The sequence below is a fragment of the Medicago truncatula genome, chromosome 1, assembly GCF_003473485.1.
Source record: "Medicago truncatula cultivar Jemalong A17 chromosome 1, MtrunA17r5.0-ANR, whole genome shotgun sequence".
Classification (NCBI taxonomy): domain Eukaryota; kingdom Viridiplantae; phylum Streptophyta; class Magnoliopsida; order Fabales; family Fabaceae; genus Medicago; species Medicago truncatula.
Window position 1 is genome coordinate 29,531,415 of NC_053042.1, and position 144,179 is coordinate 29,675,593.

At 32.9% G+C, this 144,179-nt stretch overlaps 11 protein-coding genes, 1 long non-coding RNA gene and 1 pseudogene across 16 annotated transcripts; 7 read left to right on the forward strand and 6 right to left on the reverse strand.

Annotated features, from left to right (window-relative positions):
- Positions 1-3,076: 3,076 nt before the first annotated feature.
- Positions 3,077-4,126, reverse strand: LOC112419688 (probable CCR4-associated factor 1 homolog 11). Its single transcript, XM_024777595.2, has one exon. The coding sequence runs from the start codon at positions 4,062-4,064 to the stop codon at positions 3,198-3,200; it is 867 nt and encodes a 288-aa protein (XP_024633363.1). The 5' UTR covers positions 4,065-4,126; the 3' UTR covers positions 3,077-3,197.
- A 10,357-nt stretch (positions 4,127-14,483) lies between these two features.
- Positions 14,484-17,381, reverse strand: LOC25483759 (ubiquitin-conjugating enzyme E2 variant 1C). Of its 2 annotated transcripts, none has more exons than XM_013612465.2 (4): positions 17,182-17,381; positions 15,935-16,074; positions 15,176-15,301; positions 14,484-14,978 (listed from the first exon to the last, which is right to left on the reverse strand). In XM_013612465.2, exons 1-4 carry the CDS (start codon positions 17,213-17,215, stop codon positions 14,838-14,840), a joined length of 441 nt encoding a protein of 146 aa, XP_013467919.1. In that variant the 5' UTR covers positions 17,216-17,381; the 3' UTR covers positions 14,484-14,837. The 2 variants fall into 2 exon arrangements, with proteins under 2 accessions (XP_013467919.1, XP_013467917.1); XM_013612463.3 differs by having other exon boundaries at positions 15,170-15,301; positions 17,182-17,355.
- Positions 17,382-19,521: 2,140 nt separating this feature from the next.
- On the forward strand, positions 19,522-24,842 carry LOC25483760 (serine/arginine-rich splicing factor 4). Its single transcript, XM_013612466.3, has 3 exons — positions 19,522-19,767; positions 20,248-22,289; positions 24,343-24,842. Exon 2 carries the CDS (start codon positions 20,248-20,250, stop codon positions 22,243-22,245), a length of 1,998 nt encoding a protein of 665 aa, XP_013467920.1. The 5' UTR covers positions 19,522-19,767; the 3' UTR covers positions 22,246-22,289; positions 24,343-24,842.
- A 3,692-nt stretch (positions 24,843-28,534) lies between these two features.
- LOC25483761 (protein GL2-INTERACTING REPRESSOR 1) lies at positions 28,535-30,341 on the reverse strand. Its single transcript, XM_024773841.2, has 2 exons — positions 29,881-30,341; positions 28,535-29,514 (listed from the first exon to the last, which is right to left on the reverse strand). Exon 2 carries the CDS (start codon positions 29,474-29,476, stop codon positions 29,132-29,134), a length of 345 nt encoding a protein of 114 aa, XP_024629609.1. The 5' UTR covers positions 29,477-29,514; positions 29,881-30,341; the 3' UTR covers positions 28,535-29,131.
- A 17,965-nt stretch (positions 30,342-48,306) lies between these two features.
- LOC112422187 (uncharacterized) lies at positions 48,307-51,514 on the forward strand. 4 transcript variants are annotated; one of them, XM_039827216.1, is made up of 11 exons: positions 48,307-48,391; positions 48,548-48,597; positions 49,052-49,348; positions 49,445-49,558; positions 49,828-49,986; positions 50,076-50,252; positions 50,342-50,566; positions 50,662-50,796; positions 50,887-50,997; positions 51,095-51,215; positions 51,299-51,514. In XM_039827216.1, exons 3-10 carry the CDS (start codon positions 49,063-49,065, stop codon positions 51,211-51,213), a joined length of 1,326 nt encoding a protein of 441 aa, XP_039683150.1. In that variant the 5' UTR covers positions 48,307-48,391; positions 48,548-48,597; positions 49,052-49,062; the 3' UTR covers positions 51,214-51,215; positions 51,299-51,514. The 4 variants fall into 4 exon arrangements, with proteins under 4 accessions (XP_039683150.1, XP_024640804.2, XP_039683153.1 ...); XM_039827219.1 differs by having other exon boundaries at positions 48,325-48,391; positions 48,548-48,650; positions 50,079-50,252; XM_039827212.1 differs by having other exon boundaries at positions 48,326-48,391; positions 48,548-48,650.
- A 4,779-nt stretch (positions 51,515-56,293) lies between these two features.
- Positions 56,294-57,487, reverse strand: LOC25483763 (F-box protein CPR1). The gene is made up of 2 exons (XM_013612469.1): positions 57,102-57,487; positions 56,294-57,017 (listed from the first exon to the last, which is right to left on the reverse strand). Exons 1-2 carry the CDS (start codon positions 57,485-57,487, stop codon positions 56,294-56,296), a joined length of 1,110 nt encoding a protein of 369 aa, XP_013467923.1.
- Positions 57,488-63,486: 5,999 nt separating this feature from the next.
- LOC25483765 (auxin response factor 17) lies at positions 63,487-65,531 on the forward strand. The gene is made up of 2 exons (XM_013612471.1): positions 63,487-64,437; positions 65,103-65,531. Exons 1-2 carry the CDS (start codon positions 63,487-63,489, stop codon positions 65,529-65,531), a joined length of 1,380 nt encoding a protein of 459 aa, XP_013467925.1.
- Positions 65,532-74,600: 9,069 nt separating this feature from the next.
- On the reverse strand, positions 74,601-80,168 carry LOC25483766 (GPI mannosyltransferase 1-like; annotated as a pseudogene).
- A 4,031-nt stretch (positions 80,169-84,199) lies between these two features.
- LOC25483767 (40S ribosomal protein S17) lies at positions 84,200-84,921 on the reverse strand. The gene has a single exon (XM_013612473.3). It carries the CDS (start codon positions 84,822-84,824, stop codon positions 84,390-84,392), a length of 435 nt encoding a protein of 144 aa, XP_013467927.1. The 5' UTR covers positions 84,825-84,921; the 3' UTR covers positions 84,200-84,389.
- Positions 84,922-85,882: 961 nt separating this feature from the next.
- LOC25483768 (uncharacterized) lies at positions 85,883-87,013 on the forward strand. Its single transcript, XM_013612475.3, has 2 exons — positions 85,883-86,166; positions 86,679-87,013. Exon 1 carries the CDS (start codon positions 85,886-85,888, stop codon positions 86,153-86,155), a length of 270 nt encoding a protein of 89 aa, XP_013467929.2. The 5' UTR covers positions 85,883-85,885; the 3' UTR covers positions 86,156-86,166; positions 86,679-87,013.
- A 24,413-nt stretch (positions 87,014-111,426) lies between these two features.
- On the forward strand, positions 111,427-114,011 carry LOC112418593 (protein FAR1-RELATED SEQUENCE 5-like). Its single transcript, XM_039830740.1, has 3 exons — positions 111,427-111,741; positions 112,417-113,855; positions 114,002-114,011. Exons 1-3 carry the CDS (start codon positions 111,703-111,705, stop codon positions 114,009-114,011), a joined length of 1,488 nt encoding a protein of 495 aa, XP_039686674.1. The 5' UTR covers positions 111,427-111,702.
- A 12-nt stretch (positions 114,012-114,023) lies between these two features.
- Positions 114,024-114,852, forward strand: LOC120576215 (uncharacterized). The gene is made up of 2 exons (XR_005642292.1): positions 114,024-114,569; positions 114,673-114,852. It is a non-coding gene; the product is annotated as an uncharacterized lncRNA (long non-coding RNA).
- Positions 114,853-136,237: 21,385 nt separating this feature from the next.
- On the forward strand, positions 136,238-138,705 carry LOC25483770 (B3 domain-containing protein At5g06250). The gene is made up of 2 exons (XM_024778350.2): positions 136,238-137,124; positions 138,289-138,705. Exons 1-2 carry the CDS (start codon positions 136,395-136,397, stop codon positions 138,549-138,551), a joined length of 993 nt encoding a protein of 330 aa, XP_024634118.1. The 5' UTR covers positions 136,238-136,394; the 3' UTR covers positions 138,552-138,705.
- Positions 138,706-144,179: the final 5,474 nt, after the last annotated feature.

The window sequence follows — 144,179 nt, forward strand, 5'->3', positions numbered from 1 at the left end:
ACCATAAGGACAAAATGTTTTTTAAAATTTTCTCTTTAATTGTTATTTATATATTAAGAAAAGTTCAGTCAAAAGATATATATACTCCCTCTATTATAAGCAAAAAATAACTTTTTAGATTCATTGAATAAATGATGTATGTGATATATACTATAGGCCAAATACATCAGTTATTTAATGAGCCTAAAAAGTTGTTTTTTGCTTATAACAGGAGTATATAATATTAATTAAGAATAAATTTATTATTATACAATTCAGTTAAAATATTATTACACTTTGAAAGGGCAGTCCGGTGCACTAATGCTCCCGCATACGCAGGGTTCGGGAAGGGGTCTCACAGCCCTACCGTGTTTCTACACAAGAGGTTGTTTCCAGGACTTAAACACGTGGCCTTTTAGTCACGTGACAACAACTTTACCATTGCGCCAAGGCTCCTCCTTAAAATATTATTACACTTTGATATATTTTTTCAAACTACACAATTTGAATCACAATCCACTCCTTTACTAGTCAACGTTTGCCTAAACTTCATCTCTCTCTTTCGCAAGGCTATAACATTGATAGCTACAAAACAGAAAAACTTTCATAGATCTTGTCCTACTGTTGTGTAAGCTTCTCACATGTCAGTTATTTTGTTAATTAATTCAGGCTTTGCATGCTAGTCTCCATCTATCTATAACCAAAAGTACATAACCAGAAATTCTTTAGCTCACTTCTCATTTATTCAATTCTATAAAGGTTGAACAACCTACTTGATTATGGACAGAGAAAAAAATTGAAAAAATAAATCAAAACAGACAGGTGAAAGTAAAAATGGTCCAACAGCGATATAAGATAACTAAATGTTGCAATTGGACTTACCATATATGCTCTACACAACCAAATGCAGTCTTCGTAGCCCCACGATGAAGTCATCCCAAAGCTTAGAAACATGTTGCAATTGAATGGAGCTACTACCATGCTACTTTCTTCCATTATTATGGTTTTGTATCCCAAAAACTAGAAGTCATCCAAGATACATGTTGCAATTGAATGACATAATCCATGGATCAAATCAATGGAGTTTGATAAACTGTAGAAATAAATTTATGAATCAATGGTCATGCATTGGATACACGACACGACAGTTTTTGGGTAAATATCACACCATGTGCAGAAAAAGCAAATGTTTTTGTCTACTGTTGTTAATTGAAGGTTACCGGGTTGACTATACTTTCCGATATGCCTGCCTTTCTAAGTATGCTTACATTTTAATATACTAATTGGTAATCTTCAATAAAGCTGGCTTAGAATATTAAAAAGAACATAATCTACATGAGAATTTCTTCATATATCTACAAAAAACGAAACTAAAGGCTTCAAAGTAAAAAAATTATCCTTCCGTGTATGCATATATCTTTTAGCAAGAAGAGCAATTGAAAGTCAATTATAAAACAAAAACATGAGCCACAATAAACTGCTGATCGTGTAAGGGAAAAAATAACAACTTATTAGTTTATAAGAATAAATAACAACTTGTAAACCTTTCATCTGAGGTAGCAGCATAACACACTTGTCTTCCTCTCTCCAGTCAATACAAGTTTCCCACTTCAAAAGAAAAAAAAATTCATCTTCCTTTCCATTCTTCTTGTTTACTGATTATGCTTCCTTCTTTCATTTGCCGCTATCATCCATGCTGCTTGAGTTTGATAATTTGATCACTCGCTCCTTTTGTATCCCGTCTACATCTATTTGGAACGATCTTATGCTTGTGTACGTACACAGTATACTCATGCAGTCAGTTTCGAGCAATGAAAAATGTATTATGCTCTGCCGTTGTCTTTCATCTTCATTTGTTACAAAGAATGTTTCCCTGAGTTCGTTGGTATGTTCGCTTCAATGTTTTCAGCTTCTGTTGTCCTTGCTGAATAGATGAGACTCTTTTGAATCATAAAAAATTATGCTTTGTCAATTTGTTGAGTTTTGTCATGGCTGAGTTTTGTTCACACCGGCATGCTCTATCCATTTGTTTCCTTCACTCTTCAACCACTAAAACAAGGTTTGCCGAGTTTGCAGAGTTCTTAAACAACAAATTGGTACTTCATCGTAATTTTCAAACTTACCGTGAATTCGTAAACACTAGGATTTCATCAACAACCTGAATTTGACTACATAGAGACATTCTCACATGTAGTAAGCCTGTAATTATCCGGACAGTTCTGACCGTAGCACTGATCAGAACTTCAGAAGTTATAGTAAAATCGAAAACCATTCCCAAACTGAGCTGCAAAAATAACACTTTCCAGAATACTATACTCTAACTTGATAGATCGACAAAACATAGATAGTTCATTCCTCATTCTACATTAGGGCATTACATTAAATAGCATACAATTTCTAATACTATCACTCATTATTCCACACAATGTTTTGATAAATATCATACCATAACATACAACTTCATTACGAATTTATCAAAGATGCGAATCTTTTATGCCATCCTATATCTTCCATTCAAGCAAATGATTAACTACTAATTGCACGGGATCAAAATTCATTTCCTTAAAAAGGATGAAATCTGTCTCCTCCATGAAAATTATATTTTGTAAACAGATACAGAACAATGTGTTTACTATTTAGCACCGAAATCCAAAACTTTCTAATTGATTACAAGCAGAAAGGCATCAAGAACTTATCATTGATCATGGCATGAGCATTTAAAGCAAACCCAAGATCATTCCAATTCATTGTCATATTCTAACTATTTTATAAACAGATACGCAACAATGTATTTACTATTTAGCATCCGAATCCAAAACTCTATAATTGAATTCAAACAAAATGGGCACCAAGAACTAACAATTGATCAGCAATCACTACTCACATGAGCCCTAAAACCAAAATCTAAACCATTCCCAATTCATTACCATATTCTAACTAGTAGCGATACATTCACTACTCATCCTACATAAGTGCATAACATACAATAGTTTTAAAAGCTCAATTGCTAGCATTTTGATCATCTTATGCAAAATTCAAAAACATTAATACAAAATATTCGCACAGGAGATTGATAAGTTGCAAAGACACATAAATATTATTCACATTATAGGTGAAAATCCATCCGATTTCATTAATAATAACCACAAATGTATATAATTTTCACTTTTATGTCAGGAAATAAACATAAGAACAATCTACAACAACAAACATATTCATTAAACCACATTTTCTAATCCATACAACACACCAGCAAACTTCATCAATCGATCAACATCATTCCCAAAGTGAACTTCCTTAATCTTCCTAAAAGCATGAAGAGTCAGCAAACTATCAGACCCCGCCTGATGACTCTTCCCAGCAACACGATCCACATTCAGCGTCTTCCCAACTCTATCCAAACCACCATACAACCCTTCACAAAACTTCACCAAATGCTTCACATCATAAACACTCTCCCCAAAGAAAACCCTAACCAGCACCAGAAACTCAGCAAGCTCATCAGGCAAAGCTCTCTGCGTCAACGCCTTCACCAAATATCCGAAATCATATCCGCTATGAAATGTCACCCAGCTAACCTCCTCATTACACACAAGTCCAGAACTCATCATCAACTCAGCAAACTTCATTGACTCAACCCCAAATTCCTTATTCTTCTCAAAATCAATCCCCTGACTCTTCAGCAATTCAATTGACTCATGCGCGTGAATATCACGCACAACATCAAAATCACTGAAATTAAATTCCCAAATTAGAAACTCCTCTGAATTTCCATTTTCCAATTTGGGCAGGTTACCTTTGGCATCGGATAAAGTGAGACCAACTTGTATGAGATTAAGACCGTCGACATTCGCCTTGAGGACGGAGTAATGAGTGGCAGGTGTCCTGTGGTAAGATGTTAAGTCGGTGATGCCGTCAGGGCGGACGACAACGCCGGGAAATTCGGTGTCCATTGAGATGATCGGATGTGAATCAACGAAAGAGCGGATGAGTTTGAACTCTGATTCGAGATTGAATGACCACACCGGTCGGATTGAGATTGATGGAGCGTAGGGTTTTGCGATGAACATGCTTTGTGTGAACATTCTTGTGAAACTGTAAGAAAAATGAAAATTCAACTGTAAGATTTAGATATAGAGAGGTTTACATTTTATAAACTATTTAGTCAAAAAATTAAAATGGTGTGTATTTAATTTATGTACATTTTTTTACATATGTCGATATTTGAAGAGATATTTTAGCGACTAAGATATAAAGTGGCACTTTGATATGATATGATATGATTTGATTTTACATGTGTAAAAGTAAAAAAGTTGTAATTAGTAATTATTTCATAAAAAAAATATATTCTAATTTTTATAAAGAAAACTAATAATTCTTTTATTAATAGAAAAAATAATTAATAATATTAATTGGCAATTTGACTGATATAATGAAAAGATAAAGGTGTGAATAAAGCATTTCATTTTTTTTTAAGGAATAAAGCATTTGATATATCCCTTAAAAAAAGCATATGATATATATGAATTAACAACCCTTCAAAAAGAAAATATGAATTAACAACTTACTCAATAATATAGTCAAAATTCTCCCCTTGAAAAAAAAAATTCGAGTCAAAATTATAAATAACTTAACTTTTTGGCAGGGAAAAAAAACAACTTACTCTGTATGATATTATACTAAATAAAAAAACATAAAAAAGAAGATAGGCATGAACAAAATTTAGATATATTTTATTAGTTTCTTTTTGTATGATTCTTAATATAACTACTCATGATTTTCTCAAATACATAATTTTTTCAGAGTTTGTTATAATCATAAAAAATGTATTTACAATGAAAAATCATACGAAAATAATTAAGGGAAAAAAAATAAAGGTGTGAAAAAATAGTGATGAATAAAGCATGGTATCATTGTATAAATGTTTAATTCATAAAAATAAACAATTCATATTATATCCTTATGATCTATTTAGGGGTTCTTCGAAACCAAACTAATTCAATAGAAAAACCGCAAACCGAACCAATTTAAACTGAAATCGCAAAAAATCAACTGAACCAATCCAGATCGAAACCGAAACTGCAAAAAACTGCATTTGGTTCGGATATATTCGGATCATTTTTTTACTCAACCGTATGGTTTGGTTCGGTTTGTGGTTTTGATTTTACCAACCAAACCAAATCAAACCGCAATATAAGAAAAACAATAATTAAATATATATCATTTATACCAATACTCGTATAGAAACTCAATGGGAATTTGAATAAAATGACATATTTTATCTTTTGTTAAGTTTCTTCTTTGCTTTTTATTTCAAAAATGTATTTATCTACTACTTGAACTCTTAGCGAATGATAAAAAAAATTGTCTTTTGTATTTCTTACAAAGTTGGATTACTTTTTGTCCACGTTTTAATTTGGTCTACGAAGTTGAGAACATTGTTGGATGAAATTTAAAATATTACTGAAAATATGTTGTGTTTTAGGTTTTAAATTTGATTTTAATGTTGAAAAAAAAAATATTGTCTATAAAAAACCGCACCAACCGATCCAATTCAAACCGCATTGGTTTTGTTTGGTTTGGTTCGGATTTATTTTAAAAGTCAACCGAACCCCAAACCGCATACTTTTTTATCTTACGGTTCGAATGACTTTTAACCTCAAAATCGAACCAAAACGCACCGCGAACACCCCTAAATCCATTATCTGTTAGCATTGTAAAAAATATAAAAACAAAAGTGTTTATTATTTGAACAACGATATTTAGACATAAAAAGTTGATAGTGTACACTATATAAAAATACATTAAATTCAATTAATGATTTAACTGTAAAGGAGAGAAGAAAATAATAAAACCAAAAATCAATATTGTGTAATATAAGGTGTATGATGTCAATTTTATATGTCAACATAACATTTTTGTTACTTTTTTTATTGGAAAAATTAAAGAGGTACTATTACAATGGGGCAGTAATCCTCTAAACTTATGATTTCACTTCATAGATTAAAGTCAGTAATATAAATTCTTATAGATAAACTAATAATTCACATAAAAAATAAAAACAAAAATTGACTGTACTCTCTATCCCCTAGAAGAATTAAACGTGTCTTTGCACAAGACCGGTCAAAATTGACTATATAAAAACAAAAATTGATTGTAATTGTTGAAGCACAAGACGTGCTATAACAATCACGGAAAGATTAAAATTCTGTCAAAATTATAACAAAGTCAATTGATACCCATAATTTTTATTTTTTTTTGAAGGAAATCGATGCTCATATATAAAAGCGGGCTCGACCACCAATTATGCGGGCTCGAATGATGAAGTTATGGTTCTACAGTACTCCCTCTATTTCAAAATGAATGTCGTTTAGAGTTTTTACACATATATTAAGAAATACATTAATTAAAAGAAAGAGAGATGTTATTTTACCAAATTATCATAATCAACTATTAGTTTGTTTTTCATTAAAGAAAAAATAATATTTTGGAAGTAGTGTATATAGTATTAATTGAAAGGTATAATTGAAAAGAAAAAATTATTATTGCATTGGAAACTGAAAAGTAATATTTATTTTGAAACAATTTTTAGCCAAAACGACACTCATTTAAGAACGGAAGGAGTACCTTTTTAAAAGACTAGTTTTTTTCTTGAGTTGTCAACACTTGAACGAGACTATGAATCAATGAGTATAAGGCTTTGTTTGCGAGTTTGTAGCGAAAGGGAATGAAAGGCTTTGGGGGAGAGAAATATAGAGGAAAATTGAGAAATCTTTCACATTTTTTGAAAGAGTATTTTTTTAGCGAGTGATAAGTTAATGCTTATGATTAATATATTTTTAATTTTAAGAATAATATAATAACATATATTAAATTTGAAGAATTCATATAAACTCTCCCAAACCCCCAAAACCCTCCTCCAATATAATTTTTTAGTTCCCCAAATGACGATGGTTTTATATTTTGAAGAAAATAAGCCCCTCCTTCCAATGTCCTCTATTTCTTCCACTTACTCCTTCCTTTTTTTTCCAAGTCTTTTCTTCCATTCCCTTCGGAACTCGCAAACAAAGCCTAAAAGCATCAAAGGAAGACAAATAGTTGACCTTATGTACACATAGTTGACCTTAAGGAGAATCATGTGCAACAGTACGCGAGCTCAATGTGTATCCAAGGTGGCTGTGTTTCTCCATTGGATAGAGTTTTGGTGAACATTTCGAGGAACTCATATCTTTAATGATGTATTAGGCTTAGTACATATGGTGCTAGTAGTGGTGTTTTAAGAGAGGATTGTGGAGGTCTCCTTAGAAAGAAGCAAGGACATACCAAGCTTCATGCAACCACCACCGTGACAAAGGCGTCTCCGACGGGTACATCTCTTTTTGTTGATGCGCGTCCCATATCACAACGCGCAAAAGATCAATATAGCAAAACTTAAACAATAAAACCAATGACGAATAGATTAAAAAGGTTTGATTGTAGTTAATTGAAAAACTGACGAAAGACGTCTATGCAAAAATCATCGCATACCAAAGAATAAGAAGTGCGGAAGATAGGTACAAACCATAGATATGAAATGTGTAGGACAGTCAGAGAGAACAACTGTGGTGGCCGCGCCAACAATAACATGCCTGAATGGGTTTAAATCAAACTATGACACACAATTGGTTTTAACAGTGGTGTCTCGTGAGGGTTGATTACACAACCATCATATGATCTACATCGAATCAGAGAGGTTTAGATTAAGGGTAGAGGAAGGTGATGGCCGGTGGCTACATTTTTGTTTACAGAAAGAATAAAATAACATTAAATTTATAAAAACAAGTAGGATAAAACATATCTTACTAAAAATGTATTAAAATATACAATACATTTCTCTATTATATTTTTATTCAAAAAAAAATTGTCTATCATATTCAAACATAAACAATTGCATATCAGATTTACAATTGTAAGAAAAGTATCCTAACTCATGTTTGTATTAATATTCATACCAACTAAAATAAAACAACAAACAAGTAATTTAAATAATTAACTAATTGTCGATATAGAGTGGTGATCCAACGAAACATTACGCAGCAACAAAGAATGTTAGATAGAATAATATAGTGACACGTGTGTGCTCATAGGTGACTGCGAGAATAAGAATGAGATTTGGGAGAGGATGAGAAAATTGAAAAGAGAGATACTTCATATAGAAAGAAGGCAGGGGGAGAAAATTGCAAATGATAGAAGGAGAAAATTGTCTGAGGTACTTTATATAAGCAATTTTTGAAGGATTTTGTTTTGACTAAATTTTGTTTCAAATGAATGTAACGTCGAAATTTGAATTTCAAATTCCCGCTCAAAGTATATCATTAAATGCATTAGTGTAGCTTTAAGTTTTATAGAAAAATATATTAAAAAAAATTAGTTTAATAGAAAATTATATAAAGTGTCATGCTAAATTAATCAATAAATACATAAGATAAAAAGATAATATTTAAAACTTTTAAATTTAAGAATACACAATTTTCAAGATTTTATTTTTACTTTTGATATTTTATTTTGTACTCTAAGGCCCCTAAGGTATTCGGATTTTAAAATCAAAAATGATTTTTCACTAATTCGGATTTTATAATCCGAAATATGCTTATGTATAATCATCAATCAGAATCTCTGCCATTTCAGCAGTTTTGAATTTTGCTTTTAAAAAGAACCAAAAAACAAAGTAAAAAATGATAAAAACCTGTCAAATAAAATCATAAAAATACCACCAAAAAATTCTAAAAATCAAATAAAACTAATGCAAATTAAAAAAATAAAATGAAAAATAGGTCTAAACGGTGGAATTTTGAATTTTTCCTGATTTTCTTGGGAAGTTTCGGAGCAATCCGATCAAGTAGCTCGAATATCGGATTTTTGACTAATAACAACTAACAATGACCTAAAACAAAAGGATGAGGGTTATGAAGCTTAATATTGTCCTTAAAATGACTATCCATATTACAAACATGTTCAACTGATAAAGTTCATATTATATAATCCGAACTGTTTTTCCCTTGAAAAAGAATATTTAGAGGGCTTTCAGATTATAATCTGAAAAATCAAGTAGCGCACCCTATTTTTTGAGTTTTTCGGATTATAAAATCTGAATTGGTGGAAAACTCTTTTTTTTACCCTATAACAAAGGAAAAACTCAGTTCGGATTCTAAAATCCGAAAATCATAGAGGCATTTTTGGAAAATTCACGGGGAGCATAAGAATGACATAGGGTGGAAAAAGTAATAGTCAATTGAATTTTGGAGTGTCGTCAGGGTCAAGGCCCATCAAGTCTCAAACAAGTACTTACAAGCATATAATATTAGCCCAACAAATTAATAGCTTTTAAAAGGATTTAGTATTAGTGAGAGAAACTCCATTCTCTCTTTTTTAAGTTTTGTTCTCTTTCTTTCACTCATTGAAGATGGTGGTTTTAGGTCTTTTTATTATCAAATTTTTTCTTTTTTTCATGATTTCGTCTTCCAAGTGTAACGTTGTGTTGTTCGTTGTCTTGCACGACGTTGTTTGATTTTACATCCTGTGGCGGAATTCGTTTGGTTCTTATTAAAAGATCAACTTTAGTCCATCACTTCTTCAAAAAAAAAACTTCAGTCAATCACAGATTCAATCAATGATTTGGGCGTCAACATTGCAGATCTGGAAGCATGATTATTCTGGTGATTTATATTTTATTATATTGTTTGTAGATATTTTGTTGTTGTATGTTATTAACTTGGGTCCTATGAGTTTGTTCGCGGATTTACTCTTTATATTTTTAACAATGTTGATCATGTCATTGTATCAGATGTATTATATCAATTTTAATGAATAAATAAAATAAAAAAAGGATTAAGTATCGTCCTTAGAAAATAAAAGGATTTAAAACCATAGTTATACTATTTGGAAAAACAAAATCATGATTATAAGTTTGAGTTTCACTACTCCCCTGAAAAAAAAAAACTAATTTGATTTTCGCTACTATGTTTTTTTAGGAGGATGGAAGAAAGGAGATCCCGCTGCTACGTTTTTGGGAAGAAAAATAAAATCAAGGTTAGTATTCTGTATTTTTCAATAATTTATTTATTTTTTGAATTTTTTTTTTTTTGGTAGTGGTTGAATAAATATTTTAATATTATTTAAAGCTTTCCCAAAAAAAAATAATGTTTATTAAAATATACATAATAGTCAAGTTAAATAATTTTTTTTCCTTTTTTTTTTGTAAATTTTTCTTTCTTTCTTTTTTCCTCAAAATATTTTTGGCACCTTGCATGCGTTTTATACTTTGGAACTTTAGAATTTATTTATTCTTTAAAACATATATACCCCACACCCTGAAAGAAAAACTTTAAAAATTGAGAAAAGGTTCCTTAAAATTATAAAGTAGAACTCTTAACAATGAGTTGACACCTCTTACAATAATACTATCATATTAATTTGCTCTTTTTTAAAACGAAAAATGTTGGTACTATTTATTTTTTATGTCGGAGGTGGAGGTCAATCCCTTGAGCTCCTTTTTTTTTCTTCAAGTCCTTGAGAGTGCCTTTCATATTAATTTACTTAATATTGATTATAAATATTTTCAATTAAAGAAATTAATAAAAGCAAATAAATTTTTTATAAATTAATTAAATGAATCGTTGAAAATAAAAGTGTGTTGACTTAATTAATTGTGTTGACTTATTAATTTATATTAATTAAAAAAGTACAATGAATTTGTACAATGAATTTGATTAATTGTAATTTGTAATTTTTTTGATTAATTGAATTAATTAAAAAAGTACAATGAATTTGATTAATTGACTTGTAATTTGTTTTGATTAGTTGCCTTTCATATAATTGTACTTTTTTAATATATATTATTCAAAAAAAATTACAATTCAATTAATCAAATTCATCATATATGAAAATTAATATATAACTTAAATTGCTTCAATTTAATTTAAATTGCTTTGCTTTATTTTTCTCTTCTCTGTGAACTCTCATGTGACCACTCAAGGCATTAACCCTTCAAAAAGTTAGGTTACAAAACTTATATGCATGAATTTGCCTATGATCCATAGAGAAAAAGCAAAATGTGTGTTTGGGGTCTAAGTGAATAAACTTGATTTTTTTTCACCTAAGAACTGTAACTTGATATCTCACTAGGCACAAACATACAAAATTTATAGAATTTTGAATTCATAAAGTAATTGAAATTATTAAATTAATTGCTATGAAACATATTATATTTAATTTTTTTGTTGAAAATAACATATTATATTTAATGAATATTATTATTTTTGTTATAATTTGTTTTGAATATTTTTTATATTTGATTAATTGAAAATATATAAAATAATTCTTAAATTTCATTAATTATTTGTTTGACTCAAAATAATTAATTTCAAATGGTTTATTTGTTCAATAAAATTTTTTTGGCTCATTTTTATCTTTCCAATTAAAAAATTATAATCAATATTAATTAAATTAGTCTTGAAATATTAGCAGAAAAATATTTATATTTAAAATATTGAATAGATTATATTTAAATTAAATTAAAATATTTAATTAAAACTTAGTAAAGAAAGTCAACATGTTCCTTTGACACATTTTTTTATTTGTACTATATCAATTTTAATTTCAATTGTTTATTTTAATTTTATAATACCTATTTTTATTCAAAAAGAAGTGTTTTAAAAAATATTGACTAAAATTTATTGTTAATTTTTTTATTCATTAAATTATGGCTCCTAGTAGTCAAAGGTATTATAAAAATAGGTACTATAAAAATATTGACTAAAACAATTCTTTTTGAATAAAAATAGGTATTTTAAAATTAAATAAACAATTGAAATTAAAATTGATATGATACAAATAAAAAAAATGTCGTCAAAGGAACATGTTGACTTTCTTTACTAAGTTTTAATTAAATATTTTAATTTAATTTAAATATAATCTATTCAATATTTTAAATATAAATACTTTCCTGCTAATTTATATTAATAAGTTATAATTAATCATTTTATCTAAAAAAAATTAATTTCAAAAATAATTTAATTTATAAATTAAATTGAAACATATTTTTAGCATTTAATATTTCAAGACTAATTTAGTTAATATTGATTATAATTTTTTAATTGGAAAGAAAAAAATGAGCCAATCAATTTTTTATTAAATAAATAAACCATTTGAAATTTGGTATTATGAGTCAAGCAAATAATTAATGAAATTTAAGAATTATATTATATATTTTCAATTTATCAAATATAGAAAATATTAAAAATAAATTATAACACAAATAATAATATTCATTGAATATAACCTAAAAAAAATTCATTGAATATAATAGGTATTATAGAAATTAATTTAATAATTTCTATTACTTTATGAATTCAAAATCCTATAAATTCTGTTTGTTTGTGCCTAGTGAGTTATCAAATTACAGTTCTTAGGGAAAAAATCAAGTTTTTTCACCCCAAACACACACATTTTGCTTTTTCTCCATGGATCATAGGGAAATGCATGCTTGTAAGTTTTGCAACCTAAGTTTTTCAAGAGTGAATGCCTTGAATGGTCACATGAGAGTCCACAGGGAAGAGAAAAATAAGGCCATGAAAGAAATGATCACTACTCTCAACCAACATGAGGTGAAGAACCAAAAAGTCACCAATCCAAGTCCAAGTCCAAGTCAAGGAGGAGAAGAAATTGATTTGGAATTAAGACTTGGTCCAACCAATGCTACTCCTAGCACTAAGTTGAACCTAGACCTCAAGTTATGATTTTATTTTGTTTTTGTTGAAATGGTCTCAAGTTTTAAATTTTGGATGTTTTTACTGTTTTTTTAATTATGTCTTCAGTTGGATAATATGTGTGTCGTATTTTGAAGAAATAAATTTTGAGTATTTTGTTTCTCAAAAAAAAAATGTTTGTTACTCTTCTAACCTTTTTGTTGAAACCCACTATTTTCTCTTAATGTAATTCAAATTTTCTGCGTTAGGGATTCAATTGATACATTAATGGGTGAATGAGTGGTATCATGGCCTGCCTGAAGTGAATCTAAATCATCTCATGAGTGTCGATCTCAACTCATCTAAAATACGTATGTTCCATCTTTTACCGACACATCTTGGGTTTCGTATATCTATTAGAAACAATTTTTTTTTTTTAAGAAGGTAAATTAACACACCAAAATTAATGTCGATTAGATATGACTTTTATGATAGTAGCATCGTTTTTAAATTTGAAGCATCAATTGGTTTCTAAAGGGTTGTGTAGTTAAGAAGATGGTTATTATTAGAGCCCTTAAAGAGAAAACTACGGATTTAAAAGAGATAAATAAGCCTCTTTAAATTGTTTGAATAATTAAAGAGATTAATATTTATGAGCCAGACCACCAGAGGGGAGAATTAAACAAAGCTTTTATTTGAATGTTTTTGACAATTTATGTGAAGCAGTGTAATAAATTTGCACATCATCAATTCAGAAGAGACTGATGTGAGATGGATTATAACATTTATATTTCCTTTTTACCCTTGTTCTTTTGTTTAACCCTCGTTCACAAGAAAATGAATCATGATAATTGATTGAAATATAAGTAAAATCTAACGAAGAATTTTTACGTCCAAAAATCGAACTTGATTTTTTTTAAATAATTCGCTTTGTGTGTATCTCTTAATCAATTGAGTTCAATCACTTATTTTTCTTACCCTTGTTTAAATTGCATAAATATAATATAATATATTGAAATGGTTAGCTTCGATTCATTTATTCTAACTTGTTAAATGCCTTAGTTTTTTGCCTAACTCATTTTAATTAAGCGTTTTGACCTTCGTGTATGTGCCGGAATGTGTATAATATAAACACGATTTAGGTCTTTTTAACAATTAAGCGTTTTAACCTACGGTATGTGCCCAAAGGTGTATAAACAAGATTTAGGTCTTTTTAACTCTTGTTTTCAAACTAATACTCAATTAACTTTACAAGATTCAGTTGTCTAACAAATGAACATATTCTCTTCAAGTTTTATCATAGTTTGTGATATAGTACCATCTTTACTTTCAATATATTCTCATTTTGCTGTTCCAGAAAGAAAAAAACCCTACAATTCTACAGACATTTGTGCTATTGCACTACAGAAATCTTGATATGAAAAGAACATAAATAAAAGATTCAGATAATTCTAATCAATCAAGTAATGAAATACTTCAAATGCATGGTCAAGGACTACGGTCAATCTCCGCGAGGAGTTCTCTAATAGCAATCACAGTCATGGGATTTTGCCATAATGGCAATCTCACTGGGGAAAATCATCTTACATTCTGATAACAATCCCTGCAGTCAAGCAAATCAGCACTATTTCCACATGTTCATATTCAACAAATCAGTCACAACCATCCAATCTTTACCAACGAATATGACCACCCTTTAAATCACTTAAAGCTGTTGGTGTAGGGAATCCGAATTCGCAATAAACACGCCCCAAAACCAATTGTGCAAACATAAAGGCGAACATAAAAATTGATACTTCCAATTTTCCATTTAGCTCCAGCATACTTACAAGCAGAAGAAAGTAAAGCAAAAGGAAGCAATACTAAAATTGAAAATAGCATTGTATGTAATCTGAAGGAAAAATACTACTTAAAAGAGTTGTTTTCAATATTTGACACACATAAATTCATCAAACAGCATCCCTTCAGCACAGTTGACAAAGTAAGACAACAAAACAACTCTGAAGCCATAGAGATGGAAATAGGAGCATTCCCCAACATGTTCTTGAATTCAGAAGGATCCACAAAGCATTACACATTATATATTGCATACTGCAAATGCAATATGATCCAACAACTATACGATCTTGGATGCTAAAAGTAAGTTCCTTCTGGAGGCTGGACAAGCTTCCGGTTATGAGGGGCTGCCATTTCTTTCTTCAGCTGGGTCAGTATATCCTCCATGCTGTACTCTCTTTGCCAATTTGCAAGAAGCCCAAATTTCTTTGGTTCAACCTGTTTCATATAAATCTTGATTACATCTCTGATAACAATGGATTCAAGTTATTACCAAAAAGCAAAGAGATTGTGTTAGCAAGGTTTGCAACTTCATATAGGCATCAGCAGCGTGAACAGATTCTTTTTTTTGGATAACTGAACAGAAAAAATATTTAGAAGATGATATGAAAGCATGTGGAAATTGTAACTGATACCACGCCAGTTTCATGGTTAACACAAGTCATATTGATTCGTGAATGAAACCGAACACTTGGGGGCTTTTCTGGGTAATCTTTGTCACAAAACAGCTTCAGTTGATAAATTCGGCCTTCATGTACAGTCTGAAAGTAAAGATAACAGAAAACATGATTATATGACCTGAAAATGACCTGTTAAGTACCCACAAAATGAAAGTAGATACAATAGAAAGAAAAATAAATACTGTCCAAACTTTCAGATTTCAAGATACACCAATAATTCATACAACACATTTCTTTACTGTGCTGCATTAATGAAGCAATGAAAAGACCCGCCAGAACATAGGAAGGGCATATGTATTGTATATTAAAAAAACCCAATAAGTAGGACGTGATATATTACAGAATTGTAATCAAACTTTCAATTATGATATTATGCTCGCTGCAGTTGTAGAATGATTATGCATGTTCATGTCAAATACAGAGAAGTATACGCTCACAAGCAACTAAACACACTTCGAATAATTAGGAAACATGTTGTAAACACTTCGCATAAACTACAATTTTCAAGGAAACATGTTGTAACATATGCTCTGTTGCTTCTAGCTGGAAGTAAGAACTTGAATATCCAACTTCAGACATAGACTGGTTCTAACTTCTAACAAATTAGGCAAATTGATGCGTTTGAATTTACTTATTCAAAGTTCAAACACAATAAAAATCTGATATTACACGCATCTAAAAACGGATGTAGAGAAGTTACAGAGAAATACTTACATTATGGGGGCCAATGATGGTGCCAGTCCAAGAGCGCATGTAAATGTCATCACCATCATCCATTCCATAGCTTACTGTGCCATCACCAATACCCTTTTCTCCTCTTTCAAGCTCCTCCAGCAATCTGAAGTTCCTTGGAACTGCATTCAAGCACACACACTTAAACTTTGAAACAAACTAAATATAACAATCTTTATCTTTAATTAGCACAAAATCATATACTACAAATTTAAGCAGGGGAGTGGTAACTAGGCATTGTACATGCATGTCAGTAATGACAACAGAAGTATAATCGTTTCTCCATATTTTAACCACACCCAATTCGAAATCCTAAAACTCAAGGGCCGGAACAAAGTGCACTCGTACTTCAATAAGTTCTTCAAACGTTTAAAAATCCTTATTCAAGTATGACAAAGACATCATAATTAACTCGTACAACAGTTAGAACCTTTTACATTTACAGGACAACAAGAATGAACTTTTCAAATTTGTATTGCCTCAAGATAAACACATGATATATATACAAAATGTTAGCTGGAAACAAGAACACCCAGAATTGTAATTCAATTACAGAAAACTTGCACACACAAAGGTATCAAGATCAATCCCACCATTTTCTTTTTAAAGTATCATTTTAATGCCTAAACACGCTTTTCTTCAAATTAATGATCCGTCCAAGTGTCTGAATCTTACACCGACACAAGCAGTAACATTCATTCACTTCTATTTCTTTAAATTGTATCTATGTCATAGTGTCAGAGTCTAGTCTAGTGTATTTGCTTCATAGCATAAACTTCATACAGAAACATCAAAATCACATCAACAAGAAACTACTAAAAACACAAAAACAGAAATGAAATTTAACACAATTCACAAGCACATAAAAATCCACCAAAACGAAAGAAAAATGATCGAACATTTCAATTAAAGTAATTATGATAAAAAATCAAAATTCAAGACAATTATCACAGTAATCTCGTCAACCGAGCAAAATTCACAGCTCGAATTTTCAATCACCGATCCAAAATTCCATCGTTAAAAAACAAAACTAGCAAAAACCCCCCAAAATTAACAACAATTACATAAATTAAAAAACAAAACTACATCGATTATTTTAGGTCAACGGAAAGAATCGCATACGAAAATCAACAGAGCAAGAAAAGAAGATTGAAACAAAAAAAGTAAAAAGCATAATTGAGCAAGAAAGAAAACGATGAAAACGGCGATGAGTTAGATTGGTAACTAACCGACGACACTGGATCCGGCTGAGCCAAGCGTCATGGATGATTTTTGTTGAAGTGAGTGTTGTGGATCTGATCGGAGAATCTGTGACAGAGAAAAAAGAAGAACGCGAATTGTGGAGAATAAACAAAGAAAGGATTGAAATAGAAAAAGAAAATGGAGTGCTGATCGGGTTAAGATTTTCTTGAAATTTGGAATGGTCCCTTGTACTTTTCTTTCTGGACTTATTGGCCCATTTTGTTTTAGGCCCACTATTTTCGAAAAATTTACATTCTTACCCCAACATCATGAGGTCACATGTGCACATTGTTACGAGAGTACCGCTCTTCTTTCATCTATTTTTCTCACTCCCGTCAAAATAATTGAGCGTGAGTTAACTTACGTAGATGTATTTGCAGCGTGAGTTAACTCACGCATATGTGTGATGATATGAAAAACACTTCATTTTCTTTTATGGATCGGGTATTATATTTACAGATTTGTAGAGATTAATCGCTTGAGTTAGCTAAAACTCGAATGAATGATAAAATTCTACCTAGATATTTAACATTGATGCTTACTCAGGGCTGAATTTGAATCAAGAACCTCTGATTAAATTGGAAGATATATTTTACCGTTTCATTCAGGTGCTTTTGGGTGAAACGCTTTTCGTTTGGTGTTGTTTGAAAGTACATTTTTACATGATTATATCACCATTCAAAAAAATTATTTTTAAGACATGAAACATATTTTAAAGAGTTAACGTTTATACATCGTCAACGTCAAGTTATTTTGCACATGCATTAGATTATGTGTTGTCACGTTAATTAATATATTTGAACATATATTATTGAATATATGTATAAGATAAATTTACAAAAACAAACAACATAAGATTGAAAATATGTGGAAATCACTTATTTAAATAAAAAAGAAAGAAAGACAATTAGGAGGAGTGATTTTGGATCAAAATAAACCCAAAATCATCCCTCTTCAAAGAAAAGTGATGATGACTAAAGTTTGAGAAGGAGAAGAAGACAAAATCTGCTCAATGCGACGAAAGTACAAAATCTATACTTCCAATAAATGAAAAAGAAATTCAAGTATATATGTACTAAGCACTAACAACATATGTGTTAAATAAGCTTTTGACCCCTTTAAACATATCATATTTCGAAGTTTGTCCTTTTAAATATTTTTCTTCAAGCAACCATCTTCTGAATGTTTTAAGTTGTCATTTTTTGTCCGCCCATTTGTTAGTCAATTCATGCATATCTTTTAAAAATCTCTATAAATATTTACAATAATGGTTAGTAGATTGTAGATCTATCTTATAAAATTTTAGATTTTTTAACAAGAAATGAATTGAGTATAATTTTTAAAAAAAATCATATTTAATTCATATGTTGTTAAAAAAAAAACTAAACTTTTGTGGAAAATATTTTTATAATGTTTCGAAACATGTCTGCAAAAACTCATTAAAAAATGTGAAAGTTACACGTAAGTTGACTTAAAAATAAGAGCGAAAATTACTGATAGTATTTTTTTTAAAGAAGCATTGTTTAAAGAATTTTGTTAGAAGGATTAACAACAAAATATTGTATATATGTGTGAAACAAAATAAATAAAAGCAACACCTGCAAAGCCACAACCCACCCAAAATTCAGCTCAAAGAGACGATGAACAAAGCCTACTTCAACATAAATCTAACATATAAAGATTGGGACAAACCCTGAGACCCCACTTAAAGGCATTCAAGGAAGGCCTCGACACAACATGACTATTGTCTCCAACAGAGAATATGTTCCACTACCCACTAATAATGGAAACAATGGGAATTAGGGTGCCTCCCGAAAAAACAGTACCACGAGGGAAGCTTCATTTTGTCAACCAATTACTCCTCGTGTAAAGCATTATTGGAAAAACACAAGATCATTACGGGTTGTTCAAATGGACACAACAATATGTTAGATTAACAAAAGACCACATCTAATCTTACCACCTCAACTAGGACCGAAAATACCTAAAAAAAGATACATCAAATCTCTATACAACACCAACTCCTAACCTAGCCAACAAATAATCGTATACCAAACCAGACACCACATAAATAACATAAAGATGATCAACATACTCTATCGACATTCCACAAAAGGCACAAAATGATAATGATGGATTAGAAATAACCTACCATTTTAACAAATTAGCTCTAGTCAAACAATTATTGAAGGTGTAGTTTTAAAAATGTCGCAACTTTTAAGATGCAGTTATTTTTATCGGTTAAACAAATCTAAATTTTCTATTAAAAATAAACGCAAAACCAATCCTCAAGACCAAGTAAACGAAACGCTGACTGTCCAAAAAAATAAAAAATAAAGGAAAAAACGAAACGCCGCAGTGTACTTCACCTCCAAGCTACAAAAGCAACACTCCTTCTCACATTCCATTACTTCACCAACAATGCCTCTTCATTCCTTCTCACATTCCCATTCACATTTTGACGATTCTACCCTCACCCGTTCAGCTTAACCGATTCGACTCGTCTTAACTTGGAAGCGTGATCGAGTATCAGTTCATAGGACCAAACGCACACACTCTTACTCTTTTTGAAGGTTCGTTTCATCACTCTTTTTGCTACACTTTCGCTCTGTTGTTGAATGTTAATCACCGCATTCAACTAAACATGTTCGATATTTTCATGCCTTGTTTTTAGGGTTTATCTTTTCTTACTATTTTTATTCATGCATTTTAACCTGTTCGATCAAAATTACTCTTCCATTTTTTGTCATTATGAAATAAAACGAAAATATGTTATTAAGTTCGTCTATGCATACATTTTTATATTTTACATGAAATTACTTTCATGTTTGTGGTAGTACTAACACCTCTGATCAAAGACGTGTCTGAGTCTGACATTGACATGACACCGATACATACATGTGATTACGTTCAAATAATTTATTTATTTTTTTAAATTATTATTCATGTCGATTTGTGAGCTGTGTCTGTGTTGGTGCTTCATAATTTACTTGCTTGGAATGGAATTCAATATTTTTTTTCTTACTATTAAATGTGTTTGTTTATTATTGTAGATGTCGTTGTATTTCGGTAAACTATCGGAACGTGTTTGTAGAGATGAACTTGAGCGAGTTTTTGGTAGATTTGGGCGTTGTAATGTTCAGGTGAAAAAAGAAGGTTATGGTTTTGTGGTGTTTGATTTCCGTTTGGATGCGGAGAAAGCTTTGAGGGAATTGAAAGGTACAAAGATATGTGGGGAACTGTTGACTTTGATGTGGTCCAAACAACAACCGGAGTCACATTTTGCAAAATTTGATAGGGGTGGTGAAAGAAAAGGAAATACCTATGAGTTGCAAGGTAAGAGGATTTTTGACAAATTGGGCGAAAGAGAAAGGAAAGAAGGTTTTGATGGATGGGAGAAATGGAATCACAATACAGATATTGTTGAAAGGGGCGAGTCTGTTGAAGAGGGGGAGTATCGTCGAGATGGTTTTAAGTATTGCGATGGAGAAGAAAAAAATCGTCGAAGAGACTTTCCAGATGAAGGTGGCCATGTTGTTCCTAACCAGGGTCGCATTGGTAGAGGGGCCGAGCCAACTCATGGCAAGGCAACTGACTGCGGGAATGGGAATACTTTGGAATTTGATCGCTACAGACCTTCCTGTGGCTATGACAGAAAGGATGACAAAGAAGATTACTCTAGTGGTTCTCTTTTAGCTAATTCCCAGGAGAATGTGGGCAGAGCACAGATTGGTGAGGAAACCTTGAACCGCCCAAACAGTTCAAAATTAAAGCATACTGGTTATAGACGTGGAGAAGCAGGTCATAAGATGCAAAATTGTAGGAAAGAACACTCGTTGCGGAGAAAATATAACAGATTGGATGATGAGCATGCTGATAAAATAGACAAAAAGCGCAGAGTTGAAGATGACATTGAGTCTGGATGGGGTTCTTGGGTGATTCCGCAGTCAAATGGAGATGCTTTATTGATGAGCCACCAAAGAGATAAGTGGAGGGTGTCTGGTTCACGGAGTGATTGTGCACCATTGAGAAATGAATCATCCCCGGTAGCAAAGGACACTGAGGAGTATGAAGGAAAAAAGCAAAGCAGAAATGAAACAGAATCACCTAAAAGATCCAGGGAGAAGAAGATATCAAGGCGATCAGTCTCATCCTCTTTGCTATCAGATTACTCTGCATTTCGCTCACTTACACATTCTCAATCATCCAAATCACTGCCTAGGTCTACTAAATATTCTAGATCAAGATCAGTGTCTTCTAGAGCACATTCTTCATCTTCAAAGTCAGTGTCTTCCTCAAAATCTCAGAATTGTAGAGGCAAAAAGTTACATTCGATGAGGTCGAGCTCCCCTACATCTTTGTCTGTATCACTCAATCAGTCTTTACTGTCTTCTCCAAATAAAATCCAGCTTAATTCAAAAAGCTCATCCACTAATGGCGCTGCGCTTAAGCCAGTGGATCATTTGGTTGCTCGGGGACAAGGGATTGGCAGTACAATGGAATTGGAGAATTTACAATCCAAGGACTCAGATATTGCTGTAAATGGACAAGCTGTAGTGTCCACTACAGCGGTGGATGCCACGCTAAAGGACCAACACGTGCAGGAGGACAATAATGAGAATTTAACCAAACCAGTTATTGCAGAGAAATTGTCTCCCAGAAGGGTAAAATGGGAAGTGGGCTTTCAGCATCCTAGAACACTGATGGCGGATGATATTCCAACTGAAGTTCAGAAGCCAACTCTGGAAACTCATATTACTCCCCGTTCTGGCTGTTCAACCATCATATCTACAGAGGAAATGTGCATGGTTCTGAATAAAAGTGGCCTTGAACTTCCGGAAGGACATGAAATAAAATTAACAACAGATGACTTCTTCGGTGCTGCTCGGTTGTGGCCTTGGTATATTATTTATTACCGTAGGTTGAAGAAGGGCCCAATTTCAATTGAGAACTATGCCAGGCGGGTTGCTCAGAATCAGGAATTTGGCATTGTTGATAAGTACATAAGAAGTAGCAGTGGATGGGGAGAATTCAGTCCCGAGAACTCTTGATAGCTGACACTGACACATGATGCCCTGTGGGTAGATTTTCCCAGGTAACAAATCATACTTTAAATCATCAAATTGCTTTGCTGACTTCTAGTATTTACTTAGTTAATGTTTGTAACAAATGGTAGTATGCTAAATGTTTGAATGATGGTTCCGCTTTGGGAAGGACATGATATCTACTCTATGTTTATCATCATCTGTTTTTTTTTTTTCTGTGCTTGCGTAAGGCATAAGTTCATCTAGACTCACTTCAAGTATTTAAAAAACTAATCTATTACAATTTCTTGATCCACTTCACAATTTCTATGTTTTTATCTGAAATGGTTATAACTTATATTGCTTCTATTCGTTTGAGTAATGATAGCCAAGGAATTTGTGGTAAGAAATTTGATTATGCAAGTTTAAGTAGTTAACAAGGAATGACTTATTGGTTAAATAATTTATGGGTGCAAGAAATTTTACAACCATAACTGATACAATGCAACTAGTTGAATGATATGCCTCTTCTGAGGGAAGAGCTAGGTAATTGGAGGGAATGTGGTTGGGGAACTTACGGTGGCCGACATGGTGATTATTATTGTTGTTTTATGGGGCACGATTCACCTCAATCAAATAAACTGGATTTATCTATTTACACATCTGAGTACATGGTTCTGATTGTCATGTGCAATTGATGTGGTATATGGGGTGCCTAAGTCTCAAATCGAGTAGTATGTGATGCTCAGTGGAGTGTGGAATGGTTCCTCTCCCTTGACAGCTACTCCTGCTGTTTCTTTTTAGATGTCGTTTTAGAACTTTTTAAACATTTCAAGACACTTTTGATAAAATTATTAATCTTATAGTTTTACTATTTTTGATAAAATTATTAATCTTTTCTCTATGATACCCTTGATAATTTATTATGTCATTTCATCTTTTTCTTTCTCTACAATAAATAACTAAGGGTTTTGTTGATAAAACAATCATTAGTTTTACATTGAACTTTGAAAATGACTAGTAAATAGGAGGAAAACTCTTCTGAAAATGCAACCAATAAAAAGGAATGGAGGGAGTAGCTTTTAAGGGAGGGTTCCCCAGTACTTGGATACTTATTTGTCACGAGTCTCATCCATTGCAACCACTTTCCACAACCCCAGACCTCTCATAATTCTCTAATCCGCCATCTTCTCCATAAACAAATTGCATGCTTATAGAAAAAGGAACAGAGGGTGAATTTTGTTTTTTATCTTGTTAAGAATACGCTAACCAAATGTAACTTTGTTAAGATTTGTTATTCAATTCACAGTATGAAATTAAGATTTGATCATGGATAGTGGTCATATACGCAGCATCTGTAGGTGTTATACTAACCTGTCAAAAACAAACGGGACAATAATTATTTTGGTGCGCTCTTTATGTTCAAATGTAGTTTTTGTGATTATTTTTTCCGCTTTTGTTATCTCAACCATTTGATTAATCCAACAATTAGAATTTGTGCCGTAAAGATTGTCAGAGAGTAGTTGGACTATTGAAAAATTTGATTTTAACAAATACTTAGAAAAAGGGCCAAGTGATAAATCTTCAACTTCTCGAGTTAAAACAGATCCCTTGGCCGAACATTGTTAGACTTCTTGTTTTTTTTTTTTGGTAAGGATTTCCCAAGAATTTGATTGCTTTCTTTTGCGAGTAGATAGATCACTGAGGTTTCATAAGTCATTGTCCAAGTGAATACTCTGAACATATGATAGGTATTTCCTATTTGGAGCAAATTATGATTTCTTATATTCAGGGGAGCATGTATTCACGAGGCTTCAGATTTTATGTAGTCTGTATTATTCTAAAAAAATGAAATCCTTTTCCATTAGAGTCAGATCAATGTCTAAGACATGACATCTTATCGACTACCTGATGATTTTGTGTTGTAATCTAAGCATTTAATTGATAAGCCTTTGTATGCAATCTTAACATCCTTAGAAATCAGACCCAACTTGTTTCATCCTTAATAAATATGCTGTGACATGTAATCTGATCAATGAAATGATTCCTTGTTTGTACTTTTACAAATTATGGACATGACTTTATTAGTGTCAAGGGACATTTAGTGAGCTTTTATGTTTGCAGGTTGGGCGTGTCATGGAGAGAAAGAGGTGTGCTCATCATCCAAATTTAATCACTTGTCTGGTATACTATCACTATAGCTGTTTTCTTTCTTTTATGAGGAGGGTGGGTTTTGGATTAAATATTAGTAGCAAATCTAAGTAGTAAGTATAAATCTCATGTCTATGGGCATCCCCTTGAAAAGTAGGGATCAGAATGGAGGATATTTCCTTAATGGTTAACTTGTTATTTTGATTAACATGATATATTACAGAAGATGGAAAACACATTGGTATGGGTAATGCAATGGCGAAAATGTGTTTGACTAATGTTATCAAAAAGTATTTGTTTGCCAAATGACTTATAAACACTAAAATGAGTTAAACCAGATGTATAATGAAACGTATAATATACTATAGTACTTCTCCGGTGGGATTTGAACTATGTCACTTGATGTTACAAAGTCAAACTGCTTAACACCTCTTGGACTACTATAGTACTCCTATGGCATCTACAACATGTATGCAAAATAACAAACTTAGCTCTAAAGTCAGAAGATTTTTGTTTTCACGAAGTGTTTTTTTTTTTTTTTTTTTTTTTAAATTTGAGTTTAGGGATATAATATTAACAATTATTAATAATAAGAACAAAAAATTAAGTAGATAGACACTAATGCTTATATGAAAATAGATTGATAGACAATGTTTGCCAAAATAAATAAATATGTATAGATAGATTTTTTGTTTGAAATATGCATGGATAGAATGATGAGGATCGTCTCAGTTGCTAGGTACATTACATTATATATGCAGGGGTTATGATTCGAACCCTAGACATCTCATTGATTAAAAAACAAGAAGTAAAGATGAATATTACACCAACTGATATCATGAATTACCATTATCATGTGTATCACCCTGCAATTCTAGGACTTTACTCGCATTGATGGCTGGTTTAATGCATTGATGTTCCTTTTTTCGACCCTGTGTTTTGGTATAGTAGTTTTGAAAAGGAAGGTAGGGAAGGGTTATGATTTTATGATGCCGACTTCATTTTGTTTGGTATCATGATCATATCAAGGAAATGAGACGGGTGGATTAGTTTTCTGCGGTGCTCATTAAAAATTTGTATTATTTTAATTTCCTCTCACTTAAGGAAAAGTGAGGCGGAAAATAAATTTTTGTAGTATTGTATTATTTGTTTAATTTTTTAATAATTTATTTGTTTTATTCTATTTATTCCTAGTATAGAAGTTTTATTTGTATAGTTTGTTTTTTAAATGATGATAGAAGCTCGGTATTTAAGTTGATTATATAAGCTATCTTGAGGATTTTAACAAAATATAAAGAAAATAGAATATGAATTTGCAAATACCCTCCAGCTTTACTTTTTAATTGTTGCATTTTCAGAATTTTTTTACTTTTATTTACTTATCATTTTCAAAGATCAATGTAATATTTATTATTGTTTTGCTAATTTTACTCTTAATTATATAGAGGACAAATAAATAGTTATATCAAAAGTAATAAAGTTTACTGATTGTATTGATGTGTTTAAAAAACCTTAAAACGATAGTTAAAAAGAAATGAAGATATTACTTGATAACCATCAAAATTATAGTAGGCAACGGTAGATAGCTCTAGCTCGATTGGTGAGTTAAGGGATAACCCTCAACACTAACGTAGATAGTTTGGTAATTTGGTTAGCAAGTTAAGAGAAATCAAAGTAGTATTAACTATGAAGTCTATGGTTTAAATCCTGAAAACTAACATGACTAAACAACATTTACATTAAAAAATAGGGTTTTGCTAACAAGTGTACTTGTTAAAGATTCAAAAAATGGAAATAATTGATAATTAGTATGTAGAAAAATCTACTTTTTGATGTTTTAATATGTTGAATATAATGTCCGTGAGCTTAACTCAGTTGGTAGAGATATTGCATATTATATGCCGGAGTCAGGGTTCGAACCCTGGACACTTCACTTCTCCACAATTAAATTGTGTGAGTTCTAACCAGTAGATTATTTAACAAAAAAAAAAATTGTTGAATACAGAAATCTTAAAGATAAAATATCCATTTTAAACTTCTTATCTAAAAAATATATCTTTTAGGCTTATCTTTTGTTACATATTTTTTTAGTCTTTAGCTAAATAAACCCCTTCTAGTATTTTTAGTCTATGTTCAGTTAGTTTATGCCCAAAAGTGAATGAGGAAGGCCCTTTCTTCTCTTAATTCCTTTTCATTTCCCTTATGAAATCGACCTAAATTGTATGTAATTTCAGTTGAGCCATTGGACCCTCCTCTTGATGACCTACCCCATTACTTCACTTCTCTTAGCTGTGATCCAATGTCAATTTGCACATCATTTATTGATGTTAGTCACAAAATGATTACTTGAGTTGATGATACACAAAACCAAATTGAAACAGATTAATGGAAGGAAAATAAAAATGGATGTAGGCTTGTAGACATGTGTGGACAGTGAATTTTTACTTTTGAGTGGTTAAAATCTAAAGAAAAAAAATGATGATGATCATAGCAAAGTAAGGTTGAGAAAATAGATGGAAAAAAAGGGTTGGCATTTATCATAGGGAACAAAATATCTCCTTCATTATTCTCAACTGTCTCAATTACTCTTGCATTTATGTGATTTAAATGGTCTTAATAGAGTCGCCTTTTTTTTCAATGCTTGGAACTACCCAACCGACCCTCTACCATCCTTCAATTCACCTAATTGATTATCCCTGTCTTTCAATTTAATCCTTCAATGACATTTTCTATACTATACTTCGTACAGCACAGCACATATTATGACTTTCATGCCTTTCCTCTCATTATACTTGTGTATCATGATTGTAACTTATAACAGCTTGGTCTTCAAACTGTGTCTTTGTGTTTTCAGTTATCCTTATAGGCAAGGGGAAAGCAATAGTAGGATAACTCAAAACTGATGTATTTGGTCTATATTATAGATAAGATACAATAGTAAATAATTTTCAATTAAATTTTACCATGTAAAAATTTGTGGATATGTTTTGAGAACTAACTTCATCTTTTTAACGTGATTTAATTGAATGTATGCGTACAAAAAATTGACGTAGTTAGTGCATAACAATTAATCTAAAAGATATGAAGGTGATCCTACTATGGTGATTTTTTTTCACACTGCCCATCATTGTCATTGCTGGACTTTAAGATCTTACTAAATGTGATTGAGATTTATATCCAAATCACTGTTGATAGGTTATGCATAGGAGTGATAGGATGTACTCCTCCATTTTTTTTTTAAATTCGATATCCGATTCAAAAACCAACTACTTCTTTAATCTAAATTAGTAAGATAAAATATTTAAAATACATATGTTTACACTTAAATTGTTAGCAGGCATACTACAATACTAAAAATTCATCTGAGTATTCTCCTGCCATTTGTTGTCAACCATCATATATCCTTAGGACTTCAACATATTTTCATATTTGGGTCCCATCCAAGCTTAGGATTTCACCACTTAGACACTTTTATATTATTAGTTAATCTTGCAGAAAAGTTACGTGTCAAAGTTGTTGACGTTCACTTGAGTCACACTATTTAGCTTCTCAGGTGGTCAATTTTGTAGTGGACCTAGCTGTATACATCGGTTAGATTGGTTTACCAGCCATCATGCTTCATGAGATTTTACAACAACCAAAAAGTGGGCCATACAATCTATTTTAACTGGTTACAAAGTACATTAGATCTACATGTCTGTCACTCAATATAAACTTTTGTTGCAGCTGCTAATTTTATCTGTCTACTTCTTAACCTATGATGCATCATGGACACCTCTCTAAAGTGTTGTGCCAATGTATTTGACATGTTTCAGACACTAATACATCGCAGACACGTATTCCACATCTCTTAACGGTGTTCAATTAAGGAGTGATAAAGAAAGATTGGTGACTAGGATGTGAGAGTTAAAGAGTGAAGTCATTCGAAAGTCAAAGATTCAATAACTAACAATTACGTTTTTTGATTTAGACACCTTTAGAGACGTCTTAGACACGTAACAAGTAAGTGTAACTGAGCTGACACCTCTTTTGACCAGACTACTTTTTAATACTCATAATCTCAAATTAGATCTTTTACTTTTTGAGGCAAATAACAACAGGCTTTCTTGGTTGGTTGGAAGAAACAGTAAAATATCATTGAGAAAAAGATATAGTAAAAAAATAATGATACAAAGGTTGAATTTTCATCTAAAATTTCAATAAACATACTAAGATGGCACCTGAAGAGGTTAAGTCCTATTACATCTTTGCTGCTAAAAAGCAGAAAAGTTGAACCCAATCCCAATAGAGCTACATAGACTTCCCTACCATTCCCAAATTTCTGACTACCTTCCCTTCTAGATTCTATATATGATGACTTGAATAGTGCTATTTACTCTCCACTCTTATATCTATCTGATTTTCTTGCTATAACAAGATTTTGTGATTATTTTCCCCTCACTAGTAGATGTAGGAAAGGCAAAAAGTGGAGTGCAAGTAGCACTATTCATAGAATAAGACACATAAACAAGGATTAAAACTAATAATAGAAATGAAACATATTGAAATGGAGATTCCTAGGTTAAAAGCTAACATGTCCTACTAGGCTACTACCAACATAGAATGCAGAACTGGCAACAGGGTAACCTACACTTAATGCATGTTTGGATTGACTGTGAGTTTTTTATTACCGTAATTTTGGCAAAAACTACATTTTGAAGCTTCAACCAAACGACGGCGCTACTGTGATTTCGTTAAACTCACTGTAATTCCAAACATGCAGTTAATTCCTCCTTTTGGAGTTGTTGTTTTCATGATGGAAATCAAGTAAAACAGTGCTTTTACATTTAGGGCACTTTGGATCATCTTCAGAAAGCATGACATACATAAGACAACGAGGACAACCAACCAAAACCATGGAAGTGGCTTCTGGGCTGTTAGAGTATCTCTGTTGGTTGTTTCCATCTTCTTGGTTTAGCTCAGTGGACACACATGAACTTGGTGGGGATGTAGGTGACACTGTTGCTGATCTTGTTGGTGATGACTCAACTCTTCTGTGGTCAACCCTTGGTGGTGATAGGTTAAGTTTCAAGTCAAGTTTTGGACCACTTCCATTTCTTCGACTCATTGTTTTTGCCCCTTTTTCTTTCTGCAAAAGTATGTTACCTGTTTTGACACAAACCAATAAGCACAACATAAAAGGAACACAAAAAGAATCCTAACAAAAAAAATACAAAAAAAGAAAAAAATAATCACTGACACTAATTTTGTCATGATCATGTAGTTCGGTTGGTGAGCTGTAAAAAAAGTTTTGAGTAAGAGGTTTAGAGGTCAAACTTTGAAAACTAACGTAATTACCAGTCTGTTAACATTTGATCTATAAAAAAAAAAAATAGTATTTTTCATAATCATGCAGTTCGGTTGGTGAGGTAAGAGACATTGAAGAAGTTTTTAAAAAGATTACGAGTTCAAACTCTGAAAACTAACATAATAATTTGATATATAGAAAAAATATAATAATTTGTTATGTACCTTAAAAGAAGGTTGAAGGAGGAAAGTGTTGCTAAAGGTGATTAGAAAAAGCTCCGGCAGCAGCAAGAAAGTGAACTGTGTGAAGTGGTTGGAACATGTAGGCCATTTTATATAAGAAAAATTGAAGGGGGTGAATTAAAGCTTAATTAAATTGAGGGAGAGAGGTGGAGGGTATAGGGAGAGAGAGGAGAGAGAGAGAGAGAAAGTGATAGAGCTGAATTGAATTGAATTGAATTGTTGGGTAGAAGAAGAGTGTAAATTGTGGCCAGGAAATGTATTAATTGTTTGGAAAAATCCCAAGAAGTATGCAGAATGAGGAAATTTGGAGTAAATATTGCAATTACAAATTGCAGTGTGAGGGCCTTTCTTTTCATTCATTGCTTTATACAAGAGTGAGTGAGTCGGTGTTTAAGACTCTTTCAGAGCAATTGTAATAGCAATACAGCATAGTAGCATGGGAGAACACACTATTGCTTTTAAAGCTAATTAATCCTCTATTTCAAATCACCCACCTACAATATTTAAAGAAGCAATGCAAATATTCATGTCTATTTATTAATAATACTAGAATCTCATATTTAAATATTCAAACACCATCTCAATAACATTTGGATGAGATGGTTCGAATCTCTTACAGTTTAATCAGAGTTCTGAACTCAAATTCAACTATAAAAATGCCAATAGTTATAATCCTACACAATTTAATGGATTAGTCTCTATGTTTAACCAGAAATCATGAATTCCAACCCTGCTATGAAAATGCCATCTATTGTAATCCTATACGGTTCGAAGGATTCGTCTCTCCAGTTGCACACAAAATATATCTTGTCCACGCCAACAAAACATCATCTCCAAGAAAAGTATAACAGTCTGGTGAGTGAATTATGACAGTATTAATTTGATTAGAAGTTTTAGATAGAATTATTTTTATATTTTTTTTGTTTGTTGTCTAGTGGTTAGAGAAATTCACCTGTAAGATAAATAAGTAGGGTATCTGAGATTTGAACTCTAGCCCCTGCACATATTGTGCATCATCCTTTACCAAATGAACTAAGCTCATGGGGATAATGTTTGGTTTCTTTTAACAATCTAGATTTAACTAAACAACTATTTTAGTTAATGGAATTGTTATGGTTCTGAGTCTCTGGTGTTCTTTTGAGGAATATATAGTTTTGATTTGGTTTGTGAAGTACAAAACATGTGTTGAATTGTTCATCGTCCGACAGACATTACAAGATCTCCTTCACGGGCACTGAATGGACCATTTGTTGTTTTGAAAAACACTGTCCCAATAACCAAACACTGAATTTTTATTTTCTTGTCTTTTTTTTTTTTTGTAAATTTTATCCATGAAATTGTTTATGTAGCAAGAAACCAAATATAAGGTGCACAATGAAATAATGCTACATTGGTACTCAAATGATTGATCATTGTCACCGCCACTATTGTTATTAGGATGTTCTTGTGTCATTTTCACAATATAACATTTTACCAGCATTCTCTCTTATTTTCACCATAATCCTTGGGCCAGCAGATGCCCTAATTGAACCCACATCAAATACCTTCCAGAGGTTGACCGGTTGAGGTGCTTTTCCCATTAGTTTTCTTGGTACCCATCCCTTGAACTAAGGACCTCAAAATATTAAGCTGTAAATCATAAACGTCACCTTTTATCAGGAATGGGGTTAGACTTTTGATATTGGTGTGGCTAAAATATCAAAGAAAATATATTACTAACAAAGCGAATTAATTACACATGAAGTGCAATAGCAAAAATGGTTTGGATGTGTCCTTTTTACCAATGTGTCACAGGTTCGATAGTAAAAACACTTTCTACCACTAGGCCAAGTAAGAATATATGAAACAAAATACGACATATATATAATGCAGTATTTAAGTCTAGTATAGGAAGAAAAAAATTGGGTAATAATTTGGTGTGGCTACAACCACACTATGCCTTATGGTGGGTTTGCCCCTACCTCTAGCAAGAGCAGTTTTTTTTTTTTTAAAGGTAAACCAACCTATTAAAATTGATATCAAGATGATCGAATCTAAAACCTTAAAAAGAACACACTTCAAAGTTATAAGCCAACATTAACATGCCAACCTTAATGGGTTCGACAAGAGCATGATAATAAGGTGACAAATCACTTCAATCATGTCCTCATTGACTTCCTTTGAGTTTTAGTCCGGTTTTGTTTTGTCATAATAGAGTAATGATATTTGTACAATCATTTGATGATAATTTTTTTGACAACCGTTTTTTCCTCTCTTCTTATTGGTCAAAATCGATATAAAAAGAGTAAGAACATAATGTGAGTATGAGATATAGTTGTCCACAAGTTGCAACAGAGTGATTGTACAATTATCATTGCTCGTGATAATATAGTGTAGTAAGTAGTAACTAGTGTTGGATGAAATATATATGACTTTGAATTTCACCTGGGTGTCATTGGTCATTGTTGTCCTTGTAACCATCGCTCAACCAATCATTATTTTTTTTGACAAGTTTCAACCAATTGATATCTCTTATTTGAATAATTTATTTTAAATATTCATTGATCATTTTCTCTCACCTTTTTCTGATCAAGCCAAAATGGAATTAATAAGAAACCATAATCTATCCAGCACAAGGTGTGCTCAAAAATCAAAACTGATAATCAAAATCAAAAGTAGCATGTTTTGATTTCAACCACCAATATATTTGAAGGTAAATTCTCTCAAGTGAATTGACTCCACCTTTTTCTGGGAAATTCGACTATTAAGTTCTTTCCAAATAGTCCAAATTGTAAAAGTCCAAAAAATAGACGTCATAAGAAGATCCCTTTTAGAGAAACCGCCTAAAGCACAAAATTGATCCCTTTGGCTTTGTTCATGAAAAAAAAAGCCATGTCCCACAAAATCGTATCCCAACCATGCGGCCACCAAATTCCATAATCTACTGAAAACATCACATTAGACAAATAAATGATTTCTATCCGCAACCACTCCAAAACCTCCTATACAATAACATTCATCAAGAGGTACAACAGTTCTCCGCAATAGATTATCCTTAGTATGAATGCGATTCAAAAGCCATTGTTATTGACTCGCCTATCCATGTACCGTCCACAATCTTTGTAACATATGTATTTCACAAACTACTAAATTCTCTATCAAATTCAAGTGAGTCTGTTGACGGTTAAATATCATGTCAAAATCATTTTAAAATCGAATAAAGATAATAAAAATATAAACTACGGTCAAGATCCTTGGAAATTAATTAATTAATATACATTGTTGTAAAATAATATATTTAGTAAAGTTAGGTGAGAGTCGTCCGTTGACATAATCACTTGATACACTGGAGTTCAAATTCAAACTTTAAATTTCTCTATTTATTTATCTTAAGAGTGATTTTTTAATCAATAGGATATTTGACAAAAAAAGAGAGAGTTTCTGGTACAAAAATATTATACAAAAACAACGTATGATTAATACATGTATTTCTAGAATACCTTTAAAAAAAATTATTTCTAGAATAACAAGGTTCGACCCTGTCTCATAATATTGGAGATAATCTATGGAAGATAAAATATTGTTCATTTATTTAATGTTAATATCCGGTGTCGGTATTTGTATCCATACTTCTTAGCGGTTCTCTATTTTTATGGCCTCTCGGACGATGGTTTAAATGTAATCAAAAATAAAAGATGGTGGTTTGAAGCTTTCTAGTGTTTCTAATTATTGGTAACATGAGTGTGATTATCATTTAACAATTTTGAATTGTTTAAATGATTTTAACACTTTGATTTCACTATATTTTGTTGGATATTGGATGGGGGCCATGAGAACAGTTTATCAATTATATACATGCAGTGCAGGACGTTTGGAATCACAAAGAAAAAAACGATGTTTTTATTCCTTTAAACGGCAGTGGAAAGAGTTTAACCGCAGGGGATGTTATTGCTTATTTTCTCTTTATGTAATAATTAAAAAGAAATCACTGTTATCTTTATATTTAAAAAAAGACATGCTATCATAGTTTATATTTATTAATTATTATATCAATTGTTTTTTCCCATGACTTAGTCATTATAGGCACGTTTTTTCTACTCCCATTTTAACGGTTACAAGCATGACTAAATAGCATTTACTCTTGCTTATTCTATTGTTTTCGGTTTCTATTTTCCACTTTAATAGGAACTTCTTTTTTACATGTATATAGAGTTTTATACGTGGGTTGGTGAGGGAGAATAGTATGGAAAAGATTACACAGATTTAGAAAAGCTTCTTCCTTCTCTTATTTCACAATCATCTCTGATAACAAATATAATGAAATTAACTTTCCTTTTGGCACCCAAAAAATTGTTCATGAGACCTTGCTAATTCACGTGCGGTGCTAGCAAGAAGTGACCGTGTATTCTGGAGAGTACTAGCTATGAGATCTACCGTATCGAATAATCTATTCGTGGTGGCGAAATACTCTTAAGCAAAGTACTATGTGCACACCTTAGTCAATAATCGATAAGTTTTCTATTCTCTATTTAATTTGATGAAGAATCATATTTATTTGTGCTAATATTTTTCTTTAATTTTATACTTTATAATAATTCTATGTCTAATTTTTCCTACATTCACATATGCATTTACATATTTCACCAACAAAATTATCACTATAACAAAATTCAATCGTACATATAAAATATATAAGTTGATTCCTTACCAACCGGATCTACATTCATGATCCAATACCAAAGTAAAATGTATTTAAACAAAAGTACTCTTCTTTAATTATATTCATTGCCTTCATGTTAGGCCAAATGTGACAGGAGAGGAAGGATTTTCGATACATAAATATAAAGGGTCTTTTCATTGTCAAAGCATAAATGAGGGAGAAAAAGAATGTGAGAGTGATTAAGATATTTCAATGGTAGTTGTTCTGCAATATAAATAATTTACATTGGTTGTTCCATATCAGGATGAGGCTAGTTACATAATGCCAGGTATATAGTTTCTGTTACCAAGGAAGGGAAAAATTACAAAGAAGAAAATCATTTGTTCAGACATATAACTGAAATAAAATATTTAATATGTCAAAAAATGAAACATTTAAAAAAAATTTACTTAATAAATTTTTGGCTTAAAAAATATTGAAAATGTGATATTTAATGTGCCTGTGTGCAAGAGGAATGGAGCACGTGCGAGGAAGACGACATTATGTGTGAGGCGGTTTAATAACGACCAGTTTTGTTTGAAGCACATATGTGGAGGATTTGAGATGCAGATGCTCGTGAGTGAACTTTTAGAAAACTTAGAGACTAATGGTTAAATGTCTTTGAGTGAGATTTTTAGGTCGAGAAACATATTTCAAACACATTGGTAGTGAAATTTCAGTAGAGGAATGATCAAAGCTTTCTACTAGGAGAGTCTTTAAAAGAATAAATATTTATGTGAGTGTGCCCAAACTTTTTGCATTTGAGTTTGTCCCCAAGCAAGACTTTATCCTATGTGGATTTTAAATGACTTGAAAAATGAGTAGAAATTAAGAATTGTACTTTTTGTCCCCAAGCAACACATTGTAGTTTCCCTCTTTCTTGGTTGTTTGAGCTTGAGGAGTTTGTTGTACTAATCTTTCTGAACCTCTATCAATCACCAGTAATTCATGTGCTTCCAAGGAACTTTGCAATTCTTCAATCTTCATAGTTTTAACATCCTTTGCTTCCTAGATTGCTACTACTATGAAATCAAACTTTGGACTTAAGGATCTCAAGACTTTATCAACTACCATATGATCTAAGATGTTTTCACCACAATTTTTCATTAAAGTCACAATCTAAATCATCTCGGAGAAGCAATCACTTACTTTATGATCTTCCTCCATTTGCATAATCTCATACTTTCTTCTATATGGCTGCAACTTGACTTGATTCACTTTTTCTCCCACGTTATGATAATTCTCTAGCATATCCCAAGTTTCTTTGGATCTTGTTGCTTGTGAAATCTTCTTAAAATGTTGATTATTAACATTTTGTTGAATGTAAAACAGTGCCTTACAATCTTTCTTCTTTGCTTCTTTGAAGGTCAATCTTTGTGCTTCAATTGGATTTACCCCCAAATTTTCATAGCCATTCTGCACTTGATCACTCACATCTTGTTCTCCAAATAGAGATCTCATCAAGGCACTCCATCGTTCCCAGTTCTTGTCATCAAGAACCAGAATGTTTGATCCAAAACCATTGCTATTCATCTTGCTTTTTCAAGAAATCAATGCTCACACCTGACTCAATGTTTCCCAAGAATGATTCCCCTCACACTTCACTCGTATTTCCCTTTGATTTAACCCAAATTCTCTATACCAATTGTTAGAGCAGAAACTGTGTTCTATTGCGCATAATAGAGAGATTATGCTTGCAATGTGAATCTCATTAAGAAGTGAATGTACACGTTACAAAGCCTTTATATAAGCAAAACTAACACTTGCTTGTAACATAACCTATCTCACTAACTAACTAGTTTTTTTAACAAATTCTTAACTAACTAGGTTAAGGTGGCAGTTATGAATTATTTCTAATTTCATCACATATGGATATAGGTATGACTAGATTGTATGACATAATCCGGAAGAGTCGCAATACAACTTCGAGTCAAAGAAAGAATATTCACTTTCTATCCCAAAGAAGTGTGTATTACTAACATCATTCTTCTTATATTAATCATTTATAGGCATGTGCGGGTAATTGATTCAACTTGTAAATGTATGGAGTATTAAATAACTAGTGCTTAGGTCATCTATAAGTAGCTATTGCTAAGGCTGGGGACTGCTTCGTATATTTAGTTACTTAAATGAAGCACAACATTTTAGCCAAGACTTAGTTTTTTAAGCAACCAAATATTTTTAAACATACATTTTTTCATATTCTATATTAAATCCTTGAATATATTTTTTAGAGCTCTAGTTATTTAATTATTAACTTCTTCAACATATACATATATATATATATATATTTTTTTTTCCATTTTTTTTTTTATTTTTTTGATAGGCTCAAAAGGTTTTTTTTGTTTTTTTGAAAGGATAGGCTCAAAAGGTTGTTTGGTGATTCTCTGAATTTTCAAACCTTTAATATAATTTTCACCAAATAGAACCGTTTCTTCATTCACCAAATTCAATCCTATATTCGAGTAGTAACATTGAATTAGTTATCTGTCACACATTTATGCGCATACAGTCCGTGCATGTTTAAATACCAATACTCATCAATTTGTACCAACAAAAATCGTGAAATGAATAATACCACCATGTACTTTCTTCTTCCAATAATAAAAAGGATATTAAAGGATATTAAAAAGGCAACAAATTATTGAATAAAATTATAGATTCATCAAATTATTTTTATCAATTATTGGGTATTATATATTTTACATTTTTTTATGTCAATATGATATTCTTTACGTGTAATTACAAAATCTAATCTATCGAACGAAAAGCGACTAGAGATTTTCTTCAGCTTATTTGGCTCGTATGCGTTTGAGTTTTATGGAACGAACGTAATAACAGGGTTTTCAATAATGTTGTAACTTCTATTCTCAGGTTGCTAGATAAAGTTAAATATATATCTTTAGCCTGGTTGAAAGCCAAAAAGGTGGTCTTTAGGTTTGGTTCAGATAGGTGGTGTTCAAGTCCCTTACAATGTTTGGGCATCGCGTGATAGTTTGTTTTGGTTGGTTGTATAACTCTGTATTTGTAAAGTAGTTCTTGTGGCACACCTTGTGCTAGAAGAGTTGCTTTTGGTGGTTAATATAATTCCATTTTTGTTTGTTAAAAAAAAAAATCTCCCTTAAATTCTTTAATGTTACTGCATTTTCATGGTTGGAATATTATTCTTCATCATAAATAAATTGTAAAATATAATGAGTTGGGAGAGACACTATGTTAATTTTGGGATAACATTATAAGAAAATAACGACACTTAATTTGAGATATTTTGTTATTTCAAACTACAATTATTTTGGGATAGTGAGAGTATTTTTAATGTACAACGTGATAGGTGTAATGAAATGAATAGATATTAAACCAACTTTTGTGGCAATTTGAAGTATCACTTAGTTGCAACAGTACGAAAACTGAATGTTTCTTATCAGTTATCAATCACACATTTTTTCTTAGTATGTTATTATTATTTTCAATAAGTTGGTATACTTAATTGAATGTAGAATGTTGTTGGGGATGAGCCCAATGCTTATTGCTTAATAAGGTGCTATATTTAGGAAGGAGAAAATTGCTTTTCTGACTTCAATAACTTCCTAAAAACACATGAAAATGTCTCAAATGCTTCCACCGTTGAGCAACCGACAACAGTTAACTACCGTTGAGTATAAAGGTAGTTAACTCACTTCGTGATTTCCCCCCAAAACTAGTACAACTCTATCTCCCTATTCACTCATCACCTTACATCATCATCACTTTACCTAAAAAAAAATTCTTTAATTTTTTTTTCCTTCAAATTTTGGTTCCAAATCGTTGTAGATGGATTGTTAGAAGGTTTCTACACACATTTGACGTCAAAAAACATGTATTGCATCGTTAAACTCATTTCCGTTTGAGCCATTTTCCTGCAATTTTTTCTTCTTCTGACATGCAGCCCAACGGTAGTTAACTACCGCTGGGGATGAAGAACCAGCTGCAGTTAACTACTGTTGGGGACTTTGAAAAATTTCAAAAAAATTTCAATGGAGTGCTATTGCCTAAATTTTGTTTTTTTTTGTTTTTTGTTTTTTATAAATATTTATTTATTTATTTATGTTCTACTTTATATTAGATACATGTTAATTGATTAGTTTTGCAATTATATGTTGTTTATTTATAGCCTTGATTGAGAATGCGGGTGATGATCTGGTTGATCGAAAACCTAGTGTTGTCAATTCTTTCGTCGAGATCAAACTGCCGAAGGTTGAAGCTTCAGTGAAAGTTGAAGCTCCCATTAAGGTTGAAACTTCAGTGAAAGTTGAAGCTCCCATTAAAGTTGAGGCTTTTAGCGTCCATTCTAGTGTGTCCAAACTTCGTGACAACAAAGTGGACACATCTCATTTCTTTTCGAGCTGAGAGACATGGAAAGATAAAGACGAATTGCTTGGTTGGGTACGTTGACAAGCAAATAGGGCTGAATTTATGGTTATCATAAAAAGATCTTGTGCAATAAGAAATCCAGTGTTGGAATTGGTTTGTGAAAGGATTGGCGAGCACAAAATACCGAAGAAAAAAATTGAAGCATGAAGCAACAGGATCAAGAAAATGTGGGTATTTGTTCAAGTTGCATGGATATGTCGTTAAGGAAGAAAATGCTTGGAAGTTGGCTATTCTTAATGGTGTTCACAACCATAAGATGTTGCCATATTTAGCAGGGCACCTTCTTGCGGGAATATTAATGGAGGACGACAAGGCGATTGTATGTGACTTGACCAATAGTTCGGTAAAACCAAAAAATATTTTGACAAATTTGAAGAAGAAAAGACAAGAGTCCATGACAAATATCAAACAAGTCTACAATGAACGTCATAAATTCAAAAAGGAAAAAATGGGTGACTTGACGAAGATGCAGTTTCTACTCAAGAGTTATATGCAAGTAATGTAATTGAATTCCAAGATGCTTGTAAGAATTTATGTAATGTTGAATTTCAAACATTACATAAATTCAAACATTGTTGAATTTCAAACATTTGTGTAACATTATAGTATTGTCGTATTTGTGTAATTTTAATGAATCATTGATAAATTATGTAATGTTGTTGTTTATGATTGCTGGATGTTAGTTGTATTGGTTTGATTTCATCTGAAATTGCCGTTTAAAATTACAGGTAAAAGCAAACCGAAAATGGCTGAAAAAAGGAATACAGACTGCACTGTCCGTATCTACTAGTGTGAACGTTAGTTAACTACCGTTGAGGACATTTTGGATATTTCCGTGTGTTTAAGGAAGAAACTCAAGTCAGAAAAGCAATTTTCTAGGAAGGATAACCACTCATACTACATAGAGTGTATAAGGGACAGGTCCGGTCGCTCTGATCCAACATATCCAATTGTATAAGTGGGTTAGATCGGATCAATTCCCTTAGTATTGAACTATAAATTATGTGCGTAGATGAGTCACCCAACCCATTTTTTCCTTTATTGTATTCTGATTTATTTGTCGTTTCACTTTGTTTTTTAGTTTTAAGCCTTTATACTATTAAAATCTTTTGTCTTCCGTTAACTTAACTCAGTTGGTAGAGATATCACATAATATATACAAGGTCGATATTCAAATCTCAAATAGTTCATTATTCATCTTAAAAAAATGAATTTCTACCCACGAGACTAATTGACAAGAAAAATATTAAAAGTTTTTTTTTTTTGTTTTTTTTTTTGAGAAAAAGTAAATTATATCATTTCATTAAATATCAAATCAGAAATACATGCAGGAATATCATCAAAGGTCTGGAAGCTAGTACTAGATGTGGCTGCCCTAGTTAGAGTATGTGCAACCTCATTCGCCTGCCTCCTAATAAACTCGACATGAGAGTTTGTTAAATAGGTCTTGGTAAAGTAAATACTGCTGTCCATTATAGAACCAAATTCGGTGATATCACCACGACCATTGTTGAAATAATCAGCTGCTCTTTTAGAGTCAACTTCAAAATCAACATTTGTAAGTTGAAGTTCATATATCCACCGAATCGCGTGATGTAGACCCAGGGCCTCCCCTACATCAATGGAACAGGCTGGAGAGAAAATCATGGTTTTAGACCGGACATGATTCCCATCGGAATCACGAATGCACATTCCAAAACCTACTTGGTTGGAGTTGTTTGGGAAGGATGCATCAACATTACATTTATACCTGCCAACACTCGGTTTCCTCCAACGAACATGCCTGTCTTGAATATGCTGTGAATTATTCAACGTGGAAGCTGAGTTACCGTGCCTCAAAGGATGTTTATTATGATTAGCACTACGCCAGCCTTCCAAAAGATGTTTTGCTCTTTCCAGAATGGTGAAATTCGAGTCTGACACCTGTTGCCAAAGCTTCATGTTCCTGGCTTTCCATAAACTCCATATTATAGTAACAATGCTCTCATTTTGCTCGGCAGATAAGCTTTGTAATAAGTGGAAAATAATATCAGGAGCATTATCAGATTGGTGAACAGCTGGCGCAATCAAGTGCCAAAGGTTTGCGGACTGCCATATATTAACTGCGATTGGGCAATGAAACAACAAATGATAACTATCTTCGTGGGGATCCTCACACATAACACATTCTAAGGGACAGTTAACACCTCTGCTTCTTAATTTCACACGAGTTGGAAAACAGTCTCTGCAAATCCTCCAAACTAAGTTCTTGACTTTCGGGGGAACTTTTAATCTCCAGATACCACTCCAGTACCCCGGTTTGCGCAGATGATCATTGTTGATTACTTCTTCTATGCAGATGCGATAGGCGCTTCTCACAGAATAATGGCCATTCTTTTCTGCCTTCCAAATCATTTTATCCCTCTCGACTTGATGATGCAAAGGAGTGTTTAAGATGGTTTGGACCGTTTCAACTGCAAAGAGTTGACGGATCAAAGATTCATTCCAAACTTTGCGCTCTTGGTCGATTAGATTACCAACTGAATAAGGTTGAAGGGCCACCATATCATCACCGACGGGTGGAATGCTGGACCCTGAGCCAATCCATGGCTCGTTAATGATGGGAATGTCGAAACTCGAACCTATTTTCCAACGAGCTCCTTGTCTAACCACCACTTTGGCGCTGAGAATGCTTCGCCAAACAAAACTAGGGTTATGACCCAACTTAGCATTTAGATAATTGCTATTTGGGTAATATCTAGCTTTGAAAATTTTTGAGACAAGACTATCCGGATTAGTTTGTAGTTGCCAACCTTGTTTACCAAGCATCGCCACATTAAATGCTGCCAAATCCTTGAAATCCATTCCTCCATCCTTTTTGTGAACCGAAAGTTTCTCCCAAGAAAGCCAATTCAAACCTCTATTACTTGAGCCACCATGACCCCACCAAAAAGAGTTCATCATCTTCTCAATTTCATCCAGGAGAGTATTGGGTAGTCTGAATATGCTCATTATATAGGAAGGTATGGCCTGAAGCACAGATTTGATCATAACCTCACGCCCTGCTTTTGACAGACATTTGCTACTCCAACTACTAATTTTCTCCCAAACTCTATCCTTGATGAAACTGAAGGTTGCTTTTTTACTACGGCCGATCATGGAAGGTAAACCAAGGTATTTACCAGTCCCTAAAACCGCTCTAACCCCCAGAATATTAGTAATGGAGTGTTTTATTAGGTCATCCACATTCCTACTATAAAAAATTTCGGACTTGGGGAGACTGATAGCTTGACCTGATGCTTCTTCATACTTGTTCAAAATCTCTTTCATTATATTCGCTTGATGCACATCTGCTTGGAAAAACAAGAAACAGTCATCAGCGAACAATAAATGAGAAACTCTCAGGGCACTTCGACAAACACGAACGCCTTGAAGATCCCCTCTGTTTTCAACATTTCTGATTAGTGCCGAAAGACCTTCAGCACAGAGAATAAACAGATATGGTGATAAAGGGTCACCCTGACGTAGCCCACGACCAGGTATGATGGGGCCAACCTTTCCTTTGTTTAAAATGACCGAGTAATCAACTGTTTCCACACACATCATGATCCACTGGACCCATTTCTCTGAGAAACCCATTTTACTCATAACATATTTGAGGTATGCCCAATCAATTCTGTCATATGCTTTGCTAATATCCAGCTTCAATGCCACACTTTTTTCTTTACCTTTTGTCTTGGTCTTCATATAATGAACAACTTCAATGGCCACTAAAGCGTTATCCAGGATAGATCTACCCGGAACAAAGGCAGACTGTGAGCCCGCAATACATTTATGTAGAATCTTCTTCAAACGATTAGCCAGAACCTTTGACAAAAGTTTGTAAAGGACATTACACAAGGCTATAGGTCTCCAGTCTTTCATGGATTTTTGTTCTGCACCTTTTGGTATCAATGCTATATTTGTGGAGTTCAGAGATGGTGGAAATTGTCCTTCATTCATCCACTGACAGCACTCAGTAAAGATATCATCACTACAGACAGACCAAAAATGTTGGTAAAACCCCGGATTAAAACCATCAGGGCCAGGGCATTTATCAGGTTGCATAGAGAACATTGCTTCTTTAAACTCTTCTTTGCTAAAGGGAGCTGTTAATTGGACATTGTCTTCATTATCAATTACTTGATTTAGCATATTAACAACAGGAGAGCGAACACTATCATGGCCTTCAAATAACTCTTCGAAGTAGTTCTTTGCAACAGAACACATACCGACCTCATCTGTAATGCGAATTCCTTCATTATTTTCCAGAGAAAGTAATTTGTTGACTTTTTTCCTAGAAGTTGCTGCAGCATGAAATTTTTTTGTATTTAGATCTCCATCACGATACCAATGAGTTTTGGCTCTTTGTCTTCAGTACATATCCTCTTGAATGATTAGTTGATTGAGTTTTTGCCTCAGATTATCAAACTGAACCTCATCTTGGATACCGTGTATGGTGCGGCATCTACTGAGATTTTTACGACATTTTTCAATGTTGTGTTGAAGCTTGTTACAATGGTTTTTACTCCATTGCGTTAGATCTTCTGCACATCTTGAAAGTTTATTGATGACACTTGTATCTGAGTTTCCAATCCAACTCCCTTGAACAATCTCATTCATTCCTTCCTCAACTCTCCAAGCATTTTCAAATTTGAAAGATCTTTCAACTCTATGACTTCGAACTGTCGGAGTTTTATCCAGCAAGATAGGGAAATGATCTGATGATGGAGCAACAAGATTTTCCAATTTTGCATTCGGGAAAAGTTGTAACCAGGAAGTAGTTACTAGAGCTCGATCAAGGTTTTCTTCAACAGCACGCGGAGTACCCAAACTTTTGAACCAAGTGAAAGGGTAGCCTTCCATATGAATATCAATGAGGCCAGCGTCTTGTGTTGCTTGACGAAAGCCCCTGATAAGCCAATTTGGTCTGGTGGCCCTACCTTTTTTCTCCTCGGAGTGAAGTATGTCATTAAAGTCACCCATAAGACACCACGGTAAAGTGATTTGCCTAGCAAGACTCCTAATGAAATTCCAAGATTCTCTCCTTCTAGCAGTTTCTGGATAGCCATAAAAACCCGTAAAAATCCATGCCCTTTGAATGACCTCTTCAATCTTAGCACTTATATGATTAGCCGAATAATTAACAATACTGCAATTTACTTTATTACGCCAGAACAAGGCAATGCCTCCGCCTTTATTAATTCTAGCAGGTGCAAAACAAGAATCATAACCCAAAAGATAACGGAATTCCTCTATTTTATTAATGTCAACCATAGTTTCACAGAGAAAAAGAATGTCCGGTTTATAGTACCGAACAAGGAATTTGATTTTAGGAATTACTCGCAGGTTTCCCAGGCCTCGGCAATTCCAAGCTATAGTACTCATTGGTCTCGACAGGCCTGTTGAGCAGGTCCCACCGTTACATTTTCCTCAAAAACTGGGTTATTAACAACATACATATCTTTTCTCCCCTCCTTCCCTTTATCTCCTTCTTCAGCCATTTCTGTCCTAGACCTTTTTTTAGGCCCAGCATCTTCTTGAGGCCCGCCTACTCTATTAGCACCACGAGCAGAAGCCATAAAAGAATCTGGCTGTACTATACTCCGGGCAATGATCGGCTTTCTAGGCTTCCCATGACTTTGGACAATAGCCGCTCCCTTTTCCTACCTTGTAGCTCGGCCGCGACTTGCTTGACTCGGCATATCTTTTGTGGCGGTAAACTCTGCAAGGTATTCAGTGGTTTTGAAAGCTGGGACCATCGCTGAAGATTGTCCTGCAGTCATTAATTGTTGGGCCTTATCCACTTTCTGGACCTGAAAATCAGAATTGTTATTTTTAAAGGAGACATTAAATGGTGCTGTCTCCTTTGCAAAAAGTTGCATGTAAACTTGCGCAGACATCTTCTTTATTGCTGATGATTGCTGCAATAAAAGCTGGACAGTTTGACTAGCAGATGGGCCCACCTGCTGTTTGTTGGCATCGAAAATTACAACATGATTGTGCTGTCCCTGGTTTGTCTGCTGGCTGTTCCCCCGTGGGACCTAGCTATCGGCCAATAGCTTCCTCCCTTCCTCCTTTTCTTCACGCGCTTTTGTCATTCCCACCCTAGAGAGTTGTGGGCTTTCTTTTTGATGGGCTTCAAGGTCAATTAACTTCCACATTGCTTCAGCATCCCCTCCATTAGCATATAGGAATTCATCTTTTTCTATCATTCCTTCTGCTAACACCTTGTTCACCTAATCTGACTTTGTTAAGTTTGGAATAAATAACGCAGTGCTAGCTCCGCCTTCCTGTGATTTTATCCCAGTCTCAATATCTTCCATCGGATCAATCTCCGTCCACCAACGCACTAGTCCGGTACCATCTGTTCTTTCACATTCAGTGTATTTGAAAAATGTTAAAGCTAAGGATTCAGCATTTATACCTACTTTAATTCGCCCGTAGACTTTGTGGTTTGAGACACCAACCCCAGTTATTGCTCTTGAATGACAATGAGTGCTATTAACTGCAGCGCCCTCATCGTTCCGACTGCCGGAGGTTTTGTTCCGGCCACCAACAATCCATTTGTTCGCTTCTTTGCTTCCTCCCCCAACCGAATTATTTTCAGCTCGCAGATAAGCACCCCATTTCTTTGAATTACCTTCCGAACTTGCTTCAAATTTATCACTGCAAAAGTTTTCAGAGTGCCCTATGACACCACACACAAAACAGAATTTACCTAGTTTCTCAAACTTGAAGACAAGTTTGATGCTTTCACCGTTCTCCCGCTAAATGATCAGCTCTTGTTGTAATGGAACCTTCACATCAATTTGAACTCTGACCCTCATATACTTGCGCCACGGCCCGTAATTGTTTTCATCATCAAACTTGATCATCTTCCCAATGTGGCTGCCAACAAGCGCGCCTATCCTTTCATCCATGAACCCGAATGGCAACTGATGGATTTGTACCCAGATTTCAGTAGTGTCCATGGCCATTGTCAGAGGATCTTCCCCAATAGCCACTTTTTTCAGAATCAACATGTTGTTATCGAGTAACCATGGACTACGGTCAAGGATTCTGGTGAGGTCCGCCTTGGAATAGAGTTGAACCATGAACTTATTGCCATCCATCAGAATCAGTGTCATCTGATATTTTGGTTCCCAGATGGGACCTAGCCGTGCCTCGAGTGTTGCTAAGTGGTGGGTTTGTTCACCATCACACGACCAACCAAACAGAGGTCCAACAATTTAGCTTGAGTTAGATTTGGTCGGTTTGCTGAAGCGCTGCTATCACCATTGAGATTGAGATTTGTGAAATTGGGATACAGAGAAAGAGCGTAATACAGATGAATAACAAAGGGTTATATCTCATAGATTTCTGAGTAGTGAATAGAAGGCAGTGGATGAACACAGTTACACAGGTGATTTCAAATTAAACTTATATTAAAAGCTTATAAGTTGATTCTTATTAAAATTTAGGGTTAATAGGTCTTTACCCCTCTGCAATATAGGTCACTTTTGGTTTTCCCCCCTGTAATTTTTTTTTTTAAATTTCATCCTTGTAAAAAATTTTTGTTTTGAAACCCCCCTAGGCCAGCTGACTGTGCATTTTCGCTGAGGTGGCACGCTGACTGTATAATTTTTAATTTTTTTTATTGTGTACAGGTGACATTTGTGATTTTTTTTTTAAAAAAATGAAAAAAATTGATAAAAATGCTGAAAAAATAAAAAAATTCTGAAAAAATTAAAATAAAAAAATATGATAAAATACCGAAAAAATAAAAAAATCTCATAAAATAAAAAATAATGAAAAAAAAATAAAATCAATATGTATTGAAATTTTCGAAAAAATTATAAAAACCTGAAAAATTCTAAAAAATATCAAGTTCCTGAAAAAAATTTGAATCTTTTTTTAAAAAATTTCGAAATAAATTTTCTTTTTATAAAAATTTCTGATAAAAAATAATAAGATTTTTAGAATTTCTAAATAAATTTTTTTATTATAAAAGTAACACTTTTTATAAGTATTTCTTATAAAAAATAATAAGATTTTATATAAATTTTCTTATTATAAAAATAACACTTTTTATAAAAATTTCGAATTTTTTTTCTTTCAGGAACTTGATCTTTTTTAGAATTGTTCAGGAACTTAATTAAGATTTTTTTTTATAATTTTTTTTTTCTAGTATTTTTTGAGATTTTTTTTCATTATTTTTTATTTTAAATTTTTGTATTTTTCAGCATTTTTTTTTCGTTTTTTAAAATTTTTTAATTATTTTAAAAAAAAAAATCACAAATGCCACGTGTACACAATAAAAAAAAAAGAAATATACTGTCAGCGCGCCACGTCATCAGAAAATGGTGACTCAGCGTGCCACATCAGCGAAAATGCCCAGTCAGCTGGCCTAGGGGGGTTTTCCAAAACAAATTTTTTTTTACAAGGACGGAATCGGACAAAAATTTTTTATAGGGGGGAAAACCAAAAGTGACCTATATTGCAGGGGGTAAAGGCCTATTAACCCAAAAAAGAGCTTTTAGCTCTTAGCTTATAGGTTATAAGCTCGTTTGACAAAAAAAGCTCTGTTTGGTATCACTTTTTTACCATGACCTTATAGCTTATTTCACGAGCTTATAAGCTATTTTTCAGAAGCTATTTCAAGTAGCGTTTGAGCTTATAGCTTCTCACTTTTTCTTCCAATTTTACCCTTATTATTTCATTTAAATTCCATTTTTATCCATTACAATTTTTATAATAAGCTACGTAATAAAGACTACTATCCCTTTATTCCAATTTTTGTATATATATCAGCTGGCCTTTTTTTTTGTTTTGAAAAAATATATACCTTGATTTTTTTTACGAAACAAAATACTATTATTCTATTAGTGTTACTTTTTTTTTTTTTTTTGAGGTAAGTGTTATTTTCTTTATTCTCTTAGTGTTACTTTTATTAGTATTACTCTATTAGTGTTACCTTTTTTTTAGGTAAATGTTATTTTCTTTATAAAGTGGAAACACTTAAATGATAATAAATATAAGATAAAATTTTAGTGAATAAAATTTTATTTAATTTATAATACATAGAATATATTAAATTAATAAATTTAAAGTATTTTTTTAAAGAAATACTTAAATATTAATTGATATAATTTTTATTATGAATTAAGAATATCCTTTATGTCATTTTACATTTATCAGCTAGTTGAACTGCTATTTTTACCAAACACTTCAGTTAGCTTATCAGCTATCCGCTATTTTTAGCAAACACAGCCTACATGTCGTTAAAAGTGTCTTGACAAGGATGCAAATCCCTTTAGCCATTTGCAAACCCCTTTGGGTATTATATATAAAGTCTTCAATTTGATTTGAATCTTCAAATTGGAAAAATACCTCGATCACTTTCAGGTATCATTCTTGCTTTGCTTTATTTCAGTCTCTTTCAAATCTTGTTCATTCATTATTTCAGAAGTATCATTCTTGCTTTGCTTTATTTCATTCTCTTTCAAATCTTGTTCATTCATTATTTGAGAAATTGAACCCTAAATATTCTAATCTTCTCAGGTTCGGGGATTAGGGTTTTTAAGGCTGTGAAAGATTTTGTCTCGTTGCTGGTTCGTTTACTCCCCCTCATTTTGAATCTTTATTTGGATTTTTTCACTTTCAGGTATTTTCTCTATTTACGCGCGGGACATCTTTCTTTCTCCATCATTTTTGCTCTGATAATTTAATTCTTTTTCAAATCTTGTTCATAATTTGAGAAATTTACTTTGTTTTGATGGAATTAAACCTTCAAAACAAAGTCAATATTCGAATCTGTTATGCGAGGCTTTGAAATATTCAAATCTTCTTGGATTGGGGGATTAGGGTTTAAAACCTTTAATTGGGCTGTGAGAGATTTTGTGAAATTGAATGTGTGTGTTTTCATATCTATTCATAATTCTCTCTCTCGCCCTTGATCAATATGTTATGTGAATCCATGCTTATTAGGGTTTAAAACCTTTGATTTGAATTTGACACTGTGTTTTCATATAATTAATTATCTTGCTGCCTTTGATGAATAAACAGAAGTTGCTAAGATGGAAAACAACGACCTATTTCCTGCTAAGAAGCAAGAAGCTGAGGAAACTAAGTTTATTTCTGAGGAGAAGCCTCCTCCTCCTGTGACGACCAAAGTTGCTAAGATGGAATATACCGACTGGTCTCCATTGCTGAAGGAACACTGCGAACGGTATCTTGCTAAGAAGAAAGAAGAGGACCGTAAGTATTTTTCTGAATTTTTTCTTGGTGATAAACCTCGTGCTGTGAAGACCAACATTGCCGACAATCATACTTTGCCATTTCCCAAGCCGTTCCCAAATGAAGGTAAGTTTGTGCCCTGTCTCTTTCTTTTTAACAACTTTCAACACTATTAAAATATCCTCACCCTTTGTTTTCTTATTTGATCTGAATGATGAACAGGATTAGAAGTTGAAAGCTACAATGAAAAAATGAAAAGAAAACTATGTTGTTATCAGCCTTCTAAGATGTCTCTCAATTTCAACTCAATTTTTGATCTAAAGCAGCTAGATAAAAGTAAGTTTGTGACTCGGTCTATTTCTTTTTTAACTTTCAACCATATTTAACTATCCTAACCCTGCTTTGACACTTTGAAATATTCAAATCTTCTCGCATTGGGGGATTAGGGTTTAAAACCTTTAATTGGGGCTTTTTTTAGACTGTGAGGTTTTGTAAAATTGAGTGTGTTTTCATATTGATTCATAGTTCTCTCTCTCTCTCTCTCTCACCCTTCATCAATATGTTATGTGAATCCGTGCTTATTATCTTGCCTTATGAATAAACAGAAGTTGAAGTTGCTAAGATGGAATATACCGACTGGTCTCCATTTTCTGAATTTCTTCGTAATAAACGTCCTGCTGTGAAGACCAACATTGCCGACAATCATACTCCTGCTGTGACATCCGGCACGCTTTTTGTGACGTCTGACCCGTTTCTTGCTGAAAGTAAGTTTGTGCCTTATTTTTTTTAAAACATTCATCCATATTAACAAAATGGTCACCCTTTGGTATCTTATTTGATGAAAAATGAACAGGAGTTACTAAGAGGCTAGAGGAAGAGTCTCTTGAGACGACCAATCCGGTTTGCAACCCTTTTGCTGCTAAGAAAGAAAAGGAAAGTAAGTTCGTAATGACCAAACCGCTTGTTGCTGAGAAGCGTCCTGTGACATCCGACTCGCTTTTTGTGATGTCTGACCCGTTTCTTGCTGAAAGTAAGTTTGTGTCTTATTTTTTTTAAAACATTCATCCATATTAACAAAATGGTCACTCTTTGGTGTCTTATTTGATGAAAAATGAACAGGAGTTGCTAAGAGGCAAAAAGTAGAGAGCTTAGAGGAAGAGCCTCTTGAGACAACCAATCCGGTTTGCAACCCTTTTCCTGCTAAGAAAGAAAAGGAGAGTAAGTTCGTAAGGACCAAACCGCGTGTTGCTGAGAAGCATCCTGTGATGTCTGACCCGTTTCTTGCTGAGAGGCCTCCTCACATGTTTCTAAACATTTTTTTTGCTTATCAGCAAAAAGTGGAAAGTAAGTTTGTGCCTTGTCCTTTTCTTTTTTTACCTTTCTAACATATTAAAATATTTTCATCCTTTGCTTTCTCATCTAATCAAAACAATAAACAGAACTTGCTGAGATGCTAAAAATAGAGAGCATAGAGGGAGAGCCTCAAGTCACGACCGACCCTCTTGTTGCCAAGAAGCATCATGTGTCGACCATGTTTCTAAACCTTTTTCTTGCTTATAAACAAGAAGTTGAAAGTAAGTTTGTGCCATGTCTTTTTCTTTTTTAACAGTCAACCATATTAAAATTCATCCTTTGCTTTCGTATCTAATCAAAACAATAAGCAGGAGTTGCTAAGATGCTAAAACAAGAGAGCGTAGATGGAGAGCCTTTTTTGACGACTGACCCTATTCTTGCTGAGAAGCCTCCCGTTCTTGCTTATCAGCAGGAAGTGGAAAGTAAGTTTGAGTCTTGTCTTATTCCTTTTTGATCAAAAACATATTAAAATATCCTCACCGTTTGGGTTCTTATTTTTATCAAAACAATGAACAAAAGGCTCTAAGAAGAAAGAAGAGGAAAGTAATACAACCAACATCGCCGAGAAGCATACTTTGACATACTTTGACGACAAACCTGTTTCACAACCTGCATCTTCAAGTGATACAGCTACATGAAGGTAAGTTTGAGTCATGCCCTTGTTCTTTTTTGATCAAAACATATTAAAACCTTTGTTTGTTATTTGATCAAAACAATAAACAGAACTTGCCAATGAGGGGTGCCTTTCAAACAACAAAGAGGACAATCCCTTTGCACCATTTGGATGATGGGATCAGTAATTAAGTGTATATGTTGATTTTTGTTCAAAGTATCTATCCCTTTTGATGATTATATTTTAAAATTTCCGTGTAGACATTTGTAATATTGGGTTAGTAACAGATGAACTCTTTCTGTTTTATTTTGACAAAACTCTTGCTATTTCTTATTTCCGATTGTCATATCAGTTATTATAACTATCATAATATTTGACATCCATCTTAATCCTCATTCATGAAAAAACAATCTAAAGGATGATACACATTTTGCTTATTGTTAATTGTGCTAATTTCATCCTACATCATTTTAATACATTAACTCGTCTCATCATGCTATCAAAATAAATGCATGTGTAAAGCATCCTATCAACATAAATAACCCCAATGAGAATTACTTAATTGTATTTACAATCCCATAGGATGAAATACAATCCGAGACTCACTATGCATATTTTCCTTTTTGTCATGTTTCCTTTTAACCTTCTCAAGCATTGTAAAACTTAAACCTAGTTGTATGGCTGGTAAATACATTAAGATATTATTAAGTAAATCTAACAACATATAATCAGTTATGCCTGCATTATCACAGCACAGCCACTCAGACTGCCTATTGCACCATAATCATTTTGCTCAAACTCTAAGGAAGTCGATATTTGTACCAATTCATTTTTGTCAGTATGAACACCGCCTGTTGGGCTGTTTGCTGCTCTGATTATAAGCCTCAAGATTGCGAGCTCCCATCTTAGCAAGGTAGTCAGCACTCAAGTTGTCCTTCCGAAGAGTATGCAATAAATGGACCTTCCAGTCCCTAGCCAAAAGCTCCTTAATATTATGGTGGATAGCTTCATAATGATGCCAAGTGCTAACCCGTTCATAAATTAACTTTATTTGCTAGTTTTGAGTTAGAATAGCACCACAACTCCGAACAACCGATCTCCCAAGCCATGACCAAACTGTAATACAAACCCAATAATTATGCATGAAGAATGTTGGAGAAACCAATATTTCCAGCAAACCCCTGAATCCATGCACCATCAGAATTTTGGATCAACCCTCCAAAGCCTGAAACACTGGGATTATCGAGACTACTACCATCCATGTTCTATCATATTGGTTACACCCTGATCGTTCCATCGAATCAAACTCATAGGAGAAATGACAGGGCTGCAAGTGTACGGCTATGTCGGTTTTAGTATAAAAAGTATCGTATCCACAAGACCAATTTTACAACTACCGAAGTTCGCTGTTACTGTGTTTATCTAAGGAGAAATCAAAATATTTTGGAATTTGCGCGGAATAAAAAGGTTTTTAATTAATTAATGGACGAGTAGAGACCAAAACGACGGTTTCTGTCGACTTCCATCACTCACGTAAATTATTGCGCTAATTAAATGGTAACGAGATAATTAAAGCTGCTTGTAGAATTTATCGAACAAGAGACAATGTTTGCTTTCGCAACACGTTGTCGGAATTTTTAGACGCGTAACAACCTACTTTCGTAGCGTATAATTACAGGCCTAAAAATTCCTTTTTCTAAATTCAATAAAATCTTAATTAAAAGAAAAGAAATGCTTTCGCTTTAACCTTTTCTATTAAAAACTTGATATTTTTCTAAGTCGGATATCGTTTTCGCTCTTTTGATGCGCAAACCTGAAAGGTTATTCCAAAGAACTGCTTTAATCATGGCAGCTAAATAAAGCATACCGCAAAATATAACTATTTTGATATCTGGTCATGATAAAATATTCTGTTAAACATGTTTCTGAACTTTAAGCATAATTAGGCGAATTTTGATGAATAAAATTGGCAGGGTTAGTTGATGATTTGTGCCTTAAGGTGCTATGATGTCTTAAATACATATAATCATTTCACCTAATTACTTATCTGCATCATAATTCATAAAGTTTGCAGCTATAAAGGGCTGATCATAATCAGAGAAGTTAGCAGCAATAAAGATATTATATCATGTAAACCATTGGTCATTGGATATAAAGTTATAAATACTATAACTAATACACGTTCACATACACATCATAATATTTGACATCCATCTTAATCCTCATTCATGAAAAAACAATCTAATTAAAGAATGATACACATTTTGTTTATTGTTAATTGTGCTGATTTCATCTTCATAATTTCATCCTACATTCTTAGTTTCTATGTGACATGCTGAGATAATCTTCGCACCACTTCATATCATTTACCTATCCCTACATGTGCCTCTGCATCTGATTGTTGTTGTCACACTTCCAAGACTGTTGAAATATTATGAGGATATGATTGTGTGATAATATTTTTCAAGGCTTAAACAATAATTTTGCTGCTGTTACGTCTCAGATCTTGATCATGTAACGTAACCTTCACCTCTGTCATCCAATTTTTATTCCAATATAGTTCAACAAGAAAGACAAGTTAATTGCAATGGTGGAGGCAAACCTTTCCTCAAGAAGAACAATTCTGGTAGATTCTGCACTTATTGCAATAGGACTAACCACATTGTGGTTACATTCTTCTTTAAGCATAGTTGTCCTTCATGTTACAACAATGTTAGTTATGAGCAATCCCTGCTTCTGTTTCTGTCAATTCGGATTCCAGCACCATTGCTTCTCTGATAAGCAACACTCCAAAACAATTGCAAGGACTTTTGATTCTTTCATCTCCTACTGTTAATGCTATTTCCATTAATCTTGTTAGTTCTCATCACATCGATGTTGCATCTTCTTCTAGAGGTAAGGTTTCTAACAATTGCAAGGACTTGCTGAATTGTCGATGCAAAAGTACGCCACCAAAATAGTTGAATGGCTGGTAAATCCATGAAGATAGTAAGTAAATCTAACAACATAATCAGTTACTCAGACTGCCTATTGCACCATAATCATTTTGCAAGCTTTCATAGAATGTAATTCTTTATATACACATAGTAAGTAAATCTTACACCATAATCAGTTAACTATAAGTACTTCTTTTAACATTCCTATGAGAATGTAATTCTTTATATACACATAGTGACCACCGCGATATCACTCAAAGCTTTCATAACCTTCATTAAGTACCCATATTCATGATAGATTTTGTACATTTCATTTAGTATTGTGCAAAATTTGAGGCAAACATTATGAAATTTCTGCAGCTTACAAAAGACATTTCAACAAAACATACTGGTGACTTGGCATACAAATAATTCCTAATAATGATCTTTGAAAATATCTATCACAATACAAAATTGTGAATTATATTGCAAAGGATAACAATTTCACAAGCTTGAAGCTTCAAATTTATAAAAATTAATTAACAATAATCCATGAAGTCACTAGTATCATGCTCAAGTGACATAGCGCACTGCATTCTAGCATTAAAAACAACGTGATATTAAGCTCTCAATGCTTACTTCTAGGGTGCTATGAAGCATAGTAAACTTAAAAGTAACATTCTTTGAATCGTAAACAACCACATTCTGATTGTGATTTCCTATATACTCCAGGAGCATCCTCAAAAATATATACTGCCTTGTTCAAGATATGAGAATTAATAGGATCTGGCAAGTTAGAAACAACGAACAATTTAGTCCAAGACTCTTGAATTTCATATTCCTTCATGACCAGAAATTATGCACATGGACCTTTTACTGAGAAGAGGGGAAGGTTTGTACAAATATGAATGTCTCAGCAATTATAGAACTATTTTGGACCTTTTATTGAAGTAGTGTTATAGTTATTGTTGCAGTAAACTGTGAAAGGAAAGTCCCTATTTTTTCCTTGCCTAAGCAAATAAGCTGAAATGATTGATTGCCATTGAAATCCAATTTCATGTTTCACAATAATGAATGATCCTTCATATTTGTCAAAAGGCTACATAAGTGCAAGAATTGAATATTATTAAATCAAACACATCTCAATAATATTACAACAAATTTGATTACAATTGTGATTTTCTTTTCTTTTAATTTTATTTAATTTGATTTTGGTCATTGTAAATTTTTTATATTTTTCTTTTTAGTACCTCTAAATTTTTTTCATTATGTCTTTAAAGATTTTCCATCACAATTTTTGGTCCTTATTTATAAGTAACCTTGTGTGTATTTTTTGAAATTTTAAACTTTTTAATTATTTACAATCATGTTTAATACATTATAAAAACTAGCATTCAGATGTGCATTCGTGTTTGTTTGCTCTTTTTATTGCGTTAAAACATATAAATCCTAGAACAATCCCAATGATCACACTAGCAAAAATTGAACAGATTATTGAGCCACACCATAAATACAGAGTTCACCCTCAATGCATGCATGATCAATCAGTAACCATCTCACTTTATTTGTGATCGGGTTATACTCTACCTTACTTTGACATAAGAGTGCCTTTACGAGGGGAAAGGATCCTCTCCAGCGACTGGAGGGTCCAGTGTAATCTTAACCCTTGAATAATAAAATACAAAGGAGCACTTAGTTCGTTGCTTGACAAGCAAGTAAACTCAGTCAACTAATTTGTTGACTTCTTTATTCCAATGATAATTAGTATATGCGTGCGTGCATAGAGCCATAGACCGCTGACATTATACCAAGGCATTACATGGTAAGTATATGATAGATACAAGTCTTAAAAAAAGCAAAATTATGAGTATAATATAAGTGTATTGGACAAAGCTACCATTGGTGTCATAAAAATTACTCAGAGGCCGCTACAATATTTGTTAATTGTTAGTATCACGCACCATCGATGGACAGCTATCATAGAACTATTTTAGACTTTTTACGGAAAATTACATTGCAAGTCTTATAAGAAGCATAACATAATGAAATTTGCATGCTTAGCAGTTAGCAGACGTTTCAACAAACAAACCAGAAACAATATAAATTCTAATGTAAAAAAGTAATGGAAAGAAATGAAAAGAAGTAACACAGTAGAGCTTCTACACCCAACTCTAAGTATTAAAATTAAGGTTATATCAAACTTTCAACGTAGACATTTGATTCTACCAAACTCAAATCTTCAATCTTGGAACTCTTTATAGTATCATTTTTGCAATCATACACAACAGACTTCAATTTATCCTTCTCTCTGAAGACGAGCAACACATCGTTGTCGTCCTCATAAATATATAATATCTTGGTAAAAAGGTAACCACCACCAAAGTAAGGAAGATGAATCAATTTAACCCAAGATTCTTTATTTCCGTATTCCGTCATTAGCCAAACATCATAAAATGGGTGAGAATAAGAAAATATGCACAAACAATCTCTCATCACACCCAAGTTCAATTTCTCAAAATTCCCATGATCAGGATGCGAAATTTCTTCATAAGATTCTTTCCCTAAATGAAGAGAAACAATGGCATACAAGCCATTCAAGTTATGGAATGACAACCAATTAACCGTGCCACCCACAAATATCCCATGTTGATATCTTCCATGAATGGATTGGTGTCCAGAGTATGAACTTGAATTTGAGTATGAACTAATAGAAGGAAAGCCATTAATCCTTTTCCAAAACTCGGTGCCCAAAGTATGAACTTGAACTTGAGTTTTTCTAACATCAGAATGATAATCATAACAAAAAACAGCCACAACTTTGTAATTATCAACGGAAGGATCGTAGCCAAATGCATATATAGTTTTACCATGTTCTCCTGATGGAATTTGTAATGAGGGTAACTCCTTTAATTTTCTAGTTGAAGGGTATCAAAGAACGGCATGACTTTTGTTAATAGCGAAACAAAGGAGACCGTCACAAGAAGCAACGAGCTTATACTTTGTATTCATGGGAGGGAGGTTGAGTTGTGTGACCTTAGTAGTGAAAATAGAGTGGAGTGGATCGGTGTCAAGTGAGTAAGACATTGCAGCAAGCTCTTTTCTTGGCGACCATGTGATTGTGATGAGGTGTTTTCCTTTGGCTGCTGAGGCGCGAAGGTGTTTCTTGACAAAATTGGGATCATTCGATATTAGAGAATTCCATGACTTGCAGACGCAACAGAATTGAAGGAGGAACTTGACCGGGAGCCTACAAAGGATTTCAACGACGACATCAAACGGAACATGAATCATTGACGCTGGGTGATGTGACTGCCTAGTGGTGGTGGTGGTAGTTTCCTCCATCAGTGATGCGTCGAGTGGTTTGAGAGTAGAGAATTCCTCCATCGCGAAGGTTGACTGATGAGGGTTAAATGTAAAGATTGGATTTTAGGGTTTTGCTGCGGGACCAATATGTTTGGTGTAATGTAGGGGGATGTATTGGATTAGGATTCTATGGGATTTTAAAAGACTTTTTAATTATGAAAAAATCTTGTGGTATTCAATCAAGACTTTTTGCAATTTAAAAAAAGTCTTGTGGTATTCAATCAAGACTCTTTGTCATTTTAAAAAAGTCTTGAGGTATTCAATCAAGATTTTTCATCATTTAAAAAAAGTCTTGTGGTATTCAAAATCATTCAAATTTCAAAGGATTGTTTAATAAATTGGATTTTGATGGATTTTGTGGGATTTTGTAGTATAATTTTAACAAGAAAAAGTCTTTCATGAAAAGATGAGATTTCTTGAGATTGTTTTTATTTTAAAAGTTACTATCTTTTTCTTCTCATCTCTTTCTCTCTCTCTCTCTCTCTCTCTCTCTCTCTCTCTCTCTCTCTCCCCTCCCTATTCTCTCTTCGTTTCTCTATATCTCCATTCTCTCTCTCTCTCTCTCTCTCTCTCTCTCATCTCTCATCCCCCCTCTCTCCCTCTCTCTATCTCATAAAAAAATAAAAAATTGTATTGAGAATATTATGATAGAGAGTGTGTCGTAATCAATGTTCCGCAAATCGAGTGTTAAATCTCCGAGATTATCGAGTTTACATTTTTAGGTACAAAAATCGTGTTAACTCTGAGGTAAAATCGGTTTCTGGTAAAATTGGAAGCTTTAACAAGTTTGCCTGAGTTAACACTCGGTAAACTCGTGTAACTCGACCGATTTGTAATAGCTGACACAATATTTTTTTTTTGAAAGATTTGTAAGTGCTGGCATAATTTTAAATATGTACAATTGAATTTTATGGGAATAACATTTTTAACAAATAAAAAATGTGTATTGAGAATAATGTGTTAGAGTGTTTTTTAGTCCCTTAAAATCTTATAAATTCCATAAAATTCTTAAAATTTGAAAATCAATAGTAAAAGAATTTTTTATTGGTTTTATTTTTCTTTATTCAAATGTTAGAATTTATTTGTTCATTATTTTTATCATTCACACTTGCAAGTTTGCTCTTTTTCCCCTAAAATTTATTGAATCTTTTGAAATTTTGAAATCACATGAAATCCTTAAAAGTCTGTGTGATAAATCCTTTAAAATCTTGAGTGTATAAAGTCTTTTACATAAAAAGTCTTTTAAAATCTCACAGAATCAATACAATCTCACACAGTCTTTTAAAATCTTAAAGACTTTTTTTATTAAAATAGTCTTTTAAAATCCTAATCCAATACACCCCCCGTAATCTTCATGAAAAATTTGTGATTTTATTTTCTTTTAATTTAATTAAACTCATAATCTATACCTATTAATATTATTAATTAATTAATATTAATATTGGCAATACTATTTTTTGTAAATCCCAAAATGTTTTACCCACTAATAATCACAAAGCACGGTGGCGGTTATTAAAGAAACAAATCTGCCTTACCCACTAATCTCAAACCAAAACATATTCTTTGAAATTTTTTTGGCTTACCCCACTAATCACACTCAAGAAATCATAACTGCTGCCTTTCTCTTTCTCAAAATTGCAGAAACAATTATAAGAAAACAATTGCTTCCATTCTATTTCTCACAATTTCATGGTTTACTTCTACACAATTTATTAAACAATTGAATAGGATAAGAAGAATGTCGAATCTTTGTGATCATCGCAGCCAAGTTTCTAGCGCAGTAGAAAAAGCGGACAGACGGACACGGATAAACCTTATATACAATGGATAAGACTTAACAAAACAACAATGGATAAGACTTATTTTTAGGCATGTATATACTTGGAACAAAATAAGACTTATCCGCTAGGGTAAAACATCATTTTGTTTTTTGTTTTTTGTATTTCATGTCATCCACATACATATATATTTATGTTGAAATTAAATTATACAAAGAAGGGTAAATATATTGTGTACATATTCTATCGCAACACGCAAACAAAAAAGGACACCAATAAATCTATATTCGTCAGGTTTTTAGTTCTTATATTTGTGAATGGCAAACTATACAAAATTTAATTTATGCAAAAAAAAAAAAAAAGATAAAGTATACATGCGTTAGCGCAGTAGAAAGAGCAGACAGACGGGCACGGGAGTGATAAGTATAATAGTTTTTTTCCTCAAAAAATAAGGTATAATAGTTTTTTGAGAGAAAAACTAATTATAATAATTCCCTAAAAAAAAAAAAGGTTCCCACAAAAAAATAAAAAAAATAAGGCATAATAGTTTTTTTTTTTTACAAGCAAAAAGACAGTCATGTCCGTATTTTCGCTCTTTTTACTCTGCTAAGAAATGTAAATAATGAACAATACTTTATATGAAATTTTTATTAAAACTATGAGTACAAATATTTGTGACTTTTAAATTTTAACAAACCCAAAAAATCATGTTTATCTTTTTCAATAACAAAGGCAATTTATCAAATATAATATAAATCTTTATCTTTAAAAAAATATGTAAATCTTTATCTTTTTTAATACCACCAACAATATCACATTAATATAGAAAAATTTGTTTGAGGTTATAATAGAAATTATAAAAAATCCAGCCCAAAATCGCAATCAGTTTCGTATATAATTTTGATAATATTGTTCATATTGCAGTGGTATATTTTCTATTTGAATGTGTTTTAATTTTTTAATTAAAATTTAAAATAATATTATTAAAGGATAAAATAGTAAATAAAATAGTTTAAACACAAGGTAAAATAGGTAATGAAAAAGACAGTCCAAACTAATGTACTTTAACCTCATTTTCTTTTTTATATATAGTATAGATGATCTCCAAAAAGCCCCATAGTCCTAATAATTTCGACATTTTTTTCAATTGAGCTAGGACTATATGAAATTTAAGCTTTTTTTAAGCTTAAATTTAAGCTTTTTTTTAAATAATTTAGTCGAGGACATGTTTCTCCCATGAACATGCATATCATCCAATGTCCAAACGTCTTCAGCATTTGATGCACGAAAATCTTAGGTGGATCATGTTTTTTATCCTCAAAACTAATGATTTTATTACTTGATCCTGAAACAACTCTGTCATAGAGCTATCTTAAAGTATATACATCTTTCTGGTTTTCTCTTCTAAAACAATTTAGCAAAATATGGTTCAACTTCCACATTAAAATGAAAAATGAAAGAATGTGCTCAATGTCTACTAGAATTGTATAATCAGAATAAACCAAAAAAATCACAGTAAACAAGTCAATTCACATTTCATGTAGAAACTGAGCTGACTTGATTAATAGCTCATATATATCTATGTCAACTATTAACCTTAATCATAAATTACTAAATGAGGTGACCTGAGCAATGTGCATTTATGCAGCAAGTTCGAAAGAATCATATAGAAAAAGTAAACATGTTAACGAGGAGGTAGAGGTCACTTTCTTGCAGATAGTTGATCCCGGCTAGAAGGTTTCAATGACTGAAACCAATATAAGTAACGATGAAGTTATTGATCCAAGCTTAAGAAAGTAAATTCTCATGAGCAATGCTGATAAAATTGTTGATCCAAAGAACTAAACAAATTTTAGGCAGTAACCTCAAACACTTTTCTCCCTAGATTCTACTGAGTTCACTTTAAGAACATCTTTTATTGTTACGCTGCAAGAATTCTTTAGGTAAATATATTTATCATAAGAAATTTTTCAATAGGTATAACCTGAAAGTAAATATATCTCCAATGTTGTATCGTAGCTGGTAAATACCGCCTATATCACCTACAAACAACAGATGATATGAATAAGATGACCTGAATAAAACAGCGGCATAGTTCTCTTTGTGATTAGAAACTATAAAGGTTATAAATAAATAAGTTAGCACTCCCACTGAGCTATAAATAAATCACCTTCCACTTAAAAAAATGTTTCTGTTAACCCTTTTCTTACAGTTTTCTGATTGAGGTACCAACTGCTCCTCTATTGGCACCACCACTCTCACTATGTCAGATGTGGTTGAAAATGTAGTCTTCTTTTAGCTCTGGTGACCAATCTTCTTATTTCGTTATTTTTTCCTTCTCTGCAACCATTCATTGAAACGTAGCATCCCGTACACGTTGGTCTCGGAAGCGAATAGAATGACAGCGGTAATATTATTATAAACCGACCTCGAGGATCAAGTAAATAATACATATACGCGTGAGACAGCGGCAGTAGTGAGTGACCACACCACAGTTGTCTCATTGTTTCCTTAATTTGGAGAGCTGTATGTATGTATAGGGACTTACACATTGGTTGTCAAATTTTTTAGTTACTTTGATTTTGTTTTTTAATTAAACTATTAATTAATTGTTTAGTGATATAGTTATTAATAATTTAATTAGTTAGCTCAACCGCTAATGTTATTAAACACTATAATTCAATATGTTAGTTTATTCGTTATCAAGATCTCAAGTTCGATTTCCCGTGTTAATTTCGGTCGGCTATTCCTTACAATGACTTTAAAATAAGGCTCCCCAGTAAAGTGGACTGTGGGATTGGATCTCTCGGATTAGTCGTTCTTTGGGTTGGATGCCGAGTTAAAAAAAAAAAAAAAGAGTAGTTTATCTGTTGTCCACTATAAATTCAGTAGTCATCTATTATTTGCTAGTTTTTATCAAACAAAGTCTTAGTTGTTGTCATAGTTTTTAATCATTTGTGTTTTAGACTATAGGAGAGTCTTATAAGTTGTTGATATAGTTTTGAATCATTTGTGTTTTAAACCAGGTTAAGTCCAATTCGTTGAGGGAATACGAGCCATGTTATGGAAACACCTTAGAGGCACACTCAAGCGAACCCAGAGATGCAATCAAGACCTCGTGATTATGATCACATGCCAAACAACTTTTACACAACCCTTTCAAAATCAAGGATTTAGGAAAACTCAAATACTTCCTTGGATTAGAAGTTGCTTATTCTATGCATATCACAATGCTTCACTCAGATTTCTAAAATATCTCAAAGTTTATCCAAGTGGCGACTTGTTCTTTCCTAGAAATCCACCAGTTCACCTTCAAGGTTTCTCTGATGCTGACTGGATAGGATGTAAAGACACCAGAAGATCAATCTCTGGTCTGTATTTCTATCTTGGCAATTCTCTGATCTCATGGAGAACAAAGAAATATCTCACAATCTCTCGATCATCATCAGCAGCTGAATATTGTGCCTTAGCTGCTAGCATTGAACCACATTTGATCATAAATAGAGATTGTACAACTATTATTAATAAATGAATTCATTATTTTCATTCATATCATAAGAGTAGGCGCCGGTTCTGACTTCATCGATGATGATGGGTTCAAAATATTAATTTTCTACATATATGAATTTATTTTTACTTGTGTGACTCCCTACTTAACTTGCTCCAATAGGTATATTCTCCAAGAATCAGTTTTGAAGTTTAAGAACCTTCTAAGCATTTCCCATTGTGTAAATACTTTTCATGCTAAGTAGATCTTTATTTTGACTCCCATTTTATTAATTTTGAAAGAAAACCGTTGTGTGTAGAAGAATACTACAATTCATCATATATTTCATATGACTCATATTGGATTCTTACCAAATTTTTTTATCACATTATCAGAAGCTTGCAGAATCAAAACCATGTCAATCCTTGGCAGGTTCAACTTATTTCCCCCAATAGAAGGCCAGTTTTATGAATTAGGATTAAACAAAATATTAGTCTACATTCCATCTCATTTTTGTTGCTTGTAGCACAAGCAAATAAGGCAGTTAGTTTTCTCAACTAAGTCTGGAAAGGGTGTAACTGAATCATGCTGACTCATTATCATGTGAAATATAATAGAAGTTTCTCTCAATTTCTATGAGTTTTCTCTAATCTTTCTTCAAGAGATAATCTTTCTGAAATATAATCTTTCTTCATAATCATTAACTTCAAGATATAACTAATTTTTTCTGTTCTCCTGTTTGCAATACCTCCACCATGTCTCCCCCTCAGCCACGCTGCGTGAACCCAAAAATATGGCAAAGATGCGCTGGTGCCGGCGTCATAATTCCGAAGCTTCACTCTAAAGTCTACTACTTTCCAAAAGGTCACTTAGAACATGCTTGTACTTCTCCTAACGATCACACAATCAACATTATTAATCGTTACCGTCCATCCATTCCGTGCATCATCTCCACCGTCGATCTCCTTGCTGATCCTTACACTGATGAAGTCTTCGCCAAACTGCTCCTCACTCCCGTAACAGACGGTTTCATCCAAGAATCTCCCAGGGATACTGACCAAGAAGATAAGGGCGACGACAACGTTGTTTCTTTTGTGAAGATTCTCACAAAATCTGATTCTAACAACGCCATTGGATTCTCTGTACCTCGTGCTTGCGCTGACTTGATCTTACCGAAGCTTGAGTTTGAGGTTCCAATGCGGTCTCAGAAAATCTTTGTCACCGATGTTCAAGGTGAAGTCTGGAATTACAACCATACCTACCATGGGAAACCTAAGAGACACGTTTTAAACAATGGCTGGACTCTGTTTGTGAACAAGAAGAAACTCGTCGCTGGTGATTCTGTTGTTTTCATGAAAAACTTAGCTGGAAAGGTATTTGTTGGAATCCGCAGGCACATGAAGTTTGCTGCAGCTGAAGCAGCGGCAGTGCCGAAGGAGAAGTTAACTGAGAAAACGGTTATCAAGGCAGCAGAATTGGCCGAGAAGAGTATGGCATTTGAAGTTGTGTATTATCCGAGTCCTAATTGGAATGATTTTGTTGTGGATGCTAAAGTTGTTGATGAAGCAATCAAGATTAATTGGGAATCTGGAATGGGAGTTAAGCTTTCTTTGAAGAATGAAGAATCTTTAAGGATGAGATATGTTCAGCCTCAGGGAACAATCTCTAATGCTCTTTCTAATGTACCGAATTGGCGCATGCTTCAGGTAATTTTGGTCTTTTTCATGCATGATTCATTTAGATGATTTATAAAATTATGATATAAGTAAGTTACTACTGTTCTGAAACCAAACCGAAGTTTAGTCCATAACATTAGCAGAGTGCATCCCACTGCAACACAACTTATTCTTGCTATTTTAAGTATATCATTTAGGAACATTAGATGCAAAACCATCAACTGTACTAATAGTTTTTGGAAGAGTCGATTATTGACATAGGATCATTAGATTATTGAGAAACCTACAAGTTTTTTAGCTAATTCAAAACATTTGGACAATACTGATGAGTGGAAAACCAGAATCAGGAAATTGGAACTGTATGTAAGGACTGAAAACACAATATTTCCGAAATAAAATTTTGCTAAAGCACAAGGTGTGCTAAGCTATACCAACCAGAGTTCTGCAAAACAATGAATAAGCCTCAGACAGCTAATGTCAATCCTATTCCTCAGATACATTACACAGTTACTTGTTTTTCTAATGGGTCATGGCGCATGGTATTCTGGTTTTTATGTTAAGAATTGGTAAAGGACTAATGTTTCCTGGTGCCAACCATGCAGGAATTTAGGTATGATCATTAGATACATAATTTATCATATATTTCAAATGACTCATATTGGATTCTTACCTTTTTTTTTATCACATTATCATAGGTTAATTGGGATGGACACGAAAACTTGCAGAATCAAAACCATGTCAATCCTTGGCAGGTTCAACTTATTTCCAAAGCACCTGAAATGTATCTACCATTTCCAACAAAAAGGCCTAGACTTGCTGAGGGTAACAATTTCTTGGAGGACAATTCAGTGGAAAGGTTAACTACCGTGTCAAAAGAGCTAAACACTGGTGGTCCTGCTTGCGATGACTTGTCGGCTCATAACCATAGTAGCTTGAACACTGTTGGCACAAAGTTTGTTGAGACCCATAACTGCAACACACAAATAGCTAGCTCTGGTTCAATAATGCTGTTTGGTAAGATCATACAGCCTGTTGAAGGCAATTTTCATGATCATGGTACCAAATTAGAGGCAACGACAACTAGAACAAATAGTGCTCAACAAGGTTTGGTTGCAAACAAGTAGTATAGTAATTGAACTGTGTTTCCTTCTTGTTTTTCTTACTTTAAAAATGATAGAATAATCTACTGTTGTTTTTTACTACAAATTTCCTATTCAGAAAATGGATCATTTTATATATTTAGACCCGTGGTTGGCCACAGTCATAAGACAAATATAACAATCACAAAAATATCAATTTTTACTTATAGTGGAGAGGTCTTCAGTTTATGGTACAGCATCTGCAATAATCTAACAATCACAAAAAGAGAAAACTAAAATATTACTTATATCTTTGGTCATATTCAGTATAGTTTTTGCTACTGGTATACATTTCACATTTACAATAGTTACTTACTTAGAGAATGAGTGCTTTTGAGAGAGAGATGAATGCTTGGAAGAAGAAAAACTAGTTGGTGCACTAGAGTAGGAGCACAAAAGTATGATATAATAACTATTGACATAGTAATTGTTGCAATTAACTGTTAAACAAAAGTCCCTATTTTTATAGCACAAAATCCTTGGTATGAAGCCATTATCTTTTTGTTCCTTATGCAAGATTGAATGAATAATTGAATTGAATATGACATAAATTATTTAGATCATGTTCGTTAATGTGCTGTGTTGTTTCATTTTTTATGCTTATAGAAAAATTGGGATACGGATCTGTTTCGATTCAATTGAGTTATTTGAGCTTATATACTAGCTAAAGCACTTCTGAGACTATTTGTGTGAAAATAGATTATGAAAACAAACAAATCACAGTAGTATTATAACAAACTAAGTTTACGTTTGGAGTTGAGAGGCAGGTTCCAGGAATTAGAGGTTATCTTGAAATGTTTCATGTAACAAAAATGTAGGACTTTTATAAACTCTATTGAAAAATGGCAACAATTGTCTTATGTAGAAATTGTTATTCAATTCCTTTAAAGTCTCAGAAATTATTCTTTTCGACATGACATTTTTTCCCCTCAAGAAAAACCTTTAGGGAACTTGTTAGTTAGCAAGACCCAACTTTATAAACCTGCTGAAATTCGATGAAAGACAGGTAAAATCTTCCAGTCTTCGATGAATCACCTCTAATGATGGTTCCACGCTATAAGCTACCACTAAGAGACAGTTGAAATGTATAACAATGTATAGGAAAAATAAACTGTTAAGCTTGTCTAGTCAACCGCATGCAAATCAAGAACCATAAACTCATTTTTAATCAAAATCAATTCTAGATTAACTCTAAAAAAAATTAGGAGGATAAAAGTAGATGTGATTGTTCCTTTTGACTTTAGCAATTGAAAGCATGTAACAAGATAGTATACTAAAATGGTTACACTCTAGATTAACTTTTTAGTTTGGTTGCAATGTATTACGATGTTGAGTTTTATTGCATCATTGAAATCCGAATTTGGCAGGTTGTAATAAGACTAAGCAAAACTGTGTGAATCTTCTAATCTTGAGGAATGCAAGAACTGCTTTGGTGGGTAAATCTAGAACATATGCGACCATGCAAAACCCTAAAGATAAATGTATGGATGTTTCTTCATCGGTGAAATGCTCATTTTAGAAGAAACAAGTTTGCAACGATGATAATATTGTAAATGCAAATGTAAATTGCTTTTGCAACTAATATATTTCTACTAACAAAAGGATTCTATGGATGTAATTTTTTTTTTTTGAAGGAATGGATGTCATTTATGCTAACAATAGATTATGCAATAGAATAAAAAAAATATATGGAATTTTTAGAAATAGCGATGATGTAGTTTCTCAAATAGATTATGCAATAGATTTTATGATTTACTTTTGTTGTTTTTTCTTTCAAAAAAAAAAACTAGACTTTTAGTTTTGTTGAGGTGATGTAAGTATTTTAATCAAAATATATTACGTTAATGAGAACTTACATGTAAGATTAATTATTCCAAATAATATCAAAATAAACTTTGAATAAAATATAGCAGACAAATATGAATGTTTTGCAGAAATATTACTCATAATTAAATAAAAATTGATTTTTTTGCAAGAAATATCTTTAAGAAAATAACATAAATGAGATATAACTTTTTTTTTTTGTCAATTCTCATATGGCTTAAGAGTGTGGTTAACTGGTGTAGCAGTTAACTACACAAGAATTGCTCCTCTAATGATCATATTATGTTATGTATTGTATGTGTCTGTAGTGCTGTGCATGTGTTGAAAATTATAAATTGCACTTATTAATTTTGTTTTGGCTATTAATATTCTCAGCAGGTAATTGTTGATATTATATTTTTTTTTTTTTATGCATTTAGTGCTTAAAAATGGCATTAGAATTTAGATCAACTTTGACAGTTTGTAGAGGAGGTTTAGTTTGTTTTGCAAAGGCATACTGATTTCAAAGAACCTTGATCCAATAACATTGCATATTCGCTAAAACTTTCTCCATCTTCTTTTGTTGTAATCAAAACCATGATACTTTCAAATAGTGTAATGGACTGCAATTTAGAATATGGTGAATCACAGTAATGAAACAAATGGTTATTGTGAATAATTACAAGTAATGTTGGATAGATTGAAGCATGATGATAGCTATGAATATGGTTACTTAATGTTACAGAAGCAAACAAGATTGAGTTTCTTTTTTTAGAGGTGCAAAGAAGATTGAGCTATGATCAAGTAAAGCCTTAGAAGAAGAAAAAATTGTTTCTAGCACTTCTTTACTCTCAAAATCTTACTTCAAATTTAAAAGGCTTAATTGCATGTTTAGTCCCTTATGTTTATTTTAGGTTTCAAATTAGTCTCTTATGTTTTGAAAGTTTCAAGTTGGTTCAAAACGTTACTCACATTGGAATAAGTTAGTCTCTTCTCTCACTTGACCGGTTAAAGAATCGGGTTTACAATATGGGTGATGGAATTTATCTTATTTAGAAAATCAGTTTTCTCCCCATCTCAAAAAACAGATAAAATGACGTTAAGCCTTAAACTAACGTCAAGTGTGGAAAAACGAAAACAAAAGGATGGATAGTGTAAAAGTAAAACCACACATATTTTCATACTAAATGTGTGATCATACATCAAAATATCATAGAGACGATGCAGAAATAGGCAGCGTCCCTTACCAAGTAGTATGTATTAATTTACATTAGGAGAAAAGCTACAGCAAAAGAGCTACATACTTGTTACACATCTCTGTATAGAAAAACTGATGCCCGGGCAGGACCAGTCTTTCTATAAAGGCTCGGGTAATTTCTTAGAAATATCTGAAATATAGGATGAAACCCTCAACCAAAATTGCAGACAGCTCTACCAAACTCAGTAAGCTAACACATGTTTTCAAAAGTACTAGTCATCTAATTCTTTTAATGGTCTAGATCCGTAAATTATGGCCATTATGTCTAATCCCAAACGTAAGCTTTTGAAAAATCATAGCTTAGACTTCCCATTTGATGCTTGTATTGTCATACTGAATATTGATATTTTATTGAGGAGGTTTATAAACAATAATATTATATCATCTGATGAACAAAATGTAAATATTTAGTAGAATAAGTAATAATTGAAAGAAATGTGTGTAACACAGGAAGTCGCAATTAGCACGTAGTGATGCATTAGACTGATACTTCAAATTTTCTGGTCGAACTTCTCTGAACTACTACTTACAATTTCAATATAGGCCCTTGCCTTTCTATTGATTTTCCAATGATACATATACAATGTCAGATTTTGTGTCTATTTACTATACAATCATGACTATTTAATGACAATTATATTTTAATAATAACAACAATATTCTAATAATGACAATGATATTTTAATAATTCTAATACACCCCCGTAGTCGAAACGGGAGGTTGACGAATGTTGAGACTATCTCGAAAATCATCAAAGAGTTGCAACGGAAGTCCTTTGGTGAAGATGTCAGCGATTTGGTAACGTGAAGGGACATGTAAGACTCGTACTTGGCCACGGGCGACTTTCTCACGCACAAAATGTATATTCATCTCGATGTGTTTGGTGCGTTGATGTTGGACTGGGTTGCCGGATAAATAGACAGCACTCACATTATCACAATAAACCAGAGTGGCTGTTGTGACTGGGCAATGTAGTTCCAACAGTAAGTTTCTAATCCAACAAGATTCAGATACTACATTGGTGACTCCGCGGTACTCGGCATTGGCACTGGACCGAGAGAGGGTGTGTTGACGTTTGGCAGACCATGAGATTAAATTGTCACCAAGACAAACACAGTAACCAGAGGTGGATCGCCTGGTGTCCAGGCAACCAGCCCAATCTGCATCAGTGTAAGAAACCAATTTGCTGACAGAGGAGGGATGTAAGTGAAGGCCGAAATCAATAGTGCCATGAATATACCGAATGATACGCTTCAGTGCTGACATATGTTGCGTTTTAGGGTCATGTATGAATAGGCATACCTGTTGTACTGCATAAGAGATATCGGGTCTTGTGAAAGTTAAATATTGTAGTGCTCCTGCAAGACTCCGATATTCAGTTGGGTCATGATATGGATTCCCAGAAGAGCCACTAAGTTTTGCCTTGGTGTCGACTGGAGTGGGTGATGGTTTGCAAGAGGACATGCCTGCTCGTTCTATAATCTCCTCTGCATATTTTCTTTGAGACAAGAAAAGACCACCTGTGTGTTTAGTGACAGATATTCCTAGAAAATAACTTAGAGGACCCAAATCCTTCATGGCGAATTCAGAACTAAGTTTAGACATAATAGAGTCACGAAGAGCATCAGATGAAGCAGTGAGAATTATGTCATCCACATATAGAAGGATATAAGCAGTATCAAGGCCACGATGAAAAACGAATAAAGAGTGATCAGAGATGTTGTGAGAGAAACCCAATGTGGCAACATAGTCAGTGAATCTTTGGTACCAGGCACGCGGTGCTTGTTTTAAACCATAGAGAGATTTCTTGAGGAGACAAACATGCTCAGGATATTGTGGATCACAGAATCCAGGAGGCTGGTGCATATACACGGTTTCGTCAAGATTTCCATGCAAAAAAGCATTTTTGACATCTAGTTGATGGAGACACCATGATTTGGATATTGCAATGCTAAGTACCATGCGAATAGTGGCTGGTTTGACGACAGGGCTGAAGGTTTCACCACAATCGACACCTGATTGTTGATTAGCACCATTACCTACAAGACGAGCTTTGTATCGCTCCAAAGAACCATCAGATTTCTTCTTGTGCCTGAAAATCCACAAACTTCGAATAACATTAGCATTAGAGGGACGAGGAACTAATTCCCACGTCTTATTTTCAATAAGAGCATAATATTCGTCTTTCATGGCCATTTTCCAATTAGGATCTCGTAACACATCAATGGGATTTGTAGGTAAAGGAGAGATAGTTTGGTTGGTTGATGAGTGTAGGTTGAAAAGCGTACGAGGTTTGACAATACGGTGTTGTGAACGGGTTCTCATTTGAGGTGAATGAGGTGCTGGAGGGGAAATGGATGTTGGAATCGGTGGAGAAAAGGTGGTAGGTGTAGTTTGTGGAGATGAGGTCGTTGTCTGGGAGGGAGAAGGTGTTTGAAATGTGGGTGTAGGTTGTTGGGCCGAGGAGGTTGGTGAGAGGGGAACACTTGTGTGGTTTGTGGTTTGAGGGGTAGGAGTTTGTTGGGCTGCTGGTGATGGTGATTGGGTGGCGGTTATGTTGGGAGAGGGAGTTGTTGGATATGTGGTGTACAAGTGTGAGGGAAGTAGAGGGATTATGCCATCATCTAAAAAATTATAGTCAGCCGTTGTAGGAGCATTCATGGTGGAAAAGGGAAACGTATTTTCCTCAAAAATGACATGTCGAGAAATAATGATTTTATGACTTGACAATTCATAACACTTATAACCTCTATGGTTAGATGGATATCCTAGAAAGACACATGGTGTAGACCGAGGTTGGAGTTTATTCCTAGTGGTGGATGGAATTAATGGATAGCAAAGACATCCAAAAACTCGGAGGTGTGAATAAGACGGGTCTTTTTGGTAGAGAATTTTGGTGGGTGATTGGAGAGTGAGTTTCTTATTTGGAAGTATGTTGTGTAGGTAAGTGGCCATTTGAAGAGCATGGTGCCAGAAAACTGGTGGAATAGAAGCATGGGCAAGGAGAGTTCGAATTATATTATTGATTGTACAAATTTTTCTTTCGGCTTTTCCATTTTGAGGGGAGGTATGAGGACAAGAGAATCGAAAAGACATTCCATTTTGTTCACAAAACTTATGAAAAAGAGCATTATCGTATTCCTTGCCATTGTCACATTGAAAACATTTTATTTCACGTTCAAATTGTGTTTTAATGTGAGCACGGAATTGTAAAAAAATGGAATGTACTTGTGATTTGTTTGAGATTGGAAAAGTCCACAAAAAATTAGTAAAATCATCAAGAAATAACACATAGTAATGATGCCCTCCGGAGCTTAATACCGGAGAAGTCCAAAGATCGCTATGAACAATGTCAAAAGGCATACAAGTAAATGACAATGAATTGTAAAAAGGTAATTTTATTTGTTTCCCAAGTGGACAAGAGTGACAAAAGAAATAATTTTGAAACTTATTACATAGCAAAAGTTTGTTTCGATGAAGAGAATTTAAGATAGGAGCTCCTGGATGTCCTAAACGACTATGCCATAACTCATTAGATGAAGCAGCAAAGGCGGATGGTGGTAGTGTTGTTGTGTTTGGTCTTGTGGGAATAAGGTAAAGGTCGCCAGAACTGTTACATCTCATTAAAAGCGTTCCTGCATGCAAAACATTGTTTAAGCTTAGGGAATTGGGTAAAGATGCATTACCACAACCAATTACAGGAATATGATGACCACTTCCAACAGTAATATTATTACTCGTATTAAAATAAGATGTGAGATTACCTCCATTGCCCGTCATATGAGAAGTCGTCCCGCTGTCCATATACCATTGATCATCAGGAGGAGAGATGGAGAAAGTATGCATAGCAGCTTGGATGTCAGTCGGAGCATAATAAGATGAGCCTTGCTGACTGTTCATATGAGGTGGAGCAGTTGCCATGTGAGCTTGCTGAGGTTTAGGACCTAGTATGCCTGTTTGTTGATGGGGAGCACCGGTTGTCAGATATGGACACGGTGGAGTGGCCCATGGCTGCCATGGATATGCCCACTGCTGCTGTCTGGGATATGTGGGAGTGGTCCACTGAGGCTGGGAACGACCTCCACCACGACCATTGTTTCTGCCCCTGCCACGGCCACCACGACCATTGTTTCGGCCACCACGACCAGCACCACTGTGGTTGTTGCGGTGGTTGCGCTGCTGAGAGGGAGTTGCTGAGGCCACGTTATCATCAAGAGATGATACGAAAGCAGAGTTGCTGATGGAATTTGTTGCTTTCTTTGCTTTAGCCGTTTCTTCCAAGATAATCATAGAACGAGCTTTGTAAAAAGGTGGAAGAGAGTCTCCATGACGGATTTGTGAACCCACCGTTGCATACGCATCTGTCAGGCCAGAGATAAGTTGAAGAACAAGTCTTTCGTTAGACACGGGAGCACCAACATTAGAGAGTTGATCAGACAGGGATTTGAGATGTTGACAATATGTGGATGCATCAGGAAATTGTTCCATATGGACGTTAGAAAATTCTTGCTCTAGGTAGAGAGCCCGAGAATTTTTATTGTCATAGAAAATGTTGAATAATTTGTTCCACGCATTTTCCGCGGTTGAATCCCGCTCAATGATGATGTGAAGAAGGTCATCAGAAATCGTGCCATAAATCCATTGAAGGACAACAGCATCAAGACGTGCCCAGAGATTTGGATCGGCGTCTTTGAGATTAGAAGATGATGTGATTTCAGATGGGATGATATGATCAATGACTTGATGAACACGGGCATGGATTTTGAAGAGTTCAGACCAAGTGTTATATTGACCCTTTTCAATACTTAGGGTAATTTTGATAAAATTGGTGATGTTAGAGATGGTGAATGCGGGATGAATGAGAGGATTGGTATTTTGTGTGGTTGCAGAGTTTTGGGGAGAGGAGGAAGATTTGGGAGTGGAGGAGGGAGATGATTGTGCGGTAGACATGATGAGAGAAAGGAAGCTGATGAGAGCAGCGTGGGTGAGATGAGAGAAAGAAGAAGGTTGTGCAGCCGGTTATGTGAGTAGAGCGGCGGCACAATTAGGTTTAGGATCAGTACCTATGCTTACTGATACCATATTGGAATGATAGGCCCTTGCCTTTCTATTGATTTTCCAATGATACATATACAATGTCAGATTCTGTGTCTATTTACTATACAATCATGACTATTTAATGACAATTATATTCTAATAATAACAACAATATTCTAATAATGACAATGATATTCTAATAATTCTAATACTTTCGTTCTTCAATTGAGGCAACATATATGACTTTGTACAAGTGAGAGATTAAAGTTGAGTTGCACGAGTAAAGTTGGAGGTTTTTGGGGACACCTATTAGGGAGTAAAAATGGAGAAGATAAGTTATATTATCAATGTGAAAATATAACTTTGATCTACATAGATGAACAATGAAAAGCTTGTATAACAGAAAAATTTAATTTACAAATCTGAATTGTACATTGTGATCAATCACTTATTTAGTTATCAATCCTAACTAACTTATACCACTGTTTATAACAAACAGTTAGTTAACCAACTAGTCAGTGACTTACAATACAAGCAACTTCCGATTCTTTCTCAATTCCACAATTAACTTGCAAAGAGAGGAAAAACTAGCTACTGGAAAAGAAGCTAATACACAAAGTTAAGAAGATGAACGCACAGAAAAGACCAAGAATGAGGTTTTTTGTGAATAATAGAACCACAACTTTTCGAAATTACCACTAAGATATCAATCAGTCAATTTTGAATCTTACCAAATGTGCATCCTACGTATCCCACAATGGGCCGATGGCCAATATGCACATCTGGTTTAACATTAACTGTCACATGATAACGCCGGTACTGAATTGAATATGATATCAGATTAAACTAAACTTCAATTTGTTAATTGACAAGTTGTCAAATATAATACAACGTAAGAGTTTCTTGAAAGATCTTGAGTTCAAGTGCAAACAAAGAACAAAGAGCTAAAAAAGCAATCAAAATAAACTCGTTGCTTAAGATTATGCACTGCAAAAAATATAAAAATAAATTAAGGGTTACAGAACAATCATAATACAATGATTTGCTCACTGTTCACTTTAAGAAAGCAGCACCAGTTTCACCAATATATCAGTTGTTGTAGTCTTGACCATGCATTCTTAACCTTCCAAAATTGTTGCGTGTCTGGGCGATACATAGCAATGGTAAGGATGAAAATTGAAACTCATTCGCAGACCAAGGTTACTCATTCAAGTTTAGTTACGTGTTTGGAGTGGGTATTCTCTAAAGCTTTGAAAACAGAAGAACAATTATGTTGACGAATAATCATGACAAGGATGAATATGTTGGCTGCAAGAAACAGTAAGCTTGCCGCCCAGAGCTGTAAAAAGACATTTTTACCCTTGAACTCAAGAAGGTAGCCCCACAATAACCAATGGGTTTGAGCTCCGATCCACAAAAGAATGCAAGACAATCCACCCCATTTCAGCTTCATTTTACTCCATGGGAGTATTAGAGGCAATAAGCAGAAGAACCAAACAAAGTATTGTGCGGTAATCACCTGCAAGATAAACAGAGATCAGATGCATGGTCCAATACATTTCTGCTCAAATATGAGGAAGTGTGTTGATTAACTAGATTTAAAGGACCGTTGCCATAAAGGGTTCCAATAGAGACACAATGATGTCTGAAATAAAATAATCTAATATGTATATATGTGTGTGTGTGTGTGTATATATATTAGAATTAGAACTGTAATTAAATGAAAATATGTAGCAATATTGGAAATGTATACTGATATACGTATTAGACTTATTTATTATCTTATTCAACTTATTTCTCTATTTGCAATAAATAGTTAAGGGTGTTATTCACACAACAATAATTAATGTTATAATCAACTTTAAAACGACAACTAAATAGGAACAAAATTCTTCTACAAAATCAATAATTAAAAAGGAATGGAGGTAGTATTACTTAACAAACCTTATTGAAGGCCACAAATGATACAGTCTGCACAAAAAGGCAAAATGGCAAATCCCGTGCAAAGCTAAAAATCAGAACAAGCTGAACCAAAAACTGTGGCAAAAAGGAGACAAGCTTTTCCACAACTGAAATATCATTCCCATAATGAAGATATATATGATAGAAATAGATGGAGAAGTTGTGCCTTGGATCTGTACGAGTAAGATGATACAGTAGCGCCTCATGTAGGAATTCCCATCCATATAAGCAGTAGAACAGGCCAGTACATAAGAGGAAAACCAATCCTGATACCAGTCCAAACATCATCCTGTTCCTTGTGAATAAGCTTTTCAAGAAATTAAGTGGGGTGAACAAGCCATTCCTGTCTTCGGGTCTCTCTTTCTGAAAAGTACTCCAGTTCCGTAGGACGGGTTTCTGACCAGATGGGAAGAAGTTCGGATCAAGAACCAGGATTATAGGAATAGAATAAATTATAGGATAAATCCTAAAATGGACAACAAGTCCATACTAAAAAGCTGACTGTAACACATTACCTGCAAACCAGGGGGAATAAGAAGGAAAAAGGGGGAAAAAACAACATAACAAGATATATGCAAGTTTCTAACATTTGACATCTTTTACTGGAAAAAAAAGAAAAAAACCTTTCTTTGGTGTGTCAACCAAACAAGACTAACAATCAAATGAAAGGCTCAAACTTAATCTTCTCAAATTGGTTTTAAAATTAGAAAAGAAAACTGAGAGAGAAGTAAAAGGCATCTACCCCTTTACTCAAACAATATACTTATGTCATATACTGGAAAGTTTATCTTGGTATCATTCCTTTTTCTTTAAGGATACCAAAACTGCTTATCGTTAAGGGCACCGGTACCCTCATGAAACAAGGGGTATCAAATGATCCTCTTATATTATATCTTAAATTATAATATGGCTTCTCAACTTTTAAATGCTTGGTAAGTGGGAAAAAAAACAGGTCATAACATTTCAGTTTTCAGTGGTGAATGCTTGTAAAAAATACTGAAAAATGGAAAGATGAAAGTTATTTTGGCTAAATTTTGTACGCTTATTAAAGAATGTAAAATCTATTTTTGGATAGTGCTCATTTTGTGACGTTAAACTGTGTTTTGCAAAAAAGACCACCAACTGCTCATATGTACTAGTACATTTTCAGGACATAGAAAAGACTATAGATTACAATGCAAGAAACTGAACATTGCTATAACAAGCTAACAGCACGATCAATTTAATCCAATACAGAAGCAGAACCATACCTTTCATAAGACAGACAATGATCCACAAAAGCATGGCAGAGACAACGGGTTCACAGTTCCCGCGTGTCCCAATGGTGAACGTAAATGGATTCAAAAGCCATGCCATGACAGAGTAGTTGCAGAGGTTTTCAGGAACCTTCTGCAGCTTTAGAATATAATAGATAAAATATCCCACAAGTATATCTGCATTTAAGAAACAATAAACATTTGCTTAGGTGTAATAAATGGAAGACCATTCAGCATATTCATTGCTTAGCAACACAATAATAAAGGGCCTGTTTACTTTGTGAAAACGTATTATATTTTCATTTTCTAAAATTTGTTTTAATTTTACTTGTTCACATGTAAGAGACTTTTGATGTGAATGATTATATGCATTTCCGGAAATGATGAATATGTAAAAAAAAACTGTTTTTCATTATTTCTGGAAATGCATCATCTTTAACTAGCATTTCATCTTCTCTCCATCACAATGATTCACTTCAATAGTTCCCATCAAGGTAAAATAAAAACACAGTTTTCACAAAGTAAACAGACCCTAAAATTTATTGCAGAGGGACAAAATGGTCGCTTAAATCAACCCAAAACAGAAATTCTTCAATCCACGTCTCACACTCGCAACACTTTGTCTTTTGTAACTTTGACTATAAGATGGAGCGACATTTTCTGTTTTCTTTTTCTTTATTTTGGCTTTGATAGAAAGAACATTCTTATCTCAGAACTATAAAAGGTGAAATTGATCAGAACCAAAAATGGGTATGCATTAATTAACCATATTCAAGGATTTGTCTCACCTAAAATGGGGAGTAATTTTAGAAGTCTATGGTTATAAGTTATATAACTAGATAGCATCTAAGGAGATCCGAGTAAAATAGAGGACATCAATGATCCTCTCACCATACATTGGACTAGAATCTGAATCTTTCCAGGAGAGCTCTCTCTAACCCGTCTCTGGCCTTCTTATCTCTCTCCAAATTCCTCTCTTGCTCTCTATCTCCTAATTTCATAATAACCTGTTTATTAACTCCTCACCTTTTTTTCTTTCTCTAAAGTACATCCCTCATCTAGGAGAAGCCAAATTCTATATTCTATATAAAAGAATATGCAAAATCACTGCCGCAAAAAACATTTGGAATGCATTTGAATAACCAGATTAATTGAGCAGTTAATGAATATTCGGTTGTCACATAAGTCCTTATGTATAAGGTAAGATCCAGTTTGGATATACAACTTACTTAAGCGCTTATAGCATGATCATTTGTCATGGAAGTGCTTACGCATAACCTATTTTTACAACAAAATATACAAATAAAAAAACAACAGCTATTACGTAATTGGTCCATGTCAGAGAGAATCGACAAAATTTTGTCGAGGCCTAACACAACCTTCACATTTTACCCGAGCTTCAGGTATGCATAGCAAGGCTTACATAAAAAAAAAAAAAAAATCAAATAGATTTTATGTAGGTTGTTTTGGTATCCTGAAGAGTTCACCAAGATAGGCTAAAAACAACTTATAGAAATGACATAGGCTATTTCCGTAAGCACTGTCAAACAATCTCGCAAGTGTTTATGTGAGTAGATAAATAAACTCAAATAAGACAACCCAAATAATCCTTGCATTAATCATATGCAAGGATTTGCCTCAACTAAAATGCGAAGTACACTATACAGAGGAAAGAGCATAGTTATAACTGGGTAGCAGCTACCATGGTCCCAGTAAAACCGAGAACAACATTGCCCCAGTCACAAATAACCTGTTAAATTGATCTTGAATCCGAATCCTCTCCAACCCCTCTCCAGCCTTTCTATCCTCTCCAAAATCTCTATCATCTGGCCTCTCCTAAATCCTAATTTCCTAATAACCCGTTATAACTCCTCACCTGTTTTGCTCTCTAAAGTGCATCCCTCATCTAGGAGAATCCAGATTCTATACATAACATACATAATCACTGCCACAGAAAACCTTTCAATCTACCTCCACAGAAGCTCTCACAAACCAACACTTGGAATGCCTTTTGATAACCAATTTAATCAAACGCTTAATGAGTAATCGGTTATCACATTATCACATGACCTTACATATAAGCGATGGTCATGTTTGGATAAACAACTTAATGAAGCGCTTAATGAATGATCAGCTATCGCAGAAGTCGTTATGTATAAGCTATGGTCATTTTTGGATAAACTTATTTACGCGCTTATGTCTTACAGCATAAGCATTTCTAATTCTAATATAAGTCCTTATGTATAAGCTATTTCTACAACAAAACAAAGAAAGAAAGAAAAAAATGATTTCAAGTAAGTTTTTTCATAAGCTATCCTAGAGAGTTTTCAAAAATAAGAAGAAAAAAAAAACAAATTGATTACAACTTTTTTCATAAGTTGTAAGCACTTATTGAAAAAAGCTAAAAGGAGTGAATAAATTAATTAAAGAAAGATAGATACCTGCAGAAGAGAAGAGAAACTTTCCCCAAGAGCGATGAATGAAATGATTAGGAAGAAGAAGAAAAGCGAGGAGAGGAGAATAACGATAAGTGGTTCTTTGATAAGGAGAAAAACCAGAAGCAACAAGAGAAGCCGCATCAGAAAACACGATGTAATCAACGTCAGTGTATCGAACTTCCATGTGTGCATCTTGCCATTCTCCATAGAGTAATAGTGCTACCATCCACCATATAGTAGTAATAGTGCTGCAGAGTAATGATGCTGCATGATTTAGACAACAGAGGCAATATTTATAACATATATTTGGACAACATAAGATAATGGCACAAGGTGCACTGCATATGTTTGAGCTAGCAATAGAGCATACATGTTATCCCTAACAACTTGAGCATTAATTATGTTGCATACCAATCCTATAAATCCATCGAATGAAAACACCAGTTCTACATAATTATGCAGAATGTGCAAGCCTAAACAGAGGAAAGTTTTAGGGAGAATCATGGAATCAAGTGGTATGAACTGGCTAATAAATGCTAGTACTTTACCAAAGTCTGCTGTCTTGTTCAGTCAATTACCCGAAACTACAAAGAAAACTATAAGAAGCTTTATACTTTCAAGAATCATTCCTAAGAATGCTAAGAAATGATAGAAGCTTTAGACTTTCAAGTTCCTTATACCTCTGTACAATCAAGAGGGTACAAGCACAACATTCCTAAATTAATAAGGTACGCAATTGAACTATACGAAAGGGAACATCAATCCATTCATGTCGTCCAAAACCAGTGCTGTCAATCGCAGATAGCAAAATATAGCAGATTAACAAAAAAAAAACTGCACAGCATAAGTGTTATAGGCTATAGCGCGGTGATAGCGCCGCTAACTCCGCTATTTGACAATATTTTGTACTAAATAGGGTATTGAGTAAAACCAGTCCGCTGCCCTATAATGATAGCGCCGCTATAGCTTCTATTAAATAACACCAGTCGATAACTATCAAATTAGGGAGGAGGGATAAGCCATGATACAATTGTACAAGGAAGAGAACGAATCTAATCATACACTTTCCATTCAATAAAAATCCAACTAACTGGATATTCCCGTAACTAAAACTGCTTTGTAAATTGTAATGTAACTTTCGCGCACATTAGAGGCTGAAACATAATTCTAACGTGAACATATGCCAAAAGCAGTATGATCAAGCATAGGAACCAGTAACTTTTTCGAATATTTAAACATGCTGTAGATCACATAACATGTTATTGTTAAGACTCTAAAAATTATTTCCCTAACATAGAGATAACTTATCCCATTATATTCAAAAACAAAAAACAAAAGCATTCACAAAAAGTTCAAAATTTGACGATTACCAAGCTACTAATAAAAATAAAGATTTTTCTACCAAACCAAATTAACTCCATTTTGCCTCAAGTATTATATAACAAATGAAAACAGAATTCATGTAAGATTATCTCAAACATTCGATCAAAATCATGAACATCACAGAAAATCCAGAAATTTGCAAGCTTTCAGCTATATCGTATTCTAAATCATTCCGATGCATATGAAAAGTAGATAATTTATACCATTTTACAAAATTTGAAATCAACATAGTGATGAATTTCATAATTCTAATACAAAACACCATTAATCGAGGATTTCAATCAATCAATAGCTGTAGTGATAATAAAATCGCACACAAGAAGTGAACGCACCTGATTGGTTGAATATGAAAGTATGAAGATGTACAAATGAAACCCTAGAATTCCTCCAATGCGCGAATGGAATTTATAACTCAAACAAAATAAATAGAAATGAGTCTGATATATTGTGTTTGTTAATTTTTTGTAGCGCATATACAACCAAATTGATTGCACAATTGACAAATTAAAAAAAGTAAGTGTCATCTCATGATCTTCCATGTTTTTTGTTGTGTTTGTTCATTTTTTGCAGGCTTATTTCAAGCAAGAAATTATAAAGGCAAATTTTGTTCACATTATTAAGATGACTATGTTGAATGATTAAGATGAAATTATAAAGGCCTTGATATGTGATTAAATTAAGATGACCATGTTGTTGATCTTAATATGCTTTGTTTGTTAATATAATACTGATTTCCCTTCTGTTAACTTCATGTAAACATGGATCAGATGAGCATCAAAAATAAATTTGAATTCCATTCCAGCCATTAACTGAGGTTTTGTTCACATTATTTTCTTTGTATTTTAAATTTGGAAAATTCTTTTCTCAGACCATCTTTTACACTTAAATTTTTGCACCTAATAAATGATAAGCAGGATTAGATAGCTTGTTAGACTACTACAAAATGATAAGTCAATCATGATATAATGATTAGCAGTGATATGTTACATTATGACATTTTTTTTTTAGGGAATGTTACATTATGACATGTTAATCATGTGCCTTAATATACTCTTCCCGTGTTTAGCGTGCCATTCCATTGGAATCATACTTGTTTTTGTTTATGTGGGCTATATAAAGGTTTCATCGTTCCCTTCAAAACAAATCGATCGAAGATGTTGTGATTTATGATTATGACATGTTAATAGTTCTATGCCACAATAGTTAAAATTCTAAAACACATAATCAAGGTCATTTCCTGGATCCTTGGTGAAAATTTTCTGTTGCAGATTGGTTTTTACCAGTGATATAACAATGGTAAGTACATGCATAGACCTTCGACACACCTACCATTAGTGTCATAAAATTTTCTAGAGGCCTTAATTGGCCATAATGCAAGTGTTAGTCGTGCCTCAGTAACTAACATTCACATTACTAGTTGTGCCTCAGCAATAGCCTCAGGCCATCGTCATATTCAAATCCTAAAATAGGGAGAAGATTTTGAATCTCACTGATACTGATGATAACCAACAAACAAGGGGGAGAAAGTATAGGTTAAAGGCAAGAGCAGCTGAGTTGGGGAAAGGTTGAGGCAGTGATTATAGATATAACCAACAAATAACGTTGCAAAACATGAGAATAGATTTGCACTTAAATGGCAGTGTTTGTATTACACGTCACCTTCCACCTATCTTAACAATAAATATTGGATTAATTTTCTTTGCTTCTTGCTCAATTTGAATAAGAGTCAATCATAGACCAAAGATGATCTTATTTTCACCTCCGTTGAGGTTTTGCAATACTTTTACAGGAATAAACATCCATTATTTGTTGTGTAATTGGTGACACAAGCCACCCCTTTTGCTAGAACTGTAAGGGCAGGGAGATTTGTTTAAGCACTCTATCGTCTCATCTCATACAAATCCAGACAGACATATAGCAGTTCAACATCTCCACATTGGCATCAAAATGCTAAAAATACCAAAATGGGTTATAAATCTTGACACCAAAACACTTGTAACTGAAGATGATTTGTCGTGACAAGTTCAATCACTCAGTAAACAATTAATCAATTGATTCCCAAACCATGAATAGAGTAATGCAGAGGTGATTTATTTGATTGGAAATGCTAACTTTCCATAAATTAAAAAATGTGCAATGAAAGACGAGGAGTGTCTTAAAATATTCGAGAAGAGTTTGTAATTTAGAAAATTAGACTCTAGGTTCAAGTAAAAAAAAAAAAAAAGAAGCTCTGCTATGCTTTAATACCGAAAATTGGAGTGAATATTTCAAGGTTTCAAAAGGAAACAACGTGAGAAGGCGACAAAGCAAACTTAAAAATTTCCCCCTTTCTATTGAAAGGCAGCTATCGATGTTACCAGCAAGGGAGGTTTGCGCTCATTAAAAAATAGAGGGGATGTGAGCTCCATTTCAATAGACTTTAGAAGTGGGTATAATTTAACTAAAACAAATGAAGGAAAAGAATTACTATTAACACAACAAAAGCATAAACTAAATTCCAAACCATGACTTTAACTGCTATTATCATGGGCATCAACCAGGAAAGTGACTAATTTCTATTTCCCACAACAAAAGCTACCAAAACAACATCCAAATTGCATATATCTTAAACAAAAGAAACAACCAACAACATTAACAAGGTAGCAAAACCCATGTAAGATGAGGCACCAAAGGTCAAACAAATACTCCCCCCCATCAAATAATTCCATATTCATTACCATTGCAGTTAAGGATTACAACTCTTGAAAACAATTCATTGCCATTGCAAAGCAAACATAAACCAGCAACTAAACAACCTAACCCAAATCAAGAAATTGCCAAAATGTGTCCTCGGAACAAAACAAACTCCTCAAAATGATGAAATTTCAAATTTCAATAGAAGACCATAAAAGAAAGCACATATACCCCTTTCCCTATAAGATTCCCCAATAAAGAAACAAACTTTTTAAATTTGAATTGTCCTAAATCACCTCTAGCACCAATCATTTATATGACAACTCCAAATCTAAAACAATACACCCAGACGAAACATGATAAATAAATATCTACACATTGAACAATTCCAAAAACATTTGGACAGCTAAATCAAAACATGAAAACTTCAAGTTCTTCTACATTTGTTATACCATATAGATGGATGACAATTTGTGTTCACCATGAAAACTTCAAGTTCTTCTACATTTGTTATACCATGTAGATGGATGACAATTTGTGTTCACCGTGCACATAAGAGAGTTAGAATCTACAACACACCGATCACAAACACGAAAAAACAGATGCTTGGCACATCACTAACACATTGACACCGGTAATAATTTGAAGAAATAATACAATTAAAATGTAATAGCATGTGTCGTAAGGTTAAAATTATGCTATACATTCACAATTACCACCCCATAAACCATAACTATTAACATAAGTAACAGGTAACAGTAATTGTTGCAGTTAACTATGAAGTCCCTCTTTGCCCAGCACAAAATCCTATTACCACACCATACTAAAATCAACACAAAATCAAATCACACGGAATTTAATCCAATATATAATATCATTCCATAGCATAAGATTAATTAGCAAGCAAATTAAACAAGATAAATCCCATAACAACAACTAAACAAGTTTCAAAATCCAAAACTCGGTAACATAATTTTTTTCTCAAAAACATAAATAAAATTCAAAGTACTCTGATCCATTTCATCATTAAATCTTAAAACCTTCTTCCACCACCAGCAGCAACACCAGCACCTCTTCCAAACGGCACCTGTTGAACAGGAACAGGATCAACCTGAACAACCCCGGGAATCTCGGACATACCAAGAGCAGCAAGCATATCAAGAGTCTCCTTATCAACCTCAATATGGTCAGTCCTGATAGCAGAAACATCAGGAACGAAATCCATCCTCCTTTCACGCTCTTCCTCTTGTAGCTTCAACGAGATTCCACGAACTGGTCCCTTTTGAATACGCTTCATGAGATGGGTTGAAAACCCAGCGATCTTGTTGCGAAGACGCTTTGATGGGATCAGTGCAACTTCTTCGAGGATCTTTTTGTTTGTGTGGAAATCTAGGGTCATTTTTGAGTAGTAACGTTCGATTACTTGGCGTGAGGATTTTTTCACGGTTTTGGTTCTGACACGACCCATTTTGGTGAATGTGTGTGAGAGTGTGTGCGGTGAAGGGAGGAAGATGAAGACGCAGAGGAATTAGGGTTTGGTGTTTGAGGCGAAGAAATGAGGTTGAGAGGGTTGGGTTATAAACTTCTGTCGAATGGGTTGGGCCTTTCAAGTGGGCCTTGGCCCGTTTTCTACTCAGCTTTTTCAAACATTTTCCTTTGAAAATTATTTTTCTCACCTCACAAAAAGCTAAGAAACACCTTGAAATGACAAGTTTAAACCTAACGACAGTTAACTGTTGTTAGATTTTAACTGAAAAATAGTTAACTTGCATTGGATTTTAACCAAAAATAGTTAACTACCAATTGATGTGTCAAGTATTTTGAGAAATTCTATTTTCTTCTTGTGCCTTCTAATTTCTTCTTTTCTCTATTTTTTAGAATGTTGAGAAATCTTACTTTCACAGATAACGACTCTCCACCTCACATGCGGAAAAAAAAAATGAAAAATTCATTTTTTCTATTAAAGATAGACATAATCAAATCAACTCTCATTTCTTTCATTTCTACACGAATCCTCACCTCCAAACCCTATTTTTCTTTCATGATCATAATTTTCATACTTAAAAAAGCAAAGAATCCGTCAATTGTTTTCTTTCCAACCTTGAATGATGGAATAATTTTAGTATCGAATATAACACTTTTAATAATGTAATAACTCTCATTCCCCGTTTGTTAGATAAGGTTAAGATGTTGTCCTTAAGTTAGTTGAAAGCTAGAAAAGCTACTTTTGTTTTTGGTACCCAGCAGTGGTGGTCATACCCTCTTGTTTGTTTGGGTATTGACTAATGTAGTCCTGTTGGGTTGGTTTTGTATTTGTTGTAACTCTTGGTTCCTGTAGTAGTCTCTAAAGCAGACCTTGTGCTCTAGAGACTGCTTTATTATATAATCTCATTTTGACTTTTTTTTTAAAAAAAAAAAAACACTTTTATATTGTCTTTAATAAAAAATACTTTTATATAGAGAACAAATAAGTCCATAGTTCATACAAAAATATCAAAAACTAATTTAAATTTAATTATTTTCTTTTTTATGAAACTATATATGAGAAAATTCACTCATCAAGAAGAAAAATTACACACAAAAAAAAATCACAGTGTTTTGAAAAATAACATGGTGTATTGGTCGTATCCGCCGACGAGTAGGGAAATTGCTTTAACCGCCGCCGTGTTTGCTATCGGTGCTTCATTGTTCGGCGCCGGAGCTTATCTCTCGTTCGTTAACGTTGCTCCACAGCAGGCTCGTGCGAAAGAACGCAGTGAAGCCATGAGGAATTATCTCAGAAAGCGCTTCGGTGATTGATTTATGCATCGGTTAGATTTTCCGTCTCAATTGTTTGATAAAATTTGATGAAGAGAAAAATTGAGATAATTTTTGTTGTGAGAATGCACAAATTCTCTTTGCAATTTTTTACTGGTACTGACACCGTAAATGACACAAGTAGAGCCATGTAGTCAACGATAGTAATTTGTGAAATTAACATAATGCAATGTAATCACATGTGTCATTGTCGTGTAGGTGTCAGAGACTAACATGTGTCAGACACCATTCGATGAGAAGTGTTGATGCTACAAAGTTCGTAGTAGTGTCGCTATTTACATAATTTTTACATTGTCAATAATTCATAATTATAACTGTTAGACAGCGTTCGTCATTGACCATAATCACTTTCAAAGTCACACACATGATTGATTGTGAATGTACTGACTGTGTAAAACTTTTTATGCCGCAGTGCTTGAAAATTAAACTCGTTAAGATTTTAGTTTCATTGACATTGTTTCATGGAAGGAAGTAAAATTTAATGAATTTTGTTCAATTGATGCAGGTCTTAACTTAAGTGAAGTGGATTGTGATGATTTGTGAATAATTGAAGTAATGATTTGATAACCTAACTGAAGAGAGAAGAGAATAGAGGTTTGTGTACACAAGAATATGAATTTGGCCATCTGTTGAAGGATTGTTCTATTTTTGTTTCTGTGATTTGTTTTAGTTAACTTTAGGATATTTTGGTGGACATGTAATGTAACCACATACCAGTAGGGTATTGTTTCATATCCTGAAAACTACAAGTATTTCTTGGTTTATACTTCAAATAAGATTAGAAAGATTGATGGCACTCTTACAAGTTTATGTCGCGGCTAGTAAGGTTTTTTTTTCCTTTCTGTCTGTTGCACTTTTCCATGTTTTTATGCATATATATTGCTTAAGGTGAAAAATGAAAACAAACATGTGGATGCGTCATGAAAATTACATGCTTAGTTTTACATAACAAAATTTAGGAAATCATATCAGACAAAAATTTTAACATGTTTCATCCATGTAGCTAAATGCCTAAATTGCATAGTTAGGGAAATTCTATAACTTGTTGGGCATCATGTCTTTCATTATTATTGCTTAGCTGTTGTCTCTGTTGCCCAGTCCCAATCTTAGTCCCTACGAGATAGCATGGCCTTAGTTTCTGTAAGGTGGAGGCTTTGAATTTTGGTTCTTCAGCCTTGGAAATTGCTATAAACAATATTTGGGGATTCAGTACAATTATTGGCGCGGCACAGAATAAAAGTTTTAGTTGTTCCCTTGTAACATATTTGATATCATATGTACCATAGAGAACCAACCTGATTATTAAGCCTAATACCGATAGCACTTCCAAGGAATAACATCTCATGGGATTCATTCACCATCTTAGTTCTACTCCATTTGTTGCCTTTGACATTGTCTGTAGGAAATCGCTTAGGCTACATAATGGTGTGATATGAAATTTGTACTGATCAGTTTTAAGGATAATTATAGTTCGTGCGGCTTTCTGTATATTATAATTTCTTGTAGTTCTTGTCAATAAAAATTAGCTGATGTAAATCCAAGGCTTGCCTTTATACTGATGGATTGTTTGCTAAAGCGTTAAATGTGATGCAGGTGACAGAACTTTAGCTTATAGACCCTTTCTAAATCCAATAGTTGTTTAAGTTGCTGTCATACTCTCATATATCTATGTTTTTATATGCATGTTATTTGTGAGGATAATATTGCATTTAGATAGGATCTTTTAAGAGTATCTGTGTTTCCCCCATGAAGTACATATTATGGGTGAACAAATGAAATATCTGTTTTCTCCCATGAAGTATCTGTGTTAATGTATTCTACTAAGGTCAGGTAGAGGTTTAAACATGCATATTTGTCTCCTTAAGCATATATTACAGAAGTAAACACTAGCCAGATTTTACCGATATTCTGATCTCCTCCAAGACCACCATACCTCTGAATATGGCCAAATGAAATATAAGCAGCCGGTGCTGCAGTTTTAGAAGCATGTGATATGAACAAAATAAAAGAAATGAGTGAAGTTAAAATCTGCATATTATGTTGGCTATCTAGTTTTCCTTTCACTGTCCTGAGTTTAGCAGATATCAAAAAGAAGGTATTGGCACGGTACATAAAGCATTGGGTCAAAAAGATACATGCATTCCCTTCACTGCAATTGCACTTCCTTATATTCTTGTCATCGCACTTTGTCTCAACAAGCTTGAGTTTATTATGCCATTGGCTTGCACTGTTGCAGGTCTCTTTTGGTACTAGAAGGTATTAGAAAAACTATCACACTTTGAAATCTGGTAAAAATAACTTTTTGACACAATCATCTTTTGGTTCCTCGTTGTTTTTGGTAGTGGAAGAAAAGTCATGCAATAAGTACAATATATTTGTTTAGGCTATTGAATGAACAGGCACATGCAAAATTGCTTCCATTCTTGCAGCAGGGTTGTCTAATCTTATGTTATGCACTTTTCTTGATTGAAATAGAGACCAACTTAATGTCCAGTTAGCTTAATTAAACAATATAAAAGATTCATTGATTTAACTCTGTAAATGTGTAAAATGCGTAAAATGCATACGTGTATGAATATACTTGAGAACACAAACACATGATGATAACAAAGCATGACCAACGTCACACTTTTCTTGGGGAATAATATATCTCCCGAGTAAAATTAGAATCCAAACCACCAATTACATAAACAATAAACACAGTGGTTATTCGGAGGTAATCATCGCCGATGGAGAGGCAAATGGTGGTAACCGCTGTGTTTGTCGGCGGAGCTTCGTTGTTCGGTGTTATAGCTTATCTCTCCTATATCAACGTCGTTGCTCTGCAAGCTTGTGCGGAAGAATGCAGTGAAGCAATGAGGAATAATCTGAGGAAGCGCCTCAGTGATTGATGCACCAGTTAGATTTCTTTCAGGTTTTATTTATCAAGTTCCTTTTTAAATGAGTTTTTACAATTTTAATCAATCTATGAAGCATTGACATAGACAAACACAACGCTACCAGATATAACACAACACTTAACATGAGAAAACAACATAATTCAATATACATGTGTCGGTGTAAGAATCTAACACGTGTCAGACACCAGACACGCTTTGAATCAAAAGTGACGGTGATACGCAATCAATCATAAAGGTCAGATAATTACTAATATTTGACTTTTATCAACAACCACCTTCAAGGTTACGCACATGATTGGTTGTGATGTGCGTAAAACTTTTTTACACCATCGATTCATAAAAAGGAGACTCATACATTGTTTCATTGAAGGAAGTGATCTGCAATAAATTTTGTTCAATTAATGCAGGTCAAGAGTGAAGTAGGTTTTAATCAAAAATAAAAAAGAAAAAGTGAAGTAGATTGAAGTGGATTGCAATGATTTGTGAATAATTGAAGTGATGTTCTGACAACCTAACTGAAGAGAATAGAGGGTTGTACGGTCAAGGGTATAGCTTTGGGTAACTCTTCAGTGAAGGATGGCTCTATGTTGTATCTGGGATTTGTTTTTAGTTAACTTTAGAATCTCAGGTGGAATGTAATCTCTTACCAGTAGGGTATGGTTTCAGATGATGAACAATACAAGTAATTACTGCCTATAGTCTTATTTATGAGGAAATTGGGGATTTACAAAATTTGATGTATCTGGGAACCAGAGAGTGTATTAGTTTAAACTTCAAATGATGATATATATTGTTTAAAGGGCCGTTCTATTAGTTTAAACTTTTTCGTGTTCTTAGGTATGTGATATATATTGTAAATTGTTTAAGGTGAAAAGTGAAAACAAATATCTGGAGATGTCATGAAAAATGCATTTATAATTTTTCAGATACAAAACTAAATTGGTAACATGAGAAAGTATCAAACAACTACACAAAACATATCAAACAAAATTATGATTGCAGGTTCAAATCTTTGTAGCTAAACTGCTTAGTTCTGTAAAATTTATAACTTGTTTGGGCCATTATGTCTTGGTGAGGCCTAGATTGCCTTTGAAGATTCATGGGCAATTTACCCAAACCAATCAAAAGTTTTCATGTGTACTTCATTAGAATAATAACATTTATTATTTTATTTTGCAAAAATTTAGCAAGTATTTTATTATTTGCATATTCCCCCCATCTTAAATTAATTTGAACAGCTTGGCAAAAATCATTAAAAATTAAAATTATCACCCCTGGGAATCAAACCTGGGTGCTCCCACTTATTTAAAATGTACTCCGGAACCACTTGATCAATACATTTTTTATGAAATAATTTGGAATTCAAAATAATGTTATTAGTGAGCAAATTATTTTATTTTTATTTGCAGTGCCTTTATAACCTAGCTTTAGTAAAAAAAAAATCATTTTATATGTGTATAATTATGAAGTAGTAAATTTTTCTTAAGAAAAATGAATTCATTCAATTGATTTTTTATATTTTAAATATCATTCTTTTTTATAAATTCATACTTTTATATAGATTCGATGACCTACAACAACGTTTCATTTGTGATCAACCGAATTATGATTTATTTTAGGTATTATCTTTCATTTGGATCAGATAAATTGTTTAAAGGTAATAATTTTTTTTTTGCAAGGTCTTATAAGTTATAACCTAGCTTTAGTAAAAAAAATCATTTTATATGTGTATATTTATGAAATAGTAAATCTTTCTTAAAAAAAAGAATTCATTCAATTGATTTTTTATATTTTAAATATCATTCTTTTATATAAATTTATACTTTTATATAGATTCGATGAACTACAACATTGTTTCATTTGTGATCAAACGAATTATGATTTATTTTAGGTACTATCTTTCATTTTGATCAGATAAATTATTCAAAGGTATTAATTTTTTTTGCAGTGTCTTATAAGTTATAACCTAGCTTTAGTAAAAAAAAATAAAAAATCATTTTATATGTGTATATTTATGAAATAGTAAATCTTTCTTAAAAAAAAATAAAATGAATTCATTCAATTGATTTTTTATATTTTAAATATCATTCTTTTATATAAATTCATACTTTTATATAGATTCGATGACTGATGGGATAAAACCGCAAATGCACGGTTCTATCGAAGTAGTAATGAAAAGAGTATCGTTCCGACAGGAAGTAGTTTAATTCAATTAACTTTTATTGATGATTAGAAGAGAATCAAGATGCAAAGTTGGGGTTTTTCAAACGGTTGAAATATAATAAAAGATAGCCTTGGGATTGTTGGTCCGTCACAGGCGACAAATCTTTCACAAACCAAACCATTAAACCTAAAACCTTATGTTAGACCTAGTTTCTAAAAACGAGTTTCTCTTAAGCCTATCACATCTCCTATCGGTCTCAGTGAGTGTGTTCCTCTAGTAACCACGCTTATTTTTATGGTTGATCACTATTAGAATCCATGAATGTTCGAAACTCTATATGTCTCAAGGTTCACTAGACTATTTTCATGTTTCGCAATCCTTGTCTAAATTCACTTGATCGTATCAAAACTCCACTTTCGTTTTATGAATTGATATTTGGGATAATGGATTAACGATTATCAAACCCTCCACTTTCGCTTCCATAGTTTGATAATATTTAATCCATGTTAAAACGGTGAATTTAGAAGAGAAATTAGGGTTACATGAGATTAAGGTTTAAAGCTTGGCTTGATTAGGATTATGTCACTTAGACTTATCCAACAATCCCAAGACAAGGAGAAGTCTACTCACTCATGTTCATCGTAGACATGGAGAAGAAGAGAGAAAACATAAAAGTAAATAACAAGAAAGTAAAGGAAAAGAAAAGAACTTTTATTAGAAAGACAATTGTCACTTATTGGATTCCAAGAAAAGATGAATATTTGTGATGGCTAGCTACTCTATTTATAGCATACATTCGACTTAAAATCTAAGCAATTACATCACTAGAATGTTCCACAAGAAACTGCGGGCTAAAATAAAGTAGCTTAAAATCTAAGCAAAAGCAGCAAAAGTGGTTCTGGGAGGTGGCACGGCCGTGCCAAGCTTCTGACTTGGGGGAGACATATTTTTGTCTCCAAATCTTCGTATTTTTGTATCGAATCAGCTCTAAACCTCTTTCTTTTGCTTCAAGACTCAATCCATCCAATATTCGTTCCTGAAATATAATAAAATGCAATTTGTAGTAAACTAGCGTGCGGTGTATGGACCAACCATCAACACGAGATAGATCCAAGAACCAACAACTCCTTGCGACAGCAACAAGCATAGCGTCTCTTTCGAGCTAAAAAATCCAACATCAAAGACCGATGAGGATTTTGAAACCTCCCCCAAGTTATATAGTGCTAAACTTCGTGAAGGTGAGAAATCCGACCGCCAACACAAATACAGAACCACACTCCTACAACCCGCGATGCTGCAACAGAAAGCTTCACATCCATTTCTAGCCAAATCCAATAGAAAGCAGCTCAAATCCAATTGAAGGCCAGATCAAGGGATGGTCAATCAACGAGTCTGAGCACCACGAGCACCGCCAACACGGTAACACCCGCACCCACCATTCGCAACAACAACGGACAACAGGTACATGACCATTTCTAGCCTAGAAGACTTGTTACGAAGCACATTCATGATTTAGAGGAGCATAATGACTCTTACGAGTCCCAAACAATTCAGTATCCATTACATACCGAATTGAACACAAGAAATCGACTTTTTGAGAATGGCAGAGAGCCCGGCGCCAAGACGATCACGGATCCACAAACCAACTACTCACTGTGACAAAGGACAACAAGTTAAAATGTCATTTCTAACTCAGCAATCCGAGATCACCACGCGGAGGCAACCTATGCTCAACCAACGACCACAACTGATAAGGAGGCGTCGGTGGTTTTAATAGATCCATGGGTTAAATCATCGACGATTGCAAAAGCACCGAAGACTGTAAACCAGTCTGAAACTACCGTTGCCGACGAAAAGCCACCGTATCCAGCCTTGCCTCACCTTCGGGGTGTAGAGGTGATGCGACGGTGAGGCACGCGCACCACCCACACTATGGCTACATGAAAACAGAGAGATTAGGATGTTAAAGGAGGAGAAAGAGTTTTTGTTGGTAGTGGTAGGTGGTTCTGTTGGATGTGGGAAGAAGGAAAAAGGTTAAAAAAAAAAAAAAAAAACAATCAAAAGGTGAGGTAGAGTGCGACGACGCTCTTTTTGTAATATCAGGATAAGGAAATTGACCCTTACATTAATATAATGTTGTAGGTACCAAAGATGATGTACGAAGTTTGATGTGTGAGAAAGCGTACGCGGGGACAAAAATTGGGTTTTTGATTTAATTGCAACTTTAGAAGAGATTTTTGAAGGATATTTAATTTAAGAATTTTAATTAAAGGCTTAAATATGTATTTGATCCTTGCAATTAGGGGTCGTTTAAAAATTGGTCCCTGTAATCGTTAATCCTGGCAATTTACCCCTGCATTATTTAATCATTTAAAATTTCGTCCCTCTCCCCACTTAATCACTGCCACGCCACATGAAATTCCAATTTTACCCCTGAGTTTCCAATTCTTTCTTCAATATTTTGTCCTCTTCTTAAGGGCAAAATTGGAATTTCATGTTTGACAGTGATTGCCACGTCATCAAATTAGTGACGTGGCAGTGATTAAGTTGGTCAAAGGACTAAATTTTAAATGATTAATGATTGCAAAGCTAGTTTGCAAGGATTAGCGAATACAAGGACCAATTTTTAAACGACCCCCTAATTGCAAGGATCAAATACATATTTAAGCCTTAATTAAATTATGTTAAGAATTTTGTATACGTTTGCTAAGAATTTATTATTAATGATAAAAAAAATAATATCGTTTTTAGAAAAATGATAATGAATGAAGCGTAATGTCTTGGACCAGAATTCAGGGCATTACAAAGGCAACATGTGGCATAAAAACATTACTTTATATGTATATACTATACTATATACTATTGATTTTACCGTTCATTTAAAATATTTTATTTACTATTTTATCCTTTAATAATATTATATTAAATTTGAATTAGAAAAATGAATTCTCATTAAAATAAGAAATATACCACTACAACAGGAACAATACTATATATACTTTTTTTTTGACAAAATACTATATATACTATATATGAAGGGAATAGAGACTTTGGGCTGAATTTTTTATAATTTCTATTATACCCTAAAACAAATTTTCCTATATTAATGTTACATTCTTGGTGGTATTAAAAAAAGATAAGAATTTGTATTATATTTGTTAATCTATTGTGTTGTTGTGGTAAAAGATAAACATGATTTTTTTGGGTTTGTTATAATTTTAATTTCACAAATATTTGTACTTATAATTTTAATCAAAATCAAAACTTCATATAAAATACCTTTCATAATTTACACATGTCACGTGCCCGTTTTTTCGTCGCTAGTTATATATAGTATCTATACTATATATAAAGAAAACTATCTCTTTCAGCACTTTTGGGCAGGATTTTTCTTTCCAAAAATACCCTTAATTTTTAATACAAACAACACATGTAACAAATAAATAAGAATAAATTTAAATATTAAAACAAATGTAACAAACACGATATGTATGTCTGGTTTTTTTCCTTTATCATTTAAAAAGTATAACAAACTATATGATTATATTTAATACTTGCTTTTTTATTATCCCAATTATACCATTAAAACAAAATTCATAATCATCAATCAACAAACAAGAAGATCCAACATTTTAAAAAATAAATAGATAAATTTAAAGGAATTTTTTTAAGATTCTTATGTTGTTACATGATATTTGGACAAGATTCTAATTCTCATTAATCTTTTCTCCCACGTCAAGAATATCTCTTTGCTTCTTCTGATTCATATTCATTCATTCCTTATTATTCCAATTTCTAACCCAATTCATCTTCCTATAGATTTGCATCGTTTTTGCTGAACCAAGAAGGACTGTTAAGCAGAAGAATTCCAGAATCATAGATGTAATCACAATAGTTCTCAATGACAATGCTTAAAAAAAATTGATTTTTTTCCCAATCTATCTCTCTCAATCCCGATCTACTCTCTCTCCCCTTAAACCCATTTTTCCTAAACTATTCCTTACCTCTCATGCTCTCTCTTCTCCATCGGATACCATTTCCCCTTCTATCATCTTCATTGTGTTCTCCTCCTTCTCTTTCATTTTTGACTTCTCAATAAAAAATCAATCCCAGCTTCAATTTTTTATTGTCGAATTCGAATTCGGATTTGGGGTGCGTGGGTTCGATTGAGAGAGAGAGGGATTGAGATGATGGATATATAAACAACGGTGTTGATGGTGGTTTTGAAAAGGAGGTTTTGATGGTGGTTATCTGGATTTTTTCTGGATTTTTTTTTATGAAGGTGATGAATGAGGGGAAGGAAGAAGATGAAGTATGGGATATAATGCTAGATGTTGTTGGTTCACAGTAAGATACAGTGGACATGCATGATCTAACAATCCTTCTTTATTAAAAAAGATCAAATAGTTTATATTAAAAAAATAATAGGATCTATAGTGGACCAGTGGGTGCACCATAGATATTTGAGGTTAAAGTTAATTTATTTGGCAAACTGTGAAAAAAGTGAAGGACTAAAACGTGAGTTTTATTAATTGTGAGACCAAAATAAAACCAAAGAATTAAATAAGCCTTTTTTTTTTTACTAAAGCTAAGTTATAACTTATAAGACATTGCAAAAAAAAATTAATACCTTTAAACAATTTATCTGATCCAAATGAAAGATATTATCTAAAATAAATCATAATTTGGTTGATCACAAATAAAACATTGTTGTAGTTCATCGAATTTATATAAAAGTATGAATTTATATAAAAGAAAGATATTTAAAATATAAAAAATCAAATGAATGATTCATATATATTTTTTTTTTAAGAAAGATTTACTATTTCATAAATATACACAAAAAATAATTTTTTTTTACTAAAGCTAGGTTATAACTTATAAGACTCTGCAAAAAAAAAAAATTAATATCTTTAAACAATTTATCTAATCCAAATGAAAGATAGTACCTAAAATAAGTCAAAATTCGGTTGATCACAAATGAAACAATGTTGTAGTTCATCGAATCTATATAAAAGTATGAATTTATATAAAAGAATGATATTTACAATATAAAAAATCAATTGAATGAATTTATTATTATTTTTTAAGAAAGATTTACTATTTCATAAATATACACATATAAAATGATTATTATTATTTTTACTAAAGCTAAGTTATAAGTCACTGCAAAAAAAAAAAAAAAAATTTGCTCACTAATAACATATTTTTGCATTCCAATTTAATTCATAAAAAATGTATTGGTCAAGTGGTTTGGGAAAACATTTCAAATAAGTTGGTGCATTCAAGTTCAATTCCCACGAGTGATAATTTTAATTTTTAATGATTTTTGCAAGTCGTTCAACTAAATTGGAATGAATGCATGATCTTTGGCATTAAATTCCCTGGATTGCGGTTTGATAAACCCAGCTTGGAATGAACCCAAATTTGATAAAAAAAAAAGAGGTTTGGGGAGTGATTAGATTAGAGGAGAAATTTAATTATTGTCTTCAACACAAGATACAAGCTTCAGTCGTTCCCTTATAAGTTTATAACAGATTACACTTATGTGCCATATAGATCCAACCTGATTATTGAGCCTTTGATGTTTTTCCTTCGGAAATTAATTAGGCTACATAATGATATGAGTTGAAGTATGAAGTTTGTTCCGGTCAATTTTAACTTTAAGAATGTTTTAAATCCATGTGACTTGCTGCATACTTTATGCAGTTTTTGTCAATAAAATTAGCTGCTGTAAACCTAATAATGCTTGACTTTAACAATGATGGATCATTGGATTGTTTGCCAAAGAGGTAAGCAAAGTGCAGATGGAAGATTTTTAGCTTATAGACCATGCCATACCGTTCTTGACTCGTAATTTTTTCGGTTGCTGACATACTCTCATTGTTGATCGATTCCCACAGGTTGGGAAAGGGTAAACCAGTTGTTTAAGAATCTGTTAAGTCTTTTTTATCTGTTTCCTCCATGTACAACCAGTTTATCGCATCTACTCAGGTTCTTCAATCTCCATTTCCCTACGCTTCGACTCTCAGTTGCAACCTCTACAATTGCGCCTGATAACTCCTGTTTTTCTTTCAGTTTGCAACCAACATTTTTTCGCTTCCAAGAACTGCGACTGCAGCCAGCCTTGGTGGACTGCAACCTTCCTATCTTCTGTCCATCTTCTCCTCACATATTTCCCACATTCTCCTAAAATGTGTTTTTATGTGTATCTTGTGAAAGTATGCATGTCGTTGGCTTAGTTGAGCCAATATTGCTTCCCACTTTTTTATGTTTGTAATAAGGTAAAGTTTAACTTGCTCTAAAAAAAAAAGGGTAAAGTTTAACTATTTAAATATTAAATTTTAGACTCAAAATTTTAGAAAGACATTAGCATAGTCATAGAGTTATATGTGAGCAACTTGGGTGAATCTTGGGAAAGCAAAAGTGAAGATCCTTAGAAAATCAAATATTAAGAATTGGTTCTCTTTTATGAAGGTAGATTCTAGAGTTGGGAAACAATTGTAAACACCTTAAGTGTGTGAAAATCATTGAGTATTTTGTTCATGAGAAAATATTGAGAAATTGGTAGAAATTAAGTGTGTTATTTGAGAGTTTGTTGAAGCTAATTTCTTGTAACTCTCTTGTATCTCTTTGTAAAGAACTCTTTGATAGTGAAGTGAGAGATCTCTATCGTACATAGAAAGTCATTGTTGAACCGAACTGGATAAACAATTCTTTGGTGTTGCCCTCTTTTCTCTACTCTCTTTATTTTGTTTATTATTTGGTTTGCCTGTGGTTTTGCTTTACACTTAGTTGCTAGATTAGATCTAAATTTGTTGTTGTTACTTGTGATTATTTTGATTAATGATTGCAATTGATACTTACCCCATACATTTAAATTATATTAGTGTGAGATTTGGAGTTACAGAATTCACAACATTCCCATTATATTATAACAATTGAGGGGGCGGCTTCGAATAATTTTTGGGTTGAATACTACTTATAGTTTGTCGCATGAGTAGTTTTAATTCCACCTATACTTATGGACGTTGCCTTGAATAATAAATTTTCTATTTGTTGTAAAAAAGTATTTGGAGTAGATTTACTCGATAACCTTAATAATTTAACTTCTAAAAAGCACCTTAATAAATTGATTAACTACATTTTTTTTTTACTTTCTATAATATTTTATAGGCTAAAGTGCACCTTTTCCTTCTAATTTTCAAAAACTTGCAATTTTGATCCCTTAAGTACAAAAATTATAAATTTGGCCCGCTAAGATTTAGCCCATTTGCATCTTTGGTCATTTTGGCCAATTTTGACTTATTCAACGCCTACGTGGCAGGCCATATGTGTAATTAATTAATTAAATTTTTTAAAAAAACTACAAAATCAATTTTTAAAGTGTTTATTAACGAAGGTTTAATCAAAGTGTTTGGATGAGATGATACATTTCCTTTTAAAATTGCCGTTGCACTAAAACGTTAAAGTAACACTTTATCGTCTGTCTAGTGCTGCTTGGATCGATTGATTGTACTGCCAAATCTTGTTAGATGTTAGATATTAATGATTGTGTAAAATTTTATCATTATGTAGACAATAAGACTTTTTAATTATCAAATGCCGATAGTAGCCATGGGCATATTTATTTAGTTGTATCCATATTTTTCATTTTTCATTCGTAAAAAAATAAAACAGATTCATCATACATGAAGTTGGTCATTAGTCACATTCCATGCAAGTTGCTTCTTTTTCTTTTTTACAAATATTATATAAACTTTGCATGCAGATTTTTAATTTTTTTTATGCATGCATCTACTTAGCTACGTACGTCTGATCAATTTCTCTTCAAAGAAAGGTAAAAAAGAACAAGGAATAGTAAATGACATAATTTATCTCATTTTGGATAGGACGTAATGTGATGTCGTATTTTATTTTTTCTTTTGGTAAATAGATTCCATTATAATTTATATGTCTTATAAAGTCACGCATGCATCACAAATTCTTTAAGAGGCAAGTCAAAATTGATGTTCTTAGTGACCAAGTTACAAGTTATTACAAAACCAAGGGAGAGAATAATAGGTGTCATACATCTTGGACGGTTAGGGCATAGTGGACCATATGCTATATATTGGACCTTCAATGAACATGGAATGGTCCCACATCTAGACCCTAGAAATCTAGATCCACACCTATACTCAACCCTACACTATAAAAACAATAGTCCTCACGTGTGCCACGTGCCACTTACCCAATTTCCATCAACATTATTATCTGCAACTCTTTTGTTATAGTATTGTACAAGTGAAAAGAGAATTGAGAAAGAGGCATGCCAACGACAGAACTGTAAAGAATAAAGATGAGTTGACAAATTGGAGGGTAAAATAGTACTGGTTAGGGCTTTTGATATGGTGGGCCCAAAACCCAAAATTTGATACCCATTGATTTTGTGGACCCCGTTTATAAGGTAGCCCCACCACCCCGCATGCCTTCTATTTCATTTTGTCGTGGGTCATAAACTAATTCGGCAAAACTATTAACATACCAATATTATTCACGTGATTTTAAGTGAGATAAAGGGCTATCTTGTCAAGCAATAAGAGAGTTAAGAGATACAAGTACTGCAAAAAAATAAAAAATATGTAGAAACATAAAGTATCTGAATTAAAACTATAAACTCTAGAGTGCTACATTGGATAGTAAAGTGTATTAACGAATGTATTTTGAAAAACATTAGAGTTCCACATTCCTTAGTTTCACACATTAGTTAGTTAAGTGCACCAAAGTTTTAGGCATTTTCAAGCTATCTCTTTTCTCTTTTTTCTATTTGACACACTTTCAAGTCTCTTCTTTCCTTTCTTTTCGATCTCTTCGGCAATTATGGTCCTAGTGCCATATTAGAGTTGGTTAGAGTGCAGCTGTCCCTTTGATTTAGAAGTGTTCGATCATTGTACCAATTTAGCGTGGTCACATTATCATTGTTACTTCGATTTATGAGTACGTCCTAATATCATATTAGAGTGGTCTTAATGCCGTATTAAAATGACTTTAATACTATAATAAAGTGATCTTAGTATCATATTAGAGTGGTCTTAACACCATATTTAAAGTCGTATTTCTAGAACAGATCATACAATATGCAGTAGGACTCCGATATAGTTGTAGTTGGGTTGTCTTATCAAGAAAATGTCATGGTTGATAGTCCGTTTACACAATTTTAGATAGTGTCATGAACATTTTAAAGAAGGCGACCTAACTCACGACTCATTCTAGTTATCTCTTTGGTTGACTGAAAATGTTTTTGAACTAATGTTCCAACAAGAAATGTACTCTCAGAGACTATGTCTAACATATGCATAAACAAAATGGTATTACATTATGCACAAGTTTTTTTCACCATTGAATAAAAAAGTCACATCATATTTATTTTAATTTAACGTTGATATTCATTAATCAAATAATGAAAATTAGTTTATACATGATCTAAGATATGTTTAACTCGTGCACCAAAAAAATTGTCACACTTTCATATCAATATATTTTACACTCACAATTAATTAGAACACTCTATTCATCTTTACTTTTTGTATAAAAAGAACTCTCTATGTTAACACATCATACAATAAAATGTACTGATATTAATGGATGACATTGCAAACCAATTGATGTTCATGGGCCGTTGGTATAAAGTAAATTAATTTACACACACTTCTTTTCTGGGTGTAAATTAGGTATCTTCTGTGCACAACTGCAGAGACTAATCTCTTTAGCATTGTGTGATTTAAATGGACGGCAAACTCTCTCTAAGAGTTTTAACGTTGCTGCATGCCCAATGTTAAATTCGAACCCAGAACCTTGATTAAGTTAGAAGATATTTGTTCCATCTCATCTAAACGCTATTGGGTAATTTACACACACCTTTAAACCCATTCTAAAAACACGGGTTTAGGATTATATATATATAAAAAAGTATGTAGATTGGATTCTTTGATCATGATTCAAATTCAAAATCCTCACTTATCTATGTGACTTTTCAAATGATTATTATCATCCTATCTATTTATTTAGTTAAAAAAAAAAGGTTATTTTCTTTGGATAGTGAGCATCTTTTTTATTTCATTAATTTTTTAAGGTAAACTTATTGGTGAGGTCTACGTTACCCTTTCTTGTTTAGAGGGTAATTACCCTTTCATGATATCAATCAATCAAAATGTAATATACATAGGTAATATTAAATGTCAAATAAATGAGTATATTTTTTTCTAAAAATAAAAGAGTTAATCTTTTTTTTTGACAAAAAAAGAGTTAATCTTAATTTTTTTTAAGGAGAATTAATCTTAATCATAAGGTAACTTTTAATACTTTTAAATTTTATTTAATTATATTAAGGTGTTTAATCTTAATTAATTTACACTACAAGACTTATAACAAATAAAATTTTACATCAATTTTTTTTCATCTGGATGTCCTTAAATTCATCACTTACATTCATAAAATTTCTTCCATTATAAAACCCCGAACGTGAGAACAAAAACATCTCCTTCATTCAAATTTCTTCTTCTTTATTCTTCCATATTGATCAATTCTTGTTTCTTTTTCATTCTTCTTCCCATTTTGATTTTCAATTTTGTCGTTCCAAACTACCGCAGTTTCCAATTATAGTGAGAATTGTCGTTGTTTCTAGAACCGCGTCAGATATCGTGACTTTTTTTATTCAAGCAGCCAACCTAATAAAATCTGTTAACACATATAGATCTACATCACTATCAGCCAAAGCCTTTAAGTCCAAACAAAAGAAAGCCTCATCACATAACCATTTCAGCAGCAACCGAAAAAAATGCTAGCAAACTCCCACAACATCACAGCGCGACACCTGCTAGCAGTCCTCAAAGTACAATAGATGACTTACTCAATTGTTATAATTAACTACCTCACAACCAAAAAAATCAAATCAAAAAGAAAAATCAAATCAACATACTTGACGTGGTACTGGAAATAACGACAATTCTCACGATATTTGGAATTAAACAAACGATGACGATTCTCACGAAAATTAAAAAATACGGTAGTTTGGAACGACAAAATTTAACAATCAAAATGGGAAGAAGAAATTTTATGAATGTAACTGATAAATTTAAGGACATTCAGATGAAAGAAATTTGATGTGAAATTTTAATTGTTCTAAGCCAGTCATGTAGTGTAAATTAATTAGGATTGAACACCTAAATATAATTAAGTCAAGATTACATTAGGGGTCCTTTATCTTATTTATTTGTAACACTTTGATCCTTTATCTTTATTTTTTTCCGTTTAGGTCCTTTACATATACATCTTTTTTCTCATTTTTTAATTTAAAAATACATAATTTTATTTTTAAAAATATATTTTTATTAAAAATGAAAAAAAAATCCAGAAATATGATGAAGATGTTCATCATCTTCATCTTCTTCCTTTGAATCTTCATCATCTTCTTTAAATAAAAAAAATTATACTAAAATATATCTCCAAATATCGTGAATTAATGTTATATTCACCTCAAATCTTCTTTTAAACACAAAATTCAAAACCTTAATTTCACAAATGTTGCAAGGCGGATGGTGGAGGCTTAGTCACCGACGGAAGGGTTAGGCTTTACAAAAGTTAAGATTGTTCTGGAAACAACAAAATTGATGTGCAAAGCTGCTCTCAATTTTGGGGTTATTTTTATGCTGGGTTTGAATATTGAGTTTTAGCTAGAAAATAATAATAATAATAATAATAATAATCTGACAATTTATATAACTAAATTTTTTTTTTTTTTTTTGTGATGAAACTAAATCTCTTTCTCCATAGGGTTTTGATTTTTGTGTTTAAAAGAATATTTGAGGTGAACATAACATTAATTTATGATATTTGGAGATATATTTGTGTAAATTTTTTTTTGATTCAATGAAGATGATAAACATCTTCATCATAATTCTGGATTTTTTCATTTTTAATAAAAATATATTTAAAAAAATAACATTATGTGTTTTTTTAATAAAAAAATGAGAAAAATTATGTATATGTGCTTTTATGAGAGATAAAAGATCTAAACGGAAAAAAATAAAGATAAAGGATCAAAGTGTTATAAATAAATAAGATAAAAAACCTCTAATGTAATCGTGTCTATAATTTAATAAAAATTAAAAGTATTAAAAGTTACCTTATGATTAAAATTGATTTTTTTTTAAGAAAAAATTGACTCATTTATGTCATTTAATGTTGTCAATGTATATTACATTTTGATTGGTTAATATCATAAAAGGGTAAATATCAGTAATCTAGAAAAAATCAAACTTATTTCTTTAACTAATGAAAGACTCATTACCGACTTGACCCAAAAAAACAAAGACTCATTACCGTTCTACTTTATTTATTTATTTGAGTCAGGCGGCTGGAGAAAAATGACAAGAACAAACACATGCCAATAAATTCTATGTACTGTTTTGGCTCCCACAATATTTATTTTTGGCTAAAATATGGTTTTGGTCCCCGCAAATATGTCTCGTTTTGGTTTTAATCCCTGTAAAAAAATTTGTTGTTTTTGGTCCCTGCAAAATCAAAAGATTTTGCAGGGACTATTTCTCTAATAAATGGGTTCAGTCATCATGTGCCACTGTGCAAATCATCACAAAAGTGGAGCCATGGACCAAAACCAAAATGAGGCATATTTGCAGGGACCATTAACAACAATTTTTTTTACAGGGACTAAAATCAAAACGAGGCATATTTGCAGGGATCAAAAGAATATTTTAGTCTTTATTTTTCACTACATCTTTAGAGGGTTGAATTGCTTTTTATTTTTCAAGTAATTAATTGACAGGAACACTTTCTCATACTCATAAGACTTCTTTTTTTACTTATTAAAAAATAATCACAAATTGTGACCTATTTGATATGATATATTGGATTACACCAACAGTTCAAATATTGGCATGTATTAATATAATAACTTATGATTTGTTTTTCTCTGTCACAACATATGTGACACTCAATATAGTAGTAGATTATATTATAGAGTTTTTCTATGAGTTGTGAACTTCTTCTGAACTTTGAGAGGTTGAAGCATCTAGGTAATTGCCCTAATCAGACACTTATTCCTTGGGTTGGGGGAGTTGTTCGGTCGTCTTTTTGTTCTATAATAAATTACTATGTTGTTTTACTATGTTTTATAAATTTTGGTTTCTTGCTAGGGCTACATATGCTCTTTTGTTAGCCTATGCTTGCACTAGGTGTTTAGACTGTTCATTACACCAGATATTCCTTTCATTGTTTATTTGGATTCTCAAGAGTGAACTTGTTTTTTACTTAATATTAATATAAATATAAATAGCGCAACTTTGTCTTAATATTACATCTTTGAGTACCAAGGGTGTGTTTGGTTCCGAAGAGAAATTGAAAAGAGAGAAATAGGTAACAGAGAGTTTGCGAAGAGAGAAAGTGATAAGAAATAGAGAAAATTTGATGTATTGTTTGGTATAAGAGAAAGAAGAGAGAAATAGAAGAGAAAGAAATGATATTATTTTTAAAAAGACAAAAATATCTTTGATAAGACAACATTATAATTTATGATTAATTAAAAAACCAATGACATAATAGACTTTTTTGTCTTCTTCCCTCTTTCTTCTCACTTTTGAAGAGAAACAAAAACGGTATGGGACCCACCATTTATTCTTCTCTCTTCTCAATTTCTCTTCTTGCCAAACAAGAGAAATCTCCAACTTCTCTTCTCTTTCTCTCTTCTCTATCTCTCTCATCTGTTTCTCTCATACCAAACAAAGGCTAAAAATAAGGCCAATAAAAAAATTAGATTGAAATTTTTTCTCCTACACCCCAACATATATACCTCGCCCTTCAATTCTCTGGAAATTTTTTTCATTTTTTACCATTTACCTTTTTACACCTTCAGTAACTTTTTTACAATTTTCGCCTTCTTTTTCAAGATTTTCGAGTTTTGCATGAGTTCACCCCCGCATTACATTCCAAGTAACTTTTACGGTTTACAATTAAATTTCAGAAAACTATACAAAAGATATGTTGGAACACTATGAGTGTTAATTTGTGAATTAAAAAATTCTCATGTCAACTATCTCATTGAGTGCTCATTTATTAGGAGAGATCATGTCATTGATTTTGTAGCGGTCAACTAATATTATGTACCATTTGGCCAGACTTTTTATCGGTCTAAAAGCTACTTTAAAACAAAGTTAAAATAAAGCTCTTTAAGAAAAAGGTTAAAGCTGTTTGGTTTATTTATTTTATTTTTAGTTCTAAAGTTATTTTTGAGTTAAAAGCTGTTTGGCAAAATATTGTACAAAACTTTGAATTTATTATTTTTTGGTGGTGTCTGGGGTTCGAACCCGGGACCTTGCATATATTTATGCATTGTCTATAAATAAAAAAACTTTGAATTCATTATGAATTAACATAATAAATAAAAAAATGTCTAAAATATTTTTTGAAGGGAAAAAATGTTTAAAATATAAAAGATATATTTTTACCAATACTATATTTACTCAATGACGTTTATTTTGTGTAACATGAATACAAATTTGTATCATCATATAAACGACTTGTTAAATATTTGAATAGGATAAATAATTTAAGGAGGCTCAAATAATAACATAAATAATATCAAAGTAGTTTGAAAAATTAAAAACAATAATCATTTTTTTTAAAGACATAAATCATCACAAACTCAAATATTTCCACTCTCCATCAACGCAACTCCTATTTGATTTCTAACTTTATTCATGTAGCCTCCATCTTGCACTCTTCCTGGATTATATGAACTGATTTCTTCATTTATATTGCTTTCTTCGTCACGCTCAATCATATCTATAATATGTATATGTGTGTATATATAATGAGAATAATTGGTTTTTTCTTTTCCAATTATACTCTATAACAAATTTTGTTATAAGAATACCATATTTTTAGTGTTGGTAAAAAAGATAAGAATTTATATATATAATATTATATTTGTTACATTGCTGGTGTCATTGAAAAAGATATGTTTAGTTTTTTTAATAAGAAAAAGATATGCATAGTTTGTTACAATACAAATGTGTAAATTATATATAAGTATAATTTTTTTAGGCAACTACACTTGTACTTTTAATTAAAATCAAAATTTTATAAAAATAATTATACGCATTACACAACACTAACAAAAATTATACGCATTAGCATAACAAAAAAAAAACAGAAAGAGGAACATAAAGTATTACTCTAAACACTAATGTGTGTGTGTATTTCCGTGGTTGAAGAAAGGGAATAAAAATATTTGGTGTCATTCATTGACAGCGTGAATACAAATATTTGCGTGGTTGTGATGATCAAAAGATATTGAAATTAATATATAAGTGATAAAAAGATAATTAAATTCCTTAAAAAAAATAGATAATAAACTTAAATGGAACCTCATTAAAAAATTAAATGGACCGGTTAAAAAAAATAAAAAAAAATAAAATGGATGAAAAAAGCGTATTGAAAAAATAAAACAAAAGGTTGCCGGCGGGAGTTGAAGGAGGTGCTTGTGAAATAAATTGGGGAGAAATAGTTTTTTGAAGTAGCATTCAACAACTTTTGGTTAAAGCTCATTCCATTCAATTTTATGCATTCTAAAAAAAGTACTCTTTTTCGAAGGTACTTTATTGATATTGTGTTTGGCCTAGCTTCTCCTTAAAAACGTAGAAAAATTGAAAAAAAGCCGGGCCAAACGGTACCTTAGTCATTGGATTTGTAACTTATCTCTGCCTCTTCACCTATAAATAGAGTTCTCATTCTTCATTTGTAAACACAACAAAAGTTCTCTTGAGTTGTCAAAGAACTTTTCTCTCATCTCCCTCCTTTGGCTTGTGTTGACGAGCTATTCATTTCTTCTCCCTCTTTTTCTATCCTTAAGAGTGTTATTAAGGCCATAGTCCATTTGGTTTATAATGTCCCTTCGGAATTAAGAATGGTCTTAAGAACATTGTCCCTTGGTAAATTTCGTCCCTTCAGAAATTAGAGTATTCTTAAGATCATAGTCTCTTTCGAGAAAAAATTATCTTAAGAATATAGTCCCTTTTTATGTTTTATGCCCTTGGAGAAGTTAGAGGTTGGAGTGGTGGAAACACCATATTAGAGTGGTCCTAGTACCATATAAGAGTGGTCTTAGTACCATAATAAAGTGGTATATATACCATATTGGAGTGGTCTTAGCCCCATATTTGAAGGTGTATTTCTAGAACATATCCTATAGTGCAATAGGACTCTGATACAATTGTAGCTGAGCTGTTTTATCCTAAGGGCGTCATGGTTGATAGTCTACTTGCACAATTTTGGGTAGTGCCACAAAACGTCTTAAAGAGAACCTACATGGTCACACACAAAAGAACAATTAAATATAAATGAGACTTATAACTTGGGGGTGCAATTAGCACATGAAGCTAATTAGTTAGAAAAGTGCAGCAAATGGGTTATTGGATTTACATAAGCTCAACAATGACTGCTTAACTTTCAGAGCACACAAGTGGTTTTATAAATAGAACCCTTGTGTTGAAACAAGTTTGCACTCATAACCTAATTCAGAAACCCTAGTTTTATGAACCATAAAACCACGTTGTTCTATAAGCCTCCATTGATAAGAAGCTAGCACTGTGAATGAAGGAAGTTGTTCATGTGGATTGAGTAGAGGTGTTGTTCGACTTCAAAGGATTTGCGCTTCAAGAGGTAAACACATGAATCCTTTGTTTTGATTTGTGATTAATGATTTAATCAATATCCGTTCATCGGGATTTATTCCGCTAACAAAATGAAAATTTTGAAAAACCCCTCTTAAAACCTCAACACTTTTCACCTCCAAACGACCTTTTTGGGTTGTTTCTTAACTACACAAAGATTCAAGGGGATTAGATCTTCGAACATAGAAAATAAGATTTCTCGGAGTAGAAGTTCAAGGGATTGCTTGGAAGCTTGATACTCAAAGATCTTGTGGTGTCCCCATGCTTTAGGAAAAGCCATCTGAAATCAAGATTGTACTAACAAGGTGTTGAGATGCATGACTTGAGATTGGCAAGCTCAAAACCTTAACACCATTGGAATCACCGCTCTTTTTGGCAAGCTCAAAGAGCATGAGCATGACATCTTAAGATTGAAAGTTAGTGAGGAAGATTTCAAGAAAAAGGAAAGAAAAAAAAAAAAGGCTATTGCGTTCAAAGCCTCCTCGGGCTAAACACTTAGTGCATGAGGATAATGATATCGATGAAGAACCCATTGAGGATAAGGAGATGGAATTATTTGTGCACCGATACTATAGATACCTTGAGAAAATTAGCAAGTGTACTAACTTATATCGAAGTAATAAAATTTATAAGATTCGTATCCACATGGACTGTTTCAACTTCTACTCAGGAATGTCATTATTATTAAGGATGTTTGTAAAATAGGGGTGCACTGAGGCAAATGATTTGATTTGCAAATGTAAATAAAATGGTTAAGGAAAAATTGGTTTAAGAAATAATATGGAGAGATGACTAGGTAAATCAATTCATCTTTTCATCACTCATTAGCAACTTGTTTCTTAAGTTTATGAATGCTATAAAGTGTAAGACAAATTAACAAAATAGCTTAGGTCAATCCCTTGATCAAAAGCCCTCTTTCCTGATTATAATTCTCTAATCCTTTAGGTGAACCTATATTCATTCAAGGTTTAAACAAGTTAATTTAAAAGTCACAACTAACAACGTTCCATCCCTAGATTGTCCGTTAGATTGAACAATATAAACATGTCAGAGTTACACGCTAGTGTCAGTAGTCATATATACTCTAAAATCATTTATATTGGGTCAGAAACATAAAAGCATTAAGAACAATTTATACTGAATAAACTAGAATGACATTCATAAAGATTAAGAGTTACATGTTACATTATACTGAGCTAGAACAAAATCATCTCTTGACCTAATCAGAAAGGATCTAGCTACTCATGGCTAAAGCACAAATAACTAATGTAAAAGAAAAATTCATTACATGAACTTGGTAACCGGATATGATTTTTGATGGTGTCCCACCTTCTCTCCAGATCTCCAGCTCCAAAAGTCAGTTTCTTTCTTAAAAATTTCCAACCCTTGGCTCAGAACGTAACTTCCCGTTTATAGGAAAATTCTAAGAAATGCCAAAATCGTATTCCGATGCTGTAAATCGGAGCACAATTGCTTCATTAAACTCAGATCCCAGCTGGAGCGTCTGCCAAATCGTAGCCCGATTTGGTTCCATCGGAACACGACTTTTTACGAGACAAAAAGTCTCAAACTTGCAGTAAAATCGTAGCCCGGTGCTCATAAATCAAAGCACGATTTCTTCTTTGCTTGCAAACATCAAATGTGTCATTGGTAGCTTCTAACTCATGCATAATCACCTGAACTCAGCTCAAAAGTACATAAAAACTATAACAAAAGTGCTATATGACCTAGTGTCATCAGTCCACTTAGAGAGTAGGCAAAGAAATGAAGCCTCCTTTCGGACTCTGAAATTCATGTTGGGTTAATGGTGTTGAAAGCTTCTAAAAATTGTGTTAGATGAGCATTACAATCTTCAATTTCCCTACCTGGGAATTGGTTCTCCGTTAGAGATCCGAGAACTAAGTGTTTGATGTCAAAGAGGACATGGTTCATTGGTTGGAACCCTTGGGCGACTTCATCGATGTTGTCGAGTCTCCTGCAATCTCCAAGTGCTATGCGTTTCGGTTCTCCCATCTCTTCGTTAGAGGATAAGTCACTAAAACTTGAAAGTGGAACAGTTGTTGCTTCTCTTGCTTCTCATATTGCTTTCCGAATAGCTATCTCGATTTTATCAAAATCGGAGTCGAATTGTAAGGTACGTAAATCTGCACCACGCATAAAACAACTCGCAAAAGATTTAAGACTAACAACAATATTTTTTGTGTTTTTGGAAATAAGATAAAATAAAAACAAACTAAATAAAACTAACCTAGAAATAACAAAAATAAAAGCAACCTAATCTAAAAGATAAAAACTAATCCTAATCCTAAAAGATAAACCTAGCCTAGGAACTAACCTTAATTTTTTGGATCTAACCTAAAACTAAAAATAGAAAAACAAACTAACCCTAAAAAAAGAATTTTGTTTTAAAGAAAAAATATAAAAATAAAACATAAATTAAATACTTACCTAACCTAAGCTAATTATTCACAAAATAAATTCTACCGATTACCTTGTCGAAATATCAACAATCCCTGGCAGCGAAACCAAAAAATTGATTGTATATTCCGTGAATTGGCAAGTGCACCAAATCATATCAAGTAATAAAGTAGTAAGTTAATCATCTCGATAGGGATTGTCGTTCAACTCGGTAATTAGCGAAATCTATTTAGTAAGCAAATAAAATAAAAGATTTGAAGGTGGTTATAGGGTTTTAATTGTCATGTCCAATGCGAGATTAAGTTTTTCTAATTCAGAAGTTTAACGGTGATTAGGAAACCTTGAATCCCCCTCTGTGTTTGTTGGAAAGTAAAACAAGAAATCATTAGTTTATAATTGGCCTTAAGTTTAGATTTACAAAGTAGAACATACCCTAATTGAGAAATCAGAAAAATGGAAATATACAAATTAACTCAGACTTTAGATTATAAACTCGAAAAAAAAACTTTATCAATAGAATTCAACAAATAAGAAGGGGTTCATCGTGGAACCTTAATCAAAGAGGTTTAGTTGCTAAAGGAAACCAACATCATTAAAAACAAAATAGAAAACATATCCTAGAGAGAACAAGAGGAGGATGGAGATCATCTGCCTTGAAGCTCATGATGCTTGACCCTTGTCTTGTACTGCTAGCTTTATGAATGAATTAAAAATTGTGCAAGGGTCTCTATTTACAGTGCATGCTTACTTATGGGTTCAAAGTGTGAAAATAGGGTTTTTTTCCACCAAAAAATGGCTTGTGAAACAAGAAAACGACACTACATGTCTGTGTCCATGTTTGAGGTGCGTGGTCTGATGCACAGGGGCATATGGGGCTTCCCCTCCTGCATGAATTCTACGATTTTCGAACCTTTTTCAATCGTTCTTCCGTCTTGCAATGCCTTGGAACTTCAAATGATTTTTCTTCACTTTGTATTGTCTTTAAATATTTTATAAGAACCATTGAACTTCAAATATATATATATATATATAGAGGGCATTTCAAATAAGAGGAGTTTTAAAATGAGAGGATAAGAGGATGAAACAGTGGCCATTGGATTAATTAGATGGCTGTGATTAAAAGAAATGGTTTAATGACTCACGTGACTCCTTCTCCCCAATTTTCCAATTTTCCAAAACGCGCGTTGCTTGCTTTCTCTCCATATTTTGTTGACGTTCTTTCTTCTTCTCATCACTGACCTTCTCACTTCTCTCCAACCATGGACAAAGATACATCAATTTGAATACTAAAACTTGCACTTACGTTCAACAATCATTATGGACAAAGATTCATCAACTTGTTTTCAAATTCCTCAGGTATATTATAATTAGTTTGGATCCTAAGAGATAGTTTTTTTTTTCTTTCTATTTTCTTGTTGTCGTTGCTCTCTATACTCCAATACTGGTTCTATTACTTGTTGTCGTTGTTGTCTATAGTAGTTTTATTACTTGTTGCACTGACCTTCTTTCTATTTTCTAGTTGTCGTTGCTATCAATTTGATTATTTTTTCTGTTTTGTTCTTTTTTATTGGCTGCACCGTTGTGGTATTTACTTGTTTTATTTTTCTTTCTGTTTACTTGAGAAATAAGCTCAGTAGGTTCCATGATTTTCTTTGTTTGGAATGCTTATCAGAAAGAGTGTTAGTGTTATATTAATGTAATGTAGAAGATCTCTACACTTGTTTTTAGTACTTGATAGTATTCCATCTATTTATAGTCGACAAAGAGGAATAAGAATGTAGGTACTATATAATAGGGAGTGACTTCATAATTGCCAATAATTACCATCTGACACAGGTATGGGACCACTTCAGCCTGAAGAGGAGCCAGTTTATGTAGTTAGTTTTTTAGAATTAATAATAGAAACATTACTTAGTAACTCTCTGTTTTCTTCTTTTTTGGGACCATTTTTGTTGGCTGCAGAGTTGTGTTCATTTTAGGAATACACACTCTTTGTTTATTCTTTGTTTGACTTTTTATTGTTAATTCTAGGAATATGAATGTGAGCCAAATTTTGACGATGAATTAAAGCCTAAGATTGGACAAGTATTTGATACATTAGATGAAGGTAAAAAATTTTATGAAAAATACGCACTCTCTGTCGGATTTAGTGTGCGTTCAGCATCATCGACTATAGATAAAAAAGGCGTGAAGCGTTGGAAGTATTTTGTTTGCTCGAAAGAGGGTTATTTGGCAAAGAAGAAGGATGATAAGGAGGAAAGTGAATCTACTGTCAAGGCTAGAAGAAGAAGGGCTTTAACAAGAGAAGGATGCAATGCAAATGTTGGTTTCAAATGGGTAGGGGAAAGTAAGTACGAGATAGCTCGATTTCATGAAAGCCATACCCATCCACTTGCTTCACCTATGAAGAGACCGTTTCTAAGGACTGCAAGGAAGGTTAATCCATTTCACAAAAGCTTATTACATGCATGTAGTAGAGCAAATATTGGACCTTCAAAAGCTTTCCACTTATTAAAAGAACAGTGTGGGGGTTATGAAAATGTTGGATGCACGCAGAGAGATCTTCAAAACTATTCCAGAGATTTAAAGTCTTTGAATAAAGATTCTGATGCACATGTTTTGATAGATTACTTTAGAAGAAAGCAAGAAGTTAATCCATCCTTTTATTATGCATATGAGGTAGGTGAAGAAGGCCGGCTGAAGCATGTTTTCTGGGCAGATGGTATTTGTAGGAAAAATTATTCCTTATTTGGGGATGTGGTTTCATTTGATACTACATATGAAACAAATATGTATCATTTAATTTTTGCACCTTTCACCGGGATAAACCATCATCGACAATCTATTACGTTCGGAGTAGGACTTATAACAAATGAGAAAAGTGATTCATTCGTATGGTTGTTTGAAAAGTTTTTGGAAGCAATGGGTGGACATAAGCCAACTCTTATAATAACCGATCAAGATCCTTCCATGAAAGTGGCTATAGAAAAGATTTTTGATACTTCTACTCATAGATTGTGCATGTGGCATATCATGAAAAAAGTTTCTGAAAAAGTAGGTGTGTCCATGAATGATGATGATGAGTTCAACAAAAGTTTCAAGTCATGTGTTTGGGGTTCAGAGACACCAAATGAGTTTGAAGAGACTTGGGCATTTTTTATGACAAGGTTCGAGTTAGAAAAGAATAAGTGGTTGTTACATATGTTTGAAATTCGAAGGATGTGGATCCCAGCATACTTCAAAGACACTTTTATGGCTGGGATATTGAGAACAACATCAAGATCAGAAAGTGAGAATTCTTTTTATGGTAATTTCCTGAATCCTAATGTTAACTTGGTTGAATTTTGGATGAGGTTTGATTCAGCAATAGAAGCGCAACGACAGAAGGAGTTACTGGCTGATAATAACTCTATTCATTCTAAACCAAAACTAAAGTTGGAACGTGGTATAGAGAGGCATGCAAGAGATGTGTATACTCGTGAGAACTTTTATATATTTCAACATGAATTATGGATTGCATGCGTGGATTGTGGGATTGAAAATAAGAAAGATGGAGATGGGATGGAAATATTTCATATATATGATAATAGTGAGACCAATGGTAAACTTCGAGAAGTGGCGTATAACTTGTCCGATCACAATGCAAATTGCTCATGCAAAGTGTTTCAGGCTGAAGGAATACCTTGTAGACACATACTTTGTGTTTTAAAGGGAAAAAAATTCAATGAAATACCAAGTAAGCACATTGTGAATAGGTGGACTAAGTTTGCAAATAGAACACCTATTTTTGACATAGCTGACAATGTTTTGGAGGAAGATAGCAAACTAATTTCTGATGTGTGGAGTCACTTACATAGCTGTGTGGAGAAGGCTGGCAAAGATAAGGGAAAATTGCTTCTGTTGTTAAATGGGGCTGTTAACATGGAAAAACAATTGGACGAGTTTGAAGGGAGTTCTAAGAGAAACAGGACAGATGATTTGATTATTGGGTCCAATATTCCTGAGGAAGTAGAAATCCTTCCACCAAATTTTGCAAAGACTAAAGGTAGTGGGAAAAGAATCAAAGGTGGCAAAGAGAAGGCTATTGAACAACAACAAAAAAAGGCAAGACTTTGTAGGTTATGCGGTGAGTATGTGCATCATGACAGCCGCAATTGTCCCCAAAGATCATCTCCATAATTTTGGTAAGAAAACCCTTTTTGTGCTCATGTTTATGGTGTACTTATTTTGATCTTTTTGTGCAAATGTTTATGGTGTAAATTTTTACTTGATGTTTTTTGTTTTTAGGATTGGAAGAATGGCATAGAAGAAGGAAGAAGGAAGTTAGACAAACAAGATGAATAACATAGAAGAATGAATGTCATATTTTGATTTGAAAGTTCTGTTTTGTATCAGTAACTTAAGTTCTGTTTTGTATCAGTACTTGTTTTGATTTGATATCAGTACTCCTATTATTGCTTGGTTCAATTTTCTTGTTTTTTTGTTTCTGTTTTGTTCTTTTTTGCTGGCTGCAGCATTGTGCCAAATTTTAGGCTATCAGTACTCGTGAATTGAGTTATTTGGCTATGCATCATTGTAGCAAATATCACTCCTATTATTGTGCCTGACTTCCTCATTATAAGCAACAACATATATGTATTCCCTGACTAAGAAAAGTATATTTATGGGCAACAACATATATGCCTATTTTTGTGCCAAAGTAGTTATCAGTCATGTAGCCAAGTAGTAACAAAATAGTTCTTGGTAATAATGTGTTTTAGTCAATTTTTAATTCAAAATAAAACCTAAAATCTGAATCTGAATGATATTAAGTTTCTAAGCTTTCGATGATTTGTTTTGATACTTTTACTATCATTTTTGTTTCATTAACTAGATTGAAGATATATCTTCTTTTTTTTTTTAAATTGAAGGTATACCATTTTTGTTGTGCTCTCTGTCATGTAGGTATTTCCCTGAATGGAACAAAGTATATTTATGGGCTTGGATTATAAATAAGAGTTTGTTGCTTGTTAAAAAAAACAAACAAACGATCAATTTGCTCCAAATGTATTCTTTGATGTAAAACCAATTCATCATAGCACATGTAAGGCTCATAGCAGCAACAAGAATACACATACGACATATCACCATGAGTTTTTGAAATCCCTACTAAGACTATGAGCAACAGAGTTTACAGACCTCTTAATGAACATAACATTAACATTAGACATCTCTCTCATAAGAGTTTTAATATCCTGAATAACATGATCAAAAGCTGCTACAAAATTACTAGAGTTAATACACTTGACAATCACTTATGCATCTGAGAAAATAGTTGCTTCAAGGATGTTAGCTTCCTTCGCCACTTGCAAACTCCATCTGATTCCAAGCGCCTCTGCAAGGGTTGGGTCAACTTCCTTCGCCACAACCAAACCCAATCTATTCTGTTCCATCATGAAAGCATCCAGCATCAACAAAAAAAATAAATTCATGAACCATCATGATACTCCAGCATCAACAAAAAAATAAGTTCCTGAACAAAAAATAAATTAAACCTGGAAAAGTGATATTCAAACAGAATAAGATATTTAAACAGAACAAGATGTAAAAAATTGGGGTATCAAATTAAATTGGGAAAAACTGAATCAAAGGTATTGAGAATTTAATTGGGAAAAATTGAATCAAATTAGGGTATGAATCAGGACACAATTTCCAACCTGTTCATAATAGAATCAGCATGAGGATTAACAAATTCTGGATTATCACCTTTGTGTGAGAGGAAGAATCGTATCTTGTGCTTGTGTTACAAGAGGAGTGAGAACTGATAAAGGTGTGAGAAGAAGAATCGTATGTTAGAAAGGAAGTGAGAGAGAGTGAGCAACGCGCATCTGAAATGGGGGTGAAGAGATGTCACGTGATTCACTTATGTGAGAATTTAATCACAGCCATCTAATTAATCCAATGGCCACTGTTTCATCCTCTTATCCTCTCATTTTAAAACTCCTCTTATTTGAAATGCCCTCTATATATATATATATATATATATATATATATATATATATGGGAAATGTTAACAAGTGCCCTTAGGGCATTGTTTAGTAACTTTAAATAGTAAGTTTTTGTTAAAGTTTATGAAATCAATGCATTGAAAATTGGAGTTTTTGACTTTTTTAAAGAATAATTTCTTTATTAGAAATCCTTAAAAGGTGCTCTTAGGGCACTCGTTAACAAGACCTTATATATATATATATATATATATATATATATATATATATATGGGTTTTGCTATAATCCACCCATGAAGGTGTCTTTTAGCAACCCGCACCTTATAATTTTCACTTTTTAGTTATAACTTTGTTAAAAGACACCTTCATAAAAATTAGTTGGTGTCTTTTAGCAAATGCTCATAGAATAACTTGCTAAAAGACACCTTCATAAAATATGTCTTTTAGCAAAACTATATATATATATATATATATATATATATTAAAGAGTCAGGATCCGTTGACACCTGGTGTTAACGGATTCGTTAACACCAAATCCTAACCATTGATTTCATTTGATCCAAAGGCTAATAAATGAAAACTTAAAAGTATCATGTATCATATTTATTGTGATTTTCATTTCCTAATTTATCCCTCCAGATTCTCTCTTCTCATAATGAGATTGCAACGAATTCATATGTGTGACTTATTTAGATGAACTGGATGCTTTGAGTTCAAGTATGACTTTTTGTTTGAGAGTTTGTATAGCTTTCAATTCACTAGCATATATCAATTGCCATTAACATTGCCAATTTGCAAAGGAATTCAAGTATTCAATTGCAAATTGATTTCAACTTGAATTGATGGAAGCAATTGACGTTTTACTGAAAAAACAAAAATTGTTCATGTATACGTACATGGACAAATTAATGTAAATGTCACTAGATGATGTATACGATTAATTCAATTTGTTTATGTGAACTATTTTTATTGGAGTGCGAGTAAATTCAGTTTATCTCACATCCATCCACTACGGAAATAAGAAATACAATGAAGAAAATTTGTGAAAAAATGGTAAAAAAAAAATGAGCATGATAAAATGATTTGGAAATTGATAATAAGAGAAAGAGAAAGACAGTAGAAACAAAGAGAGGAATAAAGAGACAGAAGAAGATGAAGGGGGTGAAGAAAGAGGAGAGGGTAATGGCCGAAACAAATTAGGAAATTGCAAATACTGATGGAGAAAACCAATGAAACAAATTAGGAAATGAAAATCATAAAAAGGTATAGTACATTACTCTTATGTGGTTCACATGATATTTTAAATGAATAAATATAAGCCTTCAGATGAAAAGAAATCAACGCTTAAGATTTAGTGTCAACGAATCTATTGACACTTGGTGTCAACGGATCCTGACTCTATATTAAATATACCCTTGCAAAAAAAGTTTTTAAAATACCATTCCACCCATTTCCTTACTGATTTGACGGAATTTTGTTCATGTTTCACTTGCTGACTGTACCAACACGTACACGTGACAAAAACGTGACATTTTGTTATTTTAAACAACATTATATAAATGAATTAAGAAAACTTTAATTGATTTTCAAAATTAAAAGGTCTGAAATTAATAAAATAGTTTACAAGCTTACAAGGGAACCCGAAACAGCTATGATAAAAAAAAAATGATATTTGTACAACAATTTTTTGATAATTTTTGTAACAACTTTATCTTTCATACTTATATTATGTTTTTATTTTCTCTTTCTATTACTTTAGTTTTTGTGTCAATACTTTATTTTCTTTGTAAAATTTTGATTATATCAAAAGTTATCATATAAATAGTTGTTCAGATAATACAACTCTAGGAAGCCAATATCTTCTCCGCTCTAGACGTTGAATCAATGATCCAACCATTGAAATAAAGAACCACATGTGATAAAGATCAGAATTATAGAGATGAGGCTTTTGCAAGTAAACTTGCGATTTTCATAGATTAACAAAAGGAATTACAATCTTCAAACCTATCAGAGCAGTTTGCTCTCTCAGAAGATAACTTCTTCTGGCCAAGTAACTTCCTAATAACTTTCAACATAAAAATAAAATAACAAACAGCAACTTAAATACAATCCACAACCACACCCAATAACTAACTATTTGAAATTCAAACTAACACACTAATATTATATTAATTATTTATTTTTTTATTTTTGTTTCTCCTTTGATAAACCCTCCAAATGACGGGTTTACCCTTCTCTTTAGTCTGTGCGCTATCATTGCCGCCTCCAAGAGATACAGCCTTGTCCTCAAGGCTGAAGGAAGGAAATTGAGCAGAGATGAAATCTTGATCTTCCCATGTAGCTTCCTCAATAGGCTTGTTCTTCCAATGGATAAGAACTTGAGAAATAGATATGCCATGTCGGACCACTGTTCTTTGTTCTAAAGCTGTCTCCGGTTCCCACACAGAATCTGCACTAACCTCCAAACTAGCAGGGAGAGTTGAATTAACCAAAGCATCACCAACAACTTTCTTAAGTAAGGAGACATGGAAAACAGGATGGATTCTAGATGTAGGAGGTAACTCCAACCTGTAAGCCACAGTCCCAACACGTTCAATGACTTTATACGGACCAAAGTACCTCGGAGACAACTTGGGACAGATTCTAGCCGCAACAGATTGTTGCACATGAGGTCTCAGCTTCAAGAAAACCAAATCACCAATGTCAAAAGAACGTTCTTTACGATGTCTATCTGCCTGTGTCTTCATCCGATCACTAGCACGTGATAGATGATGCTTCAATTGTCGCAAGCATTCATCACGATCAACCAAGTCTCGTTGAACAGCTTCCACTTTAACTTCACCTGGTAAATAATTAGTAATCACCGGAGGGGAACGACCATACACCACTTCAAATGGAGTTGTACCCGTAGAAGCATGAAAAGTAGTGTTGTACCAGTATTCCACCCAAGGAAGCCACATTGCCCAAGTCTTCGGTTGATCAGCAATAAAACAACGAAGAAAAGTCTCTAAGCAACGGTTAACTACTTCTGTTTGACCATCAGTCTGAGGATGGTATGCAGTGCTTAGCTTTAAATATGTACCTTGTTGTTTAAAGAGTTCCTGCCAGAAATTACTAACAAAAATGGGATCTCTGTCACTCACAATAGATTCCGGAATTCCATGAAGTCGGACCACTTCTTTGGTAAAAGTTTCAGCCAAAGATCTTGCAGAATAGGGGCGCTTAAGAAGGATGAAATGGGCATATTTTGACAGTCTGTCTACCACTACAAAAATAGCTTCGAACCCTTTAGACTTTGGAAGGCCAGTAATGAAGTCCATGGAAATATCTGCCCAAACTTGATTTGGTATTGGAAGTGGCTGGAGCAAACCACCGGGTGTTGAAGTTGCATACTTGTTGCATTGACAAACAGTACAATTTTGCACAAAGGTTTGGATATCCTTTTTCATACCTTTCCAATACAAATTAGCAGCCAAACGACGATAAGTGCGATAAAACCCGGAATGCCCACCTTGAGGAGTGCTGTGAAATTCCTTGAGAATGATAGGAACAAAATTAGATGAAGCTGACATAACTAATCTGTCCTGATACAAAAGAACCCCATTTTGAAGTACAAACCCAGATTTTGTTGTTTCCCCCTGTTTTAAGGCTGAAATAATTGCTTGTAATGCTGGATCTTGCTGCACTTCTTCATGTACTGTCTTAAAATCTAGCCATTCAGGACAGAAAATCATAGAATTAAGTGCTAACCTATCATCTGAATCAGTAAGGACAACCATGGAATTGTTTGAGGAAACATCAAACTGACGAGATAAAGCATCAGCACCCTTGTTCTCAAGACCCGGTTTATAGACTACATCAAATTGATACCCTAAAAGCTTAGCCACCCAATTCTGCTGATCCATTGTGGTTACACGCTGCTCCATTAATTGCTTCAAACTCTTTTGATCTATGCACACCGTGAATTTGTTCCCTATTAGATAAGGACGCCAATGTTGGATTGCGAGAACCACAACCATTAATTCTTTTTCATATGCAGATTTGTTCAAATTACGATCACTAAGGCCCTTGCTGAAAAACACAATAGGCTTCTTATCTTGTATTAAGATCGCACCCAGCCCATTAACGGACGCATCACTCTCAATGAAGAATTCTTTGGTGAAGTCGGGTAATGCTAATACTGGGGCTGAAGTGACCTTGTGCTGAAGTTCCTCGAAAGCTGCTTGTTCCTTGACTCCCCACTTAAAACCTTCTTTCTTAGTCAAATCGGTCAACGGTCTTGCAACCTTACCATAGTCTCGTATGAACTTTCTGTAGTACCCGGTCAAACCAAGAAATCCTCTGATACCCTTGACATTCTTTGGCACAGGCCATTCCAACACACTGCTGATTTTGGAGGGATCCATAGAGACCCCTTCTTGAGAAATCACGTGACCCAAATACTCAACCGACAATCGGCCAAATGAACATTTCTTTTTATTGGCAACCAATTGTTGCTCAGCAAGCACACTTAAAACGGAATTCAAATGTTGAATATGGTCTTACCAAGTCCTACTATACACCAAAATGTCGTCAAAGAATACTAAAACATACCTCCGCAACATTGGTTTAAAAACTTTATTCATTAATGCTTGAAAGGTGGATGGAGCATTCGTTAAACCAAAAGGCATCACCAAGAATTCATAATGCCCTTCGTGAGTTCGAAAAGCTGTTTTATGAATGTCTTCTTGTCGCATTCGTACTTGATGGTAACCGGACTTCAAATCAATTTTGGAAAAATATTGTGCACCATGAAGCTCATCCAATAATTCATCAATAACTGGAATAGGGAATTTATCCGGAATGGTTACCTTATTCAAAGCACGGTAATCTACACACATCCTCCAAGAGTCATCCTTCTTCTTGACGAGAATAACCGGACTTGAAAAGGCACTCTGGCTAGGTCTGATCACACCGGACAGCAGCAACTCTTTCACTTGTTTCTCGATTTCTGTTTTGTGGTGATGAGGATAGCGATAAGGTCGAACATTAACTGGGCCCTAACCATGCAGCAAGTGTATAGCATGCTCTTGTTGTCGTCCAGGAGGCAATCCTTGTGGTTCCTTGAAAATGTTATCGAAATTGTCCAGTAATGACTTCATTTCCAACTGCTGATTTGGCGTCACCATACCTGGTTGGACATCACAATGCAACTGGCCAAAATGATTTTCATCAACATAGTTTTGTAATGGAGTGCACTCTCTAGTACGAATTCCTCTTATCTCTATCCATTCGCCTTGATAGTCGAAACGCATTTTTTTCTCAACCCAATCGATGCAAGTACATCCAATTTGTGTCAGCCATGCCATCCCCAATACTAGATCATAACCGCGCAACTCAAAAAGCATAACATTTATCTCCCATTCAACCCCTTGAACAGAAATAATTACACCATGGCATTCTCCCAAAGTCGGAACCACATGTCCGTCACCCAATCTGATACGTCTAACAGGAGTCTCGGTAATTCGCAAACCCAAAGCCAAAGCTAGACGCCTTGACATGAAATTTTTGTTTGCTCCACTGTCAACCAACATCAGCACCGGTATCTCCCTCACTTTCCCTTGAAATCTGATGCATTGAAGCCTATCTTGATAATACTCGGTTTGTCTATCAAAGGTCAACGCATTTTCAAAAGTCAGCACATTCAATTGCAACTCTTCTGCACCTGTGTCCACATCTTCATCATTCAACACTCTTACTTCATTTTCATCTTCAGAATCATCCTCAAGCACCATAACACTCAAATTTTTATCCGGACATTGATGACGTGGATGATACGGACCTCCACATTTAAAACAGAGTCCTTTTTGACGACGGTCAGCAATCTCTTGTGAAGACAGACTCCGCACATTCTTGTCACGCCAATTTGCAGTGTTGATAGTGTGTGTTTTGTTTTGTCCAACATTAAACATTCCACGTGCACGATTGTTTCCTCCACTGTTTCCTCCAGGAAAACGATCACGATTGTCTTTGTTATTACGAACCATAACCCAATCGCTATTTCTACCTTCATTCTGTGTGACAACTTTGTTACCAAAAACGGGTCGAGATAGTGAACCATGTGATCTTCGTGATGTCCAGTCTCTTCGCCCATCCTCCAATTCACGTTCTACTGCTCTAGCCACGTTCATTAGCCTTGCTCTTGACATGGGCCCCATAGCGATCATGCTGCGAACCTTTCCTCTGATTTTGTCCTTCAAACCATGAACGAAATAACCCAAATATTGGTCATTGGGTAATTTGGGCAGTTGCGCTACTAACCTTTCAAAATCTGCAATGTATTCTTCAATCGTTCCTTCCTGTTGAAGTGCAGAAAGTTGTTCAAATACATTCCCATCACTAACACCACCATACCTTTCAAGAAGTGCATCTTTCAAATCTTCCCACGTCAATGTTTCATTCTCCTCCAACAATCCTTTGAAAAAATGGATTGTTGGACCGTCCATACATAATTGTGCCAAATTCACTTTGATTTCTGGTGTAGTATTCTGCACATTGAAATAAACTTCCGCCCTAGCGATCCAACCAGCGGGATCATCACCATTAAACATCGGTAATTCAACCTTTTTAACAGATAGGCGAAATTCATCCAAGGCTTCATCATGTAATTCAGAATTTTTCTTTTTGTTACCAACTGATTCATTATAGTGCGATGATTCTCCCACATTCTTCTCCTTACTTGAATTCAATAAAGAGATGATCTTCTCCTGGTTCTCCTTGTTTTGATTCTGCATTTCATGTAAAGAAACCTCCAAAGTTGCGATTTTCTCTTCAAGTGCAGTCACTTTGGCCTCCATCTTTTTCGGTGGCATCCGGTAGGTCGGACCAATTTGATAAAGATCAGAATTATAGAGATGAGGCTTTTGCAAGTAAACTTGCGATTTTCATAGATTAACAAAAGGAATTACAATCTTCAAACCTATCAGAGCAGTTTGCTCTCTCAGAAGATAACTTCTTCTGGCCAAGTAACTTCCTAATAACTTCCAACATAAAAATAAAATAACAAACAGCAACTTAAATACAATCCACAACCACACCCAATAACTAACTATTTGAAATTCAAACTAACACACTAATATTATATTAATTTTTTATTTTTTTATTTTTGTTTCTCCTTTGATAAACCCTCCAAATGACGGGTTTACCCTTCTCTTTAGTCTGTGCGCTATCAACATGTCCCAAACTAGATACCAAAATTTGATCATGATCCAACAAAGAACAAATTCTCAGTCACAGCAAGGTGACAAGTTTGTAAGAAATTGATACTGACTTTTCTTAGTTTACTCTCTTTTGTAGATTTTCTCTCCTTAAAGATAATCACTTCTTACTACCCTCAGAAGATTCTTATCCACTTTATATAAGTTAGAAACATAATGAACTAAAAAAATTGAAGTTTTCTCCACATAAGAAGGGAACCCAGTACACATTATGCACTAGATTAGGCTCAAAATTAAGTGTGGCTCCTAGAAAAATATTTCAACTAACTAAGATAAGTGAAGACCATGGCTCAATGCTGATACACATCCAAAAATTTTATTCAAATCTTATTAAACAAGAATGAGCTCTTAATAGAATATCAAATATATACCAGGAATATGAGCCAATTAGGGCATCCATGTATAGGCTCCTTAGATCATATAATTAATGGTGACAACTATGGTACCCATGGAAGAATGGTGGGTAATTTACCCCAACCAATACACATTAGCCACATAAGCACATTTTTAAGTGGTATCCATGAACTATCTTGACCCCACCAACAAATTGCTCATTTTCATTGGTTGGTGGGTAAATTATCCACCATTCTTCAAAGGTAATCTAAAAAAAACCATAATTAATTCATATATTCTACTCGTAAACCATGCTTAAACAGAATCTTACGTTGACATCAAAGTCTCTTTGCATGTACCTTTTACTCATTGAAATAACAATAGGGGATCTATCAACAAAGAAGGATTCATCGCCATCTAAGTGATAGATAGTCACCATATTTCATCCATCATGCTTTTTCTCCTACACATTCACTCCATTCTCTTCATGCTCATATCAAATTCAATATTTCTAAATAATTTCTCCAACTAACTCACTCTTGTAATCCTCAAAACCCAATACATTTCTTGATTCAAATTACCCAATTACTACACATCCACAACAAAAAGGGTTAGTCCATTATATATCCCTTGTTCGATCAATGACTCTTGCTTATTTGTTAGGCTGAGTGCCATTTTCTCCAATTGATTCATCCACTGTTTTGAGTAAATTCTATAATGATCGATCATAATGTTACACCACTATTCCACTAGACAAGGCTTTGCTTCATCACGAGCTTCATGGAGATTCAAGATGGACAAATGTAGAACCTATGTGTAGATCAAACAAGTAATCAATTCAAAGAACAAGATAAAGAGAGTAAGTGAACAATCATACCAATATTATTAACCTAGTTTGGCCTAAATAGACCTAGGTTTGAGGGATAGAGTAGTTCTCCAATTGACTACCAACAAGTCGTTAGAAGAGATACAAAATAGTTACAAGAAATCAGCTTAATTAACAAATTCTAGTTTCTACCATTTTCCTTTCTCTCTACCTACAAGAATATCACTCAAGAAACACGAGAGAAAACTTAGATCATTTCTCCACAAAAATCTCATTGTCGAAGGTTATTAGAATGTGTTTTCCAACCCTACAACCTCACCCATAAGTATTAGCCTATAAGATTCTCTAAAAGTTCTCAGTGAGATTTTGTTCTTATACCAAGTATTCATGCAAGCACCTCGCACACGACACCTAGGAATGGGAATAGCCTAGGTCGAGATAATGCTTTATAAGACCTAAGTTTGACGTGTCAAAAATTTGAAAGCCTAAGTCTGGTCTGCGACCTGTCAAAAGCTTACTGTTTAGGTCCAAGATTGACTTTTTGAAAATCTGTTATGATCTTGTAGCCTTTTTAAAACTTTATTTCATAATTTTAAATAAACTAACGAACAAATAAGTCAATGATATCCAAAAAAGTATAAACCTTCTCAGTTAAGAAAAAGTCTAATCTGTCATAGGCTAGGTTGTAGGCCCCTTGTAGGACTGGTCTATTCTCATCCCTGAGTTGACATGAGACGACTCACAACCAATAAACTTCGAGAGCAAGATGTCACCCTTGTGTGAGCCGCTTGGTAGACCATCCTAGATGCCTCACACCAGAGATAGGAAAAATCCAAAACGGTTTTTTAGGCATGACTTCATCTAACATGCACAAGCAAACACTACTAAAAGAAACAGTGAGGAAAATTTAGAGATGCAAATTGTTAAATCCCTCTTTAATTCTGTCAACAAATATTATGACAAAGAAATTAGTTTAAGATTTCATTTTTCCCTCACTAATTTTCGTCTCTAATTTTGCTTTTTTTAATAGTACTGAAAATGGTCTTGAATATATCATGCACAAACATTTTTAACATTAAATCAATAAATTACATCATATTTTATTGATTACTGATGAAATTTATTGATCCAATAATAGAAAAGTATCTTATACACAATGTAACTAGACATGTCTTACTTGTGCACCATATAATTAACCTTTACAAACATAAAACGTATACCTTGCACAAAATAAATTACTTTTTTTTTTTAAAGAACAAAATAAATTACTTATGCACCACAATAATTGCCTTAAAATATATCTATAATTTTGAAAGAGACCGATCCTAAAATCTAATATGATTAATTGACAATATTCGACTTGCCAGCCTACAATTGAATCATGTTATAATTTATAACCATGATCATACATATTAGTGGTCCTTTCTATAAGTCAAATAAATGAGCATGCATATGTCCAATCGAACAACCATTTCAAGTGATTAAAAGGAAATTGAGCCACTCACTACCACAAACATATCAACTATCTTGCATGATAAAAACGATTTCTGACTTTCCATTTAGCATGCGTGTACTATTTTCTATGGTCCAATACCTTAATTCCATAATAATTATCCAACCCTTGATCATCTCTTTCCAAATCAAGTATATTTCTGTTTCATTCCCCCTGCCATTTGGCGTTTTCAAATGTATCTAGCTATATATTTTCTATTTTGCTTTCACTCATTGTATTGGTCAAATCACAAAATATATACTTGGACCATATATTTGATTTATTGTTCCATGTATCAAATTATTATGCATATATATATATATATCTTGATGAGCTAGTTAAACCCAACCCTCTTGGAACTAATCAAGGTGATAAGATAGTTCATTAATGTCCAAAAACAATGCAAAGGTCAGAACTAGTTGAGTCCCTACCTATGAAAAGAAAGTCTAATATATCGGCCACTTAACATTTTTGTGTACACTATTATCAAAGATAAATGGTCCATGAACAAAGACAAGTAATATACCTCAAGTATATAGACTTAAAAGACTATATGGTCCCCACTATAATTTGAACTTTGAAGGAACAATAACCGAAATTATGAAATTGCATAGGGGAGGAAAACTTTTTTGAAAATTAATTGGCACGAACTTTCTGATGGTGTTTCTAATTTGGCATGTGTGTTGGGACTATACCTTTCAATCTGAATTATTGCTTTTTGTTGGAGATTTAGAGTCATATACACGCATAATAATATAATTAATTCATCCATCTGGGATCTTTGTACTTTTTTTGACTTTAAATGGGCCACATGCAAACATATTTACAATGATTATTAATATTAATATACTAATTTATAAGTGAATGAACTCCAACTGATTGGCCCACTTACCCTTTTACTTAGGCATATTTAAAATTTGATTAAATTAATCTGAAATTTTAATATAATTAATGTGCATGGCATGTGTAAATAAGACCACCCTATCTGTTTTATTAGTCAAAAAAAAAATTAAGACCGGTTTTTTAAATTATAAGAAAAATTTAAAAATTTTCTTTCCCTCTTCTGGTTTTCTATAGTTTTAATTTATATGTTACTTTAAAATTTTAATGACATAAATAATTTTGCTTTAAAAAATATCTTCAACTTTTTTTATTGCAAAGAAACAAATAAGTATAATACCATAATAAAAGTTAATGATATCACAAAAATAGATAGATAATTTAATCAAAAGTAAAAAAATTATGTTCCTTGATATATGTATGTATAACTTTAACCAACAATATTTTTTTTTGGCTACGCTATAACCAACAATTACAATATGTTCGTTGATATATGTATGTATAACTTTAACGAACAGTTTTTATTTTTGTTACACTATAACCAACAATTAAAAATAAGTATATTGTGAAAAGTAAATTAAAAAGAAAGAGACATGTGTTCGAATCCAATATTGAGTATGTAGAATTAAAACTATTAAGGAATTTTTTCGTCTATTTTTGAGTCCCACAAAACTTTAGTGGTTAGTTTCTCTAGTCACGTGTGAAAAATACCCAATTTACAAAAAAAAAATAAAATTGGAGCTAGTACAGTTTTTTTTTTCTCAAGCAGGTTTACAACAAAAAAATGAGCATTAGATGAATGTGTATTGACGTTTATTCCACGCATAAAACAAACTTACACTTATTTTGTAGCATACATTTATATTATAGCATTAGATAATTATTTTATTTGGAATAAACACCAATGCACATTCATCTAATGCTACAAATATGTTGCTTCTTCAAAACCACGACCAAATGGCCTTGAAACGAGAGAAAAGCAAGTCTACCACACCACATATTCAAATATTGTATAAGTGTTTGAGAAAGTGTTAGAAATAATGTTCTTAACTCTACTTTGTAAGAGACATTAGAGAAGTTTTAAGCATGAGGTCCCAGGAGGACAACTCTAGATGCATGGCAGCAATGGCAAGAGATTCATAAACAACCCTTATCGCCGATTGTGCAACATGGGTAGAATAGAGTGCAAGGCAAGAACTCAATTTGGGAGAAACCGTGTGAGACATGGTTGAAGTGCAATGTGGATGCCGTGTTTCATGAACGTAACCATCTTACATCTTTTGCGTGTTGTGTTAGAGACTCCCGTGGGCAATTTATCTGGGCTCAAACGAAATGGCAACGGGCAAATATGACAGTGTTGGAGGGGGAGGCAGTAGCCTTACTCGATGTCATTCACTTTGCTAATGTGAACAGATGGGACCGGGCTGTCTTCGAGTTTGACTCAGCTACTCTAGTACAAGCTCTATCGTCTCCGGGCCACAGTGATTTAGAATTCTATACTATTGTTTCTAGTATTATTTTTCAGTTATCTTTACATTCTAACTTCAAGGTGAAGTTTGTTAGGAGACAAGCGAGCATGGTTGCTCATACTTTAGCTAGGGAGGCATGTTCTTGGGTTAGTCACCGTACTTTTAATTCCTATCTTTCTTATATTGAACATTTGTTGATTAATGATAATAGTTAACTTTACTTTTGCTTTGGGAAAAAAAAAAAAAAAAAAAAAAAGCATGATGAGGTCCAAGATTCCATCCTAAAATGTAACTTTAATTTTTCCTATAAAAAATAAACTGCGGAGAGTAATTTTCAGGTATATTCACAATTTTTTTTACAAGGTCTACACATATTAAATGAATAGCCATGTCTTGTTTATTAATTAGTGTGAGGTGTACGAATAAACTCAGGTGCAAGATGCGTATCAAGACAATATAGATTTCATACATCGTTCTTGGCCTTATGTTAACAAGTTGTTTTTTGAATATATCACTACTTACAATGAATTGCACAAATTACAATCTGGAACATACACTCTCCCTGATCTCATACAATGACAATATTTAGTAAAACCAATGCTAGCATCTCCATATGACAAAACCATTTATGCTTGCTGGCTTTGGTCAATGTAACAAATTTATTAAATAATTGACACAAATCCATGTCTTGCGTACGTGAGTGCATGAACCATGATGCAATTTCTTTCCAAAATAAATAACAATCAATCTAAGTTGGTGAAGATTCAACTCATATCTAACAAGGATATGAATTCAAATTCCGCGGTCAACAGGGTCAATGGAATGTCGGTGTTAACCTTGTTAGTGATTAATATGTAAGTACTTCGGAAGTTCTCTTCGAGTTTAAAGACTTTCTCGGATGCTGTGAAACCTATTGCACTTAAATATTTTTCAATGAATAAAGAAATAAAAGACATGGACTTTAGTTGTGTCGTCATCATATATCTCAATTTTTTGCTTTTTTTAATAAGCTCATCATCTCAATTCTCACAAGCTAGGATAGATCTTGCAAAACCCAGTTGGTGTGGTATTTCATTTGGGGAATGAGGAATCCCCTGAATTGGAAAATATTAAATTTGTGGTTCTGTCACACCCTATGTATTATGTGAAGTATATATTATTCAGTTTTGCCTTTCTCTTTGGCATTTCTTACCCTACTTTCCTTAAATATCTCATTTGCTTGTCTTGTTCCCCATCTCTTGTTGAAATAAACTACTGAGTAGTGAGATATTTCCATTTATATAGACCACCCACATCACAATTTAAAATATCATAAACAATATCATGTAACATGTCTTACATGATTGGTTGATATTGACTAAGCACATCACTAAAAAAAACTATAATTAGCTAGAGAAATTTAGATAGAAAGTATAAATATATAATAAATGGTGATCCAAAATTATAATTTTATAATGTGTGTCAAATTTAAAATTTCTAAAAGTTGATGGACCAATTTGCAATTGTTTAAAAACTATAGGGACCAGTTTAAATTTTTGAAAAATATAGGAATCATTTCTAAAAGTTGAATAATAAATAGGGACTGATGTGTAAATTTGTAAAATATATAAAAATCAATTGCATAATTTGAAAGAATTATAACGAACCAATTTGAGACTCACATTATGTAGAGTAAAAGGAAAATTTCAAATTCTTAATTTTTAGATGGTATTTAAATTTTCCTTTCTTCAAAAAAAAAAAAAGATGGTATTTAAAATTTCCTAAATTAAGTTGTCAAAGTATTTCATAAAATTCTCTAAATTGACACAGTAATCCAAAATTATGAGAGTAATGCAAAAAGATGTTAATAATATATCACTAATTCTTAGGACTGTCTAATATGGACTCGGTTCAACGACGAACCCTCCTATTTTTTCGTAAATTATAATAAAATGTTATTTTTTCTCTCCATTTTTTATCATATAAAATTTATATTTTATTAAAAATGGTAGAGACATTTATAAAATTTAGACCATTTTTTAAAGGTTCATATTAGACACACCGTATTTCGAACTAGTCCAGCCTGTGTAATTCTTCATCTTCAAGGATTACTTCACTAGGTCAAGCAACATAAATACATGTAAGAATAATACAAAATTTCAGGTTTCGGCAATTGCATGTAAGCAAGTCTAATCATAATCATTTGCAGGTTTTTCTTCTATAAATTTAATTGCTCACCATGTGTTTTGATTTTATTAGACCGTCAGATCAAAGAAACTATGACACGATGAGAAATAAACAAGTATATAAATACCTGGAGTAAGATGACATAAGAATATATAGTTGTTTGTATTAGGTGAAAATAATGAAGAAAAAAAAAGACAAAAGGCTCAATTATGGGTGTGACTCTATAACATGTACTTAAACTAAAACAAAAATAGTTGAAACCTTTGTAAAGAAGGAAAAGGGTGTCTGAATCTACCTGGAAATTGAGGTGAATTTTGTCTTAATGGAAAAGACATTGTCTAACTAAAGAAAACCAATAAATAAAATAAAAGGATATGGAGGTAGACAGAGATGAGACCAGATAAGTAAACAAAGAGAGAGAGTGTGTTTTGTAAGATGTAAGTGTGAGGAGAGGATTCATACACGAGTGCCTAGAAAGGGTTTTGTGTCTTCTCTTATTGGACAAATCTTATCTCATCTATTTTTATTGGGAACCCAAGGCATCTATGGATATATTTTATTCCCTCAATTCATATTCTTCACTTTTTTTTTTTCTACTTAAAATTTTTTTTTTTTCTCGAGTGTGAATTATATTTACTATTCATAAGTGGGAATATATTTTAGGGTAAACTCAACCCTAGTATTTAAATATAATTTCTATTATACAATATTATGTTGACGTTGATTTTGAAGTGTTTGCAATTTGTTATTTGTCTCACATTGTTCAGATTTCTGAGTTGTTGAGTGTATAAATATGTTTGAATACTCTCATCATTTGAGCTAGCTTTTAGGATAAGATTCAGACTTATTTGTATCAGAGCTAGGTTAAGGGGTTAAGGATTGCAATGTAGAAATTAGACCCAAGTCCACACTAGACATGAGGATGGATGTTGAAGTTTGTTTCACATTGCTCTTGTGACGAAGTTTCAACATTCCACTTTAATTTCCTAGTAATAATATTTAGTGACAAAATGAAAGAACTTTCATGTCCTTTTTTATGTCTCTAAATTTTCTCACTAATTTAATATTTTTAAGAAATATTTTTTCTAGCATTTTAACATTTTCCATTTTTAAGCTCAAATTTGAATCCAAAAGCCTTGATTAAATAATTACAAGAGACTTATGTCATAGTATTAAAGTATCTTTGGATCCATAATAACTAGAAATGGCCAAACAGTAAAGATAAAGTCATACACGTGACATAAATAATATTCTTTCATCCTGAAGAAAATACACTTTGGAGATACTTAAATGAATTAGACCTATATGCGTGTACATATGTCCATCATATGTACAATTTACAAAAAATACATACAAGGTCATGGACCACACTCCCTTGGCTATGTTAATTTCTCATAAATTCATCAATGACAACCCCTAGCTCGATCTGAAGCATAAGAATAAAGTGATTGGGAAGTAAATTAAAAATAGTAAGTATGTACCTTGTTACCTAACTAAAAAGGTTGAAATTATTAGGGTTTTTTTTTTATATAAAGTCAATGGTTGTTTGGTGATATTGAGGCAAAATGAAAAGAAGGAATTCGGTGTGTAAATTAATTGGTAAAAAGGTAAACTAGGCCGGCTTTGGATGTGATTGAGAATTGAAGTATAGAGAGGGAACAGATTATGATGATGATTATTGATTATTACTTTGTCTGAGAAGGGAATGCTTCCCATAATTTGGCTTGATTTGTTTGCAATTTAAGTAACATGGGATGTTCCTAATTACACGAAATTACTCACCTGTATAATCTCTTTCTTTCTCATGAATCATCAACTTACATGTCCGGCCTAATTCAGTAATAATTCATTTTTATTACTACACTGACAGTCTTTTATTTTATAAGAAACATAATTGCTTCTATTTTTGGACCACCAATACTCCATTAAAGACTTACTAGTCCTTTACAAGGGTTCGCTGGCCCTCCTCAAGGAGGGTGCCAGTGGCTTAAACCCTAAGTCATGTTTCTTTTTGGAAGACGTGCGTGCTAGATCTTTTTAGATGGTTCGAGCGTATCTTTAGACCTAAGATATGGGAAAGGCAGGCTATAAGGCAAAGGGGTGTACCCCTGAAGAGGGTCGGCGTACCTTTGTAGAGGACTAGTGAGCCTTTAATGAAATATTGGTGGTCCACAACCCCTAAGCACGAGTCTTGAGACAAGACGAAGTAGTTTAAGTTAAATTGGCAGTCGAATTTCATAAAATGAACCATGTTACAACTAATTTCTTTTAAATACTTTCTAAAAGTCCCACATGGTGTCATAAGACATGAATATAATCTTACTATTAGAAAAACAAAACAATATCAACCATGAAAATTAGTGACAAACAAAATGAAATTCCTCACCAATTTTCTTTTGGCAAAATTTAGTGAAGGAATTAGAGAGGGATGTAATGTTTTCCTTCTCTAAATTTCTCTCGTTAATTTTTGTGATTTTAGTAGTAATTAAGTGAAGAAAATCCTCTCTTAATAAATCGATTTTGTATTAGTGAGAATCCATATATATATATATATATATATATATATATATATATATATATTACATGAGAAACAATTTTGAATAGCTTCTCTTAAATATTAGTTATGGCTTATGTGACAATGCATAAACATGCAAGATCTGGGGTTCAAACTCTATCTACCACCAAAAAAACGTTCTGGCTTATAATTTTTTTAAAAACGTGTTTCTAAATAAAAGTGGTATTTGCTTTTGTTAACTAAAATCTTTAAAACTTACTAAACTTAAATGATTGAAGACTAAAATTAGTTTATTTTTATAATATATAGCAAATAGGTCCAAGAAAGTCGTTTAATATTTTGACATGAATTAACAAATGTAACAAATAATATATTATTAATAAGGCAATTTCTATGGTACACTCAATAAACGAGTAGAAAAAATTGAGGTGTAAAGAATGTATGACAATTGATATATTTTATAAAACAATTGTCTCAATATTAAAGAATGTATAGCAAATAGGTGTAAAGAATGTATGACAATTGATATATGAAAATTGAGGTGTACCACTAACATTAATTTTCACCTCAATATTAGTTACATTTGTTAATTCAATTGATACATTTGTTAAACTGATACATTTGTTAAATTTTCACCTCAATTTTCACCTATTTGTATAACAAATGTAACTTTTATACATTAATGTTAGTGGTACACCTCAATTTTCATACATTCTTTACTAATGTATGAAAATATTCTTTACTAATGTATGAAAATTGATATATAAAATTTCATAGTCATACAAATTGTCTCACCTCTTCCAAATAAATTGAGGTGTAAAGAATGTATGACAATTGATATATTTTATACATGTAAGAAACTTTAAGGGGTAACACACTACAAAACAAATTATTATTTAGTAACTGAAGATCAATTTAGAGAGAAAGAATGTTAAATTAGTCGTTAAATTAATCACCAACATTAACAAATGTTCCTCTAATAAAGACATCTCCAATTGTTTAACAATTTCTGACAAATCAAACTATAGATTAACTGGGAACTCGTTTATTGACTTAGCAAATCATTTGGAAAATTGATCGCTATAGATAATAACGAAAAAAAAAATCATAATTATATATAGTAATTTTATTATTAGGATATAGTGTTTACAACACTTCCACACTACATACCACTTGCACAAAATTGCGATGGTAAAATATTATAATTTCTTTAGATAAACATGACTAGGTGTAAAAAATATTATTTATAAAAAAAATACATATTAATAAATTTAAAGAGTGAAGATCTATTTTAGTTCCTAAGATTAAATTTAATCCTTAAGAAAAATAAATTTCATTTATAAATGTTGGGAATAATAAACCGAAACAACATAGTTTGCTATTTTTTTTATTTTTTTTTGGTTTGGTTGATGGAGGAAGGAAAATAAAATGAAAACTAAAAATAAAAAATAAAAGGTATACAATGCAAATGGAAAATGAATGAACAATGGATCGGAATATGTCCAAATGGTTTGGCTCCTGGAGTAACTAATAAGTGTTTTTTGCATACTTGTAGTGTTAAAGTATTTACAATTATCGATCTTCAAAGATTTGATAAAGTTTTTTTCTGAAGAGACAGAGACTTGGTAATGTGAATCATTCAACTTCTTTTAACTATTTCAAGTTAACATTTTAAAAAGTATGTTATTCTTCAAATTAACATAATTAAAGTTGGTGAAACTAATAGTTGATAAAGTTGTGTTGAGATTAAACTTCGTTAGTTAATCATCTAATGTCTTTATTTGATCGATTATATACTTCTAATAGTTCAACTATGCCTTCATCTATCGTCCTCAATACATCTTGGTATCGCAGATAAAATTAGGAGATATATTTGATCCTTTAACTTTCGATGTCTCGCTTAGTGAGCTGATAGAATAACATTACATTCTGATAGTATGTGTGATTGTAAATCTAACTTGATGTCTTGTAACTAATTACATTTACAAATGCTTCTCTCCATGTCACTTAGTTTTTTTTTTTTTTTTTTTTTGAAAAAAATGAACGATATTTATTCATTCAAATTGATAGAGTATATTGATACAATACAAATTCAAAGTCGCTAAAAATAAAACGGATGAATCTGGGAACAAAATCACAACAAAGATTTTATAATAGCATAAAAAGGCAGAGTATATATGTCTTTTAAAAATGACTATGTTAAAGTCTTTGAAATACTCATGTCTTCAGATCTGCAATGTTGACGACGCCGAAGTCATTGATTGAATATGCGCTTTCCCAAAGCTAATCTATCAACCTGAATAAAATAAACACCACATTAAAACGGAAAATCAACAAACACAACGCACAAAGACGAAAAAATCAAAACAAACAGAGTCATGCAAAGACGACAACATCACAAAAACAAACGAAAGAATACTAAAAATACAGGAAAATAACTTATTTGACAAAAAAAGAAGGAAAACAATTCGGAGAGGGTGATTTTAGGTCAAAATTGACCCTAAATAACCCGTATTCCGAAGATAAAAAAAAAGTGGTTAGCAAGACTCATAAATAAATTGCAGTATTGAAAATTTGAATGAACCTAAAATTTATCAATATAATGGAATATATGTAATTACACATATATGGATCGACATTTGTCAAAAAAAAAAAACATATATGGACCGGCCTATTAGACCTAATAAGTTTTTCTATAAATCTTAATCTAACTTATTTTAATTAATGAACATTTTAAAAAGTTTGAACCTAACATATTTACTAAACGAACAAGATGACAAACGGTCTAACCTATTCTCATCACATAGAGACCGGTTAACATTACTATCTTTAAATTATCTACATTTCTTGAAAGATAACCTAAAATTCTGCACCTAGTTTTTGTTTTAATTACATTTGTTTTTTCAGTTGACGTGTATTAATTTTTCCATCTCTAGCTTTCTCTTTCTTTGTCACATATCTTGGCAAAGCTCCATCAGATAGTATATAGTTCCCATCCCACATCAAACCATAATCATCACGTCTCTTCTACATCAAACCATTCTATATCCTCTTTCTCTTTCTTTCTCTCTATCCTTTAATATTCCTCATCAATTTTCACTTTTTTTCTTTCTTTCTTTCTTTGTTACATGGATCTTTCAGAAACATCACTCTGGTGGACTCAACAACATCAACAACAACAACCGATGTTATTAGTCGAACCAACATCTTGGTCTCTCCATCACCACCAACCTCCATGGTTCAATTCTCAAATCCATGAAAACACACCCCATTACAACCTCAAAAACATAGAAGATGAAGAATTAGACACCACCACCACCGTCGTAGAACCCGAAGACGAAAAAGAATCAATGTTTGAGAAACCCTTAACTCCTTCTGACGTAGGAAAACTCAACCGTCTTGTTATCCCAAAACAATACGCTGAAAAATACTTTCCACTCGGCGGAGCAGACTCCGCCGAGTGCAAAGGACTTTTACTAAGTTTTGAAGATGAGTCAGGGAAGTGTTGGCGTTTCCGTTACTCTTATTGGAACAGTAGTCAAAGCTATGTTCTAACAAAAGGTTGGAGTCGTTATGTCAAAGATAAACGACTCGATGCTGGCGATGTCGTTCTGTTTGAACGACATCGTGTTGATAGTCAGAGACTTTTTATCAACTGGAGGAGGAGGAGTGGGGATGATCAGTCGGCTTATGTTAGCAGAGGAGTGGGACATCATGGTAAGGGTAGTGATGGGAATGGTAAGAATGAGGTTGTTAATGGTGTAGGGTGGTCCAGAGGGTTCTATTCTGCGCATGTTCCTTATCCTACGCATCATCATCAAGTCTTGCCATACCAACATGATCAATGTCTTCATGCAGGTCTTAATATCTCTTCAATGCTATCTCATCTTATTTTTTGCATTCACATTATAATCAAGCAAGTAAACAGCTACAAGTAATAACCATCCCTAAAAAAAAAAAAAAAAAACTAAGTACTATTCCATATAAGTATAATGTTCATTACCCTAACTCAACTACTTGATTGATATCTTTAATCTTACAATTTGACTGGGTCTTTGGTTTGAATCTAACTCAAAAAATGTAGCTATACAAAATTCTTGAACAAGAATTTTGTCGGCTATTATAATCCGTCCAATTTGACAATTAGTCTTTACGGTAGCATCTCAGAGATATTCGCTTTACACTAAAAACTATGTTGATTATATAGTACAATTAAAACTATATTTTTACCGAAAAACTATGCTATTATAATCCGTCCAATTCGACAATTAGTCTTTACGGTAGCATCTCAGAGATATTCGCTTTACACTAAAAACTATGTTGATTATATAGTACAATTAAAACTATATTTTTACCCTAAAATCATATTTTTCCCTTTTTCTTCCACCATGTTATTTTATGAGTGTGGATAAAAACAATGGAGTGGTTCAAAGCTTTTTTTTTATCTTTCTTGCTTAAATTTTGCTTTCAAATATGCTTGATCTTCCTTTTTTTTCTATGAAAAATTTATAACAAGTAAACAGCATTTTTTTGCACTACTTTTTTTTTCCAAAAAAAGAGAAAAAGGTTTTGACCAAAAAAAAAAAACCAAGAAGATGAAACAATTATATTCTCATGGAAGTGCGTGAAGTCTACCTTCCAATTAATTGGGAGAAATGTGATTTTATGTTGGGATTTGTGAGAAGCCAAATCCTTTGTATTCATCTGTTTACTTCAAACACCGCGTGACGTATACGCTCTCATTTTCGTTCATTGAACGTGCAATTTTTTTCTTTCAAAACATTAATGTATGAAAAATGAAAAATATTTTTCTTTATTTCAATAATAAAAGTTTATAGGTTCAGAAAACTAGGCGGTGGTGTTTGATTTGTATCCTTCACATCATCCTAATCAGAAACGAATTTTGAATAGTCACATTTTTCTTATCTTACGGCCCCTTATTTTGTTTGTATACAAATAGTAATAATAATATTATTATCATAGGTTAAAAATTTAATCCATGCACGTGTTATAATGTTACAGGTAGAGGGTCCCAAAGTCAGAACCAAAGGACGAAACCGGTGGGAAATAGTTCAAGTTCAACTTCTAGTTCAAGGGTACTTAGGTTATTTGGGGTCAACATGGAATGCCAACCTGAACATGATTCTTCAACACCTCAATGTTCTTATGATAGTAACAATAATATGCCATTAACACAAGGTACTATAGATACCTACCAATATCATCAACCTTCTAATTCCAATTCTCACCCTCACGTGGTACGTCACCAACCATATTACTACTAGATATATGTACCATCTTCGAGGTTGGGTTCTAAGTTATTTTTGTCTTAGGTGTAAGATATTAATTAACTATGTATCGACTTTTGTTAATTAGTTTATGCATTAATCTTTTGATTAACATGAAAAGGAATTGTTGGTCGATTATTGAGGATCTTTATATCTTGTCTTATGTTTTGGAATGCATGAATATTTAGTTTGTTTATTTGTATGGGACCTTCATGTTCTCTTTCTACACGAGTTAGTATAAGAATTCACTAATTAAATTATGTGAGAATGCAAGAAGGGACATTTTCCCAATGCAGTTTGCATCTTCATGGATCTATTTGAACAAGTTCATATCCTTATTTGAGACATGTAACAAGGTACTCTAGATTATAATTAGGACCTAGTCCTTTCAACTTGATCACATTAACTTGATTCCACTTGAAAAATATAGTGAGTATTTAAAAGTGGTTGAAGTTAGAAAGTAATGGTTTCCATCCTAGGTTATTTTTACCTATGCATGTGCAAGTGTTTTTTAAAGCAAAAAAACAAGTCATAATAAAGAAAGGTACAAGGAAAATTACATATCCAATGAAGATATGTAACATGCTAAAACAACTAAAAAAATGTTTTAAACTTCAACACCAACAATACAAGCTATATACAATAATTTTCTAGATGTTCTTGTCTATTTTAGCATGATGTTCTAATTTAAAATCATCTCCAGCATATGCATAATGCTATGCTATATCGGTTTATAAGCCTCCCTAATGCACACAAATATTGATGGCACAGATTGAAATAGTGTTGGTCAAATGGGTCGGCCACATTTTAGTATGTCAAATGAGAAATATACTCATAGACACTTGTCAAAATATTAAACATTTTAAAACTTTAAAAAATAACTTTTTCTACATAAAACATAATTGCTCTAGAATGAAATGTAAGTAAAAAGGGGATTTGAAAAGTCCAAAATTCAGACCAAATACATCAAGTTAATTTTCACATACTCTCTTTACTTATATAACATTTTGATGGTATCATTTGTTTTATTTTTTCTTAACAAATGTCCTCAATTAATAATTGTAAGAAAGTAATATGTCAAGGTTGTATACAAAAATAAAATGAGTGAATTAATGGATAGGTTTATATTAAAGTCGTCTCTTGGGGGTGATTCATAAATAGTGTAAATAGACATTCTAGATTACTTTTGTGAGATTGACCGAACAATCCTATCATTTGTTTAAAGAGTATTGCTAACAAGTGTCTGAGAGCATTAAGGCACTTGTTAGCATTTTCCTTGTTTAAATCCCTCTTAATTGTAATTTTTTTGTAATGAGTTAGAGTATCCGTTGTACTCTCTATTAATATAATCTTTGCATATCTAAAAAACATAAAGATAAAAATGGTGTTGATAAATGCAAAATAAATTACTTGAAAGAAAAGTTTACCTTATAAATATAGTGCATGCTTTACCAAATTTCTCATATTGTACTTTGAATTTATGATAATCATTAATACTCAATACAAAATAAATTAAAAAATATTTTGCAAATTCAGTTATTTGTTTTTTTTAGGCTTATGAGATATATTGGAGAGTATAAAAAGGTTACATTTTCCAACATATGGTAAGATTAATCGATTTTAAAACTTTCTCCAAACAAACTCATACAACACGTTTGTTCAGTTGATATGGACAATGCATAATACTCCCTCTGATCCTATTTATAAGAGAAATTTAGATCAATAAAAGTGAATGTATTTGGATTGAATTTTTAACTAGATACATCAACTTTTGTTGACCCAAAATTCTCTTATAAATAGGACCGGAGGGAGTATATGCAAGGTTCAGAGCTCGAACATCGGCAAAAAAAATGGTAAATATAGTCAAGTACTAGTTTGCCTCTTTCTCCTTTGGAAAACATATTATAAGTAGGGGATTACGGCCACTTCTTATCACACTCTCAAGTGTAAGTGTATAAATATATTCCAAAATTCAGAAAAATAAAATACTCTTCCACTATAGGTGTATCCCAAAATTCAAAAAACCTCTTCCACTTTGTAACATGAATTGTACAAGTAGCAAACGTGTTCTAGTGATGATCTCCAACCAAACCTCCTGATCATCTGAAAAGAGCTAGCGTCACAAAATTTCATGTCACATGAGTGTTTTTCTTTTACTAATGTCACAAGACAACAATGATTATTCAGACAATGTTTGAGAACTCTAATAAGTGCATTTCAGTCGCTAACTAGATATTATTTATAGAAATCAAAGGTTTAAACTCTAACTTTTTCATTAATTCACATTTAAATGTGTGAATCTAACTAATGTTTGAGAATATTTTATTTATTTGTATTCTTCATGATCTTTTTTCGAAAAAACAACGTGGCAGGTAACAGCCAGTAGTAGAAAGAGTATGTGTGTGACTGAAACAAGGGATGTCAACTAGATAAGATGAGAAAACACCGAGGATATCAATATGTGGATGTGACATTCATGAATTGACCTAATTAAAACAAATTATGGAAGATCTACATAACTTAACTCAACTTACAAAAATGCAGAAATTATCAAGTTGTGATTAGAGTTTGAATCTTGATCTTGTAAAAAAAAAGAGTTTGAATCATGGTCACTCTATTTACGTGTGTGTTTTAATAATTATTTGTCATTTTGTCTATTTAAAAAAATCAGTATGATAATTTGACCATAAGAGAGTAGATAAAATCAAGTAAAACCTCCCATTTTCATGCCAGACGGAAAACAATTATTTGTTGTAGTATGTACTTATTCCGTTTCAAAATAAATTTCACATTTTTGCAATGTGCATTAATCATATCACTTGCGTTGACCATATTTTTTTTTAACTAATATATAAATATAAATGTTAGCATGTTAAATTTTTATAATTTTATACTTTAGTTTATAATTCAAAATATTAACAGTCAAAGTTGTGCATTAACATGTGTAAAATGGTTGACTATAACATGTATTTTAAAACAGATAGAGTATCTTATTTAATGGTCTAGCAAACGGTGCTCTAAAAACATTATTTAAGAAACTCTTAAAAGGAAATCTTATTTTGGAAATATAAATTGTATAAAAAAAATATAATTTGTTATTAATTTATATATACAAACTATGAGCAGAGCCCCTCGGTCAACCAACCCCTAGACAAATCTGCCACAAGACACTAACGGTGCCAACACATAATGAGTTCATGATCCACTCATAGAAGGTACAGGTGTGACCATAATGTTTTCCTAAAAACCTCTTCCAAGATGTGAATTTAACTATATCCACAAACTGGAGCACATATGTCTCCTTCCTCAAAAAGATGTGAGTGTTTCAAGATCTCCACAAGGACCACACACCATATTGCCAGATTAATAAGCAACCTAACCTCTCCTTTTTTTTTTCCTTCACCAAAATCGAACATAAATCTAAGAAGACTCGCTTGATCCGAAGGTAAAACCAATTCCCATTCCAACCACCTAAACACATGATACCACACCTGACCTAAAAAAGGACATCCAACAAAAATGTGATAAAACCGACTATACAATCTCATTATAAAAAAATAAAAATAAAAACACAAGAAATACCACCATGATCAACTATAATTCTCATTGAAAAAAAAATTTGACGAGTCGGAATCCTATCCTGAAGCAATTGCCAAGAGAAAACATTTACCTTGATAGGCGACCAAAACTCCCACACCTTTGCAATAAGGTGCAGAGTATCTTCTACCTCTCATCAACCACACTAGCTCTCATATGAAGAAATTTATAAGCTGATCTCACTGAATAAATGTTCGATGAATCATGCTCCATAATTTTCTTTTTAAAATGTCATTTAAACACAACGAGTGTGACATCATATATTTCCTTTTTGTTTTATACAACTTAGACACTTGAAAAAATACCTTATTTTTGTCAATTTTATGTGTCACTTTAGCATTTATTTACATCAAAGGAGTTAACGGTGGGAAAAGAAAAAGGAGATCAAGTAAAGTATGGCCCTGTGGAATGGAGAGGAGAGGTAGCATATGGCGTCAGCCAAGTGGAGTAGAAATAGATGGAAAATTTTGGTCATTAAAGAAATAAAAATAAATTGGGAATCTGTTTTCTACTGTTGACATTCTGCCTGATGATTTTTCATTGTCACAAAACAATGGCTCAAATCATATGGCATATAAGATCAAGATATGGTTTGATTTCTAATTTTATAGTCATGGAGTGCTGCATTTGGTGGGTGGGTGTGGACCTGACTCTTGATATGATAGATAGCACCCAAGAAGGGGCAACACATCCACACTTACACATGTTATGGACGTAAAAGATCTCTACAAAGCTATCTTCTTTTTCTTGTTTTTCTTTTTTTTGAGGGGATCTGCAAGACTATCTATGTTTTCAAATTTTATTTCTAGTGCATAAAATTATAATTTAATTTGATTGAATAATGGTGATGGCGCTAGACATTGTCACAATTATTTATAAAAAAGAAAGACAATGTGACAATTTTATAATTTAAATTGTATTCAAATTTGCTTAGGCAAATCTAATAGGCCTAAAATGATTTTTTTTATGACACACGGTCTAACCATTTTAGCTAAATAAACTTTTAAAAAAACTTCAACCTTGTCAATTTAAAAAACAAAATAAATCGGTCTAGCCTCATTGTGACATAAGGTAGGCCGGTTTAACATATTTTCATCCCGAAGGCCTCTTGTTAGATCATTAATCTTGGAAAATCTAAAATTTATGCTAATTATATTCATTTCAGAAAGCAGTAATTCATATCATGTTTGCTTGGTTTATCTATTGGTTCTACTTACCTTTATTTATCTTCACACTCCTATTTTCAATTGGTCAAGAGTGTGATTTATACTAAGTTTGTGCTCCTACTGCTAAAACCCTAAAAAAGATGTTAATGAAGCTGCTACTCTCAAGTTGCTTGGGATTTCTTCAATTCTGAGCAACAATGGGTTACTCTACTTAGAGCTGGAACTTTGAGAAATAGAGGCATCATCAAATATCACATTGACTCCTTAATTTGGTTGCGCATAAGATAAAAAATTTATATTATTTATACTGGTTTATATCTTGCATGTTGATCCTAATAGGAAGCCTCATTTAACTGCCAAGGTTATACATTTCATTCATGATAGCCAATGGAGAATTTTGAAATGTATGCTTCAAAGATTTCCTTATCTCAATAACTTGTTGCGCAAGGTTTCTATTCAAAGTGACAGTTATATATAACTCGTATTTTCTCGCTCCATCTTGTGATTCCTGCAATTGCTAATCACGATAATTCCTATTTGCTATATTCCTTCGACCATCCTGATGTAATTTTGGTCTCTTATTCCCTCACCAATGAAGTGACAACTTCAGTTCTTAGAGTAGAGCAATGCTAATGGTTCTTGATGGAAAGAATAAAATCAGATTCTTAGATGTTATGATATCTCGAAACCTGTTGTAAATGATTCTTTGGTGTGACTCTCTAGAGCATTTGCAAACATAGGAACAATAAAGTATGGAGCAATATCAACGAATCAGCTCAAACAATTTGTGAACGAGCAAGTTCTCTCCTTACTAGTTGGTTGAATGTCCAAGTTATGAGGAGTCAAACTATAAAGCAATCAA

Bases quoted from the DNA above. Each gene is read 5' to 3' on its own strand.
- LOC25483760 (XM_013612466.3), top strand. From the start codon at position 20,248: ATGTCGTTGTATTTCGGTAAACTATCGGAACGTGTTTGTAGAGATGAA.
- LOC25483770 (XM_024778350.2), top strand. From the start codon at position 136,395: ATGGATCTTTCAGAAACATCACTCTGGTGGACTCAACAACATCAACAA. The intron at 137,125-138,288 runs GTCTTAATATCT...ATAATGTTACAG, and splicing joins TGATCAATGTCTTCATGCAG to GTAGAGGGTCCCAAAGTCAG.
- LOC112422187 (XM_039827216.1), top strand. From the start codon at position 49,063: ATGGAAAACAACGACCTATTTCCTGCTAAGAAGCAAGAAGCTGAGGAA. The intron at 50,253-50,341 runs GTAAGTTTGTGT...AAAAATGAACAG, and splicing joins TGACCCGTTTCTTGCTGAAA to GAGTTGCTAAGAGGCAAAAA. The intron at 50,797-50,886 runs GTAAGTTTGTGC...AACAATAAGCAG, and splicing joins TTATAAACAAGAAGTTGAAA to GAGTTGCTAAGATGCTAAAA.
- LOC112419688 (XM_024777595.2), bottom strand. From the start codon at position 4,064: ATGTTCACACAAAGCATGTTCATCGCAAAACCCTACGCTCCATCAATC.
- LOC25483759 (XM_013612463.3), bottom strand. From the start codon at position 17,215: ATGACGCTTGGCTCAGCCGGATCCAGTGTCGTCG. The intron at 16,075-17,181 runs GTTAGTTACCAA...GCTTGAATGCAG, and splicing joins AGCCGGATCCAGTGTCGTCG to TTCCAAGGAACTTCAGATTG. The intron at 14,979-15,169 runs GTTACAATTTCC...TATATGAAACAG, and splicing joins ATGAAACTGGCGTGGTATCA to GTTGAACCAAAGAAATTTGG.
- LOC25483763 (XM_013612469.1), bottom strand. From the start codon at position 57,487: ATGGAGGAATTCTCTACTCTCAAACCACTCGACGCATCACTGATGGAG. The intron at 57,018-57,101 runs GTATAAGCTCGT...CCCTTCAACTAG, and splicing joins CTCCCTCCCATGAATACAAA to AAAATTAAAGGAGTTACCCT.
- LOC25483767 (XM_013612473.3), bottom strand. From the start codon at position 84,824: ATGGGTCGTGTCAGAACCAAAACCGTGAAAAAATCCTCACGCCAAGTA.
- LOC25483768 (XM_013612475.3), top strand. From the start codon at position 85,886: ATGAAACTATATATGAGAAAATTCACTCATCAAGAAGAAAAATTACAC.
- LOC25483765 (XM_013612471.1), top strand. From the start codon at position 63,487: ATGTCTCCCCCTCAGCCACGCTGCGTGAACCCAAAAATATGGCAAAGA. The intron at 64,438-65,102 runs GTAATTTTGGTC...ACATTATCATAG, and splicing joins CGAATTGGCGCATGCTTCAG to GTTAATTGGGATGGACACGA.
- LOC112418593 (XM_039830740.1), top strand. From the start codon at position 111,703: ATGGACAAAGATTCATCAACTTGTTTTCAAATTCCTCAG. The intron at 111,742-112,416 runs GTATATTATAAT...TGTTAATTCTAG, and splicing joins CTTGTTTTCAAATTCCTCAG to GAATATGAATGTGAGCCAAA.
- LOC25483761 (XM_024773841.2), bottom strand. From the start codon at position 29,476: ATGAGTCGAAGAAATGGAAGTGGTCCAAAACTTGACTTGAAACTTAAC.